Consider the following 144,179-nt stretch of genomic DNA (forward strand, 5'->3'; position numbering starts at 1 on the left):
CCTGGTCAAATACACTGAGCCAGATCTAGTTTTCTTGGCAGAACCACTCAGAGGCCCTGAACTTTCTGGCAAGCTGCACGGGTTGGCCCCAGAGGAATCTGGCCAGCCTAGTACACTTCGGAGGCTAGCCCTTGGGCCGGCAAGGAATCAAAAGTGAATTTAGAACTGCAGAGAGGTTAAGAAAAAGAAATCTCAATGTAGTAGGTCTGAATACTCACAAAATAGCCGAAAGCTCTTTAGCTTCCTGTGCTTCAAGTGGTTGTCTTCTTCAGTTTCTGGTTTCCAGAATAGAGGAGGAACTGAGGACAGGGCTAGCATTTCGAAGCACATCCTGTGTTCTGCACTGTAACTACAGCAGAGCCTTTGACCTTCCCGATGTGCTGAGAACAGGGGGTATTTCCTTTACCTGAAAAAAAAAAAACCACACACACAAAAATACAAAGCTCCAAGGGGTGAAGTCACTTGCCCAAGGGTTAATAGGCTAGTAATGGCAGAGACATGGAATTGTGAATTAATGGACTTTATTTTCCTGCTTTCTCACCTGAGTGGAAATGAACCCTCTTCTCAGTGGAGGTTTGAAGGAGATGATGTGTGCAGCACGCCCTGCTCCTGGCTGAGCACATAGGGCACCAGATGACCAGCTAATCCTGAGGCAGCCTGATGGGCCCAAGAGAACACCGAAGACAGAGCAAGGCTCTTGATCAGTGACCCCTTCTCGAGCCCCAAAAGGGAGGTGAGCAGAGGTAAGACAGCAAGTCCAGGAAAGGACCAGGGCTCATCAAATTTCTTGAAAACATGTTTTCCATTGGATGTCTTCACTTCTCCCATGTTGGCTCTCCACCCCACTATAATTGTTATGGCCCCCTACTCTGAATAGCTTTCATGTTCTCTGGCCATCTCTTAGTTACTAATCTTTATGGCTTGTTTCTCTCCTCGGGCTTTCCAACTTCCAGCATCATCTGTTGTTTTTCACCTTTGCCAGTGGCTTGTAAGAGTTAAAACTAAGAGGGGCCCTCTCCATGTCTTTTTAAGGCCCCTGCTCCATTCTCTGGAGAGGAGCTGAAGCTTTCCTCTGTGACCCTTACAAGACCCTACACCTTCCTCCTGGGAATTGCCACTGTAACTTTTGAGCATCCAAAGAGCCCATTTGGAAGGGAGAGTGGGCCAAATGTCACTGAAAGAGAACCACTCTGAGGAGACCAAGGGTCTTGCAGTGTTAACAATTGTTTTCTGTGAGAAACTATCTCCCAAACGCCACACAAACCCACCTACCCGAAGTTCAACAGGAATTGGTGGAAAACAACTCGGAGGAAGTACAGCTGTTCCCTCTGAGGAGCACGCGTGGGGGAAGCCAGGCCTAGGACGAGGGGGTGTTCCCGGGGCTGTGACATACAGCATTCCTTTCGCTTGAAGCATCCAAGCCCAAGGAGCTGCAGTCTCCCCTTGGGAATATGACATAACCACAGCCGGGAAGGGCCTCACAAAAACAGACTAGTGTCCACGTGTCCTGCTCCAAAGGAAGCCCCTTCCCATCCTCTGTGAGAACTCTAGCATGTGCTGAGGCTCAACTGCCCCCCCCAAATCTCCCGTCAGACAAATACCCCCAAGTCAATGATCTTTAGGATGTGTTTATATTTACATGGTACATTTTAAAGCAATGACTACATTGGTCATACATATTAGAAACCATAAAAAAAAGTTAAGAACTAAAATGTACATCATACACTTGTATATATATTTTTTACACAGAGGTAAAAAGGCTTATTATAAAAAAATCAATACAACAGGGTTTTTAGTATACAGGTAAAGAATGAATTATGCTTCAGGCACTTTAATTTGTTAATGTGAGCAAATAGCTTGGGGTTGGGGGGTGGTTAGAGGAAGCTTCCAAACAAATCTTTTGGTTAATGTTTTGTTACCACAGATACAAAAATAAAATCTGAATAATTTCTCTCAAATGATTGACGTCAGTATGGCAAAGCTGACTGGGAAAATACTACACACTGTTCAGCTGCAGTGTGGCAATTAGAGAGAGAGACGTATTTACATCAATGTCCCCATGGCTGTCCTTGTGCCCTTTACCACTCGCTGCCTTCACAGACCAAAACGTATAGGCGGAGTAAGATTCACCAGCATAACTCTTCAAAGGGTGGAAAAGGACAAGGGGTCAGTAACAACTAAACGGGGACTACAAACAAAATGTGCCAGGATGTGTGTTCCTAGTGAAATAAATAGGGGCACTTGAACTGAGGTCTAACAAACCTACATTAGTGTTGTGCTTTGTAGAGAGAAGAGACCTTGAGAAAGGCCCTGAGGAAATGCCTCAGAAGGGGGGACTTGGGGAGCGGGGGCTGGTCTCTTGACAGGGTCTGGAGGCTGGCTGGAGGTTTTCTACATGTTCTCCAGGCTGGGAAACAGTTCTCTTTTCTTCCATCACCAGACTGACAGCTCTCTGCTCCTTTCCAAGCCAGAAGGCCCAAACCAGTCACTCCCAACAAATGAAAACATCTACCAACTAACTCATAAGCACACAGAGTATTTACACCGATGATCTGACTAAAGAAATGTGATGGGCGCTCGGATGAGCTGAAAACATTCCAAGAAGGTAAGCATGGCTAGCACTTTCCCAATACGATTGGCAGACTGGAAAAAAGTCCCTTTCCTTGAAGACTAGCTGTCCTGTGTGCAAAAGAGAAGGGATGGGGGGGTAGTGGAGATACAGAGAGCAGGCCATGCCCTCAGCTGGCAATTAGCACAGGAAGATCATGGAGGGAAGAAGAGCCAGCCTTGACAAGCCTGTCCCCTACGGTCTCCGTGACGTTCTGATTGTACTATGCTAGGTACCACTCTTTGCTTTTCTTCTTTCTGCATTGAGATTTGGCTACTCCTTGCAATATATTAGAAAAATACTTTTTTCCAGCTAATTAGAAGCCTCCTACATGGCAAGGCGACAGGTAGACCCAGACTGCTGACCTAACCATCTGTGCACCCGAACTGGCAAGTCTGGGATTGGAGATGTAGGAGAAAGACACTTAGGCATTGGAAGGGTTTTTACATATGGCCTTGGTTTTTTTTTTAATCCCCCCAAGTATAAACGAAGAATTTGGTGATGTGATTTTCAGTTTAGAACAAAACCAAAAACAGAAACCCATGAACAAAATGCAACCCACCACTCTTCAGATTTAGGACATTTAAAATGCACCCCTCCCCCAAAATAGGGGATATGGGAGGAAGCTCCTTTAATTTTATTTTCCACAACCTCGGTGTTTCTCAACTGGAACTCTTTGGAGAACATGGGTGTGTGTATGTGTATGACTCAACTATTTCATTTGCAAAACAATGAGCACAATTTCTTAGTGTTGTCTTCTAATATTGCTAAATTTTTAGAAGTGGTGGGGACACAATTTTAAGAAAGTTCTATTTAAGGGGTTACCAGGGAGGCTCTCAAGAGTACTTGAAATTCCCCTTTTCTAGGAGTGGTCCATGAGGATGCAATGCGGTTTAAGGAATTTTCCTGATTCACACAAGTTAATCTCAAGTTAAGGCTCAATTCTCAGTCATTTCATGGATGAATGTTTTGCATCAGTAAATGATTGACAGATTTCTGGGGGAGGGCAGAGAATGAGGATGCGCTCCAGATAGAAACTGCAGCTTCCTTGGGAAATTTGGCTTTCCAAAAAGTTAAAGCGATCTTGTTTTGTGGGAGACGTTTGTTAATTAGCTCACCTCCTATACATAATCCAACTGCAGGTTAAAATACTTCTGGTGGGGTTTCATTGTTCTGACATTACCTATCTGCAGAACCCAATGCTCCTTAGCAACCGGCGAGCTGAACCAAGAGAAAGGAGCGGCTAGAAAAACCAACTACAAACCCTACCCCAAACCAGCAGTCAGACTACAGGCGCCTTTGCACTGGAAGAGGTGGGTAGGAAAGACATGAAATCAACGCATGTATAAGACAGATTGATTACAGATCGTTAATAATACACGAGTGTCTGTGCGGAGGTTCCTTTCCTTCCAACACTGTGTGCGTGCGTGTGTGTCTGATGCAGAGTGGGGGTTGGGGGGGCGGGGGGAAGTGCAGAGTCCACTGGGCGGGCTCCCTGGGCTGGAATAGCGCCTCAAGGTACCAGGGAGCAGGGAAGAAGGTGAGAGTATGTCGGACACAAGTTTCCTTGTGGCTGTGGAAGGAGGAGGAAGAGGAGGAGGAGGAGGAGGAGGAGGAGGAGGGGAAGGAGGGAAACTGAGTCACACGGCCGCTTTGTGCTTCCCACCGCAGCACCTGCACATCACTCCGCAGTGGTAGCAGGCCCGAAGGGGCAGGTAACAGCACATACAGGGGGCCAGGAAAGACAAGGCAATAAGAGCCATCCACCGGAGGCAAAACTTCTCGTCGCTAGTATCGCACGAGCAGGGGTCTGTATAGTCTCCCTCGGGGTCCGACATACAGTGATAGAGCATGCTGTCCGCACACCACATACAGCTCACGCGGCGGATGCAAGTTCTCACGGAGTCGGGCGCGTCCTGACAGTGGCCCCTCCGGTTCTCCTCGTGGTTGAACATGTCCCTGCAGTACTCGCACCGGGAGCGCTCGCCGTCCTCCTTCCGCCGCCGGGACTTGCCCCGGGACGGCTGGGTCTTGATCACGCCGCCCCCGCGCCCTTTGGGGTCCTCGCCGAGCCCGAAGTCCGAGGAGTCCACGTACGGGTAATTGTAGTCGTGCTTGGGGACCTCGCCCTTGGCGAAGCGCACGTACGAGTCGGCGTCCTCTGACGTGTCCGGGGACTTGCCCCTCACGGGCGCGTGCCGGTAGTCCTCGTAGCCCGTCAGCCAGATCTTCTCCCTCGGGTTGATGCGCACGATCTCCTCGTCATCGTCTGGGAAGCTCACCTGGCGGTAGGGCCTCGGCATCGGCTGCCCCGGGAGAAAGGAGACTGTTTTACAGCAGCGGCAAAAACAACCCCCCAAATCCTCCACTGTGTACATCTGGCCTTGACGAAGGCATTTCTTGACACAAAGATCGGACCCACCCTGGAATAAGTGAACATCTCCTAGGTCGAAGGTCCTGCAAGTTGTGACTCGCCATCTACTCCTGGGTCGGCAATTTTTTTCCTTTTGCCAAGGTACTACCATACACGAGGGGACCCGTAAAAAGGGACTTTGAATTTTTGGAAGCTGAACATACCAAGAGGGAGAAGCAGAATGTGAGAGGCCTCCCTGAGCCCCTCTCCCTAAGGTGATGGTGACAGCCCTCCTGATTTCTAACAGCTTAGACTAGTTTCACCTGTGTCTGTACAGCGCATTCTCTTTTGCAAGACCAGCTTTTCTTCCAGGGGAACAGGGACAGGAGCACACTGCCTGTTACAAGGGTGGCCTCTGTGTCTGTGAGAGCTGCCTACTGGGTCCCAACATGAAATGCATTTTGCACTGTGGGTCATGTTCAGAAAAGCAAAAATGGATACAAGGAGCTGGGGTATGGGTGTCTCTTGTTATCTGGCTGGGAAGCTACAGGAGTACAGATCCGGAGGCTCACTGCCTGGAGTCTGCATGCGGCCAGGGTCTCACTGGTGGTGAGGGGCAGGCTGGAATGTGAGCTGGGGCAGGCCAGACCCAGAGCCTCACCCCTCCCTGCCTTGAATTCTTCCAGGGGCTACAAAGTCCTCTCTGCAGCGAGTCCTGCTCTGGCGTCAGGGAGGCCCTGTCCATGGGGGCAGGCACTGAATCTGTAGTTATCAATCCACTTGACGGCCTCTGTGGATGAAGTCTTCTTAAGGGGTGAGGAACACGGCTCTAAGGGAACCCACTAGAGTAAAATTCGGACTTTGGAATTTACTAGCATGTATCTAAGCCTCAGATTCTCTATCACACAGGTGTGGCTCACACCTGTCTCGATCATCATCAATCTAATACTGTCACAGGATTTATCACCTGCTAACTAAATCTGTCCATTCCTCTCACCAGACTGTGCGCTCCTTGAGGGCAGGGACCATGTCTCACATATTGCCAAATTCCTATTAGATTCTTGACAGAGTTCCACAGACTTTAGTAAACCTAATCTTATATAGATCAAAACAAATCCTAGGAGCAGAACAGGCTTTGCTAATTACTTTGCAAAGTAAGGAGTCAAAAGGTCAATTCCCAACTACAGGTACCATAAAGTGATTTTTAAAAAGAGTATTTTAATGCCAAAATATTAAGAAGCACACAGTAAGATTTTTTGGGGGTGGTGGTGGTGGTGTTTCTATCAATCTAGCTTTATGTTGAAAACAAAACAAAACCAAAACCCTTCACTGCCCTGTGTTCCTTTTTTCCTTTTCAGAGCAGACTGGTGGCCACATCACCCTCCACGGGCACCAGTCCATGTCCCACAGTTTGGGAACCTGCTCCGCAGAACAGCCGCCTGGTAAATATTTGTTGAGTTACTGAATTCTAGATTCCAGCTACATCTCCCCAAGCAAGCCTGGGCCTGCAGCCTGCGATGCCAGGGTGCCCGAGCCAAGCGGACAGCATTCTTTAGTCCTGATCCTGGCTCTGGGCTTTCACACCAAGCCAGGACAGAGGAACAGAGGAACTTGGGGGGCAGCGTAGCATGCTGGGTAAACACACGCTTGCATCTGTAACCTGTTCTATCAAGGACTCTCTCTAAGCCCTCAGCCTTCTCCTCTATAAACTGGGGATGCCCAGGACGTGCCTTGTGCGGTCACTTGTGAGGATTCGACAAGCTTAAGCACAGGAAAAGTTCAGCACGGGGTCTCGCACACAGAAAGCTAAGTAGGCATGAGCTGCCACCACCACCGTCAATATGGAGAACAGAGGATGCCTGGCCATGAGCTTTGGGCCACATGGAAGGGGAAGGGGGCTGTCCCAGAATCAGCAGCTGCCCACCCTGTGCTCTTGGAGGAACCAGAGGGTTGCTTACCTGTTCAAGGTGACAGTGGTCCGTGGGGTATGAGTCGTGGAGGTGGCCCAGGGTATAAATCCTCCTGTGCTCACACGATGTGGGAGAAGAGATTGTCCGAGTAGGTTGTTCCCTCTTCTGGGAGGAATTAGAAGAACTGTCTGTAGCTGTCTGTTTAGAGGGAGGTAACCCAGAGTTAATTAAAACAAAAACAAAAACCAAACCCACATACCCAAACCGAACACGCCATCTACCCCCACTTGTGGTGTCTTGCTGGACTTCCCGAAATCTGGAGTTTATCTTGGCTGTGGGAGGCAGAAGGACCCCTAAAGGGCCAGATTGTCTAAACACGATGTGGCTGGCTCAAAGGGCAGAGAAAGCCAGCCACCCAACCCTGGAAAGCTGGGTTTGTTTTCTCAAATGTGGGAGCAGTTACCAGGCTTCGGGGAAAGGGCTCGCTTCATCAGGCCTCCTGTGAGTGTGTCCCAGTTTGATCAAAAATGGTCACCTCACTTGTAGCCCTGGTCGCATGGGACTCTGGTGCGCAGGGGAGATGCAAATGGGCAAAAAATAAAATCCAAATGTTTCTGTGTGGAGCTAATCCCAGCCTGGGAAAGTCTCAGCAATAAAGATACCTCAAGGGTATCGCAGGCATTGGCTTTCCTGGAAGAAATTTTGTAATTTGGGGTTGAAGGCAAGCCTTGGGGGGTGGTCACTGTAAGCCAGTGGAGGGGAGGGAGAGAAAGAGAGAGGGGATTGCACAGAGAATGAAGGCCCCGTCTGTCGGTGGTGAGAGCTGCTCCCCCAGTAGAGGTGATGGGTTCAGACTGGAGGCTCGGTGAGTGTCTTTGGAAGGTGATCACATACTGGGATGGACTGTGGCCACCACCACGAAAGCCAGGAATCCTCAGAATCCCCTCCTCCCCTGGCTCCTCAGAGTCACAGATCCTTTACTCTCCCAAATCAATAGAAAGTTATTTCTTGTATCTAGGTGTCCTATTTCGGCAAAAATCAAGAACTCCTCCATGGCTCTTGCTTCTCAATGTCTGAATTCCCTTGCCTCATTTGCTTATTCATCTCTTTATCTTACATGTTTTTTATTAGCATTGTATATCTTTTGGGGGACAAGGTTAAAACAGACTTATGAAAATTATTTTTATATCCTCACTCCCAACTTAGAAAGTAATACCTGCCCAGAAAAATGGGACCAGTATTTAGGACAAAGATACCCATATTCCCATTATGCAACTTAATGACTGTTAATTTTTAAAACTTGGTGGACATGTGTAGCACCTCTTTGGAGACCCAACCCTTCAGATTTTTTCCCTCTAATCCTGTTTGGTTCAAGTGATGCAGAGCTGATGCTGTTTCTGATCCCTCAATCCAGAGTGACTAATTCAGATACGGATTCATGGTCCTTTCTTTTTTAAAAAAGATTTTATTCATTCATTTGACAGAGAGAGAGAGAGAGAGAGAGATCACAAGTAGGCAGAGAGGCAGGCAGAGAGAGCGGGAAGCAGGCTCACCGCCGAGCAGAGAGCCCGATGTGGGGCTCGATCCCAGGACCCTGAGACAATGACCCGAGCCGAAGGCAGAGGCCCAACCCACTGAGCCACCCAGGCACCCCTTCATAATCCTTTTGGATGTAATACGAAGATTTTTTTCATGGAGAGGTCAGAAAAGATACTGTCTTAATCTTGGCAGTTAAGATCTAAGGGTCCTAGAAGCCTGGAATCCTGGTGAGGGCACAAGGAAAGAACCTTCTGAGGAGGACGTGAAGCCAAACCAGGGCAGCCGCCCCCATAGACGCCATTTGAGCTTCTGGATCTCGTCAAGCCTGAATCCTGATCTACCTTAGGCTGTCCCCAAGGTGTAAGCATATTGCCTTGGGAACTTCAGCCAGAATGCGCTGGCTTCATCACTGGGGCACACTTCCCCCTCACTTCTGCTCTCCCCTGCCTTGGCAGTCCTGCCCACAGCATACTCTGCCTCTCCTCATTCCTCTCCACAGCAGCAGTAGAACTGGGCACACAGAGTCTGTTACTTCTTGGCCTCTCGGGATCCACCCAACTGGCCAACAGCACATGCCGGCATCCACTCTGGGGACAGTGTGGTCCTCTTGGAGGCCAAGAGCCCACCCCACTGTGGGAGGCTGTGGAGATCAGCGCCCCTGCGCTTTGGCAGGGCGGGTCTGTCCAATCGTTGTGTCTTCCCACCTGAGCTGTCTGCTTCCTGCAGACGTGGGCCAGGACAGGTATCATCACTCTTCGTGCATTTCCTTTCTTTTCTCCCCCTCAGTACTTCAGGACTTAGGGAAGAATCGCTATTTACCCCTCAAATCCCAATAACTGAAAGCAACCAAACGGATACACAGGAATGCTTACTTTCTCCCAAACTCTGTCCTGTCTTCCCACTCTCACCTGCTCTTTCTTCCCATCTTCAGAGGTACTGACTACCTCCCTCTTTTCACACACGGGTGGTTGTAGATCAGAAAGAATTAAGCCGAGAGTTCGTCCCTATCTCTGGTTGTCTGCCAGGCCCCGGCTTGTTCGGGGGTGGGGGTGGGTAGGGGGCTGGTACGCAGATGCAGGCAGAGTGCTGGCTCCGATTCACACACAGGACGACAGACTCCAAGCCAGGCAGGGTCCTGCCGACCCGACCAGGGCAGGCAGCCACTGCGGAGCTGGATGGAAATGCAGCCCTGATCATGCCCGGGGAGGGGGGTGGGTGCGGGGTGTGGGGAGTCCATACACAGCACTGCTGCTTCTAGCCCCTACCAGCCCTTTCCGATGCCCACTCTCAGAGGGGTTTTGCTGAGATTATCTTAAGCACAATCTCTCCAAGTAAAAAGGTGCACCCTGCTTTAGGCAAACCTAGGAGATAAGGGGATGACGGGTCATGATACAGAGGTTTCTAAAGATCTCAATAAATACTTCCTGAGTGAGCAGGTGGGGGCCCTTCAGCGTGAGTCAAATCTCAAGGGTTAAACTCTTAAGCAGCACCACACATGGCAGTCCTCTCCGGACAGAAGCTACCTGTGTATGGAACACTGTGATAGGCACTCTGCATCGCGGCCAGCTCCGTGTTAATCATCTGTTCGCCCTCCTCCACCCTATTTCCTATGACCTATGTCCAGGTTAACAATGTGGAGAAAGTCATTCTGAGCCATGAGGCACACCCGTGTTTTCCTGGTGCTCATCAGCCAACCAGCAGTGCCACCTCTGATGCAGCCGTCCTACCTCCCAAACCCCGAGCAGCCTCTGCCCGCTGCACAGTCCAGTGCAAAGCTCCCTGGACACTATCAGAAAACGTGAGACTGAGCAGAGCTCATTAGATGAGTATCTCCTCGTCTAATGACAGATTTGTACATGGAGCAAGAGGGCCAGAAAGCTTTGAAGCATGTCCACAGTTCACGGCCTCCTGCAGGCAGAGCTGAAGTCCATGCCCGGACTGCTGGGGGTCTGTCTGGACTCTGGCAAGGAGAGCACGAGACGGTCTGCACTACAGCCGTGGCTTATTCCAGATCTAGAGTATCAGCCCTTGTAGGCAGTGAGTGTGACCTACAAACAAAAGCAATGTACTTTCAGGACACCTCCAAGAAACAAGGGGGGAAAACCTTTTATCCACATGTACCTTTTTTTTTTTTTTTAAATTTAAATTAAGTAATCTTGATGCCCAACGCGGGGCTCAAACTCATGATCCTGAGATCAAGAGTCACAGGCTCTACAGACTGAGCCAGCCAGGCACCCTCTCCACAGGTCCTGCAGAACTGACTCTCCTACAACTCTGCTTGTGGTTTCCACACATGCCGGAGAAAAGCAGCCCACCAAAGCGCCACACACACACACGCCAGATTCTGAACGTCTGTTATATGCGTGCACAAGTGAATAACACCAACCGACCGACGATTCTGACAGTGTCACCTTCACCTTGAAAAGACTCTGGCTGTGTTTTAAACTCCCTGTGCTCTCCAGGGGTTGTACTCAAGCAGAAAAGAGGCAGAGGTTTCAGCAACAGGCCTCCCCACATCCAGGGACAGGGGGCCTTCAGCACTGCACCCCCGTGGACGGCGAGGGCCAGCTTGGCTGCTGACTGGCGGGAGCTCCTGTGTGGTAGGACTCAGCAAGCAGAACCCCACCACCTGCAGATTTGCTTCTGAAAAATCTTGCCTCTGGCTTTGGGCTGGACTCTGGCTCAATGTCCATGCCCATTATTCAAAAGCTGTCCAGTGGAGAGGTTTGCAACCTGACAGGGGGCATCGAACAACAGAAACTCGACAGAGTGTTCTAATGCAAAATGACAAGGTCTCAGCTCAGGAAATCATCCTCTAATTAAAAGTTGTGTGATTCTGTTGAAGGTAACAAGCTCTGTGTGGCCTGGTGCTGAAACCCTCTAACCGGGGAGAACGCTGAGACAAGACTTTGGTTAAGGAAGAGCCTAGACGGAACAGGAAGGTGAGAGAAGGAGTGAGGGGAGGGTGGGAGCAAGGATCAGAGGGTATGAAGACGGAAAAGTGGTCACTGCCAACCTGAGAATTAAGAAAATAGAGACAGGAGTGGCCTGATAGAATGCATGTGGATTACGGCACGCATTCCTTCCCCGGGGTTGGGCTAGGTGCTTGGTGGGATGTGGGCTCAGATATGCAGGGTGATGTGGCAGGGGCAAGGCCACGTGGTTTCCATCCCAGATGGGTGGGAAACCCAGACCAAGCCTCAGATGAAGAGAAAAGGAGGTGCAAGGTTACCAGTGAACATCTAATAAAATTCTTCAGAAAGAGCAAGCTTCCAAGGGCCAGACTCTGCAGACATAAACTGTACTTATTTTGAGAGTTCAGATATTTCTTGTAATTCCCTAGAATTTAACAACAAATGAGAGAAACATATCAGAGCTTCAAAACTTAATACAGAACTTTTCTTCTAAGTGACTTTAATGTCATGCTATCTGACAATAATCACAATCCAAAGTACAAAAGATACTTCGCTGAGGCTGCCTGGTTTGCGTGGAAACCAGAATGAACAGGGAAAGGAGAGAAGAGCCAAGTCTCACTTTAAACCTGTGGCTGGCTCCCTTCTGCACGGGCATATTTTATAAGACAGCATTTCTCAGTCTTGGAACCTCAGCCATTCTTCCCTTTTCTTGGGTTTACCTGGAAGTTCCTGAAGCACACGCATCTGTTCGCATGCCCTGGGTCTGGAAAGAGCCATCTTCATTTGGAAGGCTGACCTCTTTGATCAAGGGAAGCTCAAGGAAGGGAGGAGGGAAAGCTCCAAGAAGCCAGAGCAGCTGAGGCGGCAGTCTGCTTCAACGACCCATCCTGGGATGGAATCCTGGCAGTTACCAATGGCTTTTTGGGGCATTCAGGGTGGGTCAGACTCTGCATTTCAAAGTGAAACAAGTGTTTTCAAGGCTCTGTGCATCCCTTCAGCTCCCCTTGAGTTTTCCTGTTGGTTCTTTGTTCTTCCAAAAGGACGGACAAAGGCAGAGGCAGCAGCAGCAGTAAACACTGCTTATGGGAGAGGACAGAGAGGACAGATGTGCCCCGGGCTGTTCTTTCAAGGACACTTGGAACTACTAAAAAGGCACCTAGAGCATTCTACTCCATATCTGCGACTGAGAGGAGGCTGGCAACTGGCAATTTCCTTCTCTGTCTTGGGGAGAGAAACAAATGGGATGAACCCCACCTTCAGGAAGGCAGACAAGGGCACCTGGGTGGCTCAGTCATTAAGCGTCTGCCTTCAGCTCAGATCATGATCTCAGGGTCCAGGGATCAAGCCCCTCTTCGGGCTCCCTCCTCAACGGGGAGCCTGCTTCTCCCTCTTCCTCTGCCGCTCCCCCGCTTTCTCTGTCAAATACATAAGTAAAATCTTAAAAAAAGAAAAAAAAGGAAGGCAAACAAGGATAGTCACTTCATCATCCCTGTGTCCCAAGACACACACGACCTGATAGAAGGAAACACACACTGTAAGGAGCCAAGCGCAAGGAGGGACAATGCCAGGAGGTTAAGAGGCCAACGTGTTTTAAGCAAGGCCTAGGAAAATGAAGGTAAGAAATGCTTAAGGAGCCAGGCTGTCTCACCCAGAAATCACATAGCGCCATTCAACACCAACTGCACCATATAAAGAGAAGTGATGCCAGGTTAGGTGTCTTGCACAAGCTGTTTAACTTCCCAAGGCCTCAGTTTCCTTGTGTGTAAAACAAGGGAGAAGCACTGAGTGATCTCCAAGGTCTGAGGGAGCTGGGGGGGAGGTATGTGTAACCCTCCCCTCTCCTCTTAAGAACATTAGACGTCCAAGGGGTTTGACCAAGACTGTTGCCTCCCTGATTTCAGGGGGTGGGGGGGGAGGGAAGGGGGGCGCCACAGGATTCCTTCAGATTGATTAAGTAGAATTCCTGCCTTGTCTGCAGATGCTGCTACTTTACATTTTTAAAGGAGGCTACCTAGTAGTTATGACCACAATTTGTATTATTTTTACTGCAATCCGCCACCAAAATTAGATCCTAACAGCTGATGCAACCAACGCAATATTTGACCTTCTTTCCATTGCAAGGGCTTCTCTTTTTTTTTTTTTTTTTTTAAAGTATGTACACACACGGGCTCTTACATGGCCCCAGCCAGCAGGCAGTGTGGGTCTACGAGGCAGCTGCAGGAACAGGGGAAAGAGCCGACTTTGTCCCTAGACTCTAGGACATTCTGCTCTCTGGGACCCAGAGGATAAAGTGGGCATTCTTTCATTGTGAGGAAAACAACAAAAACCAAATTCCCACTCATTGAAAAAAAAAGTCTTTGGTTTCTAAATTCTCAAGTTAGGTGAAATTTTGCTACAAAAGGAGAGGACTCTGACATACGCCCAGCTTGGCTTCCTGGGAAGAGCCAAGGGGCTGGGAGCAGGGAGGCGGGGCTTCAGGTATCCCTGAATATGTGCTCTATGGGAAGGAAGAAAATGGAAAGACTAGTATCCTGCCAGCCACAGCTTAAAAAGATGAGAGGAGACGCATGTAAATGAAGGCAGACACGAGCGGGAGGGCTAGCAAAATGCCTTTGGCTTCCTGAAACAGAGAGCATTTCAAAGCTTTTGTTTGAGCCTCGGGTGTATTAATTGCTTTAATTTAGCCACTGTGATAAAAAGATCCTCCCCTTACTATGCAGTGTGAGCTTGATACTTCATCTCATTTAGAAGACAAAGTGACTCCCACCCATCTTCTGAGACCTTCTAGCCACCCCCTACAGGGCTGGGCCTTGGTCAGCAGCAGTTTGGGACGCTGCTTCCTGGGGTCAACCACAAAGCACACAGATGCCCCTCCACCACATTTGTGCTTTTCTTAATCAGCCACCATACTCATCAGCTTCACTGGCTAAGCTCTATAGAAGTAGGTTACGTTCTGAACCTATTTTCTCTTTTCCAAAGCCCCTCTCCATCTCACTCTGCCCAATCCCCTGACTGCAAAGGTAGAGACAACAGAAAACGTGTGGGTCACTGATCACCTAAGAGAGAAGGGGCTTCTCAGCAGAGATGCCGGGAACCTCAGGCCTTAGTGAAGTAGTCTGGAGCTCAGGCACTCCTCGGAGAGGCTGTTGGTTAGGAACCTACTTTGCAATGAAGGGAATCTGGCTTATCTAATAAGTAGAAACTTACGGAATAAACATTTCCTTTTCTTAAAACTCTCTGAAAGGGGGCAGGCAGATGTGAAGTTTGCATTCTGGGTGGGAAGGGTAGGGAGCCTCACTGATTTTCTCTGCAGACAGAGAAGCGTCACTATGTGGCTCACAGGGGGGTGGCTGTGAGGCCTGCGTGCGGTCACATACGTGAAAACCCAGGGCCCGTGCCAGGGGCAGCCCCACACCACGGCGCCTCTCCTTCCCCTCCCCAGGGGTGGCAAACAGAGGCTCGGAGGAAATACATTTGCCTTCATGAGATTCTGCGATCAGAGTTTACTACTAGCATAAGCAAGTCTGGAATGCAGGCCTCTTCTCCCTAGCTTCCAAACTCCACACACTCGGAGGTCACCCACCACGTCTTAGAAGATCAGTAAATGAACCCCACTCATTACAGAATTAGATTTGCCTTCAGTCTTAACATCTGTTGGGATGGAGTAGGTGGAAAAAAACTTCAAGAAAAGGGAAACGTGGCATCTTGTACTTCTCCCCCCACCCCCCATGAAGCCTCGGTAACTACAAAATGCAATGAATTCATCATTTTCCTCCTTAACTCAGGAATGAAAACAAGCACAACTTGCAAATCCTCAAAAGCCCATCTAGGACAAAACAAATTGCTTCTCAGTATTTTGGTTTCAAATACTTGCTGTAGCCACGGTTTACAAAACACCTGGGGTGGCTGGGCGGTGCCTGGGATGTCATTAGGGACAACTGCTCTGAATAGCCAGAAAGTAATAAAATGCAGCTTGTAGTAAACAGGATGTCAAGGGTTCAAGCGTAGGGCACGAGGAAGGACCAAATTTTCTAGTCTAGGCAAAACATGGCTGGAAGCGGATGGTGTTCTACAAGACAGAACATTTTTCCTCTGTGAAGGAGGGCTACCTTCCTTAAGTCTGATGAAATGCCAAACGAAATCCAAACACCAGCCTTCTTCTGCTGGCTTCTAGGCGAGAATTCAGACCCACGCAAAATGACGTGATTGCTCCTCTCATTTCGGCCAAGCCGAGGGTACAGACGTTAATCCCATTCTGGGTGCACAGGGGAGGAGTGATCTCATTACACAGGATGGATGCCTTTAGGCACTAAGGGCTGCTGAGGAGGACTGCCCGTATCCAGAAACAATACCTAGGTGGTGGGAGTAAAAACCTAGAAGGCAGGGGAAAAAAATCAAGACCTTATATAGAGGAGGCTTTCCTCTGGTTAAGCTTTGACTTGCTATTCTGGAGACCTCTGGGCGGCAACACTCAGGAGGCTCCCAGTCTGTCCCATGAATGGGCCACGCAGGGTATGGCTCATATATTTATCCTCTTTTTGCTCCCCTGTCCAATTTGGGTCCCAGAGAACCCCAAAATATAATGCCTCTATTTGATTGTTGTTGAAAAAATAGAACAGCTGAAATATCATAAATATAATTATTCAACAGAGGAAGAGAAAAATAGCCGTGGTGGCCCGGAGGGGCTGGAGGAGGGTGTTCACAGCTCCTCCACCATGAACTGGCCCTGGGATCCTCAGTAAGTCACCCAGTCGACTCTCAGACGCTTCCGCAACTGCGGCGATAAAATGAGGTGAATCCTATTTCATTTGCCAGAGGAAGCAGGCTGGCTCATGTGATAGGAACTCAAAATTCCTTCCAATTCTAAGACCTGTAATTCTAAGGAGCTGGCATGTCTATAGCTAACCTCGCCTCCCCGTAAGCCAAACATTTCCAGCTAATTACCTGCACGGTGGACACACTGCTTCCTAGCACCAGGCAGAGAAAAAAGACGCACACCTCCAGCCGCAGACCTCAACGTGTGTTGTGTCTCTTTACGTTTTTAAACCCCCAATGTGGGGGGACCAGGATCGCCGGGACTAGGGTGTCTCTCCATTCCGCCTTCTCCCTTGAACCCCTGGCCCTGCTCCGAGAAAAACCCGGCACTCTTTCTTTTAAAAAAATCAACACACATGTATTAGTTTTGCCCCTCTCCATCGATGCTCGGGCACCAGACAGAAAATACTCTTCCAGTTCTTGTGGTTCCTTCTTCTGGTGCCTCTCTCCATTGTTTCCAATGCCATGTGGTTATATATGACCGTTTCCCGATTTGCAGATATAGATATTATTTCAGGACTTATTATGGGAGAAGACTTAAGCTATTTCATACACCCCAAGTATCTGTCTATAATGCAAATATTTCCCCTAATCCCCAAGCTTTAGAGCCAGAATCCAGCCACTCAGCACAATGACAGCTGAAGCAGCGGCAACACCTGACCGCAGATTCTAGATCAGCCTGTTCTGGAAGTATGTATACGTACAGCTGCATTCTCCCAAGACCACATTAAAATTATCCTTGTCTATCTATGAAGATTCTAATAACAATTAAAAAGTGATCGTAGGCTTTGGCAGCAGTAAATAAACCACTAGGTTTTAATGGACCCAACCTTATGGACTAGGGAAAATTCTTCATTAAATGGCCATAAAACCCAGAGCCCTTCTAGTTCTCTATGGTCCATTTTTCCTACTTCTCCTCTTGTAGGCTCTGAACCCTTTGGCCTCAGAGTCTTCAACTGTAGGGAGCTCAGAGACAGTGAGTCTAAAGTTGGGGAGCAAACCAGATCAGCTTATTCATGGAGCTAAACTGTTCCTATCTCAGGCTGACAATGGGCCTCCCCTCCAGGATATGCCAAAGCACGTGTCTTCTCTGCAAGACAAAAGTACAACAGAAGGAACAGACTTGAGGGTCTTTCCATTCTGTCCTTTTAAAGTCTCCCCAAAAATGAAAGTCTCCCAGAAATGAAAGAAACTAAAAGTCAGTTGGGGCATTAACAAGAGTGTGCCAGCTCTTAGCAATGCCAAAAAAAAAAATCCTGTTAAATAGAATGCTAACCTTTTTTGTTGTCGTTGCTTTGTGTTTTTTGCATTACTCACCTTCCAAATTTTACCAAATGTCTCAGGTCTCACACCTGCATATTTAATGCAGGGCACGGCCATGCCATGTAGGGATTTGTGTTCACCTGCGCCAGTCACTCTAACTGAGGTCCCCATGAGCAGAGGGGGCCAGCATGAGACTGTGTTGCAAGGGGGAGGGCAAGAAGCCACAGGAGCAGTCAAAAGCTTCCAGTGAGCAACAATGCTAGGAGCTCAGCTCCCATTTGTAGACTCAGCAGAAAACACAGCTAGAAAAACAACGAAGCATCCCTCAAAATCACCCAACTTTGCATCACTCCCCCCGGATAACAATACGGCAAATGAATAAAATATGCAAACCTATGACTGTCAGACCCTGTATCTGGGGTTCAGACCACCCGTTTTATTGAGCACCTTTTAGAGAAAAGCTTTACAGGGTTGCTGAGACTGTACCAGTGAGATGTCCTGTTTTTAATTAGATGAAAGTTCATTCGTTTGGCAAATAAAAAATTTAAAAACGGAAAAGGGCAAGCTTTCAAATGGCAGTCAGAAATCATCCACAGAGTACTTTGGAATTTTAAAGGAGACAAAACAGCTGTAAGGGATGGGAGGGAGAAAAAGGATACATGAATGAATTAACAGCCCAAACTCGGAAAATCAGAGCAGTCACTCATCGGGAGTCTATGCTGGTGGCAGTGGAAGGGAACGGAGAGGCAGGGGGACCCCGAGAGGGTAAGGGCGCTGGCAAGTGGCCACAGATGCACGGGCAGGGTATGCGTGCGTGTGTGTATGCACATACGTGTGCACTCATGCACATGCCAAGCAGGACATTAATTTTCCTCTGAGGAATTACAGCACGGTTTCACAATCCTTGTCCAGGAGGACAAGCTGGTTTGAGGGATAAGCAGGAGAGCGGGGAAAGTGTGAGCAGGGACAGCCCACGCTTGGTGAGTGCCCAATGGCTCCGGGGGAGTCGGGGTCTCTCTTCCCCAACTTTATTTCCCAACACAGAACACACATTAGTATACTGTCCACAATGGCCTGTGCTCTTTCTATGCCAAGGAATCCCCTGCAGCAGAGGGAAACCCCTGGCTCTAGCAGCAGAGATAACCTCCTGGTTCCTCAGGTTAGACCCATACACATGCTCTTCTCCCAGAAAGCCCTCATGGTTCTGGTCCATCCGTAAGTTGTTTAGAAGATCTTCTTGCCATGAATACTCTATCTGTAATAAATGAGTTCCAAATTCTAAATGTCTGTCCTATCAGTGAAAGTTTGAGAATACAACAAGCTTTGCGAAGCTGTAGACTCTACATGGAGTCAACACGCCGCTCCTGTCCTGGGCTTCCCTGGGCTTCGGCTTTTGGGCGTTTCACTTACCCAGGGAGGAAGCCCCTGACGACCTCAGCCTTCCCTCCTCAGCCTTCCCGGGGAGGAGTTCCTAACAGTCAAAGGACTGAAGACAAGGCCTGCCCTGGGGAAGGGAGCTGCTGTTATTAATAGGCCCTTGTTTGTAAACAAACGAAATGAAGGCAGACACCAGGGCCTGCCTGGAATGCAGTTCCCTGGAGCTCCTTCTCCGCTGAGTGTTTGGAAACAGCCCTGCTGTTTCAACACCTCCTCCTGGGCATCCGGCACCATCCCAGTGCAGCAAGTTGAGCCCCTGTGGATTAGGGGATGAAACCAGGAGGGATGCTGGCTTCCATCACCCCTTTCCCTCTTGCCCTCTCGCGATTCTATAAATCACTTCTGGCAGGTAGCTGGGAAGCAGCTGCGAATTGACAGTTTCGCTCTGGAGCACAGGAAGCCACCTTTTAACCTGCCTGCTGTTGTTTGTCTCTTGAAAAAACGTGACAAAGGAACAGATGTAAACAACATGCCAACTGTTGAGAGAGTCTGCTTGGAGCACTATAGGAAGCCTGTTCAGAGTCCCGGCACACACCAGGTGCTCAATGGAAAGACAGCTGAATTCATTTCCTGACACCCCTAGCTATGCATGCTCGGATCCCCTCAGGCTGGGGTCCACAGCCCTCAGGCAATTCGCCACACACATCCCTGCTCCTGCCTTCCAGCATGCTGCCCAGCTTTGAAGCCCCTTCCTGAGTGGGGTTCAGAGGCCACTGAGAAACAGGTCAGCCTCCCCTCCTAGAAGTCTTCTCTGACCCCCAGGTCCCTGCCTGTAGAGTACCCTGGACAAGAATACTTTCCACAGTCAGGGCCCTTCCACGGGTCAATCCAAACCATCCTGTTATCCCCATGAGGGCTTGAGGCATGCTTTACACACCTCTGTATTCTCATGATGAGCGCGCTGGGAAACATGTTTAAAGGGCTGCAGCCAATATTTAAAAATATGAAATAAAAAGAGCAAATGAAAGATACTCTTGGGGTAAGTCAGGAACTAGGAAGGAACTATCAGATGATTATTACAACATTCCTATTAATTTTTCTAGGTATAGTAATGATATGCTTTTTTTTTTTTTTTTAAAGATTTTACTTATTCATTTGACAGATAGAGATCACAAGTAAGCAGAGAGGCAGGTAGAGAGAGAGGAAGGAAAGCAGGCTCCCTGCTGAGCAGAGAGCCCGATGTGGGACTCGATCCTAGGACCCTGAGATCATGACCTGAGCCGAAGGCAGCGGCTTAACCCACTGAGCCACCCAGGTGCCCCAGTAATGATATGCTTTGTAAGATGATGCCTTATTTCTAGAAGATGCATGCTGAAGTATTAATAGAATTAAAGCCCTGAGGTGACTTACTTTTAACTGGATTGGCCAAAACCAGAACTGAAACCACATGTGTGCGTGCATACACATGTGTACAGATAAAGCAAATGGGGAACAATGTTTCAACTGCTGAATCTAGGTTTTCACTGTGTTCTTCTGATTTTCCTGTGGTGCTTTAAAAGTCTTGTAATAAAAAGTGGAAGGAAATGAAACGGAAGAGAAAAAAAAGAAACAATGCAGAACATGAAGTATGATATGGTTTCAGGTGTCTACAGATGTGCGTTTGTATCGTATGTTACAATGTAAATGTATTTCTTACTGAGGGTCAAGACCAAGAGTTTGAAAATGCTGCCCTACAGCTTTCTCGCTGCACTAAGCATCTGCACTAAGCATACCACAGGCCTGCAATGGACTATTTGTTAATTAATGTCTAGAAGCACAGAACTTCAGTGCAGAAGCAAGCTGAGAAATCATTAGGTCTCCAGTTATATCCCATTAACTCAAGCTGTGTCAGACTATCCAAGCCCTTTCCTGTCTTTGCATATGTGGGCCTCAGCTCCACTCAGCCTTCAGACTTTCTTATCAAATGTTTAATTACTCCTCAGAAAGGCTATTCTGACTTTCCCTGGGGTGCCGAGGGGTTAACACAAGACTCTGAGTGGGGTGACCAGGTGTCCCGGTTTGCCCAGGCTTGAGGTGTCTTGCAGACCATGAGGGACTCTTACTGTTAAAACTAGGAAGTCTCAGGCAAGCCAGAGAGCTGGTCGGTGACCCTGGATCTGAGGGAAGATTGCATGAGAACCTCGGACAGATCGGGGACAGCTCTTCCTCATGAAATCCCAAAGGCGACAGCAAATATCAGACTGCGAAGTGTCTCCTACACCCTTAGACAGAGCCTCCCTCGATTATTCACTAACTAATCTGGAAAGCAAAGGGCAAAGGGAGCTTACTGTGAAGACGTCATCATCGCCAAGCTCTGCTTCATTATGGATGGTGGAAGATGATGTGGTTGAGCCTAAAAAGATTAAAAAAAAAAGGGTAGTAAGACGCATTTCCAAAGATGATAAGTCAAAGTCAATCATTTAAACAATATATTTTAACAAAACCACATTCCATTTCTTTTGAATGTGAGTCATCAACAGAAATACATAACCTGGGAATTAAATGTTTTTAATTTATTCCTCTTCAACTGACTCTAGCTAGGATGTTATTCCTTAAATTAAATCTGTCTACTGTTGTTCTCAATCCTTCAAACTTCTGCCCAGGCAACTAGAGAAGCAGCACCCAGAGCAGCACCTCAGAGGGGATGGCGGGGGGGGGGGTGCTGCCCATAGCTCGCCAGCACGCGCACCTCGGGCAGCCTCTGCCAGTGGCACCCCAGCGGGAACCCACCACAATCTCCATGAAAACTGGACTTACTTTCCCCATCTTTTCATCTGCCAACAAGAGGGTTTGACGAAATGGCTTGCATGGTCACCTCTTGTTCTGAAATGCAGACACTAGACTCAAAAAACCCAGATTGGGGGAGCTGCCTTCTAAGCTGACAACCATGCAAAGAGATTTTCTCTTGCAATGTTGGGCCACCAGTGAGGTTTCCATTTCTGCAGGCTAAAATTTGGGCTCATGCCCGAAAACCCAGTTTATTCCATCATGGAATGATTTGGGCATGTAGGGTTTGATTTATTTACGTGTTCATCTCTTTCTTCCTTCTGGTATGCATATCCACGTAACTTCTTCCTTTTCCCCTAACAGTACCCGATACTGGGTGGCCCATCTTAACAGATACTGTTAATGGTCAAAAGGAAAAACATATTTAAATCTGCCAACAGGGAAATTTCTTCTCCATCTCTTGGTTAGATCTTTAAAAATGTGCATTTAGAAAATATTTTGCTATTCCATAAAACTGAAATTAAGAGAACTGCACAGAAAGGAATGAGAACTGTTTAAATTTCTATGAGGGATTGGAGGAGGAAAAAAAAGTCCTCTGCTCAATTACTACCGATCTTTCAGGAGTTTCCTCAGCTAGTTCAATATTTCTAGTCAACTGATGTTTGATGAAAATTTGACAGAAAACAGCTAGGTAGATAATATAAAGAGAAAAAAATTGTAAGTCATTTGTGTTCAGCTTCAGTGACTATCTGGACATATGGCACACAATTCTATCAATAATATCGGAGCTATTTTCTTTGTAATTATTTAAAAGTTATGTATGATAACATTTTAAACATTTGCCACCTTAGGTCAGACCCATAATGTGAACACTGGTGTTTAATATCTTTTTGGACAGCACATGGTTGTAGTGAACAGACCCCACGTTCTAGCTTGAATTTTACTACTGACGTTGACCAAGTTTTCTTAGTAAGATTTACTTTCTGCTCTCCCCCAAACCCACAAAGAAGAAAAGGACTTCAGAACACTTTAGTTCTTAAACAAATGCAGCAACCCATTCTTATTAAACAATCTCCCCAAATTCTGAATTTGGTTAACACATGCCTTGCTTGATTCTTTCTTTTCTAACAGATTCTTTCTTTGCCTGGGCTGTGGCACCTTTAAATCTTCGAATGGATAACTGAATGTGTGGAGAAGTTGTGCGTTTGCATGTGTGGACCCTAGAAAAGCCTATGAGAATGGAATGCGCAAGAGCCTTCCAGGTCATGGTCAAATGCAACCCAATGTCTCCTACCCACTCACCCACAGACTTAAGGCCTAACCCCAACCAGGGCTCCAGGAGATCCCCTTCCCTTTCCGTGCAAACACCCTGAGCTCTCATTACAGGAAGGTAGTGGGAAGGCCTGGCACCTTCAGGGCCTATTAGAGTCACTCTCCATTTCTAAGTCAACACGGATCACACCAAAGCCATTTCAACAGTCAGGGAAAGGTGAACTCTGTCAAAAAGTCACTGACATGGAAGTCCAGAACTTACCTTTTCGGAGCAGAGTCTAAAAACCAACTGGGATCACCCCGTACTCTGAAACCTATCTCCTTTGCCCTGCATCGTCACTTGGTAAACCACAAATACAGGATGGCAGACAACTGGAATAAAAAAGGCCTCGGAACATTCCCACTGTCCCCCTAAGAGCACAGTGACAAGACGTGATACCTTCTATAAGGTCCTCGATTGCTTTCCTCACTCCCCTGTCAAAGGCTCGAGCATCAGCTGGGCTTTGGAAAGTAAGTCCAAACTTCCTATTGTCGACCTTCCAATGATGAAAGGTTGGGTTGGCTTTGGTGTAGACCAAGTCCTTTCTTACATAGCATTCCAATACCACCTGAAGGATTGAAACACAGAGGCTGGTTACTTACGGAGTCGGGATGGTGTCTGGTTACCAAAATCCCAACCAGGAAACATCCATCATTAATGGCAACTAATGAAAACCCTCCGTCCTGCCTTCTTGTATCTATGAGTCTCTCCATCTTAAAGGAAGCCTTTGCTTGCCTCATGGACCATTGCTCTTTGTTGACCCTGCCCGGCTGGCCTTTGGTAATCCTCACTATACTTCTTCTTCTTCTTCTTCTTCTTTTTTTTTTTTTAAAAGATTTATTTATTTATTTGACAGAGATTTCAAGTTACGGGAGAGGCAAGGAGGGGGTGGGGGGCAGGGAAGCAGGCTCCCCACTGAGCAGAGAGCCCAGTGGGGGGCTCGATCCCAGGACCCCGGGATCATGACCTGAGCCGGAGGCAGAGGCTTTAACCCACTAAGCCACCCAGGCGCCCCCTCACTGAACTTCTTAACCATCCTGGTTCTCAGTCATTTTAATTCCTCCTGCCCCTGATGGGGAGGGGGCAGTGAGGGTAGGGTGAAAGCGGTTTCTATGCTGATGGCCCAGGTCTTGGGGCTTTGCTCTGTTTCAGCTTTACTGCTACTATGTCAGGGCCTTTGTTCTAATGGCTCTCAACCTTCCCTCCTCTGTCATAAGATGGCTATTTCCCAGAGACTGCACATGCAACATGTTGAAAAAATTAACTAACCTGTTCTGAAATTTCTGCCAATTTCCCACATCTAGCAATGCCAACCCTTCTCTGTTCATGCTCCCAGCTCAAAATCTCTGTGGTTGTCTCTGTCTCTGGTGCTTCCCCTCTATCCTGTATTATCGACCACCAGGTCCAAGTTTCCTTCAACATCTTCTAGATCCACCTCATTTCAGTTGCTCCCACCCTAGTCTATTAAACTTTTATCTGGATTATGCAAACAATCTCCAAGTTTTTAGTGATCTAGTCCCAGAAGTGCCTTTTACTAAGCTGTGACTTGGAGCTGATTGTTTCAGACCCTTGATCTTTTCATCTTTAAAATGGAAATAACACAGACACCAACGTGCTTGGAAAACAATGAATGAGAAACTTAACAAGGTCATATTATTTTCCCAGGATATTCCCACCATCACATTCTACTTTCACTCCCGTTCTTACTGTGACCTTCACAATTTGGTACTTGATTTCACAGTATTTTCTAACAGTGTCATGTGCGTTAGCCCTGTGCCCCTAACCAGGCTGCAGAAGACCAAGATACATTACAAAATAACGGTATGGCCAGCACAGTGCTGTTGGTGACAAAGATACCAGGATCTAAGATTATACCATCAAAGCAGCACTGCCCTCATGTGAATGTAGACGTCATTCTTTATTCATAAAAAACTCCAAAACAGCGACCATATTCATTCCTATGGCTTCATTAGCTATACCAAGATCATTCTGCTAAGTTTTAATAGCTTCCACCTTGTTCTGGCAAAGCTCCACATTTAACAAAATAAGATCTTATTAATTTTAGATTAAGCGAAGGGCAAGAGTAAAGCCCTGCCTAAATCAGTGTAAGTTCAAATCAGAGAACTTTAAATGCATAGAAGTTTCAAGAATGCATCTAAGCAAACAGAAATTAAGTGCTGCCTAATAATTGGTCTCCGACTTAATAAACGGAGTGCACTAGTTACACTGGTATATTAAATGGAGGTCCACAGCAGTTCACTTTATCCCGTTGTATTGAAAGAAGACAACGGTCCCCTCGCACAGTTCTATTTATGATTAAATTGCTTATTATGGCCATTTTTCTCTAAGAATAGTGCAATGATTAAATGTCAGCCCAGCCCCATTCCAAATTGGGGAAATCCAAATAACCAAGGCTTTAACTAACAAATGTTATCTATTTTAGAATTTAATAGCCTCAATTCAAAGCCTCAAAATAAACTATTTATAAAAACAAAGACTTCCAGTTTCTCCATATTTTTTGAAAGTCAACTTTACTCCAACGTAGGGGCTTGAACTCATGACCCCGAGATGAAGAGTCTCATGCACTACGGACTGAACCATCAGGTGTCCCTCTCCATGTTTTTAGGATGGAAAAAAATTAGTCTTTGGTTGATGTTTTCCATGTTTCCAACATTTCACAGTGGCAAGTTTTCTTAGAGAAGTTATAAAATTCTTAGAAAAGTTCAGCTACCTAAAATAAGTGAGGGAAAAGGGCTCAATACCATCTCTTTATGTCCTGTTAAACAAAATAACATCACTACATATCTAGGTTTAATGACAACAATGAGAAAGTTCAGGTGTTTTCATCTTCACAGGTATAAACCCTTTAGTGAAGTCTGGCTTAACTTAAACCTTGAGAAAGGCTTTAAACAGATTATCTTTTTAAATGAAATGCATGGGGAGAAAAAAAGGTCATTAAATGTTCTCATTGGAAGCTTTAAAAGAATCTATACCAGAAATGTGTATTTTCAAAGATTTAAGTAAATCTACACAAATACATGAAGGATTCACTCTGGCTCACCTGTCCTTCCCCACTCTCAATGCTTCTCCATTTCTAGAGTCAGCAGCTGTCAGGATGGGGGACACAGAGCCAGGTCCCTTCCTGCGGCTTTCTTACATACACACCTAAGCTTCTGTGTGAGTGTTTTTAAATGTGGCCACATCTATAACTGGCTCTGCAACTTGCCTTTTATTTTCCTTGAGAACACATCTTAGAGACAGATACAGGAAAGGAAGAAGTTTCATTTCATGGCTCAGTACGGATACGTTAGAATTACTCAGCCATTTTCCGCACTGAGGGGCATTCAGGTGATTTCTGATCAGTCACTTTTAGAGACAGTGCTGAAACGAACATCTTTATACGTGTACTCAAATTTTGTTTTGCGAGCTCTTGGGAGCCCTCCCTCTTACTCTCTCCTCACTTCAGGGGATCCAGGGTGGCAAAACAATTTTCACATAGGGGCGCCTGTCGGTTAGGCGGCTGCCTTTGGCTCAGGTCATGATCTCGGGATCCTGGGATTGAGCCCTGGGTCTGGCTCCCTCCCTGTTCCATGGGGAGTCAGTCTCCTTCTCCCTCTGCCTCTCCTCTCTCACTCGTTTTCTCTCATTCACTCTTGCTCTCTCTCAAATGAACAAATAAAATCTTAAAAAAACAAAACAAAACAAACTATGTTCACATAGGCAGTTTTTGCCTTTTCCTTGTGTTGCCATTTCTGGTGAGGGTGCAGAAGGCACAGCCAGGAAAACCTTGGTGCTGTGTGCCGTTCACGTACAGAGGCAGTGCAGCGGCACCAACGTCTACACAAATCACTGGCTTCGTCACTGCCACATAGGCCACATGGAAAAGGCCAGTTTTATGTCAGACTGTCCTCGATGAAGCAGTTATCAAGTATTAAGTCTTGCTCCTTAAACACAGAGCTTTGATCCCATGTGCTGCAGTGGAATGTGCATATAACGGGACTCTCCTATCTGCTTTTGCCTTCAATCTACTGTCCTACGTTGCTCTGGCTTAAGTATATGAAGAGATGTCATAGTGCACGTCAAATGTCCAATGTCAAATGCACAGATGGAGAGGGAGGGGCACTTCTCACAGCCTGTCCACTTCTGCTGCGTATGGAAGAATTACGACTGTCTCAAGGAAAAGTACTCGTTCAACTGTTTCAGTTGTGACTTGAACGGACTGCCTTTTCCACAGATCACCAGGCTCACTTGAAAAAACCACCAGCAGATGGACTATGGTTATTCGGACCCAGAATTTGGCAAATACTTTCTTGAAAATGAACACAGCAAGCCTGTCACTTCAAAGAAAACAACTGGAGGTATTTGCTGCCAATAATAAAATCTGAACTTTCCAGTGAAATCAGAATTTTGGATAGCTTCCCAATACTTAACTTTTCTAATGATATTAGTGGTGAGGTTAAGAAATGTGACTTTTTTTGACACTGCAGGATTAAATGTATCAACGTTTCCAAGATCTGCTGAACTCAGTAAACCACTTGTTCAAATGACATGATGTTAAAAAAAATTAGGAATGAGTAAAAGGTCCACTCAAGGTGAAAGATAAGCCAGCAGATTTAACGTTAACAGGGTATGAAAAGTTCATTCATGTGGATTTGGATTGCACATTTCAGAAACTACTACAAGCTGAGTTTTGGTGGGGTATCCAAGTACATCTACAATTACCTGAAAAGTCTATAATATTTTTCTCCCCTTTTGAACTACTTCTCTGTGTGAAGCTGGATTCTCCCCATATACTTCAACCAAAACAACAAACTGCAACAACTTGAAAGCAGGAGAAGATATCAGAATCCAGTTATTTCTCTATTAAGCCAGATATTAAAGAGATTCACAAAAATATAAAGCAATGGTTCTATTTTCTCCAATTATTTTTGTTCGGGAAAGTATCATATGGTGACTTGTCAAAAATTTTTTAAATTTCAGTTTTAATTTCCAATATGGTAAAAATAAGTAGCTATAACTCACAAAACGAAAAGCCTTCTGCAATCCTCAATACATTTTTAGAGTGTAAAGGAATCCTGAGACCAAAAATGTTTGAGAACCACTGCTTTCTTTAAATCTTTGTGTGCAAGTCTATCACTACAGGATGGGGTTTAAATATGAAACCGACAAGTTAAAAAGTATGTACACTTAAAATGAATGCCCTGCCAAATTGCCGTTCAAAGAGCGTTAGCCGTTGGAACTCCCACAAGCGGGCACGTACGCTCACAGACCTCACAGACCTGCTCATGTACAATGCAAGGAATGACCAACCTTTTACAGCATGGGGTTCATCTTCGTCGGGTGGTTTCTCATGGGACTTAAGGAGTAAACGTCTCTAGTTTATCTAAAATGATTCAACTCAGACATTTTACATTTACATATAATTTCTCAGGAAAACTTCATCGTCCCCAACTTAAAAAAAAAATCTAAATAACAATTTCTGATTGAATGTCTGGAACAGACTTTTCCCATGGAAACAATGGTAACTCTATTCACAGGTTTCAACATATAATTCAAATAATAACAAGAACCAATGTGCTAAATTCTGGAACTGTACTACACTGGAAAAACTAGTGATAACACTAGTTTTCTATCAGAAAAAGCATTTCTTGTCCTAATTGGAATACTAGGAACTCTGATACCATCCATCCAAAAATGACCTCCCTCCTCTCCTCACCATTCCACCACTTGCGAGAGGGGGGTCCTTCAACAACCTACCCCACCTGCAGGCTCCCTACGAGGGTCCATACCCTCCAGTGGGGCAGGAGTGCTGTGTTATTAAAGCTTGGAGGTCCAAGGAGCTGTCACAGCATCCCCAAACGGTGTGTGTATGTGTATTGTGGGACAGGGCAGGGGGGATTGGGGTTAAGTACCACTGAGAAGAAGAGTCTAGAATTTCCCAGAGTGTGAGGGGTGGAGAGATGGAGAAGCACAAATGGGTATATGGGTGTGTGATTTCAGTCTGAGGGCATATAAAAGTCTAGAAGTGTAGAGTCACAGAACATAGAGGGGACAGGAAGAGAAACGGGGTGACTGAGAAACATGATGGGATATAGGGGGGTGGTTAAGAGAGGATGAGGCACACAATCCTTGTGCAATAGCAACAAATAACAGAAGCTCGTCCACAACCAGGACTGCCCTATTACCTGGCAGAGTTAGTGTGGGGGGACCAGGTTTGGGCCTCACAGTGAAATGGTTTCCAATGCTGGCTCTGCTACTGACCACGTGCCTAGATGGAGGAAATGGATCACTTCTTGGAGCAAGGAGTTTCCCCACTGTGAAGTGGAGATAGAAGTATCTTCCTCCTTCAGAATGTTACAGGAATTTAGCTGAGGTTCTTTACATAAAGGGCCCTGACCAAAATGGTAAAAGTTTACAATTATTATGTACAAGTCTATGGTAAGATACAAGTTTATAAATGTATTTCTAAAATGAAGGGGCTGGATGAGACAATCTAAAGGCAATGTTAGGTTGACAAAGTCTATGACAGACCATGAAAATACCAAGAAAAAAAGAGATCTATAAAGATTTAACTGCTCAGGCAAGATAATCTGCTAACACAAAAGTAATAATAAAACTAAAAAGGGAACAAGTGAAAAAATTCTATCAAAATTTTTGCTAGAAAAATAACACTAAAATAAAAAGGTAAGCAACAAAATTATAAGGGTATTTGCAGTAAATAAGGCAGATAAAGATTAATATCTTTCTTATATAAGAGGGCACACATAGCAAGGAGAAAAATAAGGCCCCCAACAAATAAATAAGCAAAGGACATTGACAGATAATTCATTTATAGCTGCTTAACAAACAGAAAAACAATGATACCATTAAGTACTCAATAACATGATACCACTGTTACTCTGTCAAATTGGTAGAGACTTAAATATATGACCGCCCCCATGTGTTAAAGGAGATTCTCATACATACTGGTAGCAGTTCTTTGTGTAAGAATCCAAAGTCATAAAAATTGGATCCCCTAAATTCTTACAAGAAAATAGTAAGTGTGAAAAATGTAAGTAGTCATATGAGGTGGTGGGGGAGGGTGGGAAAGTACCTTAATATTTATAAATAACCCTAAGGAGATCAAGTAAACAATGTTACATCAACCTGATACCAGCAATTGGGAAAATTTCTTATGAGAATGTTAAGGCAAAGCAAATGAGATGCAACATTGTTGACAAGCTCCGATTGGGCGCTATGGAAAAATAAAAATACACACCTGTGGGAAAAAACTACACCAAAGGACTAAGGGCAGTTGCACACATGTGACTTCGGCTCAGTTTTAGGGTCAGAGTGACAGGGTATCAAATACTAGTTCCAGGCCCTCAAGATGGGTCACTGAGAACAAGGAGTCTTTCTGAATCTTCCTTTTTTTCAGTTATAATTACACAGGCTACTGTAAGGGTCAGCACTCTATTTAGCGCATGTCAGACATCAGCTGAATGGTAGTTATTTTACTTTTTATTGGTAGTGTGGTTACACTGCCTGTATTGTGATTATCTTGTAAATAAGAATGTTTTAATTATTGGACTAATATGTAGGGAATTTCCTGAATGGGCACCCTTCTTAAAATGAGCTATGTTCTCCCTTTAAACTTTCATTCACTGCATTTTTCGAAATGAATCAAGTGTGAAAATAGCATTTCTGTTAATCTATATATAACATTTATAAATTGTTCTGTCTTATCTGTTTGGTAACTTTTTTTAAACAGTAAGAAGTGGTTGCAAAAGAAGATTAAATTTGTACATTTAACTCATAAAACTCAACAGAAACACTCGCTGTTAGGATCTCAAATGTAACACTGACATTCCCTGCGGTGTCTCTGTATGTTCTCTGTTGAGATCCCATACGATCCTGCACATTCTGAAGCAACAGATGTCTTTTGAGTATACACTCCATGATCAAATAGGACAGATAGGAGCAATGTTCTTCCAGGTTCAAGGCCACTAATTAAAAACAGGTTGGAACATTCAATTTTCCTCCGTATCATAGATTCCTTCCTAACTCAGAATTGGACATCCAAGGTCCTTCATGGAACTGTATGTTATGAACTACAAATGCTCCAATCTCCAAAATACATATTTAATAAGCATGCACAATTATTATAGATGTGTGATACCACTACTTTTTCCAAACAGGTTTTCTTTTCATTAGTGTCTGAAACAAAAGCTACACTACCTTTTAGATGAAGAGTAGTTAAAAGTAACCATATGTCAGGTGACATTCTGCCTTTGCATTTGACTTTTTAACCATCCAAACCTTGATGGGATACTTCATGAAAAAGAAAAACCCTACATTATTAAAAAAATAAGCCCGACCTCACAGCTCACTATTATGTGATTCATAACAAAGAACACACTTTTGTTTTGAAGATCTTGTTACAGGGACAGAAAGACAGCTCAGTTAAGCAAAGACGCCAACAAGACAGCCAAACACACAACTTCGAAGCACCTGCGGTGTCTGGTGTGTGGTAGAAGTGCCTTCGCTGGAAAGCCAGGGTGACGCTCTGAATGTGGCATCAGCTCCAGAGGTCTAACTTCTGAAGCTTTCACCACAGTTTGAAGACAGAGAAATAAGGGGAGGGAAAAACAACCACCACCACCAAACCTATGAGAAGAGGGCTTGCCATGAAACAATAAAGAAATCGGTCGTCGCAGATTTAACCATGTGTTGCGTGTCTGCTATTACCAGTTTGTCCTTCTGGCGTTCACCATGGATGAGAAAGCCGCTTCGTCCATTGCCTTCGGGGTGCATGACCTTACAGACCCCCACGCGACTGATCCCGCCTCCTTCCTGTGGGAACCATCCCCCGCTGGAGTCATCTCTGGTCATAACCACAGCCTTGACACGCACAATATAGCTGTCACTAAAACGACAACAACAAGAAGAACGGGGCATGACAATGGTCTGGTAGCTGTAGGACACGTTTCCCAGTACAAGATGAACACCAGCCGGCACTGTTCTGGACTCATCAAAAGAAAAATCGATGCCTGGTGGCAGCCTTAAAATGTGGTCTTTCTCAAATTTGGGGGGGGGGGGGTTTCCGACAAAAAACACTTGAACTAAATATACTGTGAAAGTATATTTTTAAAAAGACACCCAGTAATTTAAAAATATTTGTGAGTCTCTGGAGATGTATATAGGCATTAACACTCTAGTTTCTGGATATAAGTTTTTTGTTTTTTTTTTACTTATAGGATATAAGTTTTAATAACAAAATGAATGAGCTAATTGCCGCAATTTATTATCACCAAGTAAGAAAGACAAACCTATGAACTTAAGAGGATATTATAGTTTCAACCCTTAAAAACTTAGTTTACAATGAATGACTTAGGCTTAACATTTTATAAAGCTAATCATCTTCTGACTTAGCACAAGAACAGGATAATTCCTTTCCAAATTGCAAATTCACCATGCAATCGTGTGTCTAGGTGGGAAAAGATTTCAGTTCTAATACCCTTTACACATGTGTAGCCTTCTGTTTATGATTTTATTTTTTCCAGTCTAAACTTCAATTTCGCAATGAGTTCTCTTGCACATTTGCCAAAAATCCTCTTTCTTCTCCAGAGACCAACTCGAGTTCTTTTCATTCTTCATCGCTTTTGGGGAAACGTATTTGGGTTTTTCAGCAAGGCCATTTAAATTCTCATTTGCTGTTTTCTTTCTTTGGAGAGAATTCATTTTTTACTCATTCAAACATATATTCACATCTTCTACATGCTAGGCACTGTGCCAGATTCTAGAGAAACAAAGATGTAGAGTAACACAGACCCTCCCCCTTTCCTTGGGACTGAGGGAAGACACCACCCCCCTACCCCCAACGCCAGCCAGAGCCTGGCCACTGCCATTTCCAGTCCACCAGAGATCATTTAGACACCGCCCTTCTGCCCTCCACCCCTGCTCACCGCACTCACCCAGATTTCCCATGACTCCCTGTGGCTCAATATCTACTACCCACCCCCACCCGCTTCCTCTTATTTCCACATCCCTTCTTCAGATCATTCCTTTCATTTTGAAAACAGTAAAATACGTAGTAACACATACCATTTTAACTGTAAAATTCTTTGCCATGAAGTACGCGGCCACGGCTCTTCAACTCTCCCCACCATCCATCTCCAGGACTTTTTTCCCCATATTCCTAGGTCACAACTCCATACCATGAAACACTAAACCCCGTCACCGCTCTCTCCCCTCGGCCCAGGCCCTGCAATCACCCTTCTGCTTTCTGTCTCAATGATTTTGACTGCTCCAGGGCCTTCCCAGAAGTTCCTTTCACTTTCTGAGCCCACATAGAAATGTGCTCTGGGGCTGGGCTTCCGGGGCCCATTGACACCGGGCCGCTGCCTCTCTCCTGCAGCCCTCTCTGGTTTCTCTGGTTTCCCAAGTCTGAACATGCCGCCACCACCCTCCTTTCAACCTTTTCAACCTACTACAGACCTCTGGGATGCAGCCCTTCCCTCATTCCTGGAAGACAGTGGCAAATGGGCCCACTGTCCTCCATCTCTTACAATGATCCCTGCTGTGATTCTTGGTAATCTGCTTATTCACACAAATGATCTGTACAACTCCTTGGCCTCTCAGTTTCTGGAACTCTTCCCCAATGCCCTTGTCTTACATCCAACCTTAGGGATCCTGGCCTAGGTCATACCCGTGACCTTGTCATTACTGATATCTGTACCACCTCCTTAACCTCATTGTACACAGCTTGCTCTCCAGCTGCCACTTCCCATCTTTGGCAGCTCACTCCCTCCACATTCCTCCAAGTCTTCACCCCACTGGGACCAACCATCTATCACTCTGACCCCCCTCCCCTCTCCCCTTCATGTTCTCATTTGATTCACTACTCAGGTTCCATAGTCTACTCAACACGTTTTTGTACAACAACATAACATGCTGCCCTCTCTTTCTCCACTGTAATGCCTGGTGAAACCCCAACCCTGGTGGAATTCTACCACCTCCTTAACTTCATGCCCTGCCCAGGCTGTTGAGCAGGACTTTGTTCATAGGTCTAGCTTTATTTTTTATTTTTATTTTAATTTTTTAAAAGATTTTTATTTATTTATTGGACAGAGAGATCACAAGTAGGCAGAGAGGTAGGCAGAGAGAGAGGAGGAAGCAAGCTCCCTGCTGAGCAGAGAGCCCGATGCGGGGCTTGATCCCAGCACCCTGGGATCATGACCTGAGCGGAAGACAGAGGCTTAACCCACTGAGCCACCCAGGCGCCCCATAGGTCTAATTTTAAACTCACTGATCTCAAGTGGGCACAGGCTGCTCCATTTCCCTGATCTGTTCCCAAGAGGATTATTTCATGGGTCCACCTACCCTGTCCCTCTCAAGTGATGGATGAGTTTGCTTTAATTTCCCTGGGAAGATCGGAAAGTCAGAAGGGACCTTGCACCCGTGCCCACTAGCATGCCTATGACTCTGTACCAGTTCTCTCTGCCTCTCCTCCCTTAACTATGGCTAGTACCATCCAAATTCACATGTCTACCCAGACCCTTTCCCTAAGGTTCAGATCCATAAAATCAATTGCCTATGTCATTTCTCTCCTTAGGTTTCTGGTAGGCATCTCAATTAGCATGTTTCAGAATGAACTCTTAATTCTCAATACCTCTTTTATCCAACTGGTTCTCCCTTCAAAATATAGCCAGAGTCCACTTTTTACCACCTCTGTTGTCACTGCCCTGATCCTAGCTGCCATCACCTCTCAGACTACTGCAACCGCCTCCTAACTGGACTTCCTACTTTCACACCCACCCAACTTTCTAAGAAAATAGAAAGGGGAGTCAGATTATGATTCTACTCAAACAAGCCATCCAATGAGCTTCCTATGTTACTCTGAGTAAAAATGAAACCCAAGCACTTATCATTCTCCTCCTTACTCATTCTACTTCAGTCCCATTGCCCCTGTCCTCCACATCAAGCACACTATGACCTCAGGACCTTTGCACTTGCTATCCCCTCCTCCTTCCTCCACACTAACAGCTCATTTCTTTATTTCCTTCAGGTCTCTTCCCAAGGTTACTTCATCAGAGAAGACTGTCCACTTTACATAAAGTAGTACATGCCAATCCTCTTAAATCTTATCTTCTCATCCTTCTTTATCTTTCTACATGCTACTAAAACAACATTTGCCCTATTTGTTTCCCCATTTTTCCCAACTAGATTGTAAACTCCACAGAACCAGGGCCTTTGCCCTTTTTGTTCACTGCTACATCCTTAGAACCTACAGCACTGTTTTATATATGGTAGGCTGTGGAATGAATGGGTTACATGCATGAAATGTATAAAAAGGTTTTAAAAAATTTATTTGTAGCTAACTAAATCTGAGAATAAATAAAGCATTCAATAATCATTGGCTTATAAGCCACAAGAGCGTAGTTGACATAGGATAAAGATTTCATTAATAAGAAAACTAAATGTAATAATCACATGGTTTCTATCATTAATCCACTCATCTCATGATTCAAACCCATATTCCTTGAGATCACAGAGTTTAGGAACATTTGGTAACATTTATTTATATCAGTTACATACAAACAAGTTGAGAATATACCCCCCCAACCCTCACCACATCCCATTCATTACAGAAGATCTAAGGGTCCCCAGGATTTGTAACTCTCCACTATGAAACACTCAGCTTTCTCAGATCTTCTGTGAGTGTACGAAGGGTTCATCCCCATAGGAAATGACCAAGGTGAGTAACTGAAACTACACAACTCTTGTTAGAACGTGCTTTTTACTTTTTATGTGCTGCAGCTGTCTGCTATTCTCCCTTCCTTTGAGGGGAGTAAGCAGACATGAAAAAGGGAAGTTTGCATGACTTATGTTGGTGCCATAAACTTATTTCCAAAAGGTATTTAGACATTGGCATTTTTTTAAAAAAAAATACCCCACCCCTTGGCTTCTAGACTACAGGGGCTGCTAATTTTGGTCTTTGCTTGCAGTCTGCCACATCCTCTTTCTTGCCCTAATTCCTCCTATGTCCCTTCCTAAGAGCGCGGACTCCTCTGTGATGGGGTGTGTGTGTTGGGGGCTGGGCGAACAGAACCCCCCGCCCCACCTTGTCTGGCCACAACCCCAACAAGCCAGCATTTACTGAGGCATCTGGCTATTTGATACCAGGCAGGGGGATAAAGTGTTGCACTGAGAACTGTGAAGGCTGTCTGGCCAATCCAGCTGCATGGCCAGAGGCCAACTGCTTCCTATCTGTGGTGTATTTATGTTACTCAGGCACGTCACCCCACCCAGAACAGAAACGACAGTGAACTCCACGACCAAAAAGGTATTCGGGAGGAAACCTCCCTTCCCACCTTCCCTCTGTCTCTTTCTGGAAAGAATTAAACAACATGTTTAAGCCAGATGTTGGGTTTGTCTGGGGGAGGATGGGACAGGAAGGGCAAGGGCAGATTAGTTTTTTCATCTGTGCAAAGAAAACGGTGCTGGTATGCTTCAGAAGAAATTCAAAAAATGCTATTATTGTCAAAAATAACAAAACTTTAAAAAATGCTTCTGAAAGCAGCAAGTGCTAACCCGGTATAACTCGTCAAGGACCCGGTGAAGTTCCACGTGTAGATCCAAACACCAACCGGACGGAGATCTAGTGTCTGAGCTGGAGCTAAACTGCCCCAAAGACTCAGTGTCATTACATATGGGATCTGACTACCAGCCCCCAAATATATCCTATCCTTTCAGTGCATTATGAGCAAAAGAGGCTTCTGTGAATCGAACTGGAGCTCTGCCACTGAAACGTGGCTTCTTTAAGGAAAAAGCTTTGCATTCCGAACGTGGGGGCTTATCTGTAAAAGTGAGACTTGTTCTGTGATCAGTGAATGTGCAAAAGAGGGAGGGGACATCCTAGGGCAGGATGGGGAGGCAGGGTAAGAACAATTTCAAAACCAGATTCTTATTTGGGGATACTGATTCCAAAGGAGTACGGCAGGGTTTGGATCTTTGGCTTTTACGTTCTAAGCTCTCTTCCAGATTCAAAGCAGGCCCTGTCTGGACCACATTACAGAAGTAAACAAGGTAAACAAAGGGACTGTAGGAAATGGTGATGAGGCAGCACCATCTGGAAGTGTCATTCAGAGCCAGACAGGCTCGGCAGCGCCCTGACCCAGTAGCTGAAGAATCCTCTTGTGGAGCTTCAGATGTCCTCGTCTGCAGAAGACACAGATAGAGGATCTAGACACAGACAGAGGACTGACCCTGCTGGAACGTCCTGAGGGTTAAAAGCTACACCAGAGGTCAAGTGCTTAATAGGGAGAAGTTTGCTAAGTTGCAGCCATCATTATTTTTGCTGAACGTCTGATTTTATGACAAAACAGGTCCTATGAAGACCAGCTCCCCTGGCCTCTAAGGAGTGTGTTTCCAGGCCTTTGGGCCCTTTCCAGTTTGCAGAGACCAGAGTTGCAGGGAGGCTGTCAGGGCCTCGCCAACAGAAGAAAATCCCAAACGGACCTGCAGCAATTACCAACGCAAGTCGGATTTATAAAGACCTGGTTTGAGCCTCCATTTCAGGCATACCTGTAGAGAAAAATAATTCCATCTGCCATCTATGAACTGGTCCTGTGCTCCTGCCCTTACCCCCTTGGCTCTGGGGATGGAGACTGGAACTTTTACTCCCCCCACACAAACTTCCTGGCCCCCTCATCTAATCACAAGGCTCCTGTATCTCTCCATTTTGCAAAACATCACTGCTTCCTTCCTTCCTGCTCTCTTTTCCACCCTTCTGTGCTTCACCAGAACCTGAGAGGGATTAGCCAAGATCTTGGCCTCTTAGGCTCCCTCTTCCACTGGGCACAGCCACCAGCTGAGCCCAAATATAACACGGGCACACCTTTACTGTTGTCACATCCCACAACCCACCTCCAGTCATCCTTGTGCCTATAGACTGACAAGTTCTCTTTGATTCCATTGATGATACATGGATACAAAGTATGGCATGTGTGCTGAAGCCAGACAATGGTCAGATTCTATTTAAGCAGGTGGTCGTTCCATGAGTGGTTATTTTGTTAAATATCAACTACTTAATTTTTTTTTTAAAAGATGTTATTCACTTATTTGACAGATAGAGATCACAAGTAGGCAGAGAGGCAGGCAGAGAGAGAGAAGGAAGCAGGCTCCCTGCTGAGCAGAGAGCCCAATGCAGGGCTCGATCCCAGGACCCTGGGATCATGACTCGAGCCGAAGGCAGAGTCTTTAAACCATTGAGCCACCCAGGCGCCCCTCAACTACTTACTTTTTTAAAAGTGGACTGCTCTGGTTTTAAAAATGTCTGTACTCTAAAATTGTAGGCAAGGGAGTTTTCTACATGATGTGGTTCTATGCATGGTGGTACCATGATTTTCAGCTCTGTACCAGCCTCTAATGGTAGGACACTGGCTCTGCCCACAGAATGTGTAGTGTGTACAGTTAGGCCATCATAGAATAGAAAACAGTGGCAAGAAAAGCCTACTGAAGATGCTGGATCTGGCAAAAGGCACCAGCTTTCCTCTCAAATGCTGATAAGCAGGCACTATGAAGCATAGAAGGAAATTTTCTGAATCTTAACTGTTTGCTTCCTAAAGAGAACTGGTTTGCAGGATACTGGAGTTGGGGAAGCTGAGAAGTAGGCTAAGATCACGTAAGAAAGAGCTTTCCCTATAGTTACTGAACATCTGTGAAATCAGCCATGCAGTACACTTGATGGAGAGTCATATTGGGGACTGCCCTACCCCAGTATCCGCTAGTAGAAGAATCCACGTACTTGAACAGGTACTAGCACCGTGACTTTGAACTCATGGTGTCAAAGCCGTCTGTGCATGCCTCGATGTACTGAGAGAGGAAATCTTCGTTGTATTGCTGCTTTTCTGAGACACCCCAGCTCACCTCGTCTTGGCAGAGTAATTCCCCCCAGAGGGTTACAACAGAGCTGTTCTAGGCTCTATCTTCAAGGTCAACTTAGGTACTTTAAAAATGGCATGTAGTGAGTTTCCAGGAATGGAACCCAATACATATACATGGCACCCAAAAGGTGATTGTGGTAGTTAGGGGGTACTTGTCTTACAGTGACTTCACCCAGGAACCAATATAGCTCAAAGCCTGGGGTCCCGTGGGAGCCCCAGAGGGGTGTGAATAGGTTCCCCTTTTATTGTGTGCTGGGCTCAGAATCCACGAGTGAGGGTATGAGAAAATGTCTTAGGAATCCTCAGTTCTATCTTGCACATAAGCCAGTGTGTTCTGCTGTACTGCGAGGTCACTAGAGCCCTCCACATGTCCGAGTGCTCCCCTCATCCAGGGGATGTCCATTCTCATCCTCAAATGCCACATATAAACCCAGCATCTTTGTTGTTATGCTACCTAGCTACACTGAGGCATATAAATAGACCCACTCACCCACACACCATTTTCTACGGCACATAATAGAAAGGGCTGCTTTCTCCATTATTGTGAAGGACACTGCCAACAAGACTGGGTTTCTGAAATAGGAATGATTATTATATTTAGTAATTTTAAAACCAAACCTCACAAGTCAATTAGATACGGCCACTACTGTTTTTATTTTCCTATTGAAATCTTAAAACAAAAATATTCCTCTAGAAAAACTATCACCAACTCATAGTTTATAAGCTTGTGATTCTATGATTCAAAATAAAGACCCATACCTTATTTAAGACAGAGGGCCGATTTGGCTTGCTACATGCCTCTATAATATCTTCAAGTTACAGTGTACTGGAAACAGACACGCTTTCTAATCTCAAGTGCTAATTTACACCTTCCTGACCTAAGAGCCGCAGCAGCACGTGCACTGAACATTCTGGCACATTCTCTCTCGCATGGGGCCAAGGCACCTGCCCTGGGCATATCCTCAGGCATGGACGTTCTGCGGGGCTGGCCAAATGGAGGGTACCAGACATTGTGCCACTCACTGCTCTGCTCCCTCTTTCTTGGCTGCTGTGTCCTGTGACCCTTAATGGCCAAGAAAAGGAAATGAAGCAAAGACAAAAAGGAACAAAGATCAAGACTGGACATTAGACTCACAAGCTTTACAGTGGTTTAACGAGGCCTTTGAGGAAATAGTTGAGGAAATACCAGAGGCCCTCGGGGGTCCTCTGACATCCTTGCAGCCTGGGAGCACTGTGGACAGTTTTGCCGGGCCAGTGACATGACAGCCGGCCAAGACTGTCTGAGCCTCTGCTCCCCCACCTCAGCGAGAGCCCTGATTCTAGGGGCCAACCTTTGGGGTCGGTGAAGACAAGTTGGGGATGCCCATAGCGGTGTGTGGGCGTGCTGGCAATTATTGGAGTTTCCTTCTTGTCAAGGTTTACAGAGTTATATTAAACTCACTCCACTGTACTGTGCTCAAAATTAAATTTTTTTCATTTCACCTCTGACTTTTATTGCCTGTAGCTCGAACACGCATGAATTCTCCACAAGAGAAAAGAGTATTTCAGCTGGATTCTACTTCTACTGCTCTCAGGTTTTTTTTTTTCCTTCTGTAGAGATCTTTTGATTTTATTTATGTAATATATCACATGTCTTGGACACAGTGCTGTTAGTTTTTTTTTTTTTTTTTAAAACAAGACTTTTCCTACCAACATTTAAATTCAGTAGCCATAAGAATATTAAATATCTAATATCCGTGATGAGGAGTCGCTGACAACGGGGACATGACTAAGATAAGGCAGGAGGGGGGTACCTGGGTGGCTCAATGGGTTAAGCCTCTGCTTTCAGCTCAGATCATGATATCAGGGTCCTGGGATTAAGCCACACACCAGGCACTCTGCTCAGCAGGGAGCCTGCTTCCCCCACTCTCTCTGCCTGCTGCTCTGGCTACTTGTGATCTCTCTGTCAAATAAATAAATAAAATCTCTTAAAAAAAAAAAAAGATAAGGCATGTGGGCTGTTCTGCTAATAGGCAATCTAAAATCATAATACTGGGCTGTTTTAAGCTGGGACAGTGAAGGTTTGAATTAAATCTTAACTTCAGCACCCGAAAAGGCAATTTTAGAAGTTGTATCCAAGACAGATTTTTTTTAAATGACTCTTTGGCAACTCTCCCTATGTCAACATAACTTTTCTGAGCAAGTCCCTTTTGAGGTGAGTAATGCATACAGCTAGAAGAAAGGCCCTCCTAAGGTCAAGCCTGAAGCAATGGGGCAGGACAGGTCTGGTAGTTTATTGGGGGAAGGGGAGGGAATAAATAATCAGTGAAGAAAGTAATCATTTTTCTTGGAATTTAAAAACTATTTGCTCTAATCCCTACTAATAGCAGAAATCCTAATTTCCACCCTGGGGGAAATTAGGGAACTGGCGATCCCTGGGCATGAGCCATTAAATCCTAGCTGGGATTCCTGGTCAACCACTTGGGACCTCTGTATCCTTACCTGTCAAGTGTCTATACAGTGGATAATTAATTACCTTAATAGCAGGCTGTGAAATACATTTTAAGTCATCTGAGTCTTAAAACACTGGTTTCCAGGAAATTAAACTCCAACAACAAAAAAGTAAAGTATAATAAGATTTAAATTTTTAAAAAGATTTTAATTCCATTGCATTCAACAAAGTTATAAAAATTTTTTGGAAAAGCTTTTGTAAAACCCAGCATCGAGTGATTCTCTGCCCTGTCACATGTGAGGATTACACTAGCACAAGGGGGTAACTCACATTCAGACTCTTGCTTTCAAGGCAAATCTATACCAAACCAGGCTTCCAAACCCAATTGGACACATCAGCAGTCTGCCTCCGCTCCTAGTCCCTTTAATGTGTATGCCTAGGAAAGGAATTGTATCTGCCATAGCTAGTTACTGAAGAAACAAGATAAACATATACACATGTGTTTTATTTTAATGTTAATTCTATCCCCCATATTCTGCACAGATTCTCTCAGCATTAACATGGGAATTTTAGGCATGGACAAACCATTTTAGTAAATGAGGGTAAGATTTTTATCACAATAGTTTATTAACATTCAAGGCATCTATTGAAGATTTCTGAGCTTTTGTCAAAAATCACCAGAGCAGGACAACTTGGACATGGCTAAGCTGCTTTAAAAAAAAATTTTTTTTATTCAAACTGAAAGAGAATGAGTCTACTTCTCACAGACTGGAATGGTTCTGTCCTGAAGGGCTGAGCTGCAGGGTGATCCCACAGTGGGAAGTGGGGGTGAGGGAGTCCTGGGAGGAGAGAGGCCGAAGTCTGAATCCAGGTTTATGATTTTGCTTTTATTGTCGGCTGCTTTGCTGAGCCTGGAGTTCAGTGGAGTTCATAATTAATCAAGATCAAAGGATTACCAACTTAAAACAAACAAAATAACCCACCCTTGAAGAACCCTTTCTTCTTCTCCTACTTTTTACTCCGAAAGCAATAATTTTCTTTGACTTTCCCTCTGTTTTACACACCCTTCCAAAAATGGTATTTACGATCCACATTTAAACCCCCAAAGACCAGCTAATGGAAATGTTAGATTACTAAAGAAAATTAACTCTCACCACATTAAAGTATACATGTAATAGAAAAACTGGTACTTCAAAACACAAATGGCAAAGGGAGCTGTTTAAAGTTAATAATCTCCAATTCAGGTCTTTAAATTGCAGCCCTTGAACTTCCAAGTCTGACTTTCTCAGAAGATCTTTGCTTTCTTTCTCACTGAATTGGAGAAAACAAAGGGAGAGAGTACCTAATGATCCCACATGCTGAGATGCTTTTAGGGAGAAAACTAATATAGGGGCACCTGGGTGGCTCAGTCGGTTAAGCCTCTGCCTTTGGCTCAGGTCATGATCTCAGGGTCCTGGGATCGAGCCCCTCATCATGCTCTCTGCTCAGCAGGGAGCCTGTGTCCCCCTTCTCTCTGCCTGCCTCCCTGCCTACTTGTGATCTCTCTCTCTCTCTGTTAAATAAATAAAATCTTTAAAAAAAAAAAAAAGCACTAATATCTGCACCGACTTTGAAATACATAAACATAACCTGGTGTCCTGGATGGAGAGTGGGATGGACACACAGACACCCGGGCGATAAAGCAGAAACAGTAAAATGGTAGTTGGAGACAGGAGCTAGTGAGTGTTGACTGTATACTACTTTCAACTTTTTGCAGCAACTGAAGACTTCCATAAAGAAGATGAGAGAGAAAATTTAAAGAGCTACACGATTCTAAATGGAGATCAACACTAAACCTAGAAGATGCTGATAATGGTACTAAAAAGTCAGCTTCTCAAGCAGTCCAGGTCACATTTCCCATTTTTAACCTGCCACTCTCCCACTGTCCACCGTAAAGCAAACCATGGTGAAAAGGTCAGGAAATTACTTTACCAAACTATGTTAATACGAAATTCTAAATCTACAAAATCCTTTACGAACCAGTCCTTAATAAAACCTACTCTCACACGAAGACCCACAAAGAAGAAAGTAAGTCCACATGTTGAGCCGGCAACAGGTTGACTAGATTTTAAGAGCCTCCGCGCTTTTGTTCCAGACCCATCTAGTAGACACGGAAGCCTTTCAGATGGCAGGAATTACCAATTCATTTGTTCCCTTTTCTCCAGGCTTCCACCATCTCCTTCAACAGAGATGAAAAGCTTAACACACACAGACACAAAACAAAGCACTTGCAAGGCATCTGTTCTCACTGAAGAATTCTGGACCTCTTCCTTTCTCAGGGAGATCGGGATAGAGGTAGGACCTGCAGGTGGAGTGTAGGTCTCTAGTCAGGACTAGTGAAGGGCCACACAAACAAATTAGATATACATTTCTTATTTATTTATTTATTTAACACAGAGAGAGATCACAAGTAGGCTGAGGCAGGCAGAGAGACAGAGAGAGAGAGAGAGGAGGAAGCAGGCTCCCCGCTGAGCAGAGAGCCCGACGCGGGGCTCCATCCCAGGACCCTGGGATCATGACCTAAGCCGAAGGCAGAGGCTTTAACCCACTGAGCCACCCAGGCGCCCCTAGATATACATTTCTATGTCAGAAAAAAAAAATTGTAGAAACCATCTACTCTAGACCCCTTGCTTAGAAAATCTGTAGTCCAGACAGGAGAAGGGAATAGTTCTATGTCCCTGGCATCAGAGGCAGATAAAAGACTAAGACTGGTAAACAGACCACACGCCTACCCCATTTTTTTTTTTTAAAAGGTTCCTATGTTGTAGCTAATGTTTCCCATATTTAACCTAGGTGATCGAGAGGACATAAATTATTCTCATTGGTCTCTTCAAGTTTAAAGTATAGGCAACTGACTGTCAAAGGACTTGTAAGGAGAAATGAGGAGATAGCACCAAGAGCCACGTGAACAAAATCGCAGAGCTAGGGGGAGGGGTTGGGAAGCCCTACTCAACCCTTCCAGCAGTAGAGGCAATCTTCACTCTCAGATCAGGCAGTACAGCTGGTTTCCTAAGTCAGCAGACATGACCTCTACTGCACTTCTCCTCCTTCCTCTTGGCTGAGACAGCCACGACTCAGCTGCTTCGTATGTAAAACAAGGGGTAGGGTCCAGTGACCTTTGAGGTCCCTTTTCAACTTCGGCCCCTCTTTTAATTTTGTGTAAAAAAGAAAAAAGGGGGGGGGCTTAAAGTCCTTCAGCTGTGCCAGAGGACTTAGCAAACTTAAGCCACCCAAATACTCTACAAAAGCAGATGAGAAAACTTGCAGCAGTAAAATGCAACTGAAAACATTTTGACTTGGGGGAGAAAATAAAACCCTAGAAACTACAAAGACCTGAAGCCACAACAAACTAACAGGTCTGTTCTCTCCGTACAAGTATCATTATGCAATTTTAAGGTTCTGAGGAGCAAAACAAGTCTATCAAAGCATTTCTAAAAAACAAGAAAACGATGAAAATTGAGTTTTAATAAGTTTCTTAAGATCTTTGAATCAAACAGTCACAATGTAGCCATCTAGCTGGGTTTACCCGGCCACAAATGTAAGATTCTCTTTAGCCACATGGAAGCAAATCTCTAAGACACATCTATAGACCAAATGCAGGCAAAGAGAATAGTTCATCCTATGTGCTTTAATCAACTGACTCAACACCAACACTCCAATACCAACTTTTCATTACCTTCAGAGAGAAAGGAAAAAAAGAGTTAGGAAAAGGTAAGGAAGCAACCACCTTACTTCAAAATGGGGAGAGACATACACTATAGACCTTTGTTTACAGCAACTCTAAACAGGTTCAGGGTCCTTCGATGTCACCAATGAGTTCTGGTCTACAAGTTTTCTTGTAAATCAGTTTTTTGAAACTGGAATGTATTTTTCCCACAGGAAAAACAAAACAAAACATGAAATGCTGAGCATCAGGATTCCACTCCACGAAAGCCTAATCAAGCCCTAAAATACCTGAATCACAGTTATATTCCCAAGTGGTTTTGACTGCTCACCGAGTCTCCTTAACAGAAGCCTTGAGGCCCACCTGCAGCGGGAACACCCAGTCCTACTCACTCAGCTCTGGCTAAGAGTGTTCCCCTCTGATGTGGGGTGGGGGAGAAGGGGTAAGCAAGGAAGAATCCCTAAACTTCTGATCTAGGTTTCATCTGGGACCCCTGGACTTTGACCTAAAAAGGGCCAACTGGATGGTCACCTGCTAGTTAGGCTGAGAAATCTTTTCACCTAAACAGCAAACACACAAACCAAAAGGCAGACCTACTTAAGGGAACCAAACCCACAAGGACTGAGGAAAACACAAAAGTAACATCGCTATCAGCTTCAGTGCTATAGTTTAGTAGGAGTTCCAAATTAAGTGTCACTGAGGAAACTGTTCTTTCCCTCTATGGTGGCCAGTGGCCGTGATTGTTGGTGAACAATCAAGAAGGATAAAACTAGCTTCGGCCTCACAGGATAAAGCCCCGGCAGCAGATTCTTGACTAGTCCTTCACCACAACAGAGACAGGATTTGACCTACAAGGGCAATTTCCTTCCGAGTAATGACAAAACAGTCATCCACTCAGTACATGTGCTTCTAGGAAGTTACTCTCCTGCCAGAAGAGAACACGGCAGTACGGAGAATGTGCAGGCCAACTTGCCACTACACTGGCTCACAGTTTTACACAATATTCTTAGAATATTATTTCATCTATAGGAGAGTATTCATTCTGGTTTCACTTCAAAACGAACTTCCAGGGAACTCTAGGGCTATCCCCACACGGCAAAGTCTCCAAGCTTGTGGAAGGACTGGAAGTAGTTTCGTTTGGAGACTCATGACTTGAGACCCCTGGAGGCTTTGCTGACCATCACAGAGGTGCTTGCCCCAGGGAGCCCAAGCAGGCGGTAGGTCACGCATTCAGCGGCAGCTAACGACCACTGCTTGAGGCAGGGCAACCCAGAGGCCACAGCCAACCACCCAGAAAGCTTCACTGACACGGTGGCAGTCTGGAGGCCAAGCAGATGTAATTACACTACCTTGAAGTCATGCTGTCACTGTTGGCTGCCATTTAATACTGGAAGGAAGAAGAAAAGGGCCCCCTGTCTTCATGTCATTGAAGAGGAACTCCCCATGGCTCATTTCATTCACCAGTGTGCTTGTGCCACTTCCCAGGACTAAAGTCACCTCTAGGAAAGTCACAGTCCCTGCAGGCACTGTGGCTACACTATCCCAGACCAAAAATTGCCACCTACCCAGCAATTTCCCACAGTGAGTAACTTGGCATACGGAAACTCGTGTGTGGACTGAAAAGGCTGGGTAAACATAAAGTGACATGACACGACACCTTTTCTGATGTGTTTGCATATAGAAGATTAACAATTCTTGAAAATCAATTCCTGTCTCAAAAGGCAATTAATTTCACATCTATGTTCACTGTAGCACAACAGCCAAGAGGCAAAAGCAACCTAAATATCTATCGAGGAAAGAGTGGATAAAGAAAATGTAGTATATATAGACAGTATTTTTCAGATTTAAAAAAAGAGAGAAATCCTGTCATTTGCTATGATATGGTTGAACTGTGAGGACATTATACTAAGTGAAATAAGCCAGTCACAAATTTCAAATACTGTGTGATTCCACTTTTTAAAGTAGTCCAATTCATACAAACGGAAGTAGAATGGCGACAAGTGAAGGTGAAGATGAGGGAGAAATGGAGAGTTGTTTAATGGCTATAGTTTAGTTTTGCAAGATGAAGAAGTTCTGAAGATCAGTTGTACAACAATGTATAATGAACACAAATGTACCACATACTCAAAAATGGCCAAGATAGTCTATTTTTCCTATTTATTTGGCCATCATTAATTATAAACAAAACAAAACAACAAATTTGAAAAACAAAAGAGGATACTTGAAATAAACAGACTCAAGAAGGATCCCAGGGGCGCCTGGGTAGCTCAGTGGGTTAAGGCCTCTGCTTTCTGCTCAGGTTGTGATCCCAGGGATCTGGGATTGAGCCCCGCATCGGGTTCTCTGCTCAGCGGTGAGCTTGCTTCCCTCTCTCCCTTTGCCTACTTGTGATCTCAGTCAAATAAATAAATAAATAAAATCTTTTTTAAAAAAAAAAAAAGGACCCCAGATGAAGAAATTTGGGCTTTGGCTAAGGAAGTTTCCGTAGTCTTTAAGAAATAAACATTGGCACTTAAAAAAACAAAACAAGGGGTGCCTGGGTGGCTCAGTGGGTTGAAGCCTCTGTCTTCGGCTTGGGTCATGATCCCAGGGTTCTGGGATCGAGCCCTGAATCAGGTTCTCTGCTCAGCAAGGAGCCTTCTTCCTCTTCTCTCTCTGCCTACTTGTGATCTCTGTCTGTCAAATAAATAAATAACTCCCCCCAATGCCAAAAATCTTAAAAAAAAACCACCAGGGGCACCTGGCTGTCTCAGTCAGTATAAAACGAGACTCTCTCTCTCTCTCTTTTTTTAAAAGATTTTTAAATTTGTTTATTTGACAGAGATCACAAGTAGGCAGAAAGAGAGGAGGAAGCAGGCTCCCCGCTGAGCAGGGAGCCCGATGCGGTGCTCAATCCTAGAACCCTGGGATCATGACCTGAGCCAAAGGCAGAGGCTTTAACCCACTGAGCCACCCAGGCGCCCCAAAACAAGACTCTTGATATCAGGGTTGTAAGCGTGCCCCATGTTGGGTATAGAGATTATTGAAAAATAAAATCTTGGGGCGCCTGGGTGGCTCAGTGGGTTAAGCCGCTGCCTTCGGCTCAGGTCATGATCTCAGGGTCCTGGGATCAAGTCCCACATCGGGCTCTCTGCTCAGCAGGGAGCCTGCTTCCCTCCCTCTCTCTGCCTGCCTCTCCATCTACTTGTGATTTCTCTCTGTCAAATAAATAAATAAAATCTTAAAAAAAAAAAAAGAAAATCTTTAAAACAAAACAAAATCAACAAAATCCCCCCTCCATTATCAAGTCAACATATGTCCATTGTAAAAAATATACATCATGAGCAGCCTTTAAGCTATGAAATATTCTTCTACACTATGAGGAACTAAGAACAAATTTGCAAGACCTTCACAAAGTAACTATAAAAGGAAGATCTTATGCCTCAAATATAAATGTAAATGTGGCCTATGCTTTGTTCTTTTGGATACAAGGCAAATCACATATATGAAAAACACAAACATTTCCTTTGTAATTGGTTTTACTGAGATAAAAACAGTTCTTCTTACAAAATCACATCAAAGGACAGAAGAAAGTTAAATTTAATGGACTTTTCCCTAATTGTTAGCTCTAACAAATTCCCCTCCCTCATCCTTAACTGATTATATTTGAATAGAAGGCTTATGATGTTTACAATATAAGTTACAGAATCCCTAAAAAATATTTATGATTAGTCCCTTTTTACTAACCTTCTGTTTCTAAGATTATTAAAACACACGCACACAATCACAAAGATTTTCTAACAGTTCCATTTTTTCAACATGAGGGTTAGTGATGTTTTTTAATATTTCTCAAAGCAGGAAAAACGGGGCTGTTTTATTTTTCTTTGGAACAAGTTCCTGCCAGATTTTGCACACTGCAGTTCTTTGGCGATGTGATGAGAACACATGCCCACCCACAGGCACTAATTTTGCTCTTCACCCTTCCCAAGCAGCCTTTATGACACATGCTGTCTGCGCTCCATTTCATGGAATTCAAGAGGCCCAGTCAAACAGCAGGCCTCGTGGGGCTAGAGCAAGGGCAGGCAACCCCTCTCTTTCACTGGATGGGTACAAGGCACATGTGTTTAAAAGAAAACCACACAAAAAAATACCCAAACCCAGGCTGGACATCTCCAATGTGAAAAATCTTTGCAACAGCATGAATTAGCACTGAAAACTGAAAGTCACCTCTTGGGTTGAAATCTGCAAAGAGATAGTATCTTGTTGCAGTTTCTTGCATACTAAGCGCTATGAAGACGACGTAGCTAACTCCCCATGCTGCTCCTAGAGTGTGAGGCAAGGAAGGTAGAGTTGTCATGTAAGCCAAATGCTCTTTCAGGAAGGGCTGAAGTGCCAGTCTGGTTCTCAAGCGTTCACTTTCTCTATGGTGATCATTAATTACAAAGAAATGTCGGTGATTAAGAATCTGACTGGGAAGGGGTATGGCTTCCATAATTGTCCTACATATACCCTAAAGACAATCTGAACACAGATGTCACTGCAAACAAGCCATCAGCAAATGTATATCTGGAAGAATGCTCAGGACTAAGAAAAGTTGATGCTGGTTTGATAAGAAAATGGTCATTCACCCCATTTAAGCGTCCTTAAGAGTGGGGTTTATGTCCTAAGAAGGCTGCTCTGTGCTTGTCTCTGGCATTTTTGAGCTACAACAAGAAAGCTGTTATTTCCAGATAATGACGTAAGATCTACCTACAAGTACTATTAATCCCACCCACTATGTAGGCAGGATGTCCTCCCTATAACCTCAGGCATAGGGAGGACAGTTTAACTGCAGAACAGTGGGAAGCAGACAAGAGGAAATGGACAGGCCCAGCTCTCCCCTTGGGGCTACAGTTATCGCCAGTCATCCACAGATCATCCACCTGTACAGCATGAAAACATTATAAACTCATGAAACAGATGTCTCTAAACACAAGTAAGTGTTTTAAAAATGCTGATTATCTATAGCGATTTTATTTATGTATTTACATATTTTTAGTAATCTCTACACCCAACATGGGGCTCAAACTCATGTCACTGATATTAAGGGTCCCAGGCTCTTCTGACTGAGCCAGCCAGGTGCCCCAGTCTATGCTGATTTTAAATAAACAATGTTTTTATTAACTGGTTCCTGAATTCAGTATAGCTTTGAGTCATTAAAGTATAATTTTAATAGATGCTGAAGTGGGCAGGGGTCTTCAACTCTCAAAGATAAGGAAAAAATGTCCTTGATGTATACTAATCTGCTCCAATCCAATAAAATCTCAATGCTCTAAGTTTTGAGGATCTCAATGCTCTAAGTTTTGAGGATTCAAATGCTCTCCCTGACTGCCACTCTCCTCAAGGAAGTAAATAAATAAATAAATGCTACATAAATCCTTCGTCTGAGGTTGTCAGTCCACTTGGCTCCAAAAACATGGCCTCCAAAACTATTAAAGGTATTTTTTTTAGTAGGGCAGTTCTTTTTCGATAGCCATCCAAGAAGTGTTAGATTCTGAAGAACCAAGAGGGAATAGCTAAAAGGTGCTTCTACACAGAGCAATTAGTGGCTCCAGATTATAGACTCCAGTAAATCTACGAATAAAAGAAAACCCGGGAGGAATCTACCACCAATAACGATGAATCCCCACTGAAGAGGGAATGAGAGCAAGCATGGGCTGGGCCCACATAACAAGCATTTTTTAATTTACCACCATCCAGCACATAGCTCTGAACACAGGCTGCATCTCACTCAATACCTACTGATCACTTCTAAATTGAACGGTAACGATATCCTTGGTATCGTCCCATGGCTCGGTATTCCTTTTCCCTCAAAAGGGAAAGAAGGTATCTGAAAACCATGTGGTCACTCGGAACCAACAGCACATGGTGCTCAACAGCACAGGGGCCTCTGAGAGCCTCCGAGAGCGGCGGCCACAAGCCTAGGGGGGACTGTCATTGCCAAATCACAGTCATCAAGGAGCTCTGAGTAGGTAAAGAAACCAAAGCTGAACGAAATCTACACTGCCCTAAAATGATCTGGACAGGACTTGAGTCTCAACCATGCAGAGCACAGGGAAAGCAAGACAATGCCTATTCACCGAGAATTTTAGACCAAACGTTTTTATACACCTGCCTGTAACCACTTTCTGGAGGTATTAAGGGGAAAAAATGATAAAGTGGAACCTAAGATTCCAGTGAAATCAGAGCAAATGAGCTATTCTGTCTTTAGTTCATATATTTAGGTCCCATGATTTTTCTGGTAACTTTTGACCAAGTGAAACTTGAACCAATGGTGCCCACCAAACCAGCAAGAGAACCTCATCTATTAGAGAATCACAAATTCAGGCTTTAGTTCAAGCCAACATTTTTAAAGTAGCCTTTCTTCTACAACTTAAAAAAAAAAAAAGTTAATGAGAAGGAATAAAAAGGCTTACTTTGAATCTGAAGTATTTTTTAATACCACCAAATGCTATTATTAAATATGCACTATATATGCATGTATACACATACACATACAAAAATAAGCACTACAGATGTGGGCAGGAAAATTCTTAGCAAAACCCCCACATATTTCAAATACTGTTCTTCTTCATTATTGTCCTCTACCATAATTAGCATGTTACAGCATAACAGGTGGCTTTCATTTATAGAATGCAAAATTAATGAAATTTGGAGATGGTCCTGTCTTCAAAAACAAACTGGCCATTCTAAAAAAAGTGTACCTCTTAATCTACAGAAGAGAAACAAAACAAACTCTCTTCATGCTGGTTTTCCCTATTATCTGAATTTCTGAATGTATTTAAACAGGTAAATGTGATACACTTATGGGCAGTTTAGAATACATGTCTCTCAAAGAAAACAAGTCATTATTATGGGCTTTACAAGAAAGGGGAAGAGAAACAAGGACCACCTACATTTCCGGCTCGGTAAGCCTAGATCTGTTTAATGCTTTCTGAGTGATAACAGCATTTACCCGCATCGATGGACTGTTCCACAAATGTTCAGTCTTAGGCAAATTTGTGGGTAGTTGTGTTATAGGTCTCGACCCATTCTGGACAGACAGACTAGAAAAGCATAAATAGTACTACTATAAACTAACTATAGCATCTGTCCCTAACAAGTAGGACACAAGAAGTATTTTTTAAAAATATGAGGAGATACCGAATGGACTGTCGACACAAAGAGGAATGTTTAATATACTCAAATAAACAAGATCTGTGCCTTCACGAGTCAGGCATTGTTTAAATTTAGTAAGTGAAGAAAGAGAGGTCAGACAGGCGACACAGCTTCCCAATTATGCAGAACAATCCTTCAGATCATGTGAAAGCTATAATTAAATGTTGTTACTAAACCCCCACTCCCCTTTCTCCCACCTAGAAAAGTTAATGCATGAATTCAGTATGAACAAATTATGATTTGCAAAAATTAGACATAGTTACTCAGTAAAGGGTTAAAGCTTTCTTGCATTAAGTTGTGTATCCTGGACGTAAGAAAAATCACAATATCGAAAATAAATCCAAATCACAATATTGAAAATAAATCCAACATAATAAATACAATTGTTACTATTAGACTGTATCTGTTAGCTCACCTCTGCTTGCTCTTTCTTTCTTTCATTCATTTATTAAAGTTTTGAGCTATCCACCCAAAAGAAACACCACCTCTGCAAAAGCTGTTTCCTAGGGAGCCTTTTAAACTCAGGGCTTAATAAAAGGGATGAATTTACCTGAATACCTAAGGAGAAATCTGTTTGCAGAGAGGGAGAGGAGTGGACAAGACCTCTGTCCTTCCAAGGAACAGTGGTAACCTATCTGTCCTTGCATGTGAGCACAGGCACACACACTTCAGTGTTTAGTGCCTTCCAATTAGAATACTTTTGTTTCCTCCCTTAAAAAAACGGTCACATTATCAGAAAGGTTAGGCAGAAGAGAACAAGGAGAAAATAAAGTTCACGTAAACAGTAAGCACATACCTGCTGGGTGATGCCATTTCCTCTACATTGTGGAGCCCAAATGCTGGGTATTAGCATTATTGCTACTATAAAGCTTCCGATAAAAATGGATGGTCTCTTGCGGACCTGAGAACCAGCTGGCTGCTTGAAGAGTGGTTCCCCCCATATATGATTCAGTCTCCTTGACAAATATACTGCATCGTATTGGATGAGTCATCGGAGGGTTAGTCCGCATTTTATAGGCCTGTTGTGTCATTACTCACATTCAACATCCTGCTTCTCAAAAGTGGAAGTTGGAAGCGTGACAGCTGACAGATGCCTTTTCCAATTAAAATATTGTTTAAAAAAAAAATTCCTGTAAGTTCTGATTATCAATCATTGATGATACTACGAAATGCCCAGGAAGCAAATGGCATAGCTCGATACCTGAGATTCCAAGCCAGGAACCACAAGTGCAAATTGCTTACCCGCCCGCATCTCCAATCCCAATAACCTGGTTCAGAGCCGAAAGCAAGGACCACCCCCTACTCCCGGCCACAAACTCTTTTAAGAAATCAGTGAATCAGTATAGGCATGGATGCTGTCGATTCTTATGTTTTAAGGGAACCTACCTGCAGGAGCTTTGTAAAAACTACACATCAAAATTTGGGTCCTGGTTAATTCTGTCAAGTGGGAGAGTGGCACTGTACTCAGAAAATGTCTTCTCAGAGAAAGTATGTTAGGGATGAAATGATGTGCTGCTCACTGGGATCTGTTATGAATATTTTACCAAAGGTGGGGGGAGGGTAAGGAATGTGGTAAAATCTTGATCACTGTGTGATAAGTAATATGGGGATTGGCTGTATTAGTCGCTCTTCTTTTGAGTACCTAAACATTTTAATGATAAAATATTTTTAAAAATTAAAAAAAATTTTTTTCCCCAGTCCCTACAGTCTAGTTTGTACCCGAACAAGGCACTTTTCTAGTTAGGTATGGGCTTATCATACGTGCACACAGTGCAACCCAGTCACCATGGGTGTGGGAGCTTCCAGCTTGAAGGTATGGCACACGTGTCCAAAGGCCATCATGAGGGCTGCATCCACCCAATGAACAAACGCCTCATGCTCTCTCCTCCCAAGACTATCTGATGTTCTTCGTGTTTCCGTTGCGGACACAGGCCCCAGCCTCATTTGTGAGCTCAATGTTGACATTATAAGGGAGAGGTTACTATTTCCAGCTTCCTTATATGGTTTTGGAAACACTCCATGAGAGGTTACGAAAGTCACATCCATAGTCCCCTTACACCAATACATCTCTTTGTAAGGTGGCAGTGTTTGCTCGACTCCCTTAATCATCTGAGGGAAGAAGAGAGCTTTGATTTCATGCCTGGAAAAAACCCAGATATGGAAGCTCCAATGTATGTTAAACAAAACCACTACTGAAACTAGATGTTGTTGAAAAAAATCGTCCTTGTTGATATGTTCTGAAAGTGTGACAAGTCACCGCAGGACACTTAAAGTACAGACATTCTATGAAAAGCCTGGGACCTCTGGACTGCTCCCTTTCTTTCCAAAACTAAAGGACAGGAGGGTGTGTCAGGTCAAGGCTCCCACTTCAGCTAGTAGTCAAGGCCAATCCTCAAAGAACACTGCCCAAGCAGATGGAAAGCATGCAGCAAATGGTTGTTAAGTCCCCATACAATGTCAAGAGAGAGCCTCATGAATCCAAACTGGTCAGGACTGTGTGTAGGCCTGAGCCGAAGCCTTCTGTGGTTCTGACAAGTTCTTTCCTCATAAAGACTGCTAACTATAGGCTTATCAAAATGTCCCCTTGCAACTTAAGGAAAACCTTTCACACACCTACAAAGCAATGATTTGTCTTAATGCAACAGGCAGAAATGGGGGGAATCATAAATTTCTAGTCTTACCTGAGTTTCTGCAAGTATCTTCAAGAAATAAGTATAAAGTTCATTAAAGAATGTATAACTCAAATTTAATTAAAAATATAAAAGTAGGGGTGCCTGGGTGGCTCAGTGGGTTAAAGCCTTTGCCTTCAGCTCAGGTCGTGATCCCAGGGTCCTGGGATGGAGCCCCGCATCGGGCTCTCTGCTCGGCAGTGAGCCTGCTTCCTCCCTCTCTCTGCCTGCCTCTCAGCCTATTTGTGATCTCTGTCAAATAAATAAATAAAATCTTTTAAAAAATTATATATATATAAAAGTAGAGGTGCCTGGGTGGCTCAGTCAGTTAAGCATCTGCTTTTAGCTCAAGTCAAGATCCCAGGGTCCTGGGAGCGAGTTCTATATCAGGCTCCTTGCTCAGCAGAGAGCCTTCTTCTCTCTCTCCCTTTCCCTGCAGCTCCCCCTGCTTGTGCTCTCTTTCTCTGACAAGTAAATAAATAAAATTTAAAAAAACATATAAAAGTAATGGCAGTAATACACACACAGAGAATGAGAATATGGAAATTATGGTAAAATGTTAACAAATGGGGAACTGGATATAGAAGAATCCTTCAGAGGCACCTGGGTGGCTCAGTCAGACTCCTGGTTTTGACTCAGGTCATGATCTCAGGGTTGTCAGATCAAGCCCTGTGTTGGGCTCTACGCTCAGCACAGTCTGCTCAAGATTCTCTCCCTCTCCTTCTGCCCCTCCCCATGCATCCGTTCTCTCTCTCTCTCTCATAAATAAATAAATAAAATCTTAAGCAAAAAACTTTCCCATCTAGTAGAGGTAACAAATAAAAAAAGAGTCCTTTCACGTTATTCTTACAACTTATCAATGACGATGAAATACTTAAACACACAAAACAAAGAAAATACATACCCACCTCTTTTAAAAGATCTGTTTCAGAGTTAGTGACCACCATAGTTGTTGCGGCTGTCACCTCACCCATTTAAAAAAAAAAAAAAACAAAACTTGGACCATAAAGGAAATTTACCAAAAAGCCAACATTAGGTAAGGACTCTGGTTAAGATTAAGGATGCTCTTTATAAACAATTTTATAAGACGATCCCAAAACAAAACAACCAAACAAACATTTTGGGAAACTATATCCTCGAGAATACTGTTTGTTTAGTCTTGCATTTCATAAGTTTATCTGACCACAGGAACCTCCTCCCCCATTACCATCCCTACAAGCAGAAGAAAGCATTTTGGGAAACACTGCTGTAGGAGGGATATGAATTTTCCCCCTGATCTTTACTCTTTAGCTTCCTTCAGAACACACCTTACTTACTGTAACAACAAAAGGCATCCAAACCTGATTTCTGCCAGCTTTAATGAACATTTCTACTCGGTAGAAAAGAAATGACCACCACTGCTCAGCAAGCAACTTGAGGCACGTGCTATCCAGTCTCCCCTGACCACCTCAGACCGGCACACCATTGGGGACAACTGAGGAGCCTGTATAGTGTGTGTGAGTCTGTGTGTGTGTGTGTGTGTGTCTCGGGGGGCTGGGGGGAGGTTAACAGCTCATGCCAGAGCCAGTTTTGAATCGAACGGCCCTGGGTGAAGCCATCCCAAGAACAGTAGCTTGTTCCAGGCCCAGCTCTACCTCCACATTTTCAGAGGACTAGCTCTTGGAACCTGGAAGCCGGCCTGGGTGCCTCTGGCCTGAGAGCCCCAGGCCTTTATATACTCAGGTCCCACACTCCTTGGGTATTTAAGAAGCAGAATATTGCTTTCATTTATTACAACTTGTTTATGGACTCGTTTTAAATTTCTGCCACGTATTAATCTGTGTAAGAGTTCCTAACAATAATCTGTTTGTATATTTGGGGCTTTTTAAGGGGCATGGGGAGAGGCTAAAGTCCAAATACTGGCTAATGTCGAGCTCTAAAAGCAAATGTGGACATTGATGATGTAATCCACAGGCTGTACTGGGCAGTGGTAAAAGAGCATGAAACTGGAAGTCAAGCGGTCTTGGTTCAAAATCCAGCCTGGCCCTTCTTCTCTAAGCCTCTGCTTCTTTATCAGTAAAATGGGTATAATATTAATAACTTCACAGAATTGTTCTGAATGGGATAAATGGGATCACTCATAACACGTGCTTAATAGTGTGGGGCCTGGCCACATACAGAGCGCTCACTAATTTACACCAATGACAATGGTGAGGATCTTTCTAAGTCTTACAAATTCAGGTTGGCACGGGTGGGCAAATTCTGGCCCTCCATGAAATGCTGGTCTGTTTATGTATCGTCCAGCGCTGCTTTATGGCCACAAAGGCAAAGCTGAGCAGTTGTGACAGAAACCCCATGGTCCCCAGAGCCGAAAATATTTACTAACTAGACCTTAAAAGAAAAAGCTTCCCAACCCCTGGTGATCAACCATTTAGTGGTTAAAGAATCGGGTCTTGGGACGTCTGGGTGGCTCAGTTGGTTAAGCAGCTGCCTTCGGCACAGGTCATGGTCCCAGCGTCCTGGGATCAAGTCCCACATCGGGTTCCTTGCTCGGCAGGGAGCCTGCTTCTCCCTCTGCCTCTGCCTGCCTCTCTGTCTGCCTGTGCTCGCTCTCTCTCCCCCTCTCTCTGACAAATGAATAAATAAAATCTTAAAAAAAATAATAAAAATAAATAAATTTAAAAAAAAGAATCGGGTCTTTCCCCTCACGAAGTTTTGGTCGTTGGTCCTTTACTCTATTCAATGTCTCAATTTAGAAACCAAACAGACGGGTGTTCTTAACGATGACTTGGCCCGCGAGCGCTGGAGCTCACGCTTTCCATACACCGCCCAACACACACCACAGTGCTCTGTCTCATGGCCGGCCTCTCCACCTCTACTCCTTCCTGACCAGCCCACTCATAGAGGAAGACCTCCCTATTTCAGATGTGTGTGTGATGTGCATGAGCCCACAGCCATGCTTCCCCCACCCCAGTCACATCTGTGCATTATGTCGAAACCGCATGTGTCCCCAGAGCTTGAAGCAAGAGGTGAAAGATGATCTGGAAGAGGCAGTCAGGAAACCGAGCAAACAGAAATGAAGGATGCTTTCAAGAGGGCTGGACCGCCATGGGCGGTATTATTACAACTTGAGGGGCCTTTGGAAACGAAGGCTGCCTTAACATTATCACTGCGGACAAGAGTCCAGTAGAGACTGAAGGCACCGCAGAAAAATGAAGAACAGGCCTCAGATGCAGGTCCCAAGGCACGTCCCTGCATCTAATCACGCTGCCTGTTTTCTTTGGCAGGAAAGCTTGTTTATTTGGGGGAAAATGAACCCATCGCATTAATGGATAATGCAGGTGAAGGGAGTCCTGGGACTGGTCTCTGGGAGAGGAAATTTGAACAAAAGGAACCATTCTAACTGCCTTCAGTTAGCTCTCTTATTTAAAAAAAAAAAAAAAAGAAGAAAAAAAAAGTCCTAGCCAGCTGTTTGGATAGAGATTAAAACTTAAGGTGGACTTAAGATACACAGCCTTTCTGGTGGCCACTTGCTGCCTTACTGGCAAATATCAACATTTTTGCAAGGTCTATCCAATAGAAAATTGCATGTGTTAAATGACAACACGGATGCTAAGGGCTAGGGCTGTTAAAGAAACAGAAGGGGGAGGCAGATGATTTCTACAGTTACCTACTGGGAGCAGGATTTCAGAGACATACACAAAATGACAAGTCGCACTTGAGACCAAGCCAGTTTTCAGACATGTTCTGTAAAGTGTAACTGGCTGGCACAGGGGTAAAATAAGGCACTTTCCAAAGCTCACAGTTATTTTGGGGATGTTCAGCTTGGTCAGAGTCAGAAAGATCTGCACTGATTACATGCATGTGAGCTATTACACTTAGCTGATTTTTTTTTTTTTTTTGAGAGAGAGAGAAAGAGAGTGTGCACACATGTACGTGCAAGAGTGGGGGGCAGGGGTGGGGACAGAGGGAGAGAGAAAATCTTAAGCAGACTCCCCGCTGAGCATGGAGCCCACTGCTGTTAACTCTGAAGATCACCACCTGAGCTAAAATCAAGAGTTGGTTGCTTAACTAACTGAGCTACCCAGGCACCCCATATATATATTTTTTTAAAATAAAAGATAATAAATGCTATGATATGAGGACCTTTCAGGTTCAAAGATTGGACTAGGCTGGTGGATTTGGCAAGATTTCTTTAAGGAAAGGTTAAGGGAATGGACATTCACCCAGTGCCCACTTGGTATGGGGCATTCCCTATGGTTAAACCAACACACCCACAAATTTTGTGCCTGGTCTGTATTGAGTAAAAACAAGGGGCTGAACTACTAGTCCAGAGAGCCTGATTTCCTCCAGCATAAGATGTTACACAAACAGGGCAGGACGGATACAAAGTGGAAGAAGGAATCCAAACTATATCAGAAACATGGGAAAGTCACTCTGGGCAATCAGGAAAGGAAGCAAGGGATTGCTCAGCAAGAAGAGGTAAGAGCATTCAGGGTTCTGTGGATATGGCCACGCCAGAGGCCAGGCATCCATTCAAAGACCATGTTAACCCTCAAGCCTGGAGAGCAAACAGGGCAAGAGGGCCTGGCCTCAGACACAGACTGCAGAGAGAAACCAAGCCTACATCTGGGCGTGGAATTTTACGTTCAATGGATGAGAGTGCCTCAAGACCTGGAAAGGGAATATGGGGAGTGCCCAATGGGTGACCAGTGAGTGTATTTAAATCTGCCATGCGGAACAGTAAGGTCTGTGTCTGGAAGATGCTTAAGGCTGGCTAGCTCATTCTTCAAGACACAGTCGCACCATAAGGATCATGACACAGACCGAGTGTGCGGGACCCAAATCTGCCATCAGCTTAGCCAGCCCACTTGGCGGTTTCCTTAACTGCAGGACAGAATGAGACCTGAAGATGCTTAAAGGCTGTATAATTCTAAGAAGTCTTAAATCTACCACTTACCATAACGCTGATCACAATGAACTTATCCAAGATAATGGTAGCTTCCTACCTAAGCAAACCTTTCTCATGGAAGCCACTTCTGTCAGATGGCTATACAGATATTCAGTTGTGGAAATAGAAATCTCTTCTGAGAACTCTCAACAATGCTCTTCAATTGTTCACCTATTTAAACAGCACACAATGCTGGAGTGAGAAATCCTACAAATTCATTCTGTTGGGAGGCAGCAACTTGAGCTGGACTTTACCACTATTACATGCTTTTGGGTCACTTTTCTTGGTGCCTCAATTCCCTTGTCTGGAACATGTAGGGCTTAAACTAGTCCAATCTTTGAACCTCTAGAATTCTTTTTTAAAAAGATTTTATTTACTCCGACAGAGAGAGAGAACATGCAAGTGAGCGTGTGCGTGCATAAGCAAGGGGAGGGGCAGGGGCAGAGGTAGAAGCAGACTCTTCACTAAGCAGGGAGTCCAATGTGGGGCTGGATCCCAGAACTCTGGGATCATGACCTGAACGGAAGGCAGATGCTTAACTGACTGAGCCACTCAGGCATCCCTGAAACTCCAAGAATTCTACAAGGCATGTATTGGTAAGGGCTACATGAGAAAATCGCCTACTAATACAAGTGGGCAGAGAGAAGAGATAGGAGTGGAAAGCAAGCTGGCAATGCTGGCGGATCAAGAACAGAAGACAGGGGGCGGGGGGGTGGGGAGGACAGGACAAGATAAGTTCTGGCCCTGGATCCAAGAGGCCAGCCTAAATGAACACACCAGTTTAAAAGGATGTGGCTGGGTGGCTCAGTTGGTTAAGCAGCTGCCTTCGGCTCAGGTCATGATCCCAGCGTCCTGGGATCGAGTCCCACATCGGGCTCCTTGCTCAGCAGGGAGCTTGCTTCTCCCTCTGCCTCTGCCTGCCATTCTGTCTGCCTGTGCTCGCTCTCTCTCCCTCTCTCTCGCTCTCTCTCGCTGATAAATAAATAAAATCTTTAAAAAAAAAAAAAAAGGATGTGGCTCTCGCCCCAAAGCTAGAACTGTCTTTTCCTTACAAACAACATTGGTCAACAATAGCAGCTAATGTCAACACTGACTGTGGCCAAATCATATGTAAGCATTGAGCCTCACAATTTCACAGAACTTCTATCCCAGAAACCAGAGGTAGGAAATGGAGGCTAGTACATTCTCTTCTGTCTTCATGGCAATCAGTGCCATGATGACAGCATTTTGTTGTGACTTGCATGTCCCCTTTGCCATTGGACTTGAGACTCTCAAAAAAAGATGGTTATTTTCATTTTTGTAGCTCAATGTCTAACAAATGGTAAGCCCCTGGTAGACCAGAGTTTCTTTCATTTCATTCAAGAAACAGATTAACCTTTATTGGCTTAAATAGGGGGTGGAGATAAAAGTTAGATGGAAGGAGGAAGTGACAGAAGTGTTTTCTTCTTCATTACAAAACGTGCTAAGTTCATCCTAGAATACTTAGAAAATGCAAAGGAAAACATTCACCTGAAATGGCATTCAAGGGGTAGAAAGTAAGAGCATTAGAGGCATCTACAGATATGTGAGGCATGTTTACTGATTTAATATATTTGTCACTGTCTGAACTCCACTACAAAAACGACTGGGAAACATTTCCCTATTTTTCTATTTTATTCATTTCTGATAAAAACAAAAGATATTGTGTATAAGTCTTAATAAGATTTTTTTTAGTTCTTTGATTCAGCACCCCAGGGGAGGGGGCAAATAAATAATTTATGGGTTTCACATCTTATGGACCAGATATTAACTAAAGAACTAGAAGAGCAGCCTAGAACGCTAAAGCAAACCTTAGAGTTCTAGTTCTAGACCAATCACACTTGACCTATGAGGAAACTAAGGCCAGCGGCTAAATTTTGTGTTCAAATTTAGCTCTAGGATCCAGAACTGGGTTTGTGACTTTTGACTCTGTGTCTACGTTACCCACCTAGCAAGAAACCAAAATCATCCCTCAATTCTGTCACACTGTTAACTTTTGGTTTCTGAAAGGCAGTCAGAAATGATTCCAGAACAAGGAAAGTAGATGATGGTATCCAGAATATTTACTTGCACTACAATTCTGAGGTGCCAGGCTAAATACATCACCAGAAGAGCAGCCAAAGCTCCTGATTACTCTGGAAATTGTTTCTGACTTTGCCATAAGCACTTTAGCTCTTAGCCCATTAAAAAAATGGGCCAATGAATCTGAGTTAGGGCTTGCTGGTCATCAGAGTGCAAAGTGATCAGACAGGCTTACAGATCATTGACTTTGGCCCCACCTTTCAAAGCATCTTCCCCTCTCAGGAATCCCTAACAGCGGTCATAATAAAACTTCCTGAGAGAGGAAAGGGGAGAATCTAAAGTGCCTCACCAAGAGAAAAACCTGGCCCTCTGTAGTAGTTAAGGTGAGTGCCTTATAGGGGAAGCTCATATATGCATAGTTAGCCTTCCAACTGAACAAGAGAACAGAACCCAGAGCCTGCGTACGTTCAAGGAGAGAAGAGGCTCTTCTCGATGAACACATGCACCCTAGAATTTGTCAAGATTTGGGGACCGACTGTCTATGTGCCTCTCCTGGTCTGTTGCTACCCTTGATAGGACCTTGGTATTTAAAGATGAAGTAGCCACTCATGTTTCAACACAGACCAGGAATACTAGTCAACTACTTATTTGGTGTTCTATCACAAATATAGTGATCCTTCGGAAGACTGGAGGAAGAGGGGGAAGGCTGTATGCTGGCTTCCTACAGAGCTGCCAAGGGTGATTATGACCACATGTGGTTTTCATTATGTGTACAGCTCTACTCGAAAGAAGACAAGACCTGTGCGTGATATAATACATCCCTGATCAAACCTCAACCTTCTGAGTACTCACTCCTAAACAGTACTCACTGTAGTATTCATTCAAGAAAGAAAAGGTACCAAGGAGAGCTTACTCACTCTCTTCATTTAGTTGTCATTTAACAGGACGGCCTTCAAGTTTTATTAAAATTAGTTACCAGATAGCTAAAACAGAATAGTGAGGAGAATGGACAATGGATGGAGGTCCCACTTAGTTTATAGACGCAAAACCAAAGAGCAAGCTCTGGATGCACAAACTGAAATAAAATATAGAAGGTACATTTGTGGCAGAGCCACGAATAGGTCCTCAGTGTCTTTGAGTTTCATTTTTCAAAGTACTTTTTTTTTTTTTAAAGACTGTATTTACTTATTTGACAGAGAGAAAGAGAGAGAGAGAGAGAGCACAGTCATGCAGAGTGACAGGCAGAGGCAGAGAGAGAAGTAGGCTCTCTGCCGAGCAAGGAGCCCTATGCGGAACTCAATCCCAGGACCCTGGGATCATGACCTGAGCCGAAAGCAGACCCTTAACCGACTGAGCCACCCAGGTGTCCCTTCAGAATACTTTTAAACAAAGTTCACTCCAACCATGTTCTTTGCTTCAAGGCTCCCCCAAAGATTCTCTCTGCCCCTCTTTCTCCACCCAAGAGGGAGAAAACTGTTCCATGCATTCCATTTGTTTGTTTCCTGTGAGCCCTAGAGGAAATGTCCCTAATACTAAGAATGTGCCGAAAGTGCAGAGCAAGTGTTAACCTCAGAACATTCCTAGCTACTAGGGTGGGACCCATTCAGCTGGAAGGGATTTTGCTACCACTCTGTAGAAGCTGAAAATAAATACAAACACACAATCAATATGGCACACGGGATGCCAAGGGAGAAACAAAAGACTGCATGGACAGAAAAGAAATGGGAACGGAAGCCATCCCAATTCCCCTAACCCGGGCCCACAGCTTCCCCCATAATACCTTCTCCTCCCCGTTAGAGGGCAACCAACTGCACTGGAGGACATGGCAAGAGACCTTCCCTATCCTTTCTGGTTAAACTTCAGTTGTCAGCTCAGTTTCTAGTTCAGGGTGAGGAAGGGGGAAAGCCCATGGGCTTCAGAAAAGAAGCAAATATTTATCATCTGCTGTTTGAGCAGGGCATCATGGGAAAGATATGGCACACATTCCATGGGCTGGTCATAGGCTCACTGATCCATTTCCGAACACACCAGCTAAGGAGTGGTCAGAAGCTCCTCTAAGATTATCTGGGGCATGATAAGCCATCAACTTATCTGCAGGATATAAATTTAATTGTTCTGCCTAGGTAACATATTCATGATCATAAATCAAAATATAAAAAGGTATACTCCCTTGGGGCACCTGGGTGGCTCAGTTGGGTAAGCACCTGCCTTTGGCATAGGTCATGATCCTGGGTCCTGGAATGGAGCCCTGTGTCGGGCTCCCTGCTCAGCAGAAGGGGAGGGGCTGCTTCTCCCTCTTCTCTGCCCCTCCCCCGTGCTTATTCTCATTCTTTCTTTCTCCCTCTCAAATAAATAAAATCTTTAAAAAAAAAAAAAAAGTATACTCCCACCACATCCCACCTGCCCTGGTCCTTCTCCCACCCAATAAACCAACAGTAACCATCTTTTGAAAGTCTTTTGTGTATCCTTCTAGGGTTTATACAAATATATTATTTACATGCTCTGGAGCTTGCTTTTTATCTCCTCAGAATCTTTCCACACGGAAACACAGAACTAATTCATTCCCTTTATACATCTGTACAATATTCCGCCATAAAAATATGCTGTGATTTGGGGTGCCTGGATGGCTCAGTGGGTTAAAGCCTCTGCCTTCAGCTCCAGTCATGATCCCAGGGTCCTGGAATCGAGCCCTGCATTGGGCTCCCTGCTCAGCAGGGAGCCTGCTTCCTCATCTCTCTCTGCCTGCCTCTCCACCTACTTGTGATCTCTGTCAAATAAATAAAAAAAATCTTTATATATATGTATATATATAGTGATTTATTATATATTTATATGTCATTATATATTATATTAATATAATTATATATATATAAAAATGATATAAAGAAATGGGTAGAAGACATGAATAGACATTTCTGCAAAGAAGACATCCGGATGGCCAATAGACACATGAAAAAGTGCTCAACATCACTCAGGATCGGGGAAACACAAATCAGAACCGCAATGAGATACCACCTCACACCAGTCAGAACGGCTAAAATTAACAAGTCAGGAAATGACAGATGCTGGCGAGGACGCAGAGAAAGGCAAACCCTCCTACAGCGTTGGTGGGAATGCAAGCTTTTGCAGCCACTCTGGAAAGCAGCTTGGAGGTTCCTCAGAAAGTTCAAAATAGAGCTACCCTACGACCTAGCAATTGCACTACTACTGGGTATTTACCCTAAAGATACAAATGTAGTGATCCGAAGGGGCACGTGCACCCGAATGTTTATATCAGTAATGTCCACAATAGCCAAACTATGGAAAGAATCTAGATGTCCATCAACAGATGAATGGATAAAGAAGATGTAAAATATATATACAATGGAATACTATAAAGTCATCAAAAGAAATGAAATCTTGCCATCTGCAATGATGTGGATGGAACTAGAGTGTATTATGCTGAGCAAAATAAGTCAATCAGAGAAAGACAATTCTCATATGATCTGTCTGATATGAGGAATTTGAGAGGCAGGGCAGGGAGTCGTGGGAGGTAGGGAGAGAAAAAATGAAACAAGATGGGATCGGGAGGGAGACAAACCATAGGAGACTCCTAATCTCGCAAAACAAACTGAGGGTTGCTGGGGATTGGAAGTAGGGATAGGGTGGCTGGGTTATGGACACTGGGGAGGGTATGTGCAATGGTGAGTGCTGTGAAATGTGTAAGCCTGACGATTCACAGACCTGTACCCCTGGGTCAAATAATACATTATATGTTAATAAAAATAATTTTAAAAAGTTAAATAAATAAAATGAAAGGAATAGTAGGAAAAAAAAAGATATACTGTGATTTAACCAGTCGCTTATTAATGGACACTGAAGTTTTTCTGAATCTTTTGCTATTGAAAACAATCCTGTCTGTGACAAACAACTTCGGAGATCAGAGTTGCCTTTATATATTAAGATGCTTGTTTACTGCTCTGTGACTAACAGGACCATGGTACAGAGAAAGAAGGAATAAAAACCTTCCAACTGCAAATCCATCTAAAGTCAAGACAAAGCCTTTCTAAAGCAAAAAATACGGTTCCGGAAATAGGAGATTCTGATTTGATATGACGCATATGGTGTAGGCACACAGAGATTTGCGCAGGGAGCCAGAGTTCACTTATTTAGACTGCCCATTCTCTATCCTGATCTTCTCCTGCTCACTCCCCCTAAAGACTTGCCACCCATTCATCCCAGGGGCCATCCAGTCATCTACCTCTCTAAGAAATCCTAACAGCATTCTAGTTCTTAGAAGGGACACACTGTACCAACACAGCACCAGCGGGTTAGGTAGCTTTCTTCCTGTCCTCAGAGGCCAGAAAGTAACCCTCTCCTTCCCTCTGGACTTGAATCCAGAGGTTCAGCTGGAGGGGAAGACTCGCAGAACCCACCTGCACCCTAAGGAAGCAGGGCTGAACTATTGGCCGGTCCCTGCATCAGGGCACAAGTCCCAGGTGAAGTCCCACAGAACCAGCACAGCAGGACCCCTCAGCAGAGCCCAGGGAGGACCCCCAAGAGGCAGGTTCAGCCCTTCCCAGTCACTGTCTTCAGCAAAGGAGCAGGAAATTCAAAACCCTCCACAGAGTTGACTCATACTCTACAAGCAGGCTGAGGTTCTATTCTAAGCTTACCAAATGGGCTATGCCTTCAGGCAGAAGCAGAGCCGCACAAAAGTGGTTGTGACTGGGGCCTCAATGAGTACTTCCTCCACGACAGGTCAAGGTCTCACCAGAAGGGCTAAGGAAGAGAAGGGGCAAAGAGAGACCACCCCATAAACACCTGGTGAGCCAAACGCCATTTACACCTCTCCTCAGACCTGAGGATGCTTCATTACCTGTGCTCGCACACAATGACGGTTTAATTACCCCAGGGTGCAAGTCACACTGTTAAAAATGAATTATGCTCGTTTGGACCCTAATTGGAAGAAACCAAATGTATTAAGTGCACTTTTGTGACAAACTGGGAGAAAACTGAACACGGATTTGCTATTACATGAAATTAAAGAATTACTGTTCATTTTCTTAGGTGTGATAATGGTACTGTAGCTGTTTTTTTTTTTTTTTTAAAGTCTTTAATCTCCTAGAGATGTACATGAAGGTATTTATGGATGAAATGATGTCTGGAATTTGCTTTAAAATCCTCCAGCCTACCCCTCACCTCCCCAGAAAGTGTGTGTAGAGAGGCAAAGGAAACAGGAATGACTGATGGGTGATGAGGGCATGGGATCCCCTCCACTATTCTCTTTTACCTTCGTGGAAGACGTTTCATAAGAAAATAGGTTGTTAGAATAGCTATATGAAACAGAGACCTCCCTCACTACTGACTGCAACAGGCAGTTCAGCCCCTAGAGGGGACACCCTGGCCCCAGGTGATCCGTAGAGGAGAGAGTTCATGACCCTGCCAAAGTAAGTCAACTCAGGAGGGAACTGTAGCAGAAGGCTTTTCATCCCATCACCTAAAGCACTGCTTCTCAAACTTGGCTGTCCACTGGAATCACCTGGGAGTTTGTTCCGTTTCTTAAAAAATATTGGTCCCTAACTTGATTGTTTGGGACTCGGCCCATATTTCTGGATTTTTTTCAGAGTTCCTCAGGTAATTCTAATGGGAACTGAGAATCAGAGCTCTGGGAACCTAATGGGATGGTTCAAGGAAAGTCGGGTTAAATGTGAGAGGTCAGCAGCCACCACACACTCTGCTGAAGCCTGTCTGTGACCCCGCTGGTCTAGAGTTCAGTCTCACTGGGACCCCCAAGTCAGGGATCCAGGCCAACCTTCCCTGAATGATCTGTGTGATCAAGGATGACACTAGGACTATAGTAAAAACTAGGGACTTGGCAAACAAATTAAAACCTGAAGGTGCACCTTCTTTAAATCCAAACAGGAAATGACCTATAATCAATATCAAGTTCATAAAGAGCATTCCGTTGGGTGTTTCTTTTTACTCACCTGAGCACTAAGTGCTGGTGTGCCTCTTGCTAAGGCTAGCCTCTGTTAGCTCCAGAAAAGCTTTTGTTTTAAGAGGTGGAAGGGTCTTAGGTAGCTTTGTCTGTCAGAGGGGCTGACTGCTAAACAGCTGGCCTTATTCAGGCTGAGAGGAAGGGGACATTTCCCCCGCAGCAGGTGGCATATCTGATGTGCGACCAGGGGCTTCTGCATGGCAATGGGGTTAATTCTAGTGTCACTCTCCAAGGCCGAGGGGAGGTGGAAGGTCTGCATCTGTTTAGGCTCTTCCTATGTGCAACTCTTATGACCCTTTCTCCCAACAATCCTGAAGTGGAACCAGGTTCTGATTTTCCAGATGAGGGAAATGAAGTCTAGGCAATTCTAGTTATGACACCAGAGGCGACCCAGCCATCGAGAGAAGCACTGGAGTCCGACCAGCCAAATTCTAAAGCCCTATGCTCTTTCCACAGTGAGGACAAACTCAGATATACTGAACATGGCACCTCTAATTTCCTCCTGTAGAAAATAATCCAAAGGCTGCTTGGGGGCCCATCCCTTCTAGATGAACCTATTAGTCATCATGAGCCTCAAGAGACGAAACTCTTGAGCTTTCTTCCATCATTTTCCATGGGGACATGCATTTTCCTCCACCCCCAGTGAGTGCCAGTTCAGTGGTGCTTTCTAGCCACTCAGCCGTCCACGGCAATACAAGAAAGAGGAAGGTCTCCCACACCACCTGAAGGCCTTCCCTTGACACAGGCTGACACTCTCAGATTTGACTTCCACGTATCGCAAAGGGTAAACAGACATGGAAGGCAAGTCAACATCCAAAGCCAGGTTTTGGCTTCAACTCCTTGGATGCAGGGAACCTTCTGCTTCTGGCCCCATTACCAGCTACACAAGCCCCAAATGCCAACTCAGCAGCAGGGGTTACTTACTACACTAGGTGTAAAGATGAATTTACTCACCCCAAACCCTGCTTTTAAGACATCTGCTCTGCAGCCTCAATTAGTGTTCCAAAGTTTTTTTTCTTTTTTTTTTTTAAATTTTTTTCTTTTCTTTTTTTTTTTTTAAAGATTTTATTTATTTATTTGACAGACAGAGATCACAAGTAGACAGAGGCAGGCAGAAAGAGAGGAGGAAGCAGGCTCCCCGCTGAGCAGAGAGCCCGATGCGGGACTCGATCCCAGGACCTGAGCCGAAGGCAGCGGCTTAACCCACTGAGCCACCCAGGCACCCGAAGTTGCTGTCCCAAGTCAAGAGCTCCTTGGAACCCTTCTTCTGGGGGCTGCCTTTAAGGCTAGTCTTCTAATAAATGAGCCAACCACTACAGTGTAAAACAAAACAAACCCAACCCTTATTTTTTAGTTAAAACACCATTTTTTATCCCATAGCAGACCTATTACCAAAGCTTATTCGCAATTCTTAATCAAACTGAGCTCTAATGAACTTAAGGCCATTTCCACACTTAAACTTTACTTTCATAGTTTAATTTTTTGAAGAGATTTTATTTACTGGAAAGAGAGAGAGAAAGTGTGTGTGCATGCATAAGCAAGGGGAGGGGCAGAGGCAGAGGGAGAAGGAGACTCCCTGCTGAGCTGGGAGCCTGATTTGGGCTTCATCCCAGGACCCTGGGATCATGACCTGAGCCAAAGGCAGAGGCTTAACCAACTGAGCTACACAGGTGCCCCTACTTTCACAATTTAAATACTTAATAAAATCATCTTTTTTCATCTGAGACTTCCAGAAAGGAAAGGCTTCTGAAAATGTTTCAAGCCAATGGTTGGGAGATCAAGATATGCACGCTGTTTCCTGAGGTGAGGTCACAGCTTTGAAAGACACAACACTCAAGTACAAAGGTACGTATTCAGACACAAAGGTATAAATTCTAATGTGTTTGCCTTAGAACAACAAAAAACTCGGGCCACGTGATCATATCTTCTGGTACATTTTGTATAGCACTCTAATCCATCATGCAGCATTAAATGGCATTAATGAACATATCGTCATGAAATGTTAACTGACATTTACCTGATGTGCCAAGTAACTATGCCTTGGTGTGTGCTCTTTAATTCGCACAGTGGTTATCTGAGATGTGTGCTGAGTATCCCCATTTTACAACTGAGGAGACTGTCACACAGAGAGCAAAGAGCCCAACCCACAAAGCCATCGAGAGGTAGATGAAGAGAACAGGCTGATTCCAGAGCATACAGCTCTTAACCCCTCCGCTTATTTCCAAACCTCACCAAACTAGCCAGTCAGCCGTGAGGCTGCCCTTTCTGCACTAATGTAAAGCTACAAGGCACCTTGGAGAGGCCAATGGAACATCTTTCGAGGCAGCCTGGGACCCGCCACTGGAGGCAAGAGCCTTGTGGGGAAAAGGTACTGCAGGGCACAGCAATTTTTTAAAAAATTCTATTTATTTGAGAGACAGAGAGATAAAGACAGAGCAAGCATGAGTGGGGGAAGGGGCAGAAGCAGCAGCTGACTCCCCACTGAGCAGAAAGTCAGATGTGGGGCTCAATCCCAGGACCCTGGGTCCATGACCCAAGCCGAAGGCAGATGCCCAACCGACTAGGCCACCCAGCACATTGCATTTTAAAAGCCATGTGAGGGTGTCCTCCTAGCAAAGCTGAGATACTTGACAGTACTCCTCGACTTTAAGCTTAGTTTTTGCAACAACCCAGAATCAAACCCTCCCTGATGTCGTGTCCCAGCCTGCACCAGCAGACATGTCAATAAACACATGCGCAGAATGGAACAACACGCTCACGGGCTGGTCTGGGCAGCGCAGAGTGATGTCCTATGGTAATGCCCTCAGCTCTGGAGTCGCACAAACCAAGCTGTACTTCCGCCTCATCGATTTCTAGCTAGGAGATGATCTCAGGGAACGTGTCTCAGTTTTCTAAACTCAGATTCTCCATCTGCAAAAAGGGACACAATGGCTCCTACTTTGCGGTATACGAGAGTCTGTGACGCCAAAGAACTGCATGTGTGCTAAAGCACATTGCACAGAATGGGCACTTAAGAAATGCTGGTTCTCGCGTTGATTATTCCAGCAAAAACTTGGTATTCCATAACAGAAGTTGACAAAATTCGTCAAGACTAAAAATTCTTGACAAAATTCGTCAAGACTATGAAGCCCCTTGGTGCAGGGCTACTGGGATGGCTGAGGACAGAAACCCCATCCCTGGGCACAGGTGTCCAAGAAGAGACATTTCATCATGTAAGAGTCTTTGGCAAATGGTAACTGTACAATCCAACAGCTTCCTGGTCTTCTGAAGTCAACATGAAACTCCTCCCTGCAACGGGGAATTATTCTGGGCTTTCAATTACCAGTGGGATTCCCACCCACCCTTACCCTGAAATGCCACCCCGACATTAGGAGGTTGGCTGTGGTTCTGTACCATGGTCCTTGTCAGAGCAGGACTTTCCTAAGCTTCACGCCCACCACTCCAAAGGTGGACCGGTCTGAAATAGTAGCTTCTCCAGCCTAACTGGGTCATTCCTGGGGTGACAGCTACTGGAGCCTGACCTGGGGACAGATGAACTATCTAAACAAGAGCATAAAACAAAACAGTAAGATCCAATGGACAACACCATCCCTGTAGGTCCCATGCTGACAAGGGGAGTTCTGAATTGAAGGGGGAGAGGAAGCTTCCATAAAGGAGACTGGTCTGCAAAGCAGGCTAAAAAACAAAAAACAACAACAAAAAGAAGCCAGGAGGGGTGCTTTTGAAAGGATCTTTAAAAATCCCTGCTGCTTATGAAGTTATTAACTCTTTGCTTAGCCTAAGGCTGTCCCACCCACTCCCTTAGAAAGTCTCCGGTGAGGCCTGGGTCTCCCTTCAGCCAGGCCACCAGGGAGAGGGGGGCCTCCCATCCCCTCCCCTCCCAGCCTCTGGGAACGTCCCGCCTTCAAAGCCACAACTGGCAGCTGATCTCACCACACAGAGGAGCAGCACCGTCCTACAGAAATGTAATGCGAGCTCCCTATGCAATTATGATTTATCTAGTAGTCACATTAAAAAAGTAATAAACAGGCAAAACTAATTAGAATATAGTTGACATAATCCAATATATCTAATTAAAAATATTCTTGTTTCCACAAGTAATCAAAATGATTTACTAATGAGAAATTATTTCATATTCTTCGTAGCAGTAGTAGTATAAGTCTTCAAAACCCAGTGTGTCACTTTCCACGCTGCTCTTACCAGCCTCGTTCGGAGGGCACCACAGCCCAGGTGGCCAGGGGCTACGGCATTGGGACGAGCGTGGGTCGAGAGCAGCAGGCTGTGGTCTGGCACAGCACAGAAATTCCCAGTTCAGTCACCTGGATCACCAAGAGGGATGGGCGGAGCTCCGTGCAAAATAGGACATCCCTGCCCCACCTCGGAAGGCCTCAGGAAAAGGCAGCTGGCTTCCCTCCAAGTTCCGCTGCGGCGCAAGCCACCACCCACGCAGCCCGGTCCCCACGGCCTCTCTGCAAGTCACATAAGAAGGCTTACATTTAAAAATAAAAACAAAAAACAAACAAACAAAAAAACAACAAAAATAACAAACTCACCTGTGTGCTGGCCTGGCATCTGTAAGCACAGAAAGGTAGAAGACCAAAGATCGTCTCCCAGAGACAGGCGAGCGGTAACGCTCACGCCTACATACCTGTCTGTCTGTCTGCCGGGTCTGAACTTGGCCCGGTGTCAACATGGCTTTTCTCTTCTTCTTTGTGCACAGTCATGAGCACCAAATATACCCTCATCCCCTTGTTTTTCAAAGGGCAAAGCTGGAAGATGCTTTAAGAACAAATTAGGGCCCAATGAGGGGTGTTTTAAATTCTTCAAAGGGGTTAGAAGCATTCCTGGACCGATGAACCCCCTGTGGATATTCAGCTGGGTGCTTAAAACCCCCTCCAGTCGGGCCCTCTGTGGCAATCACTTCATCTCCTGGGGCTCTGGCCAGAAAGGAGCTATTGGCCATCCGGAGGGAGGTGAGCTGATTGAGGGCACCTAGAGACACCCACGGCTGGTCCCTGCGCACCCCTGCCGGTGTTCCGTGTGCTGGGCTCGACCCTTCCGGACTGGCCTTACTCGTCATGCTGCCTCACTGAAACCTCTCCAAGGAAAAGTCTGACACACCAGTATGGAAAAGTTCTCTTATCATTTGGAGAAAATAATTTAGGGTTGGGTAGATAAACATGTACAGGAAATACTTCTATAGAGGTCTTGATCCTCTGAAGATTAATAACCTACGGAGCTGGAGACCGGCCTCAAACTCGGAGGAAATAGGCAAGTTATAAAAACAGGAAGAGCGGGAAGTTTATTTTTGGATGAATATTTGTTCTAGTGAAGCTCTTGATACTGACACAAACCCTGATCTGTAGGTCATTTGCTCAGCTCAGCAGCTGTGGTGCGTGTTTCCACAAGCTGTCCCACCAGAGATTTCCGGGTCTTTCTGGTAAAGGCCTCACCCCCATTCCTGCAAAACATCTGCCTCACTGCCACTGGCCTAGGGAATCCTTTCTCTGCCTTCCTGCTGGCGAGCAGACTCTGCAGCCCAGCGAAAAGCCTCCGCCGTCTCCTATAACCCTCTCGGCTGTTGGTCCCAGGGCCTGAAGGCGGCCCATCTCCACCAGATGTGTAAACTGGGGCTGCTTGTATCTGCCACATCTGTCCCAGCTCCATGTGGTCAGCCTCCCTCCACAGACCGCCAACCTCCCTGGTTCTCCTCTACAACCCTGTCGCCACACCTTGCTCAGCTCCTACAGCTTCTAGGCTCAAGCCACCTTTACTGCCCCATCTCCACCTGCAGGGCTGACTACATGATTCGCAGGGCCCACTGCCAAAGCAAAAAGACAAACATTAAGAATTTCGGGACAGCAATGGCTGAGCGTTAAACCAAGCAAGGTGGGGCTCTTGGGTTAAGGGAAAGTGCGATGCCCTCAGGCTGCACAACTCAGGCAGGCCCTTCTGTAGGTCTTGAGGCGCAGCCCTGAAGGCAGAGGACACAACCACTCCTACAAAGAACCCTTCTCACCTCTCTTCACCCTCACAGAAATTCGTCTCTCCCCTCAAAGAAGACTTCAAAACAGGCTTCCAGCTTCTTTCGTTTGTTTTTATTCAAATTTCAGTAAGTTAACATCAATGTAATATTCATTTCAGGTGTACAATGTAGTGATTCAACACTTCCATACGTCAGCCGGCGCTCATCAGAGATCGTGCCTTCCCTAATCCCCTCCTCAGCTTCCATCCAAAGTGACCCACTCACACGCCCCCCTCCACAGAGCTCTCTGGTTCTGATTTATAGTATGGTTATTTATTTATCTGCCTCTCCTCCACCTCTGACTGAGACCAACAGTCCCAGGGCTCTGAGTTCACTGCTTAGTCACTTGTGTGCCCTCCCTTCCACCTTTCCAGAACAAAAGCTGGTCCACACGAGGACTACAACAAATTTCTACTGAACGGCCACTAGGACTACTGCTCTTTCCTTTTATGGCCACTCACAGGAGCCTCCAAGGACCTTGCCAACTGACCAGTTAAGAGAAATTTTTAAAGCTCCCTAAAGATCGTGCTTTTACATAAGAGAAGATGCCCGGGAGCTCTAGAGACAGAATTACACAACGAGCTTGAGGGCATCTGAACAGGAACTTCCATTAACCACCATTATGAAACCTACTGGCCAGACACAAAGGCTGCACATGTTGACTTTGGCAGTGGCTTCACAGGTGGCCCAGCTAGCGCCGTGGCAGAAATCTCACCACCTCCTTGGCCGCTGTCAGCACCGTGGGGGGCATGAAAGGAGGGTCAACAGGAGAGCCAGCACTGCCTTCTTTTCGTCTTATTCCATCGGACACAGGGGTGGATAGAGCTGAGAGGGTGGATCAATGCTTCATTCCCTAACAACTGCCACTGGAAAGCCAAAGAAAGACAAGAGCCTTGGATTTTCTTACCTAGAAACTTTAAATGAGATCTCAGTTCCCTTGAAATGATGACCTCTTCAGGGAAAAAGCTTGTGAGCCCAGAAGTTCTTTTGGAGCAAAGCAGCAGAATGAGGTAGGGAGCAGAAGAGATGGACCATGACCACCACCAACCCTGAAATGTGAGCCTGCTTTATTATTCTTGAAGAGGAAGAAAAACACTGGAAATCCCAAATAGCTTCCTAAACATTCAGGCAAAGTTGATTTTTCCAGCAATTGGCAACTGATCCTCCTATAGGAGATAGTGAGGCCAAGAGGGGGATGATATAGTATCAGAAAAAGCACAGGTGGGGTGCCTGGGTAGCTCAGTGGGTTAAGCCTCTGTCTTTGGCTCTGGTCATGGCCCCGGGGTCCTGGGATCGAGCCCCACATCGGGCTCTCTGCTCAGCAGGGAGCCTGCTTCCCCCTCTCTCTCTCTGCCTCTCTGCCTACTTGTGATCTCTCTCTGTCAAATAAATAAAATCTAAAAGAAAAAGAAAAAGTGCAGGCATTAATTTTGTGTGCCCTCTACTATTAGAGGATCTCCCCCAAATTTAGTCAAGGCACATTCCTTCCCTCACAGGCCATTCAGAACCAATGAGAGCAAGAGCAATAGCTTTACTGAGCTGGGTTGGCTAGATCATTTGTTCTCCACCCCATTTCTGTGGGGAGGGGCCAGACCATCTGCACTTTTCTCATTTGCTGCATTCTCCACTTAGGGCATAGCTCCCCCTTACAAGATGTAAGGTCACCTCTGATTACCCAAGACCCGAAAGGTACTGCAAACCTGCTAAGGTCTGAATGTAATCACAGATTTGTCAGAAGTAGATGATCTCCATCCTTCTGGTATGGTTCCCAGTCAACGGAAGAAGAGAGACCAAGCAAGAGAGACCAAGACACTCAGGGTGTCTCAGAAAGGACATTTCAGGTTTTGGACCTTCGGCGGTCATTCTGTGTGTCTACAAACCTTTGTTTCAGGAGTCCCAGGCATGAGCCTGTCCATCACAGCCTTCACCGTAGAGTCCTGCCTGCCTGGCCACATTTCACACAACAAATACTGCCCGCATAAAGTTCTTTAAGAGCTACTTTTTTTTTTTAAGTTGAAGCTGGTTTAATGTTACAGAAAAACAGTTGCATTGTGAGGTACTCAGCAAATACCCTGCAGACCTAAAACCCCAAGGTTGGCAGGGGGTGGCTGGGGGAACTCTTCCTCTGTGACAGGTTGATTTTGTGATCAGCATGCTAAAAACCTCATGCAGAATGGCTTAAGTGGTAGGTACTCAATTGATGCTGGTTACCTCACTTGTAGTCACACAACACTGGAGACAGAAATTCCAAATGGCTACCCAACCTCCTCTGTAAGCTGTACGCACAGCTCCTGATAGTGCTTTCTCCTTCAGTAATACAGCTGGGACCGCTGATAAGGGAATATGAACTCCCTCCCTTCAGAGGGTTCTAGTTTTCCCATCGAATAATTTTTAAGCCTCATCAGTTTTCACACAAAATCATGGTAAGCACACCCAAGTCTCAGCCTACTGAACAGAGAACAACAGTTAAATATATTCAATACCAGTAAGTGAAAAACACAAAAATTTCAAAGCATACCAGGTAAATGCTTCAAAATTATTTTTGAAGTAAACAGGACCCATGGTGCAAAATTAGGTAATTGTGTATATATGAATTCCAGAGCAGACATACTACAGCAATTGGTTAAACAAAATCAGAAATATTAAAATAATTAGCCCTATGCAACATCGAATGCATATTTTCCAGTTCAGATTTAATAGTTTAGACTGTTAACTAAAAATGTGAACTTTAACCTAAACATACACATTTACGTAAAAAGGGAACTTCTAAACATGGAAAAACTAAGGAGAGTAATAGCTAAAAACCACCATGAGTTAGCACTGAGGTTTGTGTCTTAAGGACAATGCCAGGTTTGGTGCATGACAGAGCCAAAAAGAACCAGGCCAGAGACTCATCCGTGAGCTGTGTTCAGTCCCTTATTTTCATACTTGTTTAGGGCGAGAAGTTTAACCCGAGTGAATCCAGAGCTTATGGAACTCTGAATCCGAGCCCTCAAAGTAAGGATCACCGGTCCCCCATCAGGGGCAGGGAGCGAGACTTATCAGTACTTGACAAACAAGGGTAATGTAAGGGGACGCCAACCCAGGGCCCCCTGTGAGCAGACTGCCCAGCCCAGCCCATGGCTGCCTCCACCTAAGGTCTCAGTTCCTACTCTATCCTGGGCCATGCTCAAACCGGCCAAGGCCCATAGGCTTGCAACTCCCTTTCCAGTGATTTCTAGAGCCCGAAGAATGAGAACCTTCATGAAAAACTACCGTTTCCTTGATGAGAGTGACTAATCTCCTCACTGGTGTGCTTACCATGTGCTTAGGGTCTGCTACCAATGGGGCAGTTAGTCCCTTGGTCCCATCCAAAGACTACCAGTAAGACAAGGGGGCAGGGGAAAGGGAAACAATTCATCCCCCAAATACACACACATTCTTATTGTGTTCTTTGTCATTTCCTGGTACCCAAAACAAAACCCAAACCCTGAGCATATAGTCCAGTGTCATAAATTTATATATTATAATATATTTAGAATATATTATAAATTAAATGATCTCTCTCAGTCTAGTTCCTAGCCCACCTTCCCCCCATTGTCCTTGGTTTAGAGGTAAACTGCTCAACTGGGTAGCCACACAAGGCACCAATTTAACCAGTACCCACAGGCACTGCTGGTTAATCATCTGGAGGAGTTGATTCTGATTCATGGGTGAAGTGGGAGATTCTGCATTTTTTTTTTTAAGATTTTATTTATTTATTTGACAGTCAGAGATCACAAGCAGGCAGAGAGGCAGGCGGGGGGCGGGGGAGCAGGTTCCCTGCTGAGCAGAGAGTCCAGATGTGGGGCTCAATCCCAGGAGCCTGGGATCATGACCTGAGCCAAAGGCAGAGGCTACTGAGCCACCCAGGCGCCCCCAGATTCTGTACTTCTAACAGCTCCCCAGAGATGCTGGCCCTGTGGTGGGAGCTGTGTGGAAGGGAGCTGTGGGCACAGGGGCTCTGGACATCTTGACTGGCCCAGCCTGTCCCTTTCCCTCTAGCTTCTTAAGCCTCCACCCCTTTTCCCTTTGAGGATGAAAGGCACTTTGCTTTAAGCCTCTACCCCAGTGTCAGGAATCCCCCTGGCAATTCTCCCCTGTTCTCACCCCAGCAGATGTCTCATCACTCTTTTAGAGACAGCAGTAAAAAGATATAGTAGTCTTTTTTTTTTTTTTTAAAGGAGTACCTTGCCTTAGGAAGCATGGTCTTTCCTTTAAACACTAAAAATTCTGAAGATACTCTACTTCTACAATTTAGAAAAATAATTTTGCTACATAACTTCCCTCTTCCCTCCCAAAAAAGTATGTTAAGGGGAGAGACAGTAACTCATACTTTTGAACTTTCTGGAAGGAAGAGTATAAAGAAACACACAGGTTCTTTGAAAATGTAACACACAATATCCAAATTTAAACTTTGTTTTAGCTTGAACACCATAGTCCCCATGAAGAAGTACCTAAAACTTGATTATTTGTCGAATAACATTTCTAAGACGTAAAGGCAAAAAACATTCCCTGCCCTGTCCACCCCACACCTAAAAAGAAATGTGATTTTGTGCTTCCACATCATGGGTGAAGAATGCCAGTACCCTCTCATTGTTCCATTAATGTGACAAAACAAACAATTAAGCAGAAACTCTGGCGGGAGTTCTCAACAAGGTACAAGTTCAGACAATAGCTGAAGGTATTTCTTTTTGGTAAAGAAATGGAGTTGCTCTAACTTGAATGAGGGTTAGGACACTCTTTGCCATGCACGGATTTTGAAGGAGCTGGAAACTCTGCAGGAGTAAAACTGCATCATAAGAGAAAATTGAAATGCATTTTTAAAAACCTGGACAGTAAAGCAAATTTGTCAAAGAAATGTTTACAACAGATAAGCAAAAAGAAAATCTATGACCTGTGATCTACCACCCAGAGATCACCATGGCTAACAAAGCAAGAGGCAGTGACTGGGGTCTTGTTGAGCAAAAGAGGGCGATAGATATCCTATTATACTTCACCCGATCCCCATGTTCAGACTCATCTGGAAATGTGCACAGAGTTCAGAACCATCATGGGAGATCCCGGCCCCTACAGAAATGCCTGATGGTCTGGGCAGAAGAGCCGAAATCACCTTCAGAGGAGAGAAAGACCGAGCAGCCAGCCTCAGCGAAGTCAAGGAAAAGGAGAATTGTTTCCAGAAATAACTAAAGCTGCACCTGGACCCAGCCCTATGCCACAAGATCATGTGGCAAAACTGAAAGAACTCTATCACCAGAGGCCAGTGCCTCTGCTATGGAAATCCCCACCCCAGGCTCCGGACGGGGAAGGTGTTTCCTCTGTTTGAGGTCACTGGCAGTCCCAGCATGGCTGGGGGGGGGCTGGAATGAAGAACAGCAGTAAGAGTAAGAATGTGGCCAACTCAGTGTTCTGGCATGGGTGAGATCGACAGAAATGTCAAGAGAGGTAGCAATGGAAGTGGCTGGACCTGGGCGGCGTGGGGGGATGGCGGCAGAGAGCTGTGGGACCATGCGTGAATTACCTGATTCCTCTGTGCTTCCGTAAATGGGGATGTGATAACAGTACTTACTTCACAGGCTGCAATGATTAGAGAATGTTAACCACCAAAAGCATATGGAATGATATTGGCCACACATAAGCACCATTTTGGCTTTTGCATATTTACTTTCTCCTGCGTTTTCTAAAATAAGCCATTTGAATTTTATCACCAGAAAATCTATTGCTTGACTCCTACACAGGCCTCATCAGCTTGTCACTTGTCACTTTATCTTTGGCCCTTCCTGCCAAATGGCACAAATTCATCTCCATATTCATACACGCACACTAGAGTGACCAACTGTCCAGAGTAGGGTTCTTGGTGCTAAAACCAGGGCAGTGCTGGGCAAACTGGAACAGCTGGTCACCTTAAAATGCACATAAAAGAATAGAGAAGAACACAAGAGACATGCCTGTAACACCTCAGCTCAGAAACGACCATTACCATGCTACCAGTGTGATTAAGAGTTCCCTCCGGTTCTTTTGTTGCACATATGTTCTAGGCCAAATTCAGAGGGTGATCTGTAGATAGAGTTCTGTATCCTGTTTTCAGCCAGTGTTGTTTATTTGTGTAACTCCTGAACATACTGGGGTTGCTACCCTCTGGTTGTGTGGATGTTCCAAGGGGCTTACCCACTCCCCTATGCTCTCTTACCAACACTTTCGACTCCTATAACTTTAAGCACCACTTCCCATAAATGGTTTCTCATAGGATTATGATCTTCGAATTTCTAGAAGAAATTCTGAATAAAGATGATAAACTTAAAAAAAGATATATATTATCAAATGGCTTTCCAGAAAAAGTGCATTAAATTCTACTCCCAATAGCAGTATATGAAAAATGTCCCCTCACCAAAGCCATATCAGCATTTTAAAATGTTTCTATTTGATAATTAATAGCAACTGAAAAATGCTATTGTTTCATTGCATTACTTTAATAATTTGTGGGTTTTTAAAAATTTCATGTTTAGCCAACTCTTTTTCTTTTAACCAGTTAGCTTGGCATTTTTAAGATATTAAGTTGTCTGTTTTTCTAGTGGTTGTCTTAAACATCTTTTTGGTAATTTTCTAAACTTTTCAGTTTTGTATTAACTCCGAAAGTCACAACTGAGGCAAACTTTTGTGTATGTATATCTGTCTGTTAAATTTGTCTATGGTATCACACAAACAGAAGCTTGGAAACTCATCAGGGATTCTTCTGTAATTCCTTCCAATACTTTGATGTATGAGCAATCCTTCATTTAGAGAGAAGTTAAATATCCACTCAAGTGTCTGGTTTATTTTGTCAAGCTTTTTCTTTTCTATTTACCTCACAGTTTTGAAATAAAATGTGAGGTGAGGCTCTACATGTGAAGGAAATCATAAAACCCATGGTACAATAGCCTTGTGTTGAAATGAGGAAATTGTTAAGAAATTAAATCCGCAGGACACAAACAGGGGATTTGCAGGAGACCCACTCTCAGTAATGAATCAGCTCATTAAAAAGCTGTACTTGACAATAAATAGGATTCATCAGAACAGGCCAAGGACACTCAATCCTCTTCCAACCCCAGGCCCTACCTAGTCTTTCTAAGTGTTATTTTGGTGAGCTGTTGGGAGCTGAGCAGAAAGTAAGCAGGATGGAAGCAGAGTCAGAATGGGGCTGGGGTCCTTCAGGCACTTCTGGTCCCAGACCTCAATGGCCAAGAGATTCTATTTCTGCCACTAAGTAACAGGCAATAAGGAAGAGCAAGGGGCCTGTCAAGAGTTTAAAACAGCTTTCCCTGCCTCCTTTTCAAAAGGCAAAAGATCCCGGAACTAGCTATTTTTCTTATACAAAGTTATTGCTACGAGATAAAAACAAGGCATGTTATCCAAAATCATGCCGAATGAAGGGCGCATGCCACTGGCACAACCAACTGGGTGGCTCAGTTGGTTAAGCGTCTGCCTTCGGCTCAGGTCATGATCCCAGAGTCCTGGGATCAAGTCCCACATCGGACTCCCAGCTCCACAGGGAGTCTGCTTCTCTCCCTGACCTTCTCCCCTGACCTTCTCCCCTCTCATGTTCTTTCTTACTCTGTCTCTCTCTCAAGTAAATGAATAAAGTCTTTAAAAAATGTCGAACGGAGCCTTCCACCACCTTTCGGACAAAAGCACAAAGATGCAGGACTATAGTGGGAATATGTGGGAAATGGGGCATCACTCCCCAATCTGCTCCTCCGACTCCATCCCCTACTCCTACCTGCTTTCCCAAATCCAGAGCTGAAGAGGACAATTTTACCCATCTCTGTTGGTTGAATAATCATAGTCCTCCCCCTTCCCTTTGCAATTATAAACATAATAAAGAGATCTATCAGACAGAAGGAGGATTTTTTTGGTGTCTCCTGGTCTGTGGCCCACTTCTCCAAACAACTATCTCAAATATTCATTCTCTTATACTACAGGGCATTTAGGCTATTCCTTCTTGGAGAATTCATTCATTCATTTATTCGTTCAATAATTAATCATTGCCAATTGTCAGACTACTCCTGATAATGAAAGCAGAAAGCCAGGGTGCAGTCAGAGAACTCCCGGTTCAAATCCCAGCTCTGGCATTTACCAGCTGGGGAATCCTGAGCAAGCTACTGACTTACCTTCTGCATCTGGGCTCTCATCTCTAAAATGGATTTAAAACCACACAAGGAAAAAATTATTGCGAGGACTACTTATTTTGTGTGAAAAGTACCCAGGGAAGAAAACTGTAGAATGTCAATCGATAGTGACTGCTGCTTGGGAACAACGCTTTCCCTATGCCACAGGGACCAGAAGGGAAGCGGGGTATATGTAAAAAATTTTGAAGTCCAGCAAACATTTAAATTTTCATTTCCTCCTAGAAAGAGATCAACCACTGTTCAACAATTACGTTCGGAAATCCCTGGTTTTAAAATGCATAAGCTTCTGGCAGAGAGTGCTGCTTTTACAGGATGGTCACACACTGGGGGCAGCTGTGGACACCTGCACAGGCCCCTTGTCTGATAGAATCCTGGAGGCCATTGTGAATGGACATGAACAAGGGCTTATCAAACCTTCTATTGCAAAGAAGCCTTATAAGCCCCCAATCCAAGAATTGCCTCTGGGCCAAATATGAAGAACACACACTATCTGAAGACAGATGATTTTTTTAAGTTTTTTTTTTTTTTTAAGATTTTATTTATTTATTTGACAGACAGAGATCACAAGTAGGCAGAGAGGCAGGCAGAGAGAGAGAGGAGGAAACAGGCTCCCCGCTGAGCAGAGAGCCCGATGCGGGGCTCAATCCCAGGTCCCTGAGATCATGACCTGAGCAGAAGGCAGAGGCTTATTAACACACTGAGCTGCCCAGGTGCCCCTGAAGACTGATTTCTTATCACTATTTCACAGACAAAGGATTATTCACCTGACTCACTGGAAGAGAGAGGCATACTCCTCCGCCCCTCTCCTGGCAGGTCCTAGACATTCAAGGGGACAGGACTCTTTCCTCCATGTGGGGACCTCAGTCCCACATCTCTGTGCATTTCTGTCTGATACTAGGATGGGTAGGAGCCATGAGGCATCTTGCTTATTATTTCAATTTTCTGGCACACCAAAACCCTTCCGATCACAGGGAGACTCAGGGAAGGCAGAATCCAAAGGACACAATATTCAGGTGCTGGCCAGCACAGTTTCTTCCCTTTGTAGGAATCGAAATAAAATTTCTGAAGCACTACATTTTCACATTATGCTACTTCTGTGTCTTTTTCTTAGGCAAGTTTATACCAATCATAGGACTTTGATTCCTTTTCTGAACAAGATGAGAGACTGCCTTGTGTTGGGGTTGACTCTAGCAGCAAGTGTAAAACTGAGATGTCTATGACCAGGACTTGGCCACAGTCCGAAGCCTCTCTCCATCACAGGCCCCTCTGGAGATATCATCATGTACCCTGCCTTGACCTCCCTCATTCCATCCCAGGTTCCTCTCCAGCCTCAGATCTAAGTGTCCAGCACAGCAAGTCTACAGCCCCAGCTCCACACTCTCCACACTCCTTTTTCCCACCTTCAATCCCCATGGTCCTCAAGCATCAGTAAGTCAGGCCTCAGAGGCCTTTGCCCCACTCGGGGCAGACCATCCCAACCTGACCCTTCACATCGTTTGTAGGGTGCATAAGGAAGGCAACTTGCTCCCTCTTTTGCTCACATAGCCCTACGGCACTCTCCAGGATCTGCACCCCACAAGATGGAAATCAGAAACCTGCCACACCAAGTCTCCCACCTCCCACCCCATCTTGTCGCCTCCACAGCTCCCACCCCTCTCTGCCTCACCTCTATCTCTCCTGGGCTTCATTGGTGGCCCGACAGTCTCTCTGCCTCTGACCTCAAGTCTACCTTGCACACCATACTCCATTCCACTTCCAGCAAGTCACTGACCCACTCTCGATCTCCCTATTTCCTTTTGAGTAGGAGGGGGCGCCCACAGCACCCATTTCATAGGGCTGTCAGGACCATTAAAGAGCATTAGGGGTATCAGGCACCTGGCATAGTGGCTGGCACAGACTGATGAACTCCGGATCTTTTTGCCTTAGAGTTGGAAACCCTGCTGGGGCCATGCCACACCCCATTACATGACTTCAATGGTTCCCTGCTGCTTACAGAGTAATTAACTCAGCTTTCAAGGTTCTTTCTTCCATCTGCCCCAAGCCACTTTTTTCTAAACTTTACCTTACCAACTACTCCTTTTCTCCTCAAATGATCTTTTGCTTAAGCTGATGCCTGCTTCATCCTAGAAGCAGGCAGTTTGAGGTATTGGGTTCAAATCCTCACTCATTTCCTACTTTATGAGTCTCCCTGGGCAAGTTATTTAAATGCTCCAGGCCTTTGTTTTTGTAGCAGGAAAAAAGCGTTTTGACGATTAAATGGGATAACCAGGGTGACAACTTGGCCAAGTGCCTCCTCTGGTACAGTGAGAGCTGAAAAAGCACCGATTACTTTTCCTTCCAATTCTCCATCATCCTCTTGCTTTGTAGCTCACATGTTACCTAGCTCTGCCTAAAACACCTTCTCCTCTACAAAACTAAGCCCGTCCTTCAAGGCTCAACTCAAATGTTACCCTCTCCATGAGGGTTTACTTGAAACCCACCCATCTAACTAATCTCCTTTCCCTTCCAAATACCTACAGTACATGGCGCTATTCTTGGGCATTTCACAGTAAAAGATCCCACGTGTTCGCCCTACTGCAAGACATCTTCTCTTTGACTGACAACGTTTATGGAGAGGCCCCATGTCTGATTCATCTTTGTGCTCTCTACACAGTCCTGCATATGGCAGAAAGTTGGTAAATATTTGCTGAGTGAAAGAACACATTTTTGGGGGAAAGGCAAGAGGGAGTTCCAAGCTTTGAAGACTAAGGACCCAGCACCACTGTGTTACTGAGCAACAGGACAGAGATGGATTTGTCCTGGGACACACTAGAGAAGTAAAGAATGTTTTATTCCTAAGGAGCACTGAAGCCAAACTATACAAAGTAAAGTGAAGTCAGCCTCCTCCTGTCTACTCCAAGTGAAGCATGGCTACCTCTTCAGAGCCAAGAGTAGCCGCCATTTTAAACAAATAAGTCACGCTGCCTCTGGGCACAAACAGCCCTCAATGCTTCAGTCCTGAGGGGAGGGACTCTTGACTATCATGCACTTGAAAAATTAGATCTTTGATCCCAAGAGGCTATTCTAAACTTCTAACCAGGCCTGTCTGCTTAGCAGTTCGCTCCTTAAAAGCATGTGTTGGTAGCAAGTACAGCTGCATTCTTAATCACTTACACCCTACAACCAACTAAAGATAGCTTGAAGAGGTCTGCCATATGCCAAATTCTTCTTTTAAATAAGAACACAAGAACCGTTCATGCAAGAACAATTCAGTCACGGCCATCAGAAAAGAAAAAAGGAAAAGGACTTGACTTTTCTCCGTTTTGAATGAAACACTGAAGTAGAAAAATTCTGATAGAGAAATAGAGACACACTGCATCTTGGCACCCCCATTCACCAGCTTAGATCATCTTACATGACCTGGCTGGAAGCCCAACACTGATGAGAATCCTGAAGACGATCCAGTCCTGCCAGAAATCAGCCAATGACAGTGCCAAAGAATAAACCCAGCCCACAGGACCATCATACTGAACAAATGACAAGGTTAACTTTTCTTACTGGGAACCAGAGTGGGCTTGGACCTACCTCTCTTCTTCTATCCAAACCCTACCAGTCCATCCAGGCAAAGCTCAATTCCTTTCTCTTCTTGAAGCTTCTCAGAACTGCTGAACCCAAGATAATCTCCCCTTTCCCTCCATCAAATTCCTATAATGTTTCTGTCACCCTTTTTGGCCCTTTGCTCCCAATATAAGGTAATACGTGATTATATTTAATTCACAGATCCGGCCTTTTTTTTTTTTTTTTTTAATTTAACTTATTTTATTATTTGAGAGAGAACACGCACGTGCACGCATGTGAGCAGGGGCTGAGAGTGTCTCAAGCAGACTCTGCACTGGGCACAGAGTCTGAACTCACAACCCCGAAATCACAACACAAGCAGAAACCAATAGTCAGACGCTCAACCAATGCAGCCACCCAAGCACCCTGTCCTTTTGGCCTCTCTCTAGATTGCCAACTTCTGGCAGGCAGGAATCTTAGCTAGATTTCTTTAGACATGTCACTTCCTCCAAACGAACGGCCCCTGACAGGCTCATGCCCAACACGGTAGAAGGTACAGGTATGAATACTTTTCCAATAGAGCCACTGATGTACAACCCTTGTGACATCAATATTAGCCCTAATACTGGCTTTCTCAGGTTTAGCACTCTTCTGTCACCATGGGTCCTCCACAGTTCTCCTCCTCATGCCCTCCTGAATAGTTACAGGACATTTAAAGTAAATCAAGATTGGGTGATACGCTGGTATAAATATTTAGAGCTGACCTGGTAAAATTCCATAGTCTTATTCCTTGTAACTTTTTATTCCTACATGAAAAATGGCCACTTGTGCTTAGTTTTCCACGTATCAAGGACTACTGCATCTGCAAACTGGGCCAGAGTTGGAGAATATTCTGATAGGATCAAAAGCATTTCTGCTCTTCCTGCCATCATCCTCTCCAGGACCACCTGTCCTGCATCTCCACCACCTAGACAGGTTGCTCTTAGGGCCTAAATGTGTAGCTGCATTGCTGGGGTTTCTTTCCTTTATTTCTGTTCTGTGTTGGACCCTATTCCCTCGATTTCATGGTGTTCTCTTTTCCTTTCTCCCTTGCTCTGATGCAATGTTCTTCTACTCCCTGTTTTTGGTTCAGACTGTATCTGGAAACCCTGCCTTTCGGATTCTGTACCAAAAACTTCCATCTATCCCACCCCCAACTTTGCACCACCCACCCAGGCACGCAGTTCGGTTTCAGCTTTCTCCACTCTGCTAAATAAGCATTCACGCGGTGGCATTCCATCTTGTAAAATTTGGCTGAGATCTCTCTGGGAGGTTTCAGGGTTTATACTGTTTTTATTCCTTATGTCATTTTATTAGAGCTTTGGGAGGAAGCAGAGATACATACACTTGTTCAATTTACTACATTCAACCAGAAGTCAACAACTAATGTTTACAAGCAGAATTACAAGGTCAGTCATCATGTCTCCTACCATTTTTTTCCCCTTCCAGCATCAAATACAAAGACTTGCAAGTAGCAAGAGCTCAAGAAGTATTTGCCAAAAGCGGCGGGTCAATATTTTAATTAACTAAATGCAAACATTTAGACCACCCACAGATTATTACTTTTTAGATTTTATTTATTTATTTGACAGAGAGAGCACACAAGTAGGGAGCGCAGTAGGCAGAGGGAGAGGGAGAAACAGGCGCCCCACAGAGCTGGGAGTCCAACCAGGGGCTTGATCCCAGGACCCCAAGATCATGACCTGAGCCAAAGGCAGATACTTAACTGACTGAGCCACCCAGGCGCCCCTCAACCACAGATTACTAACAGCAACTCAGAGAATTAAAATCAACGTATTAATTTTTTTTCCAAGGTAATTCGGAAGGCACACTGGTTTCCTAGGAACTCAGACATCACTAGGAGAGTCAGTGGCTTAATGCAGCTCTGCAGCTGCAGGAACTCACCTTCTGATATACTCCGGAAATTTCTTTATACTACAACAAAACAAAGCAAAAAAAAAAAAATAATAAAAAAAATCTTTAGAAATGATTATGCTTATTTTATTATTTTACTTTTTGCCCCAAAAGCAGTAAATAAACACCAATGCTGGTGGAACTCTAAAGTTCTTTGCCTTCAAGATAAAGTCACTAATACTTAAGATTCTACTGTATTCAGGTACTTTCTAAGCACTATTATACACCAGAGAAAAGACAAAGGAGGTTCCTGCTCATGCATAGGAAGACAGACCATGAACACGTAACTCAACAGTGATTAAATCCTGCAGATTTCAACCTGGGTGATGTAACAGGGTGACCAGAGTCAGGGAAGGCATCCCAGAGAAGCTGACATTTAAACTCAGATACAATTATGAGGAAGGAGCCGATGATGGGAAGGACAGAAGGAACAGCACTTTAGTCAGGGCAATGGCCAACACAAAGACCCTGAGACAAGGAAAGAGCTGGCCTGATTCCAAGAGAGTGGTACCAGATGAGGAGAATGATCAATCCAGGCTGACACAGGAATCTGGGGATTGGCAAAGCAGGTGTGAAGTTCCCAGGGAAAAAGAGACACAAAACAGTGTGGTTTCTGTAAAGATTGTTTGACTGTTCTGCAGAAAACGTATTATACAGGGGGCAAGAGAGGGACAGAGTGCCAGAGGGCTCCACAATGCTTCAGGGGAGGGGTCATGCCACCTGGACCAAGAGAGGTAACTGCAAAGGGAAAGAAGGACAATTTCATTCTGTCATGAAAGAACAACCACTTTGTTGATGAATCAGATGCAAACAGGCAGTACAGGAAAGTTGGATCAAAGATACCATGAGATCTGGGACCTGGACCTCGGAGGGAATGGTGGTGTCATTTGTCAAGACAGGGAAGGGTGGGTGAGTGGACTGCCCACTGTTCGGGGATCAGAACTTGCTTCAGACATTTAAGTTTAGATGCATGCTAGACATCCATGTGGCGACACCAGACACATCTGGAGTTCTGGGAATGGCCATCCTGGAGAAACTAATCTGTGAGTCATCTGCACACAGACAATATGCAAAGCCATATTGTGGACTAGATTCCACTCAGTAAAGCCTGTAGAGAGAGAAAAGAAGGCGGCAGCTTTGAGATCCCAGCACCGAAGTGGGTGTAGCCTTATTAGTGAAGGAACAGTAATTCATATCATAATTTACTATACAATCATAGCATCTTAAGACACGCTGGAAGTTAAACTCACACCTATATTATTGCCCGAATTAGAGTAATGGAATCCTACAAAGTAGCTACATCCGAAGAAATCCTCTAAAAATTCGGAAATTATTAAAATCAATAGGCATGGTACAGCTATGCAAAGAACTGTAACTAAAGTTTTTATTGACTAAAAAAGGTTAGACAATGATGTGTACATTTGGTCAAAAACTGAGAAACAGAAACGGAATCTATCATGTTTGGGACTTTCTACATAACTTCTACCCCAAAATTTTATCAGCACAATCCATGCCTTTTGCCAACACTGCAACAAGTACATTTGTTTTATACCCAAAAGCCCCCCAAAACATCCCCCGTGTATTTATATATCCCTCAAAGCCAAATAAAAAGCATCAGACTTCACTGAAGGCTTACAGGGAATCCTGCCACGTGCTAGCTTCTCAGAGTAGCTACACTTGGGCCGTAGTAACCACGGGCAAACCTTAGGGCCCTCCTAAGGAAACAGCTATTTCCAGAAGAGATTAAGTATAGAAAAGTCAACATTCAGAAGAAGATATGCTAGACGTCTTTAGAACATCAAAAAACCCCTCAAAATACTACAAAGTGAAGTCTCTGCTACTGGAAACACACACCCTGAGCGCCTCCACCCAAGACCTGCGGACTGGGACCCCGAAGCTTAGCCAAACCTCTGGGTGACGCACAGGCACAGCAAAGCCCCGGGTCTAGGAGGCCTGGACATCCTGGCTGGGCACTGGTTGGGCACTGCAGTCACTTGGTGAGTGTCAACACAACTTCCAAAGCAGCAGCCGCATCATCAGTTTCTGAAAAGGGATGTTCACGCTACTGGTTCTCCCCTTCATTGTTTTAAGGATTGTGTGTAGGCAGGCAACCCTGTCACATGAAGTGCAAATCTGTAATCAAATACACTCACAAAATTAATCACATATATTAAGTATATTAATAAACTGCATGGTGAATAGGTATAAAAATAAGTTTCTACAACTTGTCTATGACCAAACCAAATGTTTTAAAAGTCTTTCTGCTCTCTCTATTGGATGGCTTCGCAGGCTCAGCAACGGCAATTTTCTCAGGGACTGTTCTCAAGGAGCACGTATGATTTAATGCTGTCATTCACACCTTCAATCAGCAGCTGCTGCCGGGCTCCTACCATGCCAGGTGCTGCACGCAATAACCAACCAGGCATATATGCCCTGACCTCCCAGAACGAAATAAACCCTACTGTGCACAGAGTGGGTCCTGGGGTCTCTGGGAGCCGCAGAGTCAGTACACCCAAGTCTGGGAACACAAGGTCACAGAGCAGCCACCTGTATCACAGAGTATAGGTTTTTAGTCTACAGAAACCACATGTCCATTTCTTATAAATGCACACAATTCAGGCACCCCAGACACCACCTCCCCAGCTTGGACATCTGCCAAACAAATCCCCCCACCCTCCAAGCAACTGGCCCAGGAAACCTCTGGAGGAACCTCCGCTGGACCAACCTCACTTAACTCCAGACATGTGCTCGCTGACAGACTGTGAGCTCCCCACTTTCGTTGGTTACACATGGGGCAGAAACATGATGTTAGGGTGTCTGAAAGGCTCAGTCGGTTAAACGTCTGCCTTCAGCTCGGGTCATGATCCCAGGGTCCTAGGATGGAGTCCCTGCTGAGCAGGGAGCCTGTTTTTCCCTCTGACCCTCCCCCGTCTTGTGCACGCTCTCTCACTTTCTGAAATAAATAAAATCTTAAAAAAAAAAAAAAGAAAAGAAAAGAAACAGGATGTTATAACACAATTAGAATATTGACAATAATGGCAGCTTGCTAATATTTACCCCTTGTGCTTTCTTCTGTGCCAGGTGTTAGCTCATGTCACTGTGCACACACCAGCCCTTCTTCCAGAAGAGAAAACTAAGGCGGCTTGTAGTCTTAGCTTCTCCAGGTCACATAGCCAACAAACGGCAGAATCGGGGCTCCACTTGCCTCCTTACAGCACCTTCAGCTCGGTAGACAAAAGACGTCCAAGGAGTCACCCAAATACTGGTTTCAGCTTTCCTTTTATCACTCAAATAGCAGTTAACAAGGGCCAGGTGCCACATGCCTTCCTCGGTTTTTCCTCTGGCTTAGATCTTAGTTTATTCTGGCCTCCAATATACCACTGAAACGTTTAATGGTGATTCCTTTTTCCTTCATCACGAACTTGTCACAAACGCAAACTGAATGACTGTCCAAAGGAGTAGGACGAAAACTCCCACCTCCCCGTTACATCCAATACACACACCTGAACTTAATGGGACTTCAACACACCTCCAAAAGATTAATCAGCACCACAGGGCTCCAGAGAACACAAAAGGCTATTTTGTGGGAGTAACGCCGCACTGCAATCTTCTCTTCTATGATTACACCTCATTTTATAACAATGTGCAGACATTTGGTTGGAGCAAGTATAGTAATTACATTTCTCACTTTGAACTAATTTAAGCAGCTACATCTGAGCTCCTCCACAAGTCCTCAGGCTCCTCCACCCGCCTCCCCCCCACCCTCCACCCAGGGCACTCCTGTTTGAGGAGACCCAGGGCCTCTCTGCTGAGTGACTATTGCCCTTTCCTTTGGGAACTCTTCTAAATTCCTACCGAATCCCCCCAGCTGACCCCTGTGATGGACAGCAGGCCCACAGCCCTTCCTCCCAGGCACTTATGTGGATGATCCCTGTGGTAAGAGAAAACAGCCAGGCCAACCACACTCTTTCACTACGCAGTTGTGACCTGGGTCTAACTCCCAAGCCTCGGGATAGTTCTCCGTTCTCAGGCCAAGAGATTGATGGGCACTCCCTGGGGCTGCTAACTGCCCTTGGGTCAGAAAAGCAAGCACCTCAGCCCTGGGCAAAATGCCAGAGCCACAAACACCACCCCAGGGCCAGAAAACCCTGAGCTTGTACCCCAGAGAAAAGGTGGGAAAACAGGATTTCCTAGTCCTCTCCACCCAAACATACAAACTTTCTAATCCTCCTAAAGCTTTCTTCTTATTCACTCTTTACGGTGGTCAAGAATAAATAGTAAGTTGAAATGTTAAAAACAGCAGGAGGAGCCATGTGCCCCCTTCCTCCTTCCCTCAGATCCAAGAGCCTAGTTTTGTTTGGTGGGACCCAATGTTCTATCCGCTCCTGTCTGGGCACCCATCTGTCTCAAAGACTGCAAGAAGCTTTCAGAGAGGAAGTGACAGGGGCCTAAGTGGTTGTAGAAATGAAGGTAGTCCCTCTGGGGGTGGGGAGGACTTGCGGAGGGGGGAACTTGCAGGGGGAGATGGGAGGTTGGGGGCAGGTAGCACCACACACTTGAGAATGTGTCATTTCACCTTTTCTGGGCTAGGCAACTCAGCCCTCCTGGCTGCAGGTGAGAGGCCAGAAACAGTTAACATCAAATTCTTCTTTGTTGGGAGCAAACCTGTTCCGCCAGAATGGCCTGATAAAGGGAGCCACCACTTCCTTCGAGATAAGATCCACCTTTCCTGAGAGCTCAGACCCACAAATGAGGCAGGGCTCTCTCTAACAAGCCACCTGCCCAGGCAGCTCTCACCGGCTTCTGATCCAAGTCATGGGACACGACTTGGGGCAGTGGAAAATTTCGTCTTTCTCAAACGGGGCACTCAGCTCCTTTATTCATCGTTCAAAGACCCACCACGGAAGGTCTCTGACCTCATAGCTAATGTGAGCTAACAATGAGAAAACTCACAAGTCACAATTTAACAGAAACCTCAATCTGTACGTGTGTGGGGTGGTGCGAGGGGGGGAGAATAGGATTAATACCTCCCCCTGAATTCAAGGAAAACCCCATATACAGTGAAAACCCATCAAATGATAATCTTAGGGCCATTTAAATGATCCTCATCAAGTAAAGATGCCATGTGCGAGGGTGGAAGGGGCTCTCATCTATTGCTGTACGGCCACAGATGCAAGAGAGCTGCTGATAAATCAGAGGTGGATACATACATAGCATGCAAAGCTTCCCTCAGCTCAAGGCTTGGGGCGGGGGTGCTGCCTATTCAAAGCAAGTTTATGCTGAGTCTTTGTGTACAGTGACTGTCACACACACCCGCATTCATGTGCTTTGCAAATCTAGATTTTGGTGTCTGGTTTGCTTAAATCAAAAGATCAACGTTCATTTATTCTCTCCAGCTGGCTGACTCACTTGTCCTTGTACCTCTGAAGACACCGTATCTCCTCATGCTTCCCCTTGGGGGCAGGTAACCCCAAAACTCTATTTGAAGATATTTCTCCCACTGGAGAAGTGCAACACTTTGACAGTCATTTTCCTCCAGAACAAATAATAAAAATTACTGAAAGCCAGACAAGGAAGCCAGAGGACTAAAAAGGGACAGGAAAAAAAAAGCTACCAAATGTTTATGACCTAGCTCATGTAGGGAGGGTAACTCCCCAATAAGCCACCCACCCAGGCAGGGCCCCCTTTTTTCCTCTTTCCCGTTTCTTTGCCAGAGTCCCCTCCAGAACCTTGCATAGTCACACATCTTGGCAGAGCCTAGGAGAATCTCAGTATTCAATGAACCAAACGGATGAGGAGCTCTAGATCCTCCACGCCCATCCACTAGGCAGAGACAGGATTAATCAGTGTGTTTGCAGCTCCAGAGTTAGGTGGATAGTTTCTCACCAAAACCATCATAGGGGCCCCTCTCCTCTCTTGCTGGTTTCCTCTTTGGAGCACCTTTTCAAAGGGGCAGGTCAGGCCCCCTCGGCAAGATGAAACTGCTTCCTGGATGCCAGTTGCCGTAACGTACTAGGGACCTCAGATGTGGCCGACACCACGGCAGACTGTCATGTGCCGTGTCTGACTGAATCCTCACAAGCCTCCTATGATTAGTACCATTTAAGAAACGAAAACGCCGAAGCTTGGAAAAGATGAAAAATGCAGTATAAGGGGCAGTCAGAATTTGAAACTGGCTCCCTCGCCTCTGAAGCGGAGACGGTTTTCATGATGCCACAGAGATTCCCTGTCGCCTTTGTCTCTGAACTGGTCACAGAGCTCTAAGCCAAATGCATCATCCAGAGCCAGAGAGACCCAGGAACTGGTCAGATTTTTTGAAATTCTTCTTCAGCCCACAAATATCGCCCTAATACTGGTTTTCATCATCAGCCTTCTCTTTTTCAACTACACTCTACACAATAGACAGTGGTTCCTCAAAATTCATAGGTGCTACTGACACAGCACCTCTTCGTGGACCCATCAATTTATAATTTATGTACACACACCGTCTGAATTAATACATAAAACAGCCCAGAAAAGAGGATACTGTGGTCCCTTTTTTAAACATGTGAGGCTTTGAAAGGTTCAGGTAATTTACCCCTGGTCTCATGGCTAATAACCAGCAGAGCGGAGTTCACACCTGGGTCTGCTTTAGGCTGGAAGCACAGTATCTCACAGCAGGCACTAGCCACACATGGCCATGAGCACGGCAAACAGCTCGTCCCCATGAGATGTGGTGCACGTGGAAAACATGGCATTTCAAAGACGTGATAGAAAAAAATGCACAATATTTCACAAATAATTTTTAATACTGATTACGTGTTGAGATAATTTAGAGGTGTTTAATTAAATTAAAATCACCTGTTTGTATTCAATTTTTTCTTTAAATACTGCCACCAGAACATCTAAAACGACTTCTGGGACTCATGTTTTATTTCTACTGGACAGCACTGGTCTAAATCCTCTGGTTTTTACCAAGAAGGCCTTAGTGCCTTCCTGTAACATAGCTCTGAGCAATTCACACCTTGGTTGTAATTTTTTAAAAAAAGAATAAACAGCCTCACCTCTAGTAATGGGAATTATGTTTCCTGATGAAGACTAATAATAATTTTAAATGCGGGGGCAGGCAGAGTTTCTAACTCGTGCTGATACCAGTGAATCTGTAAGCAGTCTACACTGGCGGCCACTCCTCCCTGCCCATGCTGGGCTCATCAGCATGTCAGGGTACCTGGTATACCTTCTCAGGGAGAGGCTCTTTTCACATCGCTGTTTGTACTCCCTATTCCAGTTCTTAACCTAAATAAAAATGGTTCCCAAATCAAATCAAAAGATAACCTAGCTTTTTTCTCCTAAGAATGAGGCTTTTACAGGTAAGAAGTTAGGTTGAAAGATGTCACCCATGGACTCTCCGGTGACAGCAGAATGAGCCTGCCGCACTTCCATACCGTTCTCCTGAGGAATGGCTGTCGCGTGGGATGCCAAGCCGGCATCGGGATGGGGTCACAGCTGCCACAGGACTTGAGGCTCCCCTGTGCCTTATGCTGGGGAAAACCTGCCAGCGGAGGCCCTTGACCCTACTGCAACAGAGAACTTAAAGGGTTTGTTCCCTCTCAGGGTTGTCGGTTTATCATCATCATCAGCTGCAGGACATAAGCCACTTCTAAACTGATTGCTTTCCATGTGCCAGGCACTGTGCAACACATGTGATCCACATTATCTCAACTAATCTTCCTGCAATTCTTTTAAGGGATTCCTCTCTGTAAACGAGGAAATCCCAGCTCTGGACCCAACTCTGGACCCTGGCAAGACTCACTGAACCACAGGCTCTGAAAAAGCAACACTACAGAAGGAGCCCGAGTGGGCCTTCCTGTGATAACCCCTCCATCTGCCATGGGGAGGGCAATTCGGTCAGCTGCAAAGTGCTAACATGGCATTATTTCTTACTGAAATGACATGCTCTTCAACAGCACTCCCACAAGATGACATGACAAGACAAATGGCATGTTTACCTGTATGCTGTATCTGGCCACACATATATAGGTTATGTGAAGTAAATGGTGTGAAGGGACTTGCGAAACTAAGCTGCAACAGGGGACAAAAGGTACCGATGGAATGTTGGCCTGAACAGCTCATTTCCTTGCCTTAATTGGCGTCTATCTTGGTGTTAATTGACTGTGAGTTAAGAACCTTTCATAGAAGTCGAGGAAAACTGACCTTTGGAGCGTTGGTGACTTGTTGGGTAAATATGTCTTTATGGACTTCATAAAATGCAGATTGTGTAAACACATACTCAGGAACTATTAAAAGCACTGGGTGGCTGAAGAAAGGCTCAAAGGTGGCCTTGAAGATTCCTGAGTACTCAGTAGGTGGACAATTACGAAAATGAACATCGAGGATGTAATTACAATTTAGGAAGTGGATCTCCTGACTGAGCCAGGGCTCAGTCTGGGAGGGGGAGGGGTGCTGCAGACACGTGCATTTTTAACAAGCCCTGCAGACGGCTGACTGACTAGGTGGCCCAGGACCAGCTCTGAGACACACCGACTTCAATGCTATTAGCAGCTCATTCCCCTTCTTGCCTGTCCTTCCGCACCTGTGCCGAAGAGTACCAGCCAGGGAATACAAAAGACTAGAGTACCTCACCTAGAAGTGGAGAGTTCGTTTGGGAAAGGCGGGAATGCCCGTCCCCATCCATGCCCACCACATTAAAAGCCAAGAGGATACAATACCTAAGTGCTCAGGCTGGCAAAAAGGGGGCCCTGTCACAGGGAGAGACGTCTACTCCTCCAAACCCCATGGCAGCTGAGTGTGAACAATACATCTATTAAAAGAAAAACTGAGGGCACTGAGTGGCTCAGTTGGTTAAGCGACTGCCTTCAGCTCAGATATTGGAGTCCCAGGATCGAGTCCCACATCAGGCTCCCTGCTCGGCAGGGAGTCTGCTTCTCTCTCTGACCCTCTCTCCTCTCATGCTCCCTCTCTCTCTCAAATAAATAATTAAAATCTTTTTAAAAAGAAAAGGAAAAATCGAGGGTGCAGGCTCAGCACACGTGGTATGCATTTTCAATGCAAACAGCCTGGAGCCTTTCTATGTACGGACCATGCACACCCCCCACCCCCACCAACCCCGCCACCCTAGACTGCACAAAGAGAGGCAAACAACACATGTCTAAGAGTTGCCTGCATCCAGAAAAGCACCTCCAATTCTGGTCCCCCAATTTCTTGGAGATGGTTGAACTTGAACACAGATAAGGAGACAGGGATGATGCCTGGCCAGCAGAACGGAGCACACACAGCCTTCGTGCATCAGCAGGGCAGTCAGAACAAGAGAACCGGTTGTTGCTGCTGTGGACAGTGGTTCCATAGAAGGCTCTGCCAACAAGCAGAGCCGCATGCCCAAGTCACTGGCACGTGGGTTTCTTATCACGGAAGTGTCCAAGCAGAAACTGAAGGGCCACTCAGTGTGGTGGAACAGGGCCTACTTCTCAGCTCCCTGAAGTGGTAAGACCTTTGGATTCGGTGTTTCAGTCCTGGGAGGGGGAGGAAGGGGGTGTGCTTTCATGTGGACAACTGTGCCCTCGACCATGAATAACCCTATCCCCAAGAGCTTATCATAGCAGCTCATCATAACATTTGTTTTTTCTAGTGGACACAGAGATTACCAAATTAAGTATCAAATGCAGTGATGTGGTGACTTAAGTATTCCCAAGGCCAGCAAGTGTCAAATCTATAAACAATTTATGAATGAGTATAAATTTTCAATAATCAAGAATGAGCACTTCTTGGCAAGAGTTACCATGCAGTTTACTGAAAATTTCCCAAAATCTATATAAAAAGTTGCCAATATTCCTGCTTTGGGGGCATGCCACCTTAGAAATGCTAACAATCCGATTTACATCAACATGCTACTAGTAAAACTACTTCAAGAGAGAACCGTCAACTCTTAAACACACCAAAAAAGGCCTGATATCATCAAGGAGCAGGTTGTTTTCTCGTAGCCATGCGCTACGGCACACGTTCATTCTCACTGAACATCTGAATTTGACTCTTAATTTCACCTGCCAGTTTAGCAATCTGCTGGTCTCCAAATAGAAGAAAGGAGGAAGAGCGAACTGGCTTGTTTGGTTTTCACATGTGTGTTAGTTGTACACTCTTGCACTGTTATCCCACGCGGGATAAGAATCAGCATTCTTGTTCTACCCAAGAAGCACTGAGGCTCTCGGGATAAGAAGTGCTTGCCTAAGGGCCCTATTGGTTGGTCACTAGTGAGTGAGTGGACCCTCAACCCTGGTCTCCCCGGCAGGAAGGGGCTCATCGCCCCACCATCCAAAATCAAGACCAGCTGTGGTGGTAGCGCTCCTGCAAAGCTGTTTGGACCTTAAGCCCTTTCTCAGAGGTTCCAACCCCTTGTCAAGACACTAGTCTAAAAAGAAATGCACAAACTCAAAGTCAACTGCAGGAACCTTTAGAAGCCGCACGACTGAGTGCCACTGGAGTGACCTCAGATTCACTTGCCTCAACTTCTGTGAAGGAAGCTTTTTTGAGGGAAGGAGCAGAAGAGGAGATGGAGGGGACTAGGGATTGACAGGAAATCTACAAAGGAGGATTCTAATTGGAAGATTGAGAGTCTGAGGTGCGCAGGCCCAGACAGACAGTCATGCTCAAGCTGCCATTTTTCTGGAGTTCTTATTAAGTCATTAGCTGACTTCAGTCCCATTTTTTTGGTTTGATTTTTTTAAATTGTGGAAAAAATATATAACATAAAATTTTATCATTCTAACCATTTTTAAGTGTATGGTTCAGTGCCACTGAGTACATTTACATTGTTGTGCAAGACTGTGTCCCATTTTCTTCTGGTTCTGGGTGACAAGCTATAGTCTTAAAAACCTGGCATCAGTTTTTGTTAGAGACATCTGTTCTAAGTCAATGTATTTTCATTTCTAGGTAAAAGCATATGATTCTATAATTCTGTTTTCCTTTAAATTTGAGCAAATATGGGTCTCACATTAGCAAAGTTTTGTCAAAAATCAAATGCAAGAACTATTCTTGTTTCCTGCAAAATAACTGGTTCCACTCCACTAAAGAAAACAAAACAAAACAAAACCTATATTTACTACTTTAACTATTAAAATAGCTAAATACGTATCCTAAAAGCAACTGTGTTACATTACCAAGTTAATAGGGCTGTCAAAGTTTTAGTTAAACCTTTTTTTAAAATAATTTTTAAAAAGCCATAATTTACGGCAGCTGTAGGTGATTTTTCATATGCTTTAGAATTTTTTTTATTAAAGACCTCTTGGACCAACAATAAGAATTTATTTTTTATCCCTTATGATCATACTTCACATGTAACATCAATTTGGTATCTTCCTCCCTTAGTAATTATTTGTTATCCAACATAAATGAGGTGGAACCAAGAAGGAAGGGCAGGAAAAGAAGGAGGAACACTTCTCAGAACATTCCCATTCACAGACATGGAGGTGTGTTGCCTTCTGAATACCTTCCAAAATGGCAGAGTAGGATAAATTAATGGTAGTGACAAGCTGGGGAAGTTGGAGGAGGGGCTTTATTATTATTTTTTAGATATAACTGACATATAACATTATGTTAGTTTCAGGTGTATGACATGATTCAGTATTTGTAGATACTATGAAATGATCACCACACAATAAATCTAGTTAACATCTGTCACCCAGGATCTTTAAACAGAGTAAATTTTCTCTAGTCAATACCATCTTGGTTGGTTACAACCCTCTAGGTTTGACTACTCCCAGCCTATCCCCCTACTTCCCCTCTTCCAAATCCTGATTAGTCTGAGGCACATTAAAATCTCCTGGATTTGCTTTAGTAAGGACACACACAGTGGAGGTGAAATTCTAATTCCATTTGTCCAGGGATGAGAAAGGTTAAGACTGTAAAGCAGAAGGGTAGTGCATCCTAAACAGCATCCCAAACCAACCCTGGGCCTCTGTTCTACTGATAAACTGTCCTTGTTAGGACAGCTTGGGGGGCAGGGGGCGGGGTCTGTTTCAGGTTGTACACCGGGGGTGGTGGGTGGACCGCACCTACCTAATTCTCTAGGTCACTGCTGTGCTTCTCATTGTGGAGTAACAGGAACATGGAAGGGGGATCCATCATTTACAACCAAATGATCCGAATCATTTGGAAAATTCAGAAGCATTGAACTGGGATCTTCAGGTTCACAAGGGACCCCTTTCACTTTCTGAGTGAAAGAATGCCCAGCTGAAGGAGCTCAACAGGAAGAAACAAAAGGGAGGGATGGATAGAAGCCCAAGAGAAAAAAAGTTTTAAAAATATAAGTTTCCTATCCTACACAAGCAGTATGAATCTTGTTATCGCATGGGGAGTCCTGACTAAAGACAGTAGTTTGAAAGCAGGAATGGGAAATGAATCAAATCTCACTGTAGCAAAGTAGGGTATGTCTGCCCAGCCTGTTTGTGGGGATAGTGGCTTGATTTGGAGCTTATTATCATTCTTTCTCAAGCCTAAGTTTCCACAAGCCCTTGGCTACAATACTACCTGTGTTTGGTACAGAGGATAATCCCACATTTATCTGGTTTCAGCCTATAGGGCAGTGGCCCTAGAAAAACTTGAAGTAGAAAGCTACCATAAAAACATGCTCTTATATGACCAGGTGGTCAACTCTTCCCTTCCCTCCTTAGGGGCCACAGCACCTGCTGGCTTAGAAGCGCGCAGTGTTCTCACACTAATGTGCCAAAACCGCCACCCTTCCCATCCTGGCATCCACCTACCCCCACCCCACGAGACCTGCATATCAAATATTACTTCCTGCTGTCTATGACCACATTGCCTTGGCAGTTAACATCAAAAGCAAACACATGGGGAGAACAGAAGGCACTGGAGCTGGGGAGGAAGAACAAGGAGAGGTAATGTTTCAAAACTTTTTTGCTGGTGCCCAGGTGCAAAAACCTTGGAACATCTCATGTATTTCAATTTTTCACCTGAGGGCTCATCTCCTCTCTCCCAGAATGGCAAGCTGAAAGAGACCCTCCTCTGTCTCTACTCCCAACCCTTCTGTCCCTGAAACACAACACGTGGAAGCCAGACCTCAGGAACCCTACCTGCCGTCTGCAGGTGAGCCACACAGGGACAGCGTTTGGCAAGCTCAACTACTGTAACCTATTGCACAGGAGCTGACCAACGCTATCAATCTGTTCAAAGTGTTGATGGTTCACCGTCTACACGGGCCACGTGAACCCAAACTGACTGTTTCCACCATCTTTATCTTGTCTCCTGGGGGTTCCACAACTTGAGGATAGCAATTGTCTTGACTGTTTAACATAGTACCCAAAACAAGACTGGAACCAAGGCCAGATGACATCTGCTCACTGACATATCCCAAACCACTGACTAGCATGGTGACCCCAGTACACACATCTGACCTCTCCAGACTGCAATTTACACGTAAAAGAAGGGAGCTGAGATGGTATTTTCCTAAGATCCTCCCCAGTTCTACAATTTTATGATCTAATTGCAACCATTTTACTCTACTGAGGAAGGGCAAAGTATCCTGCACACTTCACAAGCAATTTCAACAGAACAGTGCTGTGTTTCTGCAGAAGTAATAATACTAAAAACATATCAAAAAACTCCCACCACTTACTTGGGTTATTCCCAAATTTTAAGTTTGATCTACAAAGTAAAGTTCTGAATTTCACTGCATACTTGACCATCTTCCAATAAGCTTAACGACACCCTCCCTAGAACAGAACTTTTTACAGCAATGACTACTGCATTTAATTAAGGCTAGAGAGCAAAGTCCTGCCCAGCTATGGCAGAGAAACAATTATTAGCAGCCTTCTTGACTCCAGCCTAGCCTGCACCCTCTAACTAGTTCAACTAATTTGAATTTAACAACATATCACATCATCTTTTCTTCAAAACACTAACCAGCTCTGTCCTACCTAAAGAACAAATGTTCAAGTACCTGCTTTGTTAGCCTGGCACTCAACAGCCTCCCAAAGCTAGTCTCAGCCAATCTCACGGGCTTGTTCTCTGAGCTCCCCCAGCATAAACCTAGACAAGGAGCTTCCTACCTGTGGAAGAGACCTTTGGACAAGAGATGCCTCCCCGCTATACGGCTTGATCTGTGCCTCCCGCAAAATACCACCAATCACCCTTATTTAAGTCCTCTAAGATTCAAGACCCACCCTGCCGAAAGTGAACTCTTCCCTGACTGGGGCAGCAAGAAGTATTTTAATTTCTACTTTGTATTTCTCTGTTTAAAAAAAGAGTATTATGCCAACCAACACATGAAAAGATGCTCAGTATGACTGATCATCAGGCAAGTTAAAACCACATTAAGAGGGGCACCTGGGTGGCTCAGTGGGTTAAAGCCTCTGCCTTCGGCTCAGGTCATGATCCCAGAGTCCTGGGATCAGGCCCCGCATCGGGTTCTCTGCTCGGCAGGGAGCCTGCTTCCTCCTCTCTCTCTCTCTCTGCCTGCCTCTCTGCCTACTTGTAATCTCTGCCTGTCAAATAAACAAATAAAATCTTTAAAAAAAAAAAAAAAAAAAAACCACATTAAGATACCACCTTACACCTGCCGGAAATGACAAGTATAAAAAACAAAACAAAACAAAACAAAAACACACCAAAAAAAATAAACAAACAAACAACAAAAAAAAACAAATAACAAGTACTGGTGAGGATGTGGAAAAAAGGGAACACTCATGCCCTGTTGATGGGAATGTAAATTTCTATATTGACCCATCAATAGAGGTTCCTCACAAAAATTAAAAAGAGAAATGCCATACAATCTAGTAATTCCACTACTGGGTATTTACCCAAAGAAAACAAAACTCTAATTCAAAAAGATACATACACTCCTATATTCACTGTAGTATTATTTACAACAGCCAAGATATGGAAGCAATTCAAGTGTTCATGGAGAGATGAATGGATAAAGAATGTGTGGCACACACACACGTATACACCATTGAATATTAGCCATAAAAAGGAAGAAGTTTTTGCCATTTGCAACAACATGGACAGACCTAGAGAGGATTATGCTAAGTAAGTCAGACAGAGAAAGACAACTAGCAAATCACTTCACATATATATGAAACCTAAAAAAACAAAGCAGAATAGACCGTAAACACAGAGAACAAAATGGTGGTTGCCAGAGGGAGGTGGTGTGGGGGAATGGGCATAAGGGTGAAGGGGAGTGGGCGATACAGGCTTCCAGTTACAGAATGAGTAAGTCACAGAGATGAAAGGCACAACGCAGGGAATACAGACAATGGTATTGTAAAATGGTGTTGTGCGGTGACAGATGGTAGCTACACTTGCAGTGAGGACCAGATAAGGTAAGAAGTTGCTGAATCACTACTATGTTGTACACCTGAAACTAATGAGACATTGTGTGTCAACTATGCATCAAAAAAAAAAAAAGAAAGAAAGAAAGAAAGAAAGAAAAGAAAAGAAAAGAAAAAAAGAAAGAAAGAGAGAGAGAAAAGAATATCATGCTTATAAATAAAACAATTTTTTAACATTTACTCTCCCTACAATATCTGGAACTAGATGAGTCCTTCAGTATCATTATGCTATTCAACCGCTTAATTTTAGAGATGAGAAAGCAGAGTCCAGAGAAGCTTGACATCTTAGGCCACACACCAGGGTAGTGGTGAAGAAGGAACAGGAACCTAAATTTCCTGACTTCCAGAGCTCTGTACACATGTTAACAGGGTGACCCATCTTCTGTGCTGCTTGGTATTCACTCAAGAGTGCACAGCACAGGTACTGGACAGCGCTGACCACGCGAGCTAAAAAAGGCAAGAACTGAAGACAGAGAAGACTCAAGCCCCCAGCACTCCCAGCTTTAATCAGAAGACCAAACATCATGCCAAGTCTCTAGAGGAGCGGTCCTGACTCACTTTCATCTCCTCCTTCTCCAACTACACTTGGCCCCTACTTTCCTCAGACCTTCCAACCAATCCACCCAGGAGTAGGAACACGCCTTCTTGCGCCTGCATCCCCTACAGAAGGACCACACTTATGTTCTTACATCCAGAATGAGGGCCACAGGGATTCCCAATTCTCTAGGTATAAAGACTCAAAGGGAGAAAATTCGGATACCAGCTCCCCTCCCCAGGGATTACAGTTGTATTTGTTATTAACCGTAAGTTAAGAAAAATATACAACAAACATCCACTGTGAATTGTGTAGTATTTTAAAGAGGTCATAGTTTATTATTCTGTAAATGCAGCTATGTACATTGAAACAGAATAATAGCTACAAATGGGTGACATTATGTATTTGGTTTACAGACACCTGGGACTGTTTATGGGTTCTCAGACATTGGGAAGTGCTAGGTGGTGGCATCAGACCAAAACTTCAGATGGGATATCCAGGGGTAGGGGTGGAGGGTCTTTAGTCTCTCATCACCTTCCGGTCAAAGACAAATATGGCAGACTAATGAATACACAACCAGAGGGTCATCAGCTCACTTCAGATTTCCCACCGCATCTGTCCCCACGTTGCAGTTTTACTATCACAGCATTAGGGTATTTTTAGTACCACTGTTTTGGGGGAACAAAGGGTCTCTCATTTACTTCAGTCCTCTGGTCTATTCTTGGCTTTCCTAGCCATGCTGCCTCAAGTGGAAAGCCCCATCCCAATTCACATTCCAGTCTTTTCCCCATCTCTCACCAGGAATCATCTCTAAAGAGTAAGCAACTGACAAGTGATGGATAATTTGCATTTTAACCCTATTCAAATTTGGGTAAATGGTTTAATATGCATGCTAATATTCCATCATTATTCCAATTAAGGAAACTATTATGTTAAAGTGTTTAATCAGGAGAATTAAGGAGAACTCCAGACACCTAAAATTAACCTCTAATAGTCTTGACATTCATTTCATTTAGGTGCAATTTGCCAAGCTATAAGCAACTCCTTGCTTAAAACTTCTGCTCAGGCACGTGGGTATTCCTGATAAGACCTAAAAGCAATTCATTTCCTAACTAGATTGCTGTCTAAAAGAATAAACTGAAAGGGCTGCAATTTAAATACAATCAAATCCCCAAGCAGTGCATTCCAGAAGACTTAAACACCATCATCGGGATCCCGAGGAACAACAATGCTATTCGCATCAGAAACAACACAACCACTTCCTCTTTCTCTGACCTTCTCTGTTTAATTACTTCCTGTGATTTCTTCTAGGGCTGTACGTGCCTGCTTCCCCAGGCGGCAGGCTTTCCATACAAGACGGATTTGTCTGGAAGGTGCAGAATGCCAGCTGACCATAGACCTTACATACAAAGCGCTGGGACTTCATATTTCTTTTTATTTATTTATTTATTTTTAAATTTTTTTTAAAGATTTTATTTATTTATTTGACAGAGAGAGATTACAAGTAGGCAGAGAGGCAGGCAGAGAGACATAGGAGGAAGCAGGCTCCCTGCTGAGCAGAGAGCCTGATGCGGGACTCGATCCCAGGACCCTGAGATCATGACCTGAGCCGAAGGCAGCGGCTTAACCCACTGAGCCACCCAGGCGCCCTCATATTTCTTTTTAAATGATGGATTTCTTGGCCCTCCTGGCATTCACCAAGAACGCTTTTTAAGCCGTAAGAAAAAATTCTTCCAGCATATTCCCATCTAAAGCCAAGCTCCATCTCAAAGCTGGAAACCCTGCCAGGGATGGAGAAGTGGCTCCTTGATAATATTATGTCTCCATGTGGAAGCACCACCTTCTTCAACAGATTCCAAACACCAAGTATGTGAAGTCAACTTTGAAGACACAAACCTGGCCGCTGTGAGCTTACTACCGTCACTACCGGATATGCCCTGACAACCCATGAATTGTCATCCACGGACCAGCAGCACCTGGAAGTTTATTTAAAAATGGAGAATCTGAAGGGCACTTGGGAGGTGCAGTGGGTTAACCATCCAACACTTGGTTTCAGCTCAGGTCATGATCTATCTCAGGGTCCTGGGACTGAGCCCCGAGTTGGGCTCCATGCTCACTACAGAGTCCACCTGAGATTTGTTTCTCCTCCCTCTCCCTCTGCCCCTCCCGCTTCTGTTGTCCATCTGTCTCTCTCTCCCTCTCGAATACATAAATAAATCCTCTTTAAAAATGCAAAATCTATGGGGTGCCTGGATGGGTCAGTGGGTTAAAGCCTCTGCCTTCAACTCAGGTCATGATCTCAGGGTCCTGGGTTCGAGCCCCACATAGAGCCCCACATCGGGCTGTCTGCTCAGCAGGGAGCCTGCTTCCCCTCACCCCACCACCTGCCTCTCTGCCTACTTGTGATCTCTATCAAATAAATAAATAAAATCTTGAAAAGAAAATACAAAATCTGAGGCCTTTCTAAACCAGAATCCTCACTTTGCAAGACTCACAATACAAGTTTAAGTTTGACCCTCCTCCCAAAATAGCTAGGTTAAAACACAGGTCCAGAATAGTATGCATTGTTATCCATTCTCATCTAGACTTTCAAGGATAAAGTGGCTAGTTCTTTTTCCCAAAGAGGTATCTGTAAAGTTGCTCCTTTTTCTTTGAAAGATTTTATTTATTTGAGAGAGAAAGAGTGAGTGAGAGAGAGAGAGCGCGAGTGAGCAGGGGGAGTGGGAAGGAGAAGCAGACTCCCCACTGAGCAGGAGCCTGACAAGGGGCTTTATCCCAGAACCCCGTGATCACTACCTAAGCCAAAGGCAGAGAGACGCCCAACCAATGGGGCCATCCAGATACCCATAAAGTTGCTCTTTGTATCAGTACAGAAAAGGTCACCTCTGGGGGCACTGCTTTCCAGGGCTGAAAAGGAATGCAAGAAAGAAATGTCACCTCATAGCTCTGAGGCAGTTTCAGGATTCAAAGTAAGTTCTAACTTCATTTGCTCTACAGTAATATAAATCAAGCTGTACATACAACACAATTTTTTATATAAGAAAACTAAAGCTCTACGAAGTTATGACATGTAATATTCTATAATCATGGGGCCTGAAGTTAAAGGACCTGGATTAAAAATAAATTTTGCTCTGTGACCTCAGACAAGATACTTAACCTTTCTGCATCTTCTCCTGGCTGTCAGACATATTCCATCCACGTGTGAGGGCACGAGTGCATGTACACACAACACACACACCCCAAAAATAACTTGAAGAGCTTGTTGGGGGATTCTAGGAAGGGCATATAGTACCTTCGATGCTCTGGATGAAGACTGCCCCCCACCCTCAACTTGGGAATCCTGATGCCTGCAGCTCTAGGGGGAGCCCTGCAAAAGCAAGGGAAGAAAGGAAAAATAACTCTGAGAGTCAGTCATCAAGATGATGCTGTCTTCATACCCCCTAAGGCATATGAAAGTGCCTAGCACCCTAGAACACAAGCTCCCTAAGGCCAGAGCCTCCTTCTGAGTCACAGTTCCGGTTCCATCCCATCTCGGTGTCTGGTGCACTAGGTACACAGTAAGTGAATGGCACTCACCCCAGCTAGTCACTCCCTTGGCTCAAGCCTCACCACCCTGGTTATTTACTTACCCAATAAAATAATTAACACATGGCTTTGCAATTAGGGCTCAAGTATCTTTTTTTTTTTTTTTTTTTTTTTTTAAGATTTTATGAGAGAAAGGAGAGAGAGAGAGAGCATGAGTAGAGGGGAGGGGCAGAGGGAGAGGGACAAGCAGACTTCTAAGTGGGGAACCCTACGCAGAGCTCAATCTCAGGGCCCTGAGATCATGAGCTGAAGGCAGACGCTTAACTGACTGAGCCACCCAGATGCCCCTAGGGTCCAAGTATCTTCTAAAGACGGGTGCCTGGGTGGCTCAGTGGGTTAAAGCCTCTGCCTTCAGCTCAGGTCATGATCCCAGGGTCCTGAGATCGAGCCCTGCATCGGGCTCTCTGCTCAGCAGGGAGCTTGCTTCCTCCTCTCTCTGCCTATTTGTGATCTCTCTCTGCCAAATAAATAAATAAATAAATAATATCTTTAAAAAATAAATAAATAAAGTCAAGTAATTTAGATTTAAAGTCTACCACACTCTGAAAACCTCTGGAAACTAGTACTCCCTGATTTTCCTTAGTATAAGAGACATCTAGAATGGAGGGAAAGGGCCTCAAAGCTAGTTTACAAACAGTAGACTCTGGATATGAAACCTGTTTATACACAGATTAATGAAAAGGCAACCATTAGGCCGTCAGAACCAGAAGGAATACTGAGCCAGTACACGCTCCCCTGGCAGAGCAGACCTGTTTTGGAATACTGAGTCTGAGAAAAATCATAGATTTGATCTAACCTATTAAATGAAGGAAAAAGATGAAATGACTACATTAAGACTATATTCACACTTTGCAGCTTTAAAAGACCTGTAAAAATGAATAAAATTACTGGGATGCTGATGATTACATTAAACATCTTATCTAACATTTACTTTATTTCTTGGCGGAAAATATAAAACATAAACACCAACACGGCATACAAATAGAAAAAAACAAGTCACAAGCCAACTCACTCCTAAGGGAATCTTCAGCCAACCCTCCCCCGCACCTACCCCACCCAGACCAAGCCTATTGACTCTGAGAAACAATCTGAAGGGCATTGGTGATAGAATTTCTAGACCTCTGGCAGGAATGGCAAGAAGGCCAAGGATGTTACTACATCCTTGTAGTACAAGGCCAAGGATGTACAGGTAAGTACACTGACAGTAACAGAGGAGGCCAGCTTCTGTAAGACAGGAAATCTTAAAAAGACAGCCAACTGAGTAAAAGTGCCAGCAGTCAGCTGGGCATTACTGACATGACAGCACCAAAACTAACGAATTTCTCTAGGTCCTACCAGCATAGCACCAGAAAGCCGAACAGAAAGCAGAATGTGACTTCGAGGCTCTAATTCTCCTAGTAACCCCCTGGAGCAGGTCACTTCAACTCTTACAGGCATAAAGTGAGAATCTTGTTCCTTGACTCAAAAGGTGCTCTGGGCACCTCAGTGGCTCAGTGGGTTAAGCCTCTGCCTTAGGCTCGGGTCATGATCTCAGGGTCCTGGGATAGAGCCCCACATCGGGCTCTCTGCACAGCAGGGAGCCTGCTTTCCCCCCCCACCCTGCATGCCTCTCTGCCTACTTGCAATCTCTTTCTCTGTGTTGAATAAATAAATAAAACATTAAAAAAAAAAAAGGTGCTCTGAAGGTAGAATATTGCAAATGGATATCCTCTACCTTGTAGATTCTGAAAATAAATCATACTGTGCTACATGATATGAGACACTGGAGGTGGGTGAATCCCAATGAATTCCCAATTTATCAGGCACTGTGCTGAAATGCTTTACCTTCAAGATTTCATTTCCACTTTTTAACAGCCTATGAATTAGATAGAGTGACCTTCATTTATATTAACCCAGGACTCCTGGCTTAAAACACCTTCCCTTAATCAGCAGAAGACAGAACACAGTATGACCCCAAAACCCCCATTTCCTCCACTATCATCACAGCAGCCTGTCCCTCCTGGACATTTTGAAAAGGTAACCTCAAAATCTTTTGGAATGTAGGTACACTAAGAATAATAGTTTATATTTTGATACAAGGTATAATTACTTTTCAATTAACAAATATTTGCTTTAATCAATCAATAAACATTTGCAGACAGCCTACTATGCACTCAGCATGCTGCAAGACTATGGGTATAAGGCTTCATAAGTGATTATTCCCAACACCAGCAGGGCAGATAGGGCTAGCCTTCTCCATGCATTCTCAGGGTGGGATGCAAAACTAAGTAGTATCTGAAAAATCAATACTGGATGCCAATACTGGATGCCAAAGCAACCCAAGGAGGAAAAGAAGAGGAATAAGAAATGAAAACGAAGAGACAAAGATACCATTACCAGATGAACTAGGAAAGACAATTAAAAACTTAACCTGATAATTAAGTTTAAGCACTTAGGAATGGCCAATAGGGAATATACCTAAGAATGAAAACAACCAGATCTGAAAAATCATTCTATCAGTACACAGAGGAGCCAAAGCCATACATTTCAGAAGCTGCCCTTATTTTAATCCCTTCAATTGCCAGTTCCTAGCAAGTATTTTATTAAAATCCTGGCCTGACTTCCTTTCTATGACATGAGACACATAACAAGCTGCAGGAGCAACGTGTCACGCCCACCTAGGGCCAGTGCACAGAAAATGCTTTTTGCTCCACAGTGCACTGTGTGCACTGGTGCAAAATAGTCCTTCTACTCCAGTGACTATATGCCCCTGAACATGCTTTAAAAAATCATCAATGTTCTGGTCTTACATACTGCTTAAAGGGAAGCATTTACAAGAGTTCATCAATATGACTGGGTCTCAAACAAACAAACAAAACCAGCCCAATTTACACAACAAAACAAGCCAAAAAAAACCATACCCCAAAACTTGGGGCTCTGCCTCTATTATCATCTTGTTCAGTTTCTGAGAGTTTTGCTGTCAGATTGTGTATTTGCTTTCAGCCCGGGGAATATAGGAACTGTGCCAATACTGGTGTTCATGAGCATGGCTGTCTCTGACTTTGAGTGCCGAGACTCCATGAGAACCCTGCGGCTACTACAAGTTGTTAATATTGTGATTTCTGTGGAGATTCTCCTGCAGAGGCAGAAACATAGCCCCTGGCTTGTAAGGCACTCAAGATCTTCCACTTCCCAACTCCTACAACACTGACTGGAACCAAAATGGTTTTGAGCTATCAATCACAGACCACCACCACCAGATCGTTCGGCACCCAAGTTCCACAAAATGTGCCAAGGGCTTCTTGTGAAGGCAGTTTCTCAGAGGGGGTTTATCCACACATTTTCTGTGCACAAATACAATTACAATTATTGCATTCGTTGGTAGAGACAAAGCATCCTAAAATAATTAAATCCATTTTTTAATTCAACAGACATTTATTAAGCAACCATAATGTGCCCAACAGTACTGGGCCAACAACTAGAAAACTAAGCAGTTAAAAGGTAATCCTGAATTCAAGAAGCTCATATTCTGGTAAGAATCTAGTCGGGTATAGGCCCAACATTTAAATGGTGAGAACTGCCATACAGCATGAGGAAAAAATACTATAAAGGGTCCTCAGTTTTTTTTTTTTTTAAAGATTTTATTTATTTATTTGACATACAGAGATCACAAGTAGGCAGAGAGGCAGGCAGAGAGAGAGGAGGAAGCAGGCTCCCCGCTGAGCAGAGAGCCCGATGCGGGGCTCGATCCCAGGAACCTGAGATCATGACCTGAGCCGAAGGCAGCGGCGGCTTAACCCACTGAGCCACCCAGGCGCCCCAGGGTCCTCAGTTTTGATGTGAAGAGGGGATGGAAAAGAAAGAATGGGAGGACCTCATCAAAGTAATGGCTGCAGAACTGGTGGGAGGGGGAATGAGCAGAAATTAACTTGCAGAAGAAAAACTCCAGAATACAGAGCCTGAGTAAGCAGACTGTTGAGGCAGAATAGTTTTGGTATTTTTACTGATTCACTTTTATATATTTTATCTGATTAAAGGAAATGGAAAGCAGAGGGGATCAGCCATAGCTAGAAAGGAGGGAGCACTCACTAAATCCTCGTGGAAACAAGCCTAGCAGATGGAGAGAAGTACAAGTTCACCACCTAGAAAGATGAAGGGCCTTGCAGTAGGCCCCTGACTTTATACAATTGCATGTCCTGGCTTACAATTTTGTTAAGGTCTTTCCAAGTGTTTTGTTTTGTCTTGCTTTCAAGATCTTCTGATGAATGGACCAAGATGCAAATTCTGCAGAGCCAACTCCATGTTCTCAACATTTAAGGACTCTATTCATGTGGAGTAGAAACACTCCCTTTTTAAAGGCTGATGCAAAGAAACTGGATCAATATTTATTGTACCAGGTCTAATTTCTACAACTGTTATTTCAACGAACATACAGCTGACATCCAGCAATAACCAACTCTGGATTCACACTCCAAATATCTTGTGGTGTATCATAGAATTCTCAAGCCTAGGTTTATTTAAATTCACTTTAATTCAGTATGTGCCCCATGGCAATTTCAGGGAAGATAAAGAAGTAGAAAAAATTATGGCAATGATAGACTGTCACCAATTCAGAAGAATCAAGGATGGCATGACTGACAGAAACAGTGTGAGCTCAGAAGTCAGAATGACTAAGGCTGGCCCACCTGTCCTCCTCTGAGAAGGTACCTCACAGTGGTTAACGACAATCCTTTCTGGGCTGCCAGGATGGTTCAGTCATTAAGCAGCTGCCTTCTGCTCAGTTCATGATCCCAGAGTCCTGGGACTGGAGCCCAACATCAGGCTCCCTTCTCAGCGGGAAGCCGGCTTCTACCCTCTCCCACTCCCCTTGCTTGTGTTCCTTCTCTCGCTGTGTGTCTCTCTCTGTCAAATAAATAAATAAAATATTAAAAAACAAAACAAGTCCTTTCTGAGCCAGGCTGCTGGAGTCAAACCCTAACTCCTTCATTTACTAATGATACGATCTTGGACAAGTTACTCATCTTCTCTGGGGCTCAGTTTCCCCACCTATAAATGGAGGTAATAATACCCCATCTATCTCATAGGACTCTTGAGAAGACTAAATGACTAAAGGGCCGTCTTAGGCAAAGCAACTTAAGCTTCCTCATCAGTTAAATGGAGTAACTCCAGGGCACCTGGGTGGCTCAGTTGGTTAGCCTCTGACTCTTGATTTCAACTCAGGTCATGATCTCAGGGCTGTTTTGAGGGTGGTGGGATCCAGCCCCACATTGCGTTGGGCTCTGCGCTCAGTGGGGAGTCTGCCTGAGACTCTCTCCCTCAGTCCCACCCCACCACCGGTGGCTCTTGTGTGCACACGCTCTCTCTCTAAATGAATACATAAAATCTTTAAAAAATAATAAAATAATGGGATAACTCCTTCTTCATAGGATTATTTGAAAATTAACAAGCTGAGCCTATAAGAAACCTATCCCAGTGGCCTGCTAAGAGCCAACACCAGACACCTGATTGATGCTTGGTGCTCGACAGTAAGCTTTACATAGGATATCTCCTTTAATTTTCATAGCAATTCCATGAAATTGCTAACATTCACTCCCATTTTATTCACTCAGATAAAACCAAGGTGAAAGGGGCGCCTGGGTGGCTCAGTGGGTTAAAGCCTCTGCCTTCGGTTCAGGTCATGATCTCAGGGTCCTGAGATCAAGCCCCGGATCCAGCTCTCTGCTCAGCAGGGAGCCTGCTTCCCTTCCTTTCTCTCTCTCTGTCTACTTGTGATCTTTTGGTCAAATAAATAAATAAAATCTTAAAAAAAAAAAAAAAAAAAGCCAAGGTGAAAGATAAGTAACTTGCCTTAGATCAGAAAGTGAGCAAACAGCTGAGCCTTGAGCTGTAAATATAAGTTAAATGCCTTTAACTCAGGATCATTAATTGGCACCTGGCTGAAATGACAGTTGTAAAAGACATTTTCAGTCAACTGCGCTGAATGTTAAAGACAAAAGGGAATGATTCTTAATTTTGTAAAGTGTGATGATAGTATTGCGGTTTCCTGGATGAGTATCCTCATCTTGTGGGAAGTAAGCTCAAGTATTCAGAGACAGGACATTCTGACGTCTCATTTCTTTGAAATGGTTCGGTAAAAATATCTGTGTTTTTTTTGTTTTTTTAATGGAAGACCTTTCAACATTAGGAAAAACATGACTAAAAGTCCATTCTCAGCAAGATGTGTCTTTCAGAGAAGTATTTATGAGAAGGACAGAATAGCTACATGGTAGGCCGATGTCTTCTGCGTTAAGCTCACTTGAGAAGGATTTCTTCATTTTGTCAACAAATTTCCAAATCATTCAAGACCGTAATCAAATGCTTTCAAGATACAGACAAAATGCACATAATCAAAAAATTTTTTTCCACTCTTTTGGACAAAAGATTCTTTTCAACAGTTTGTTGATGCTTTTTCCTTTTAAATTTTTTTTTTTTAAATCTGTAGAAATGTAAATCTTAACATGCATTTGTAGCTGGAATGGGATCAGAGGAGAAAGGTCAGAGTATTTTTTCTTTTTTTAAAGATTTTATTTATTTATTTGACAGAAAGAGACACAGTGAAAGAGGGAACACAAGCAGGGGGAGAGGGAGAAGCAGGTTTCCTGCTAAGCAGGGATCTCGATGTGGGGCTCAATCCCAGGACCCTGGGATCATGGCCTGAGCTGACACTTAACGACTGAGCCACCCAGGTGCCCTTTGAGAAGTTTTGTTTTTTTTTTTTTAAGATTTTTTATTTATATATTTGACAGAGAGCACGAGCCAGCGAGAGAGGGAACACAAGCAGGGGGAGTGGGAGAGGGAGAAGCAGGCTTCCCGCTGAGCAGGGAGCCTGATGCGCGACTCAATCCCAGGACTCTGGGATCATGACCCAAGCCAAAGGCAGACACCCAACCACTAAGCCACCCAGGCGCCCCTCCCTCGAGTTTTAAATAGACATAGAAAAGAGCATGAGAAGACAAAACATTTATTATTTTTTAAAAGTAGGCACAATTTTGACAGTTGCAAGATTCTGACTTACTGTACTGACACTAAACATATTTGTTATATATCTGTACTATTTAATAAAAACCTTAAATATATATGGACTATCAAGAAAATCTACTTTAGGGGCGCCTGGGTGGCTCAGTGGGTTAAAGCCTCTGCCTTCAGCTCAGGTCATGATCTTAGGTTCCTGGGATAGAGCCCACCATCGGGCTCCCTGCTCAGCTGAGAGCCTGCTACCTCCTCTCTCTCTCTTTCTCTCTCTCTCTCTGCCTGCCTCTGCCTACTTATGATCTCTGTCTGTCAAATAAATAAATAAAATCTTAAAAAAAAAAAAAGAAAAGAAAAATCTACTTTACCTAAGGCATAACTATTTCTCCCATAGGTCTCCCATTTGAGATCACCAAACTGCTTTATTTTAATACACCTTGTCTACTTCCAAAAGGTATCTGTAGGACCTCAAACATAAAGCCATTAGAAAAGAAAATGAAAGATCAAAATTCATACTAGAGAGGTAAATAATCTAGCAAAAAGCTAGACTAACTATGACTACTGTAATCAAGCAATAATTTTAGCTCTGAGCTTTCAGACAGTGGTTGCAAAAAAACCCAACAACAAAAAGGCAATCACAGCAAGTCCTGCAACCCAGAGAGAAACCTTCTTCCAGGCACTAACATTTAAAAGGAATTTTTCAGATGGGTCATTACGTAAGAACTTGAACAATACAATGAACAGTGTCCACAAATGGCAGTTTACAGCCCCTACAGCCCGTGTTCTTACGGGCTTACGTTTCATGTCTCATGCCAAGGTCATTACATTAAAAGTAATCCCAGGAAGGCCACTTCTGCACTGGGCTAAGGTGCCACGGCTTTCTGATTCTCTAACTGAATCCAGAACCTGTCCTCAAATACCCACTGTCTCAACTGGGCTTCTGACAGCAGTGGAGGCAACCAGTTCCATGCTGAATTGCTCTGAAAGCATGAAATGAGATATAGTCATTTCTTGCTGGTGATCCCACCCCAAATCCCTTTGCTTTGGCTATCAAATGGGGTAGGTGCAAAGCTGACATGCTAGGGTGAAAAGGGAGAGGCCAGGCCAGTATTCCCAAGGGATGGAGGTAAGGAACCCAAGGCAGGGCGAATGGAACCAATCTGCAACAAGAATCCCGAAGTTCAGAGCAAGGCAACTGTCCCTCCCTGCTACTACTATCTGTGTGTGCCAGGACAGAGGAAGACCTATAAAAACACTTGTCTATTAGTCAAGTTGGTATGGGGGCAAGGCACAAGAGCAACCCCCCCCCCCGCATTTTACCCTTTCCTGAAAGCAAAGCAAAATGTTTGAAAAGACCAGCACAGGTGGTGGGACTGCAGCAACAGGCACACCAGGCAGGATGCTCTCCCGGTTCGGGTGTCTGGCAGACCAGGGGTTACTGCAGACAAAGATCCCCAAAGGAAGGAAATTCTCTTTCCCATACACCACCCCTCTCAACACCATCTCGTGCCCAGCCTGGCAACAGGAGATGCCAAAGGATAAAGGGGCATTAAAAAAAAAAAAAGTGAAGTAGTACTCTTAAGAGTAGAGCACAGCATTCTGTCACCTGCTACAAGAAAAGCCCTCCCTGTCAACCAGCCCTGAGTCACTTCCCCTCTCTGCATTAACTGTCAATGCTCACAGGGGCAAAAGACCCCAGGCCTCTCGAGCAGATACACGCCAACCCCCACGACCCCACAAACCCACTCTCTGGGCCTCTCCCCAGGGTGTGTCCCAGTGGCTACCAACCGGCTCTTTTGCGTCCAAGCCAGCGCCACTGCTACCTTAGCTAATGGCAGCTCTGAATGAAAGGAGCCGAGGCAGGCTCCGGATTTATGAATGTGCAGGGGAGGAGGGGAGAGATATCATGTGACAATAAAGGAGAGCGTCTTATTCACAAAAAAAAAAAAAAGAAAGAAAGAAAGAAAGAAAAAAAAGTGGCTGGTGGCGGGCACAGCCACTGAGCAGCGGCGTGGGCCGCCGTGAGGTGACCACTCCGACCCGAAGCCGACGACCTCAGGCGCGGGGCCCAGGAGCCCTGCCTCCGCTGCTCCCCTAATTGGAAACGCCTCGGGCGGGGGTGGGAGAAAGCCAAACCCGATTTCACTACCGCGAGGCTGGAGGGAGCCTCACCTTGGCCCCCGGCTGGGAAACGGCCCGGATGCCCCGGAGGGCGGCGGGTCACCCCAAAGCCCCTCCAGCGGAGCGCCCCGAGCATTGTTCCCTTCGGGCCCGCGGGCCGGGCACGCATGCCTGTGCATGCGCGCACACACACTCGCACACAGATACATACATTTACCCACACACACTCTCACATACACACACTGGCCCGCAGCACACCGCCCCGCACGCTCCCGCCCGCCCCCGCAGCACACGACTCGGATCCGCCCCCGAGCGGCCCGATCCCGCGGGGCGCCTATCTCGAGCCCAAAAGCGCGTGCACACACGCTCACACTCGCCGCGGGACCCCTCCAGCGGCTCCCGCACGGCGACCTGCCTGGGGATCCCTGCTCACGCAGACCCCAGCGCAGCCCGCGCCCAGTCCTCCCCTGGCTCCGCCGTGTTTTTTATGAATGAAAATGTGGTATGCAAATGAGAGCGATTCAAGAAAACGAAATGGCGGAGCCTGGGCCCCAGTGGGTTCCCTCAGGGACCGGGGGGCGAGCGGCGGGGCAGGAGTCACAAAGTCACTACATGAAAACCCACCGACCCCGGGAAGCCGTAGCGGGGGTGTCAGGTCTTTCGCTCCGGCCACGGAAGATTTCGGGGGGGAGGGGGTGTTTGTGAGTCCCCGGAGAGGGAGCGGGGACCGCCCCGAGGTCACCCGCGCGCCCTTGGCCCCCGCCACGACCACCAGCCCGCCGACTCAAGGCGCGCCCCCGCCGGCCCTAAGCAGTCTTTGCCCCCTCCTCACTTCAACAACGCGGGGGGAAATCTCGCAGCCCAAAGCCCACAGGCCGGCTAATAGCTGCACCCCACGCCAAGTTCACCCAAGCAGCGTCCCTGCCTGCGTCCTCAGCCCCGGCTCCCTCGCTACCCCCGCGGGGCACCCTCGTCCCACCCCGCGGCCAAACTTACTCGTCCGGGTGTGTTTCTTCGGTCATTTTCCTGTTCACCTAGACGCCTGTCCCGCGGCGGGCAGCTTTGCTCCCTTCATCTTCCTGTCCGCTCACCCCCCTTCTTCACATCTCCGGAGATCGCCTGATTTGGTTGGGGAGGGGGAGCGGCGAGAGATGAAGGGGCGCCGCAGAAGGGAGAAGGGGAAGCAGGGCGATAGGAGCGCGGGTGAGGTTTGGGGAAGGGGTGCAAAGGCAAGCTGCGGGAGGAGTGAGCGCAGCAGCGCCCGGGGCTCTGCAGGAGGGGCTCCGGGGGCTCGGCAGCGAGCAGAGGGGGGAGAGATTTGGGCAGGGGACGGCGGTGGGGGAGAGGAGGAGAAAAACAAGCGCGCCGTGGAGCGGCTGAGACTGCTGAGAGGAGGAGGAGAGAAGGGCCAGCCGCGGGTGGGGGCTCAGTCCGGGGTCGCCCCCGGGGGCCGGGCCAATCAGGGTTCCGGGGAGCGGTCGGCGGCCGGGGGAGGTGCGCCTGGGAGGCGGTGCAGGGCGCCCCGTCCGAGCCCCATCTCTCGACTCCACCGATTTACTCCATATTGGATTCTCACCGCCGCCAACAGGAGGAGGAAGTAGGGCGGAAGCGATGACGTCTTCCCAGCGGCCAGAGGTGGTGGAGTGCAAAAAGCTTCCTACTTGCGACCGAAAGAAAAAAAAAGGGGGGGGGGAGGGAGAAAAAAAAAAAAAAACTTTGTCCCGCCTACTGAGCATGCCCGGCTTCCTTTCCTCCTCCCTCCTGGCTTCCACTCCCGGAGGAGCCGCGGAACGGAGTTGTTTGTGCGGCGTCTGTCTGGCTCCAGATCCTTTTTCGCCATCGCTCCGGGTTTTAAGAAGCCCGAGAGGAGGGTGGAGGCGGGAGCCGGGGACTCGCGCACATCTGGCTCCAGTTTGGTTCCCTCCCTCCATCCAAACCCCTGGATTAAAAATGGTGGGGGGCGGGGGCGGAGACTTGGAGTTGAGTAGAGGCCCAGAGGGGTGCTTGGGCTCAGAGGACCTAACTACCCTCCACAGTGGAACGGGAGGGTGGGGACGGCACAGGTGTTTTTGCCAACGTTCTGAATGGCTTTTCAATTTCTCATGAATCTTGTGATCTTTTTTATCTTGCTAGCGGAGTGGGCATTTTTGAGGAATCATTATTTGTACACTTAAAAAAAAAAAAGGCAAATCAACACAGCCCAGAAACGTTTGCATTTCAGTAGAAATGATGGACTTCTTCGGGTTAAAAGGTAAGCTCAAATACATGTTTAAAAATTATTTAGTAAACCTCTCTCTTGTTGGAGGATGGCCCTTACCCCAGGCCCTTGAAGGCCATAGTTAGTGGGCCAGAGGTTACCAACCCAGTGGGCCTTGGCACAGATGAGGAGTAGTTTCTGGATCCCTCCTCCTCCTACCCTTTGTCTTTTAAATGATTTTTTTTTGTCTTGGCCCTGGGACCACGGGCAGCCCTACGCTCTCCAAAGCAGCATTGTCTAGCAGTGGATAAGGCTGGCTTCCTTGGCATGCAACCTGTGCCATTGCACGGAGATCTTTACTTGGTTTGATGTTCTGCTGTTGCAGTTTTGAGATTTTTTATAGTGTTGGAACAAGGAGCTCCACACATTTACTTTACATAGCTGTTTAGTATTTCCTTGGGGGTGGGGGCGTCTTGCTATAAAGCAAGAGGTAGTCCCTGCCCCTTCCTGTTCTGCAAGCACAGTGCTACCGAATGTGCCAAGAGAATATGCAGAGATTTTAACCAAATAGCAGCCATTGAACAAATTAAGAGACTAAATGCCTCAAATGTAGTACACCTAAAGGGTATATGTATGCATTTGGAGAGCCACAAGTGTTCCAAAGATAGTATCACCTTGAGTCAAGGAGAAACTAGTGGTTTACCCTAGGCTTCATGCCTATCACAACAATGATCTTTGTGGACATGGATTAGGGTTCACCCACCTTTGATGCTGAGTGCTGCTGTGTAGTGCTGAAAAGGGAACTATGCAAGGGAGGAACACCTGGGCTTTTTTTTTTTTTTTCCCTAGCAGCCTTGAGACCTTGAGTGAGACGTTTAGCAATTCTTCAGTTTCTTTATAAAACACGGATAATAAAGACAATCTTGTCTTTCACAGGTTTTAAGGCCATTGAGAGGCTATGAGAAAGCACCCAACAAAGGAGCATCTCATTGTTTTCTAAATCCCCATAAGGCTAAGGCATCTGTCCTGTCCTCACCTTTAGTCATTGCTTTTCTCCTGGAGGTGCTGAAAGAAATCCCACTTGGTCATTCCTGAACTTCCAGGAACAGATGTTTGTTCATGTCAAAATTTTCCATCCAGTGGGCATCGCTATGGCTCCATCCTCCAGTTTCAGAGTGTCCAAATGGCAAGGTGGCAGGTGAGATGATTATAAGTTTCTGCAGGTAGGCAAGTAAATCCGTGTCATCACCACTCATTCATCCAGCTCCCTGCAAATAGCAGTGAATGGCCCAGACGGCAGACCAGGCAGCCAGAGGAGCAAAGAAAAACATTCTAAAGTCCAGGTGTCATCAGCTCCCCACTTGGATGTCCTGATGCCAAATTCCAGCAGGTCCTTAGGTTCTCTGAGCCTTGGATACAACACCTGTGGGGTCAGGATAATACCCTCAACATACGGTTGCTGGGAAAAATAAATGGCTACAGTGATCGTATGGTATTAAGCAGCACACTGCGAATAGATGAATGGCAACCCTTTCTCCTGTCTAGCCAGTTGTATTACTAAGTGCCACCCTCCTTCACTCACGTTCCTTCCTGTTCCTTTAAAGAAATCTTTCCAGTTCTCTTCAGCCTCGTTCAACACCCAAAAGGGGCTTTTTAATGTAAATGTTCTTAGCAGGTCACCTCTTCGTCTTCCCCGTCGATTGCTGCGACTCCTGCAGCTCCATAGAATAAATGGCGATATTGGGCGAATGACTCGGATATGTTTTTGATCTGAACATCAGGGTTTTATCGAAGTCTACTGAATTGTTACCAGAATAGCGGGTATCACGTATTTAGGGCTTTAATTTAATGACATTACCGAACGAGCTAAATACCCATATCCGTGTTTCTCCCCCACAACCAGAAAAACAGGGGGCGGGCAGCTCTGAACACGATCGATTCAAGGATGTCGACTCTTAGTGAAACCTTACAGCTTCAAAAGTACAGTCGTTCTTCTCACAACTTCACGCACGCCCAGCGGAGCCCCCAGCAGGACCTCCGCCTACCCGCCCCTCCAGCTGGAGTCGTGGGCTGGGAAGCACCCCCAACCCGGGTCCTTCCGCCGGCCGCCTATAAATCCCGGAGTGCGGAACCGGAGCGACCCTCGGCCGCCAAGGAACGGGCATGCTCAGTAGACCCGCAGGTCTGGTTTCACTCGGAAGCCGGCCGCAGCCCCCGCTCCCTACCGCCCCGCAAGGGCGCCGGGAGAAGCGGACATTTTATCTTTCTCGGCAGTCGGTTCTCTTTCGTGTCCTTCGCCCCTTCTCTGCGTCCTTCCACCTCATTTGGGTTCGGCAGGGGCCGCGAGTGTAGATCTCCCTGGGCTGGGTTTGGGAGCGGGATCGGATAAACCACTCCCCCCGGCCCCCAAGGGGGCGCGCGCGCCGAGCCGGGGTGTTTTGGGGGAGGACTCAGCTGTGCACTAAGGTTCGTGCGGCGCCGCCAGGCGGGCAGTCTCCCAGTGCCGGGGCGCCCTAGCTCCCCGCCCCGCAAGGCGCGCGCAGCTGCGCCCAGGCCTGTCCTCACCTCACCCCCATTCTGCCCCTTCGGTATTTCTCAATGACCGGCGGAGGACACTTCCGACGGGGGAGGGAGCGGGTATCATTAGCGCTTGGTTTATCAGTTCCTTCCGGTCTGCCCAGAGCCCAGCCCTGCGTGCCGCTCCGCAGCGCCTCGGCGTCCCGGTGCCTTTATTATGTTTAAGTAAGCGGCCGTGTGTGCCAAGTGAGTTTGTAGCCCAGCTGTCTCTCCCAAGACCGGGCGACGGGAATGGAAACCCAAGCTCTCGTAATAAAGGGGATGATGCAAACTTAGAAACTGACCCGGCGCCCGGGAATGGTGCCCTCCGTCCCCCTCCCCCTCGGCGCGGGGCGTCCTAGTCCGGGCATGAATGGCTGGAGCCAGATTGCATAATCTACGTGGTATAAATAGCCGGCGGGCGGGCCGCTGACGCGCTCGCTGGTACCGTTATCGTGCCATACTTCTTCCCCCGATGCAGCTCACTCCCAGCTCATTTTCCCTTTCTGCTGCGCTGCTGGGATTTTAAGTAGCAGAGATGAAAGGCTCTTGTCCCTGCCTCCCTCCTCCCTTGAGGTCATATTATGAATGAAACGCCAACCTCGCTGCTTTCCGAGGTGCCCCACTTCAGGCAGGAGACCGGCTCAATGTCAAGTGCAGCGGTCCACCGAAATGTGTGTGTGCGCTGTGGGGAGGGAGAGAAAGCAAGTAGGAATGAGTGACGGGGCTGGGAAACCTTCTGGTCGAGAAAATGTAACCGCTTAGGGTTAGCCTCCGGAGTTTCAGTTTACACCTCTACCAGCCTCAGCCAATTTCAGAGCGGATTGTTCAAAGGGTCTTTCCACCGTGTCTGCTCGTTCTCCCAACATAGGCCGCCGTCCCTTTAGAAGTGCTGTTTCATTCGGAAGAGCTGGTTCCTTCTCCCCTCGGAGGCAGCAGACATCCCTGACTATAAGAGCCCTGGGGACTTTTGAGGTTCGGGAGAAAGGCTAGTGAAACGAGTCAGTTTAGCCATTTTCTAGTTCTAGAACCCTTAGAAGACTCAGCTATGTCCAAAGCGGAAGAAATATAAAAACTTATTCTTTGCAACAAATATTTCACAAGTATGTGGTCATTTTAAAAATGAAAGTATGCACAGGGTTCTCCCCCCCCCCTTCTCTTAAACAAGTTTGAACGTATTTTCTCAAAGTAAAAATTACCAGTTCTTTGCCGATGGGTTTCTGGCGTATAAAAGGCAATAAATAGGCTCATTCTTTTTCAAATTATATGCCCATTACTCCAATCTGCACTCAAAGTGTGGGTACTCTGTGAGGCAATAGGAATATGGAGGTGAATGAACCCAGGTCAAGTGGGGCAACAGGCCTGTGAAGAAAACTTTAGAGCAATGGGGTACTGCTCTAAAACCCGGAGCAAGCCGGTAGAGAAAGCAGGACTCCAGGAAAGGAAGGCTTTGGAGGAAGGAGTGTTTGAGCTGGATCTTGAGGGAGGGTGAGAGTGTTGATATGATAACTGGGAATAGGGGACTCTGGAATAGCCCAGTGAACACAAAGGCCTTGAGGTGGTTAACTGTGGGGAGAGAGTGTGGGAGTGACAAGCCCTAGAAGGAGGCCACATAGGCCATGCTAAAGGACCTTCGACTATCCTTAAGTCAACCTTTGTAGCGGGTTCACAGCTGATCTTTGTCAGTCCCAGTTCCCTGCTGTGGTGCCATAGATATGCAAATGTGGGGCAAGTGGACATTCATTGTTCTGGGATTTAGGGCATAAAACCACGTTCACAAACTGATAGTCCCTGGGCCACAAAAGGTCCCAGACAAGTTTTGTTTTGCCTACATAAAGTAAATAAACAGGGCGCCTGGGAGGCTCAGTGGGTTAAAGCCTCTGTCTTCAGCTCGGGTCATGATCCCAGAGTCCTGGAATCGAGTCCCGCATCGGGCTCTCTGCTCAGCAGGGAGCCTGCTTCTCTGTCTCTCTCTACCTGCCATTCTGCCTACTTGTGATCTCTGTCTGTCAAATAAATAAAATCTATAAATAAATAAATAAATAAATAAAATAGAACAGTTTAAAGTCAGAATATTTCACGTAAAAATCAAGATTTTGGGCTCCTGAAAAAACTCTAAAGATGTGGCAACGGTGAAAGCAGGCCAAATCCTGCTTGGTAACAAGTGATTGTTTCGGAGGGCCACTGCCTTGTCTGTGAGGCTTCTAGCTCCCATAAGCATTTGTGGTTTTGACCTCTATGTGAACCTTTTATGACTGGATCAAAGCCCCTTTCTGAGACCCCAGGTAGGTATAACTTGTCACTGGGTACAGCAGTTTGCACGAGGAGCCCTGGGCCTCTTGGGGAGGAAAGATACCAATTCCCGATATCCTGCACCAAGACTCTGTATTGGGAAAATAGGTGAATCTTAGTGCCTTTAATGGTGGTTAGGGTGACAGGTGGGGGAGGGGAGGAGGGTTTAGTTCCCCAAGATGGAGAGACACAACTGACAGTTGCCACCAACTTTGAGATTGAGGAATACACTGAGGCCAGCACAGAGAAGAGCAGAATCTAGAGACAGTTCCATGGGGACATCATTTGAACAACCGGATTCAATCTTGCCAGAAGCTTGAGGATGATCTGGACTTTTAAGATCAAATTGGGCTTCTGTCATTTACGGCCAAAAAAATCCTAACTACCAAAATAGAAAGCCATATTCTGGATTGTGAAAAAGATTGAGAGGAAATAAGGAATGGAACAGAAGGGGAATTTAGAATGTGTGTTTGCAATTTAACACAGGGACATCTGGGGTCAATGCCAGGGAATTTTGTAGAGATTCTGATTTTATAGAACGAACTTCACCCAGGAAGTTAACACTGAATGAGTTATAGCGACATCTCTTTTTTTTTTTTTTTTTAAGATTTTATTTATTTATTTGACAGAGAGAGACCACAAGTAGGCAGAGAGGCAGGCAGAGAGAGGAGGAAGCAGGCTCCCCGCCGAGCAGACAGCCCGACGCGGGACTCGATCCCAGGACCCCGAGACCATGACCCGAGCCGAAGGCAGCGGCTTAACCCACTGAGCCACCCAGGTCTCTTTTTGATGTCACCATCCCACCATCACCACCATAATTCCCATTTCCCATTTCCTTACTCTTTTCTTCAGGCCTCATTTTTCCTACTTTTATTCTCCACCCCCTTCTTCTGTGAAGACCTTAACTGAGAAAGAATTAAAAAAAAAAAAACAGTGCCTTTAGAATTAGACCAAAATGAAAAATAGTATGTTTGGGGCAACTTTGTCTCTAATAAACCATTTTGCCAAGTTTTGGGGGAATGGATAAAGAGTGATAAAGAGAAAAGAGGAAAACAAAACTCAGTAATATATGGTTCCTGTATCAATTAGCTTTTGCCGTATAACAGACCACCACAAAATTCTATGGCTTAAAACAATAAACATTTTTTTATTTCTCATGAGTCTCTGGGCTGTTGACTCAGTGGCTCTTTTGGCTTTGGCTAGCTCAGCTGGGGCTGGATGGTTTAGGATGGTCTCTAACATACCTGGTGATTGGTGGGGTGGTTGGTTTACTAGGGCCTGAGCTGGACTGGCCCAGCTCTGCTCCACATGAGATGTTTTCTTCCAGCAAGCCAGCCCAGATTAGATCATATGGTGGTGGTGGCAGGGCTCCCAATTCAGCATGAGAGGGCAAACCCCAAAGTGCATGCATTTTTCAAGCCTCTGTTTGTAACACATTTGTTAATATCCCGTTAGCCAAAGAAGTCACATGGCCAACTCAGAGTCAAGAGTCAAGGAGTGGGGAAATAGACTCTCCTTTTTCTTTTTTTCTTTTTTTTTTTTCAAGAGAGAAAGCAAGCAGAGAAGAAGGGTCAGAGGGAGAGGGAGAGAATCTTAAGTAGATTCCAGGCCCAGCAAAGAGCCTGATGCAGGACTCGATCTCATGACCTTAAGGTCATGACCTGAGCCAAAACCAAAAGTCAGACACTTAACCAATGAAGCCACCCAGGTTCCCCTAGACTCTCCTTCTTGATAAGAAGAGCAGCACAATCATATGGCAAGGGAGGTGCACACAAAGATGAGAGGCACTTGTAATAATTATTACAACCTACTTAGGTCTCTACCCCACGTTTCACAATTAGGGAAGGATATTAGGATATCTATAATAATATACATTGATCACATTTATAAATATTATATATTTGTAATATAAATATATGATATATAAAATATACATGTTTAAGTATATAAATATATGAATCATTTTTATGTAAGTAAGAGTATATATATATATGGGTTATATATTTTTAAAAATGTTTTAAGATTTTATTTATTTGAGAGAGAGAGAGACAGAGCACAACTGGAGGGAAGGGCAGAGGGGGAAGCAAACTCCCTGCTGAGCAGGAAGCCCAACATGGGGTTCAGTCCCAGGACCCCACGATCATGACTTGAGCCAAAAGCAGATGGTTAACTGACTAAACGACCCAGGCGCCCCTAGGTTACTATTTATATATAGGAGTACTCTTGATAGAATTAACTTCCACCTTTCTAGTCACTGATTTATGACCAGGTAACTAAAGTTGCTTAATGCTTAAGTAGATTTGTGCAAGCTATAAAACTCTTCTCCGTAATTTAATGGGTAAAGAAAGAGACCTTATGAACTTACTATGCTTGTCCTTCTTTCTCAGCATGAAAATCCTGTCTCTGATATGCCTTGCCTTTAAAATAGGTATATTCCTAAAGAGATCTGGGCAAATTCAAATTCAAATTTACAAACCAAAACACATCTAAAAAATACCAAGGAAACTTTACTAAGTTTGCCACAGATTGAATAATTCGGAAAGCAAATAACCATCCCCTAATTTGTTCATTCTATTAAATCAGACTTTATACAAAGTTTTGGATTAGTTAAAGCAAGGCTTACTTGTATACTTTTTTGATGGTGGCAGAGGACGTGCTCTCGGTGGTACAGGAGGGGATGAGAAGCAGTCATGCTGCTGGTGATGATGGAGGTGGTGAGAGGGGACCAGGAGGGGCGAAGCGGTGGTGGCAGTGTTCTAGGTGATGGCAGTGGAGGTGATGGAAAGATCGGAAATAGAAGCTGGGAGTTTGCTGCCAGATTGTCTTTGTGGCCCTCTCACCTGATCCCAGACATACAGACATCTGGGCAAATACACTGCAAAAAGAATAGAAAAACACTATGTCAGAGAAAAGAAGAAAAGAGAATATGTTGTAGGGTGAGCTGCCCTGTAGGCCAGGCAATTTCCTACAGTAGCAGGAGGACCATCCAAGTCCTTTTCCTCCTGGCCTCCCTTGGGTATCCCTTCCTCCAGGGAGGTTCTGTCACCTCTCCTCATTAGGACTTGGTGCTCCAGTGTATGACCTCATCTTCCTCTCTCCTAGACTTTTTTACACACTATGTGATTGTGTATCTACTTATCTACGTTAACCTTCCCACTAGATGGTAGGCTCACTGATAGTGGACACTACTTTTTATTCTCTCTTATTCAATCTAAAGTCATTATGGCACATAGTGAGTCTCCTGTAATATTACTGATTAAATGAATGACAGGCACTATGGCTTGCCTTCTTTCCTTCCCTCTTAAAGTACATTTGTCCCATGGCATCAGAGAAATTACCCTTTGGAATAACTTTCCATGTGTCACCGGCCCAACTTGCTGGTGTCAGATATGGGGCTGGGAAAGTCCACAGTTGAATAGCAGCATAAAATCCTATAGTAATAGAGTTCAAAGGACATTTTAAAGAGCTACCTGTTTTAAGATGAGGAAACTGGGATAGGTAAGCCCAGATAAGCCAAGTGACTTCATTAAGACCACATAGATAGTCAGGATCACATCTAAAACCATAACTCAGAAACTCAAAGTCCAAGTTCAGTAACTAAGGTTCTCTTGTTGGATTCCTACCATATGTACCCTTGGCACTTCTAATTATGCTCATGGGAAGCAATTTAGCTTATCGATATTGTAGCTCATTCATGAAAGAGAAAATGAAAACTTGTTTTTAGCTTTCCAAAGTCTACTCAGGAATAAATATTAAATATATATATATATATTATATATAATATATATTTACTTTATGTATATTTGTGTATATGGATACATATATATATGTAATCTTGCATCATGGTTCACATTAAATTCTACTGGACTCTGTTTGTCTAGGGAAGTAATGGAAATCCCTCTCTCCCTTCTTCGTTTGGGCTCTGGTTTTTTCTTTGAACTATAGTTTTTTTTACCCTATTTTTCCTTAAACTGAACCATCACAACATAGCCAATAAAATGTAGGAAGATGTATTCTAGGGAAATTCAATTCTGGGAAACATTTGAATCCCTGGCAAAAAGAGAGATGGGCTAGCCTCAGCAATCAGACAAGAAAAATAAAGTAAAGGCATCCAAATCGGCAAAGAAATCAAACTCTCACTCTTTGCAGATGATATGCTACTTTATGTGGAAACCCCAAAAGACTCCTCTCCAAAACTGCTAGAACTCATGCAGGAATTCAGCAAAGTAGCAGGATATAAAATCAATGCACAGAACTCAGTTGCATTTCTGCACAACAATAGCAAGACAGAAAAAAGAAATTAAGGAGTCAATCCCATTTACAATTACACCCAAAACCATAAGATACCTAGGAATAAATCTAACCAAAGGGGCAAAGAATCTGTACTCAGAAAACTATAAAGTACTCATGAAAGAAATTGAGGAAGACACAAAGAAATGGAAAAACGTTTCATGCTCACGGATTAGAAGAACAAATATTGTGAAAATGTCTATGCTACCTAAAGCAACTACATGTTTAATGCAATCCCTATCAAAATACCATCAATTTTTTCCAAATAAATGGAACAAATAACCCTAAAATTTATATGGAACCAGAAAAGACCCCCAATAGCCAGAGGAATGTGGAAAAAGAAAACCAAAGTTGGTGGCATCACAATTCCAGACTTCAAGCTCTATTACAAAGCTATCATCATCAAGACAGTATGGTACCAGCACAAAAAGACATATAGATCAATGGAACAGAATAGAGAGCCCAGAAATGGACCCTCAACTCTATGGTCAACTGATTTTCAACAAAGCAAGAAAGAATGTCCTATGGAAAAAAAGAGAGCCTCTTCAACAAATGGTGTTGGGAAAATTGGACAGCCATATGCAGAAGAATGAAACTGGGCCATTTCCTTACACCACATACAAAAATAGACTCAAAATGGAGGAAAGACCTCATTGTGAGACAGGAATCCATCAAAATCCCTGAGGAGAACACGGGCAGCAACCTCTTCAACCTTAGCCACAGCAACTTCTTCCTAGAAATATCGCCAAAGGCAAGGGAAGCAAGGGCAAAAATGAACAATTGGGACTTCATCAGGCTCAAAAGCTTTTGCACAGCAAAGGAAACAGTCAACAAAACCAAAAGACAACTGCCAGAATGGGAGAAGATATTCACAAAGGACATATCAGATAAAGAGCTAGTTCAAAAATCTATAAAAAACTTATCAAACTCAACACCCAAAGAACAAAGAATTCAATCAAGAAATGGTCAAGAAGACATGAACAGACATTTCTCCAAAGAAGACATCCAAATGGCCAACAGACACATGAAAAAGTGCTCCAAATCACTCGGCATTGGGGAAATACAAATCAAAACCACAATGAGATACCACCTCATACCAGTCAGAATGGCTAAAATTAACAAGTTAAAAAATGACAGATAGGGACGCCTGGGTGGCTCAGTGGGTTGGGCCGCTGCCTTCGGCTCGGGTCATGATCTCAGGGTCCTGGAATAGAGTCCCGCATCGAGCTCTCTGCTCGGCGGGGAGCCTGCTTCCCTCTTTCTCTCTCTCTCTGCCTGCCTCTCTGTCTGCTTGTGATCTCTCTCTGTCAGATAAATAAATAAAATATTTAAAAAAAAATGACAGATGTTGGCGAGGATGTGGAGAAAGGGGAACCCTCCTACACTACTGGTGGGAATCAAGCTGGTGCAGCCACTCTGGAAAACAGCATGGAGGTTCCTCAAAAAGTTGAAAATTGAGCTACCCTATGACCCAGCAATTACACTGCTGGGTATTTACGCTAAAGATACAAATGTAGTGATCCGAAGGGGCACATGCACCCGAATGTGTATAGCAGCAGTGTCCACAATAGCCAAACTATGGAAAGAACCTAGATGTCCATCAGCAGATGAATGGATAAAGAAGATGTGGTACATATATACAATGGAATACTATGGAGCCATCAAAAGAAATGAAATCTTGCCATTTGCAGTGACGTGGTTGGAACTAGAGGGTATTATGCTGAGCAAAATAAGTCAAACATAGAAAGACAATTATCCTATGATCTCTCTGATATGAGGAATTTGAGAGGCAGGGTCGGGGGTTATGGGGGGGTAGGAAGGGAAAAAATGGAACAAGATGGGATCAGAAGAGAGACAAACCGTAAGAGATTCTTAATCTCACGAAACAAACTGAGGGTTGCCCGGGGGTACGGGGGTAGGGATAGGGTGGCTGGGTTATGGACATTGGGCAGGGTATGTGCTATGGTGAGTGCTGTGAAATGTGTAAGCCTGATGATTCCCTGGGGCAAATAATACATTATATGTTAATTTTTTTAAAAGAGAGAAAAGTTGGGGTGCCTGGGTGGTTCAGTGGGTTCGGCTCAGGTCATGATCTCAGGGTTCTGGGATTGAGCCCCGCATTGGGTTCTCTGTTCAGCAGGGAGCCTGCTTTCCCCTCTCTCTCTCTGCCTGCCTCTCTGCCTACTTATGAACTCTGTCAAATAAATAAATAAAATCTTTTTTTAAAAAAAGAGAGAAAAAAGTTTAAAAAAATTAAAAATTTAAAAAAAGAGAGAGAGATGGGGTGAGAGGAGAATGCCCTCCCATGCCAGCTTTCAGAGGCAGTGATGTTCAGTGCTACCCAGAAGGAGAAAGCCACCAAGGTCAAAGGAGAACTGACCCTGAATCCTGAAATTGCTGAACCACTGAGTTAACTCGATTTGGAACCCCCCTACTTCTGGATTTCATGTTATGTGAAACAGTACATCTTTATTGCTTAAGCCACTTTTTACCAATGTCTTATTCCTTTAAGCCAAACTAAATAATTCATGCAGTATGCACTCATTGCATACACTCCCTGTTTTAAGTAAATCCCAGTATTTTAGTATGGCAGGTGCCTGGCTGATTTGCCACCTCACAGAAGAGAACTAACCAATAGAGTGGACTTCTAGACACATCTCTTTGGGATGTTATTTGCTGACATTCGTAGACTGAGAAATTTCTGTTACTGTTCATGTAACAACTAAACATTGGACAATCTACAAAAACATAAGAACTTCTAGCCTCTGGGTGCTTACAAGTACAAATGTTGTATGTTTATAACATGTGATGGGTAAAACTCAATGATTTTGTTCCATTGTTATTCGTGATTATGAAAGTAAGCCCCGTTCATTGTATAAACATTTAAAGTCTAAAAAAGCATAGTGGAGAAAATTATATCCTAGTAATCCCATCATCCAGATATAATCTGTTAAAATTTTAAATGTATCTTTATATGCTTTTTCTATACATAGTATATATTTTATTTTTTATATAGTATATATTTTGATGTAATATTATATAGTGTATATTTTATAATTTATTTATTTTAAAAATCTATGTATTTTTGTGAGAGAGAGAAAGAGAGGGAGAGAGAGTAAGTGAGTGCACACATGAGGGAGGGGACGGATGGGAAGGGGGAGAAAGAGAATCTTAAGCTGACTCCACATCCAGTGCAGGGCCTGTATGGGGCTTGATCTCACAACCCTGAGATCATGACCTTAGCTGAAATCAAGAGTTAATCACTTGTTTAACCAAGTGAGCTACCCAGACACTCCCCCCAATACAGTGTATATTTTAATAAAAATAAGATCATTTTAAACATACTCTTGTAATCCCCTAAAAAAAATTCTTAGTAACGATATGCATGTGTTCAGAGTACTAAATGTCTCATACATGTTTTCTTTTTTTTTCATACATGTTTTCTAAGACGGAGCTATGATATGATAACATTCTCTTTAGTCTTAATGCACACATTCATAGATACAGAAATAGCTGGCAAATAGGTGACAGATGGCAAGATAATTTCATATAAAATATTTTATTCTTCTGTACCTCTGCTATAACCCATCTAAACTTTTACCTTAGTATCCATAACAAATATTGAAACTATTTGCTCATCTAGCTTTCTTTTTTTTTTTTTTTAAGATTTTATTCATTTATTTGACAGAGAGAGAGATCACAAGTAGGCAGAGAGGCAGGCGGGGGTGGGGGGACGGTGGAAGCAGGCTCCTCTCTGCTGAACAGAGAACCCCATGTGGGGCCTGATCCCAGGACCCCGAGATCATGACCGGAGCCAAAGGCAGAGGCTTAACCCATTGAGCCACCCAGGCGCCCCTCAACTAGCTTTCTTCACCAACTAAATCATAAATCCCTGGAAGTAGGGCGCCTGGTGGCTCAGTGGGTTAAGCCTCTGCCTTCAGCTCAGGTCATGATCCCAGCATCCTGGGATCGAGTCCCACATCAGGCTCTCTGCTCGGCAGGGAGCCTGCTTCCTCCTCTCCCTTCTCTCTGCCTGCCTCTCTGCCTACTTGTGATCTATCTCTGTTAAATAAAAATAAATAAATAAATAAATAATGATAAAAAAATAAATTCCTGGAGGGGATGGGGAAAGCAATGACCAAATTAACCAAGTTCTTTCTATACACATATATCTATATCTATATCTATCAGAATGTGTAATGCATGCAAAAGTTTATGTGATGAACAAGAAATATGTCTCTTTAGGGTTTTTTGCAGTTAAAATAAATGTTTTGCAGGCAAATTTATACTGTTGTTTGCCATGAAATTGTCATTTCAAACCATTTAAGATCACAGAATGATTAAGATCACAAAAGAAACAAGCATTGTTTTATCACCAAATCATCACAAATCTTTTAATGGTTCTAGGCTTGAAGTTTTGGCCTGAAGTTCTGTTAGTTCTGGACTTGAATTTGAACCATTGACATTTTACCCAACACTAAACAACCCAAAGATAAGCAGAAAAATCAATCAGATACCTCATTTCAATAAACTTGACATTTTGGGTTAGCAGATTTTTAAAAATTCAAGTGGCAGACCAAATGTGTTCACTTTTATCTCAATACTTGCTGTCACATTATAAATACAATATATAATCTACTTTCTTCCACATTTTCATTCTTTCCTAAATCTAACATAGTGTAGCTTTTGTCCTCACCATTTCACACAAGTTGTTCCTTGGCTAGGTCACTTCATTTGATTGCTAAATCTGACAGTCTTTCTTCAGTATTGATTTGTCACCTAACATAGCTGACCACTTCCACCTTCTTAAAACTCTTCCTCAAATGGCTTCCATAACCCCAGCTTCTGGTTCCTCTTTACCTCTTCTTATTTGTTTATTCAGCAAAAATTTTACTGAGTACCAGTATAAAGTGTTATAGTAATAATATTCATAAAGTGACATTTACTGACTGTTTGACAAGTTTCAGGCAATGTTTAAAAATCTTAAACACTGGGGCACCTGGGTGGCTCAGTGGGTTAAGCCTCTGCCTTTAGCTCAGGTCATGATCTCAGGGTCCTGGGATCGAGCCCCGCAAAGGGCTCTCTGCTCAGCGGGGAGCCTGCTTCCCCTCTCTCTCGGCTTGCCTCTCTCCCTACTTGGGATCTCTCTGTTAAATAAATAAATAAAAATCTTAAAAAAAATTTTTTTTTTTTTAAAACACTTTACATGTGTGAGCTCAGTCTCACCAGAGCAGGGCAAGCAAACTTTTCCTTAAAGATAAGTATCTTCTTAAAGTAAATATCTTTGGCTCTTAAGGCTCTGTGATCTATGTTGCAGCCATTCAACTCAACCATTGTAGCATTTGACTGTAGACAATCTAGAAACAAATGGGCGTGGCCATGTTCCAGTAAAACTTTATTTACAAAACAGGTGGCTAAATTTGTCACAAAGGCTGTCATTTGCCAATCCTTGCTCTTAAAGCTAATACAAATTCTGTCAGGGGGAATGCCTGGGTGGCTCAGTGGGTTAAGCTTCTGCCTTCAGCTCTAGGTCATGATCCCAGCGTCCTGGGATTGAGCTCCGCATCAGGCTCTCTGCTCAACAGGGAGCCTACTTCCCCCTGCCCTCTCTTCCTGCCTCTCTGCTAACTTGTGATCTCTGTCTGTCAAATAAATAAATAAAATCTTAACAAAAAAAAAATTCGGCCAGAGCAAGAATTTTTGTCTGTTTTGGTACACAATAGATGGTAAATATTTGGTAAATGAAACTCTCCCTGTAAGAAACTCCTCTGATCTCCATCTTACTAATAAGGAAGTGGAAGCGCAAAGGTTAAATAACTTGCCCAAAGTCACCAACTGCTATGTGTCAAATCCAGGATTTAAATGCACGCCGTCTTGTATCACAGCCTGTACTCTTTGTCACTACCCTGTGCCACCGGGGCACAGAGAAGGTCTGCTGCAAATCTCACTGGAATCTGGAGAAGTTATTTTTATTTATTTATTTATAATAGATTTTATTTATTTATTTGACAGACAGAGATCTAGAGAGCAGGCAGAGAGAGGAGGAAGCTCGCTCCCTGCTGAGCAGAGAGCCTGATGCAGGCTCCATCCCAGGACCCTGGAATCATGACCCAAGCTTAAGGCAGAGGCTTTAACCCACTGAGCCACCTAGGCGCCCCAGGAGAAGCTATTTTAACTGAATCTTGAAGAATGAAGAATTCACCAGGAAGAAGGAGAGGCTTCCTGTTCTAGAATGTAGAAATTGCAGGTACACAAAAACAGGGAACTGATGGCATTATGGGCAAACCAGCAGCAAAGGAAGATTGTTGCTCAGGAATGCATTCATTTTTCAGTAATTCACACACCTGGACACAGGCTTTGAGGTGAGAAGTGGTATAGATGAGGCTAAAAAACATGCTAGGGGCCTTGGGTGACATGTGAACAAATTTGGATTTTAACTTGGTGGCAGATGGGCTACTGAAGTGTTTTCAGCATGGGAAGGAATGACCATATTTGCATTTTAGGTCAATTTTTAAAGTTACATTTTATTTTAAAATTAGATGGTATAAGCATATTGTACAACATTCAAAAGCTGGAAAGGTCATGCTCCTGCCTGCCTCCAGCCATCCAGTTCCCTGTTCCAGAGCCACACACTGTTTGCAGTTAGAAAGACTTCCACTTAACAGCAGGATGAGGGGATTGGGTCAGGGTGAACTGGATGTCTTATTAATTAATTTAATTTAATTAGTAGAATTATTAGTAAATTAATTTGAATTTCCTCCTTAGGATAGATGATAATGAAAAAAGGTTGCGAAAGACTACCTTATACCTTATAAATGGTTCATCTATTAAATCCTCTTCAAAGGTCTCAAGTTGAGTTTGCATGCTTCTGCCCATGTGCCTAACTGATAATGGATGGTAAAACTAGGATGGAGAATAATTGCCCACGTGGTACATAATCATACAGAAAAGGCCATATACCATCTTGGTAACAAGGATAGACTTTAACCTCTCTGTTCCTCTCTGCAAAATGGGGATAAGAATGGTACTTATCTCCTAGTGGTTATAAAGATGTCACTTAATGTAAGTTGACTAATTGCTCAGAGTCCTCATGATAAGAGCCTTAAAGGAGAAGGGGGTTTTGCAAGAGGGTGCAGGAGTAAAGGTTTAGAAATAGGATTAAGGAATGTGGAGGTTTGTTAACACCACTTCCCATGCCCATGGGTTATGGAGCATGAGAAAATAAGTAGCATCCTTTCCAAAATTCAGCAAGGCAAGTTCCTTAGGGAATACGTTTACTTTGCTGTCAGACAAGGAAGGAGCTAGGAGGTTAAAGGTGAAAGGAAGAGATTATGCTGAGTGAAATAAGTCAAGCAGAGAGAGTCAATTATCATATGGTTTCACTTATTTGTGGAGCATAACAAATAGCATGGAGGACAAGGGGCGTTAGAGAGGAGTAGGGAATTTGGGTAAATTGGAAGGGGAGGTGAACCATGAGAGACTATGGACTCTGAAAAACAGTCTGAGGGGTTTGAAGTGGCGGGGGTGGGTGGGAGGTTGGGGTACCAGGTGGTGGTATTATAGAGGGCACGGATTGCATGGAGCACTGGGTGTGGTGAAAAAATAATGAATACTGTTTTTCTGAAAATAAATAAATTGGAGGGGAAAAAAAAAAAAAAAGAAGTTTACAACTGAATGGGGATTCTGAGGTACAGAGAAAATACCTGAGAAAGAGGAGGGCAAAAGATAGAGAGAAAGCCTGAGCAACGTGGCCAACCAGAGATTAGGGGGAGGAGGAAGAGAAGGGCTGGAGGCAGGGCCATCCTATATGAGAGCTCAGGAAGAGCAAAACAGGGAGTGGAAAACTATGGTCATATCTAGCCAGCTGCCTATTTTTGAAAAGCCCATGAACTAAGAACTAAGAACTAAGGCTTTTACATTTTTAAATGATTTTCTAAAATTGGAAGTAAGAATATTTAATGGTACATGAAAATAATGTGAAATTCAATGTGAGTATCCATAAATAAAGTTTTATTGTATCCGGCCATGGCTGCTTTCACGCTACAATGGCAGAGTTGAGTAGTGGCCACAGAGACCAAATGGCCCACACAGCTGACAACATTGACCATCTGCCTCTTCATAAAGAAAATTTGCCAGCCCCTGCTCTAGTACATCATCCATAGTCTGCTATATGAATGGCACCCCCAGGACTTGTGCACCACGGAGGACCTGGCTCTAGGATCACTCACTTTGGATGGTGATAAAGGATTACAGTTAGGAAAGGTATTGATGGAATTACATGGCCTCAAGGCTCTTTTTGGAATGCGGGCACAATGTTGTTTTATTAAAACAATGCAAGGTTGTAAGACTGGATTCAACCCACCTGCTCTTGGCTGGTGAGGAACAAGGTGTGGTAGGCACAACTGGTTGTGCACACAATCTTCACTTCTCCTTTTGTTTCTTGCTAACAGAAGCCCGATTTGATCAAGGAGGTCACACACTATTAAAATTAATCATCTCAAGAAAAGTGCTCAAAAAACGATGGAGAGAAGTTGAAAGAACACAGAAGTCAGCTTAAAGGAGCTCCTAATGGCCAGTCTGTAACCATGTGAACATCAAAATAATGATAGCAGTGGTATATAACCCAATGAATAGAGTAGGAATCTAGGAGTCCATACTGAAAAAACGAAAGGAGGAAGAAAGAAAGTTCTATATGGTAAAAGGCAAACCAATAAATTATAGCATGAATGAAAGAGTTAGAACATCACCACTTTGTAATCACCATAATATTACTTCAGGCAATATCATCAATGGATACTGAAACTGGGAGGTGAAAGTTTGATGAGAAACATGGTATTTATATAGTCTGTGAGCATCTCCCACAGATTCTTATTAATTTAATTTCAAAGGGTAAAACAGTGAATCTGTAGTAGGGAAATCTGACCAATACGACCATACCACCTTAGCTAACTGATCGAAATTACTATCATTAGTAATAGGACAAACCAAATTATGTACCTCCTGATATGATGCCCTGAGAAAGACACCATATCATTTCTGTAACATTCTAGCTAAAAAGACAACATTTAAATTATGAGAAAACACCAAATAATTCTAAATAAAGGATGTTCTACCAAGTAATTGGCCTGGGCTCTTCAACAATGTCAGTGACATGAGACATAAAGACAGTTTGAAGAACTTTCTAGATTAAAGTAGATTAAAAAATCATGAAAACAATGTGCAATGTGTGCAATGCAATGTGTGATCTTGAAATGATTTCTGGACTGAAAAAGAAGAAAAAAATGAATTTATTTGCAATAAAGGACGTTAGTGAGAAAACTGGCAAAAGCTGTAGATTAAATAATGGCATTTTATAGATGTTAATTTTCTGATTTTGATTGCTGTATTATGGTCAAGTAAGGGAAGATCCTTATTTGTAGGAAACATATACCGATGTATGTAGGAGTAAATGTGCACGGGAGAGAAAGAAAACTATAAAGTAAATGTAAATGGTAATATCTGGGGATTGGAGGTGAAAAGCACACAGGAATTCTTTGTACTATTTTTGCAAGTTTTTGGTCAGTTTAAGATTATTTCCAAACAAAAAGTTGAAAGAAAGAAAGAAAGAAAGGAAGGAAGGAAGGAAGGAAGGGAGGGAGGAAGATAGAGAAAAAGAAAGAAAGAGCGAGCGAGCAGGCATCTCCTCTTGGTATCCATACAGTGAGATGTTCATATCCCCCTTCCTGGCCAATGAGTTGTAGTTTTTAATTTAAAAGATGGGGCTTCTCTCAGGGTGCCTGGGTGGCTCAGTGGGTTAAAACCTCTGCCTTTGGCTCAGGTCACGATCCCAGGGTCCTGGGATCGAGCCCCACATCGGGCTCTCTGCTCAGCAGGGAGCCTGCTTCCCCCCAACCCCATCTGCTTCACTGCCTACTTGTGATCTCTGTCTGTCAAATAATAAAAATCTTTAAAATAAATAAATAAATAAATATGAAAATAAAAGATGGGGCTTCTCAGAAAACTATTGCTTTTCTGATAAAAAAAATTAAAAAATCAAAAAAGAGGAGACTTGGCATATGCCTTTTGCTCCTTATTTCTGCTTGAATGAGGGCTTAAGAGCTGATGTGGAACTGCCATCTTATGACCATAGGACAAAAGGAGCTGGAAGGAGCCTGCATCTCACTGGCTTCATTAAGCCCTACCTGGATTGGCTTCTGGATAAATTGATTAATCCACTGTAGTCAGATTTCTGTTGCAGATTTCTATGCAGCCAAATGCAATTCCAACTGAGCTAGAACATCTCCCAGTGGTGTTCAGAATTTAGAGTTTGTGTGGCTTGCCTCTTCAGTCTTCTTCATGGGCAACTGCTTCCAACTGCCTTTAAATCTTTTTTTTTTTTTAAGATTTTATTTATTTATTTGACAGAGAGAGAGAGAGATCACAAGTAGGCAGAGAGGCAGGCAGAGAGAGGGGAAAGCAGGCTCCCCACTGAGCAGAGAGCCCAATGTGGGGCTCGATCCCAGGATTCTGAGATCATGACCTGAGCCGAAGGCAGAGGCTTAACCTACTGAGCCATCCAGGCACCCTCCAACTGCTTTAAATCTTAGTGTTCCCTAATTTTGGGTCCCCAGCCCTCTCTTCCCTCGATATAGTCTCCTTGGATTACCTCATTCACTCCTACTTACCATTAAACTCTGGTGACTCTCATATTACTACCTCCAGCCTGGAATTTTCTGAATTGCTGATGGTAGACCACATATCCAACTACCTATTAGAAACTTGTGCCTACAAGTAACACATTATATGTCAATAAAATAATTTAAAAAAAGAAACTTGTACCTATGGTCAGTCACTTCAGCAGTTACAAAGGTGAACTCTCTTTTCAGACACACACACACGCACACGCACACACACACACACACACGCACACGCACACGTACACACACATAGTCTCTTTCTTTTCTTCCAACCACCATCCAACCACTTTCCCAAGTCAGAAACTCAGGAGTCATCCTCTCCTCTTCTTATTTTCTCACCCCCTACATGCAATTAGTCATCCAGGTCTTGATGACTCCATCTCCTAAATAGTTTCTGAATCCATTTCCTCCTCTTCATTCTCATTACCCAGATAGATGCCTCATCATCTCTCACTGGTATTTTTTCATTAACCCTCTAAACAATCTCCCTGTCTCTGTCCTTTGTTCCTCCAATACATACCATTGCCCATTATCTGTCTAAAATGTGAATATGATTACCATACTTCCCTACTTAAAAAAATTTCCCTATCACTTTAACTGTTTATGGTAATATCTTTTCTTCCCCAAATTCCTAATTTGGCATCACAATAACCTTCTCTTGGCTGCCCTTGTGTGCCATGTCTCTGTGAGAGGGCTGTGGACTGTCCTGGCTAGTTGGCTATATTGTTAGGAGGCAACTTCTCCCAGGCTCTGGTAAACCAGTGGTCTCCCCTTGCTCTCACTTTATTTCATGTCAGATGACTTCCAGTGTTCTTTCATTTGTAGCAAAAATAGAACTTAGATGTTGATTGAAACGACGTGCTGGGGCCACTGTGTGTGATAGGGAGAGCTGAGCCTTGTTACCGGAATCCAAGAACTGCATTCGCACAGGTGGTATTTCAGTCTGTATAAGGTAGCCCAGGGAGGGGGGCTGCAGGCGTATTATAACACAACCTGACTCCACACCATGGACTTTTAATGAATTGACTGCTTTTGAGTCAAGCAAGCCTGGGCTCCTGGGACTGATCCCTTTTTTTCCTGAAGCCAGCTGCTGTGGCTTGGGTGGGATGGGAGATCAACAGCAGAACAGGAAAGTTACCCAGTTTTGGCAGTGCCAGACATCAGTCTTATCCTTTATTAACCTTCCTTGCTCTGTTCCTAGAAAAAGACTTCTTTTTTTTCCTTTTTTCAAACCCATATCAGAAGGACCTATTTGAACCTTTAACACGGGGTGGGGTGGGGGAGGCTTATTTGTTCTTGTTTATTTACCTGCCACAAGTTCCTGCTGTGAAACAGGCAGGTGGCACCTACCTGCACTTCCTCATCCTGCAAGTGAACACAAACTTCCTTCCTCCTCTTTCATCCGCACCCTCCTTTCCTTGCAAACAGCTGGTCTTCTTTAAGGGAATGTGCCCAAAGGAAGGAACCACACATTTTAGAGCTGGAATATGTGTGAAGTGAAATTGGAGGAGACAAGGTTAAAAACAGCAAGACCAGTTTGGAAGACTTCATAGTCATCACAGTGTCCATGATGATGGCCCAGACCAGGCGGTAACAGAAGAAATGGTGAGGTGGCGGCTGATTTTGAATGCATTTTGAAGGCAGAAGTCAAGAGTGTTTTGACATTGCTTCCTGGCCTACAAATATCACTGGCCGTTAGACCATCCCTCCTAGGAACTCCCATGGCATGTACCACACTACAATGTGATTATGTATTTACATGTCCATTTCCCTGCTTTTGGTTTGCAGTGTCTGAATGCAAATCTTACTCTTTTTTGAATGCCCCTCCCCCATGAACATGTCCCCACGGTAGAGCCTGACATGTGGGAAATAATCAGTAAGTGTCTGTTGACACTTGAAATGAATGGATGTTTCTTCTAGGTTCCAGGTGGAACACAGTGGAAAGAGCTGAGGTCTCGGTACCATTCCCAGTTACTTCTTCCACAATTAGCTTTGTGACCACAATCTCAGCAGTTCCTTCCTCTTATTAACAAAGTAGTGACAATAACAGTCACTTTGTAAGAATTGTTTTGAGAATTAAGTGTTATTTTTCACTGGATTCATTTAGTTGCAGGAACGTACCAAATACCTTTAATGAAACAGACACTGTATTAAGAACCAGGGGTATAACATTGTCTTTTCCTCATAAAACTTTTCCATCTAACAAGACAGATAATTAAACAAGAATCTACAATAAAATATAGTGAGAATTACAATAGGAGAAGAACAAGACACCATGGGAACATAGAACAGGAGGCACTGTCTAGTCTAGGGGTCACAAAAGACCTCCCCAAACAATGTAAAACAATTGTAAAATACTATACTCATGTCAGTACAACATTATTACTATATATAAGACTGCCCTTGAGTTCATAGGAGACAGACACCACCCTGTGAGAAGTAAGACTTCCCAGAAAAGGTGGAATATAGAGCTGGACCCAACTTCCTTTCATACTGCTGACCAATCTTTATTGGGAGGGCTTGCCCTTTGAATAGCATTTTCAGGATCAGGGATAGATTTGTCTTCCTTTGTCAAGAGTCCAACTTACCTTGTGGCTCAAAAAAAAAAAAAAAAAAAAAGCCAAGCCCGTCTGTTAAAGAATAAAAATCGCAGAGCTAGAGAATGCTGAGGAAAATCGAAGGGGCCAGTGATATTTGTAGGCCAGGAAGCAATGTCAAAACACTCTTGACTTCTGCCTTCAAAATGCATTCAAAATCAGCCGCCACCTCACCATTTCTTCTGTTACCGCCTGGTCTGGGCCATCATCATGGACACTGTGATGACTATGAAGTCTTCCAAACTGGTCTTGCTGTTTTTAACCTTGTCTCCTCCAATTTCACTTCACACATATTCCAGCTCTAAAATGTGTGGTTCCTTCCTTTGGGCACATTCCCTTAAAGAAGACCAGCTGTTTGCAAGGAAAGGAGGGTGCGGATGAAAGAGGAGGAAGGAAGTTTGTGTTCACTTGCAGGATGAGGAAGTGCAGGTAGGTGCCACCTGCCTGTTTCACAGCAGGAACTTGTGGCAGGTAAATAAACAAGAACAAATAAGCCTACCCCCCCCAACCCCCGCGTTCTTTTTGTGTTAAAGGTTTTAAGATAAGCCCCTGCTCCTTTACCTTCTCCCAAACTCCCGTCCCCCACATTTCCCACACATTCCCTGAGTTGTTTCCCAGCTGCGAACACCCCATCTCTCTGCCCCCTCATCTCCTTCCCAGTCTTTTCCTGACTCACCCTTCAGTTGTTCTCAGCAACTGACACGCGTATCCTCTTGTCTATCAAAACCAGTGCCACATGATCATTAGAATGTCTGACATTGGGGGAAGGAGCAGAGAAGCCAGCTCCCCGTTTGGTCAGCTTTTGAGTGTGCCAGACTTGAAGGCTGGACGCTCAATGTAGGTTTGCAGTGAGAGCTGTTGACCTGACCAGGCTTCAGACAGGACTGCATCTTCCAAGGATGAGGTATTTGAGAGCCTGGTGTTTTCCAAATGCCTGCAAGGTAAGGAATGGAAACACCATCTATTCAGACATCTTTTGCTTTTCTTTCCCGTTTATTTTTCCTGAATTTATTCAAATGTACAATCAAGTTGAAAGAAAAAGCAATGAAATCTGTGGGTTCTTCACCTAGGATAATAATAATAATTTTTTTTTAAAGATTTCATCTATTTATTTGACAGAGAGAAAGAGATCACAAGTAGGCAGAGAGGTAGGCGGGTTGGGGGTGGGTAGCTGAGCAGAGAGCCCAGTGTGGGGCTAGATCCAGGACCCTGAGATCACAACCTGAACCAAAGGCAGAGGCTTTAACCCACTGAGCCACCCAGGCATCCCTAGGATAATAATTATTAACACTTGCTTTCTCTTTTGCTTTTTCACTCTTGCATTTTCAAGATTTTCTAATATATCTATCCACACACCTGCATATGTGATGAACCTATTGAAAGTTAAGTTATAGACAATTTGATATTTCACTCTAGATATTTAATTCTGCATTTCCTAAGAGTAAGGACATTTTCCTGTGTAATACAATCTCATTATCACACCATCAAAATTTAAAATTAGTGAAATAATGTTATCTAAAATATGATCCAGATTTTCCTGTTCCAAAAATATATAAAGCACCCCCTCAATCAAATCAGGGATCAAGTGTTGCATTTTTGCATTTGATTTTCTATAAATCATAGTATCACAGTTCTAATCCTTTATTATCATTATTTTTAATGCACAAATTTTTCCAGATTTGGGCAGGAGAGCCAACATCTTTAACTTTTGATTATTTATATTGACTTCTAAGATTGTTATTCTGCAAACAGTTGTTTTCTGCCGTTTTGTTTTTAGAGTGGGGTTTGGGATTTGACTTTGAACAAGAAATTTGAAGAACTAACCAGGATTATATGTTCTGAGATCTATAACCAACTGAAGAATTTCTAGTTGGCTTAAACCACATATGCTCATGACATATGAATCAGAAAAAAACCTTGCATTTATTAGTAACAAAAGATTAAGTTATAGAGGTATTCCCAGGAACCACCATTTTCATAGCAACATAAAGGTAGCTGACATTGAAGAATATTTTCCTTTAATCTAGAATCTTTCAGGACAATGCTAAGCTTACCTGGGGACTCAATATGGTTCATCAAGATAGGGCTTTGTATCTGTACACTCAAATCCCAGGTCTTTCTCAGCTGCGTGACTACGGACAAATCACTTCATTTTTCTCACCTTAGTTTCCTCATGTGTATAATGGGAGTACTGTTAAATACTCTAAAGATTTTCTAATGACTAAAAATAATGTAGTTTTAGTGTTTGTCAAATAGCAGGAACTCAGGGCAAGTTACTCCTTTCAAAAGGGAAGTGGAGAAGGGAACTATTTGGGTTACATGAATGGCTAAAAGCCCATGTTGTAGTAGCTAAACAAATGTGAGCTAGCTGCACTGAGCGATTCTACAATTTCCTCTACCCACATTTGATTTGTAAATGTTGACCAACAACCCTTCTAAGCTCTGTTATTAAATCTAACTCTTTGTTGATTGTTTCCATCAAACAATGATATATTTATCTCATTATCTGACATCCCCTTTCTCCAAGGCCTTTATTTCCCAAGGGCTGCATCTCATGTACTAGAATATAAATTCCATGGGAATTCCATGGGAATTCAAGGAGTTCCACCTGCTTTATTCACTGTTTTGTTCCCAGTGTCTAAAACACAATAGGTGCTCATCATTTTTGAATGAATGAATAAATGAATTTTGAATAAATGATTTTTGAATGAATTGTGAATAAATAAATGAGTGAATCAATATAATTTAATATATAATTCAATACCAGATAAAATAGAGACACCTACTGCTTATGTAACTCAAAAATGTCAGCTTCTACCCTTCTTCCCCTTTTTTTAAATTTTTTTTTTATTTTTTTTAAAGATTTTATTTATTTATTTGACAGAGAGAAATCACAAGCAGATGGAGAGGCAGGCAGAGAGAGAGGGAAGCAGGCTCCCTGCTGAGCAGAGAGCCCGATGCGGGACTCGATCCCAGGACCCTGAGATCATGACCTGAGCCGAAGGCAGCAGCTTAACTCACTGAGCCACCCAGGTGCCCCCCTTCTTCCCCTTTTTAAGAGTTGGATTCCTCTGACATAAAGTGGTATATATCCATCAGCTACTGACACAGCTGTGCTGTCTAACAAATTATCCTGAAGCTCCATTACTTAAAACATCAATCCTTTATTTTCATGCTCCTACGTCTACAGGTTGGCTTGACTGAGTTGGGCTGGTCTTTGGCTCTGAATTCCAAGCTCCAGGTTGGATTCAATTGCATTATATGTGTCTCTCACCTCCTTTGACCAGTGGCTACCTGGGGCATGGGATCTGTTCCCTGTATCTCATTCCGGGGCCCAAGGTATAAGATATGAGTGGTGGTGTGGGCATGGTTGCTCTAAACTGAGTTAAATTTTAGGTTTTCCCATCAGTATAGCTACAGGATGAATAGTCATTCTCCTGACAATTTCAGGGGCTGGTTTTGGATCTGCTAGATACAGATATGCACACATACTTAAAGATGAACATGAATTCTCAGAGACAATATAAATACTAGGAATAAGAAAGGAGCCATGTACCTCTTTTTTTAAAAAAAAACATTTTTTATTTTTAAGAT

General features: G+C 44.5%; 1 protein-coding gene across 1 annotated transcript; it reads right to left on the bottom strand.

Annotated features, from left to right (window-relative positions):
• Positions 1-1,612: 1,612 nt before the first annotated feature.
• On the bottom strand, positions 1,613-117,604 carry SPRED2 (sprouty related EVH1 domain containing 2). The gene is made up of 6 exons (XM_044264105.1): positions 116,974-117,604; positions 31,586-31,763; positions 23,258-23,426; positions 21,108-21,172; positions 6,920-7,069; positions 1,613-4,914 (listed from the first exon to the last, which is right to left on the bottom strand). Exons 1-6 carry the CDS (start codon positions 116,997-116,999, stop codon positions 4,249-4,251), a joined length of 1,254 nt encoding a protein of 417 aa, XP_044120040.1. The 5' UTR covers positions 117,000-117,604; the 3' UTR covers positions 1,613-4,248.
• Positions 117,605-144,179: the final 26,575 nt, after the last annotated feature.

Source organism: Neovison vison, chromosome 8 (assembly GCF_020171115.1).
Source record: "Neovison vison isolate M4711 chromosome 8, ASM_NN_V1, whole genome shotgun sequence".
Lineage (NCBI taxonomy): Eukaryota > Metazoa > Chordata > Mammalia > Carnivora > Mustelidae > Neogale > Neogale vison.

Coding starts and splice junctions, on each gene's coding strand:
- SPRED2 (XM_044264105.1), bottom strand. CDS start 116,999: ATGACCGAAGAAACACACCCGGACGA. Junction 23,427..31,585: donor AACGCCAGAAGGACAAACTG/GTAATAGCAGAC, acceptor TCAATCCTTCAG/GTGGTATTGGAATGCTATGT. Junction 4,915..6,919: donor ACCACTGTCACCTTGAACAG/GTAAGCAACCCT, acceptor CTCCCGGGGCAG/CCGATGCCGAGGCCCTACCG.